The 144,179-nt window shown below is 33.2% G+C and overlaps 5 protein-coding genes across 12 annotated transcripts in view; 2 read left to right on the plus strand and 3 right to left on the minus strand.

Annotated features, from left to right (window-relative positions):
* The first annotated feature begins 3,821 nt into the window (after nucleotides 1–3,821).
* Nucleotides 3,822–77,454, plus strand: LOC123704916 (epidermal growth factor receptor). 2 transcript variants are annotated; one of them, XM_045653407.1, is made up of 5 exons: nucleotides 3,822–4,013; nucleotides 71,237–72,637; nucleotides 72,929–73,061; nucleotides 73,260–75,087; nucleotides 75,236–77,454. In XM_045653407.1, the coding sequence occupies exons 1-5, from the start codon at nucleotides 3,947–3,949 to the stop codon at nucleotides 76,079–76,081; spliced, it is 4,275 nt and encodes a 1,424-aa protein (XP_045509363.1). In that variant the 5' UTR covers nucleotides 3,822–3,946; the 3' UTR covers nucleotides 76,082–77,454. The 2 variants fall into 2 exon arrangements, with proteins under 2 accessions (XP_045509363.1, XP_045509362.1); XM_045653406.1 differs by lacking the exon at nucleotides 3,822–4,013 and adding an exon at nucleotides 64,976–65,157.
* Nucleotides 58,273–59,610, minus strand: LOC123704917. Its single transcript, XM_045653408.1, has one exon. The coding sequence runs from the start codon at nucleotides 59,578–59,580 to the stop codon at nucleotides 58,345–58,347; it is 1,236 nt and encodes a 411-aa protein (XP_045509364.1). The 5' UTR covers nucleotides 59,581–59,610; the 3' UTR covers nucleotides 58,273–58,344.
* Nucleotides 77,455–78,207: 753 nt separating the features above from the next.
* LOC123705289 (dnaJ homolog subfamily C member 22) lies at nucleotides 78,208–85,066 on the minus strand. Its single transcript, XM_045654021.1, has 7 exons — nucleotides 84,957–85,066; nucleotides 84,543–84,858; nucleotides 82,983–83,130; nucleotides 82,586–82,790; nucleotides 82,135–82,278; nucleotides 81,757–81,880; nucleotides 78,208–80,201 (listed from the first exon to the last, which is right to left on the minus strand). Exons 2-7 carry the CDS (start codon nucleotides 84,804–84,806, stop codon nucleotides 79,965–79,967), a joined length of 1,122 nt encoding a protein of 373 aa, XP_045509977.1. The 5' UTR covers nucleotides 84,807–84,858; nucleotides 84,957–85,066; the 3' UTR covers nucleotides 78,208–79,964.
* A 2,261-nt stretch (nucleotides 85,067–87,327) lies between these two features.
* On the plus strand, nucleotides 87,328–114,169 carry LOC123705084 (JNK-interacting protein 3). Of its 6 annotated transcripts, none has more exons than XM_045653694.1 (26): nucleotides 87,328–87,933; nucleotides 89,210–89,365; nucleotides 89,746–89,893; nucleotides 90,333–90,449; nucleotides 91,585–91,655; nucleotides 92,949–93,099; nucleotides 93,763–93,798; nucleotides 94,335–94,352; nucleotides 94,927–94,984; nucleotides 95,581–95,740; nucleotides 96,468–96,593; nucleotides 97,489–97,613; nucleotides 100,435–100,594; nucleotides 102,658–102,800; nucleotides 103,123–103,238; nucleotides 103,722–103,876; nucleotides 104,212–104,364; nucleotides 104,848–104,889; nucleotides 105,657–105,785; nucleotides 106,179–106,335; nucleotides 106,687–106,873; nucleotides 107,239–107,399; nucleotides 107,741–107,904; nucleotides 108,303–108,523; nucleotides 108,869–109,086; nucleotides 111,607–114,169. In XM_045653694.1, exons 1-26 carry the CDS (start codon nucleotides 87,604–87,606, stop codon nucleotides 111,726–111,728), a joined length of 3,624 nt encoding a protein of 1,207 aa, XP_045509650.1. In that variant the 5' UTR covers nucleotides 87,328–87,603; the 3' UTR covers nucleotides 111,729–114,169. The 6 variants fall into 6 exon arrangements, with proteins under 6 accessions (XP_045509650.1, XP_045509652.1, XP_045509654.1 ...); XM_045653696.1 differs by having other exon boundaries at nucleotides 106,711–106,873; XM_045653698.1 differs by lacking the exon at nucleotides 111,607–114,169 and adding an exon at nucleotides 110,110–111,440.
* An 835-nt stretch (nucleotides 114,170–115,004) lies between these two features.
* LOC123705057 (transcriptional repressor scratch 2-like) overlaps nucleotides 115,005–144,179 on the minus strand; it is a 38,197-nt gene continuing 9,022 nt past the window's right edge. Inside the window, exons 2-3 of one of the 2 annotated variants that reach the window (XM_045653627.1) lie at nucleotides 129,039–129,221; nucleotides 115,005–123,204 (exon numbers count right to left, since the gene is read on the minus strand). In XM_045653627.1, coding sequence (XP_045509583.1) covers nucleotides 122,144–123,204; nucleotides 129,039–129,141 — 1,164 coding nt within the window. In that variant the 5' untranslated portion in view covers nucleotides 129,142–129,221 and the 3' untranslated portion in view covers nucleotides 115,005–122,143. The remainder of the gene's footprint in view (nucleotides 123,205–129,038; nucleotides 129,222–144,179) is intronic. The other variant, XM_045653626.1, reaches the window with a different exon arrangement.

Here is a 144,179-nt window from a genome sequence, read left to right on the forward strand (position 1 = left end):
AATTGAAGGGGTGAGATAGAGTGTGGAGATTAGAAAGGGCTGGCGCGAGATAATGTGAAGTGCAAGCAATTCCACGGCAAAATTCTAGTTATATTATCGTATGGTTATTTTTATGGTGCGATTCATATGAACTGCATTGCTTGCAGTTTCTTAGTATCGATTCGATTGTAAAATAAATCGCAACAAACTCATTCTATACATTCCGATACTAATTTCAATTTTCAAGGACTTAAATTATTTCGTCATTAATACGGTTTAATCAGACGAATTAACATTTCTTTTGTAGGCACTGTATCTATATTCACGTGTTTTTTATCCTGTAGGTATTCAATTATTTTTGACGTATAAATTAGATTTTTACCTTATTCCTTAAATCGTTAAATGTTTCATTCTTTTGAAAACTCTCTTTATACATTTTATTTTAAAAATAAAGTTTTATATAATTTTCTCTTAGTTTTTCTAATGGGAACTATATTTTCTATCACCAAAATTTATATTTGTCATCAAGTTGTATCACCTACTAAATAGATCTCTATCACCACGAAATATTTTCGTTTTCAGATAAACAATAATTGTTCCCAGGTATGAATTATCAAATTAATGTTAATATATGTGTAAAATAAGAGATCGATAACCAATAAAATTATATTACATTACATGAATATAAACTTCGTTCTTATAATAACAGTTTTGTTACTTAAATAATAGCTCTGTGCTCAGAATGGTAGATCTGTCACCAAATAAATCGATTATCGATCCCTGACTGCGATTCCTTTTTATTTGATATTTTGTCACCAATACCACAGTTGACAGATATATACTACGTACATACAGTTAGGAAACTAAGCCCCTGCGATGAAATTATGACGTATAGCTATAGGGCTGTTACTTTTTGGTATTTAACCGACTTCAAAAATAAAGGAGGAGGTTATCAATTCGGCCTGTATATTTCTGTTTGCTTTTTTTCACAGTTGATTTAGTGATAATTTTGAGATTAAAACCCGTTAAAATACAAAAATGGTGTAGCCTAAATATGAATTTACAAGAAGAAACAATCCGAATTTATACACCTTGTAAAAGTGAATACGTTTTTATCAGTGCTATATTTCGAAATCTTGCTTTGTTATGGACGCCGAAGGCTATTTAATGTACCTAAATTATTTATAATGCTTGATATTTGTATTATACATATATTCAATAATTATTTTATACCAGAATTTACAATACTTGTATGTATGTATACCTATTAAATTATTTTTAAAACGATAAATTAAATTAAATTAAAAAACACAAAATATGCAAAAATAAATTAAAATTATTATTATACGAGCATAGAACCTCCACCTTTTTGTTTTAGGATGAAAAAGAAAATAGCTTGACAGGCTTAGTGTTTGACAAAGTGGTAAAGTCACGTATCGATAAAAATACAATAATTATAATATCTATCTTTTTCTTCCCTAATATTTACGTAATTATGCACATAAATTTAAACAAGATTTTTTTAAGGTTTCCATTTTTTTAGATTTTCGTGCTCTTCTAGATTGCAATAGATGCGATCTTTAAACAGACTGGACTCCTAATAGGTACTATTTGTAGCTATCATTTTGATAGAAAATATTTCAACATACATAATTTAAAACTCATACTACCATATCTATAGAAATTAAAAAATAGTCTCTTTTTAACTTGTAGTCAGATACGGTATTTACAAATATATTTATTGAAAGGGCTACAAACTGAAACAATCGATATTTATTTAATGTGAATTGACATCACTTTAAACTTTTTTCCATACTATATTCAAAATCTGTGAATGTGTCACCCGCTACTATCGATCCCCCTCAATACCCTCGTAAACACGCTTTATGGGGGGGGGAGCCATTTCGAAAATTTTGTATGAAGTTTCCTTACTGTATGTATCTGTATATTGTGCCAATACAGTAGTAACATTTTATTTCGTTCAGATAATAAATTAATAGTATTCGTTATCAATTTAATATATCAATTTATAATTTTAATGAAAAAATGATCAAAGGAGCGGAGACAAATTGGCGCGCTTTAAAAATTGACATGTGCAAACATATTATCGAATTAGCCATACGCTTAAACTTTAAAGCTGGCCAACCCCCCACCAGAAGCAAAAAATGTACTTATCGGCCAGAAAAGAAAAAGGGGGCGCCCTTCGAAATCCAAACCAGCGCTGATTATTCAGTGATTATTGTTTTTTAACAATAAATATTGATTATTTTAACTTTAATTAAGTGTTTTATATACAATTATGCTAACCATTTGTCAGCTATTAAACCAGAGCTGATTATTCAGTGGTTATTATTTTTAAGAATAAATATTGATTATTTTAACTTTTAGTAACATAATATGATTTATTGGTGATCTCTTTAAAATATTTTGCTTAAATACTTATTAGGACCCACCTATTATAATACATACAAAAACATTTATATGGTACTAGACCTTATAAGTATCTCAGGATTTTAGGTGATTTATTGTGGAACTGATTTTGCATTGTTTGGTGACTACATTTTGGTGACAGATCTACTATTTTGAGGACAAACCCTATTATTTAAGAAACACAAAACTAATTAAATTGGTGATAGCTTAAATGATACCCTTTTCTAATTCGACATGCCTAGTTTAATCACATGAGCAATGAGGAAAAGTAGAAACTAGTAGGTACGAGTAGGTACATTATATTTGATTGGTAATGCCGGTATTTGGATCACAGTTAGCAAAAGAGAGATAATATCCTGTTTTCAAGCCATAAACTTTTAATAATTATGTAATTGTTTAAATATGTAGTTTCATAACTTCGGAAATAACATATTTATGTATAACATATATAAATATTTTTCATGTTAAAATGTATTATTTGAACTAATTTGTCTCTATAATAGAGGTAGATAATTTTATTCAAATAGAGCAATTTGTATGTAGAGCCTACATACAATGATACAAATTACTTCGTTGCTATATTGTAGAGTACATATAGATTGTAGAGTTATACATAAATCGCATATTTGATCAAAATTCTATAACAAGAAACACACCAAAACCACATTTGTATATAAAAATGAGTCTCACGAATGTGAGATTAAATATGGTACCACGTGTCTCAGGCATTTTGTCCTGGAGTCTTTTGTAATAGCGGGCCAGCATGGCGTGCGAATGAATGTCTCCTTTCATCCCGGCCGAGATGCAAGTGCAGCCCCTCCTCCCCCGCTCACCGCGCCGACCCATCGCCGCCGAAGGCTTACTTACCTGCGCGAACGCCGGCTACGATATAGCCTCAAGCTACTGTGCGGTCATAGATTATCTAATGCAGATGTGTTGTACTAATCATGTTTCACGTGTTTGTGATCCATGTCAAGTGTATAAAATTAAATGGTGTATAATGTATAAGTTATAAGAAAATTAATCTATGTACAATGTATGAATTGCTACAAAAAAAAAATGCTCTACTAATTTCTAGTAGAGCAGATTTTTTTGTGAAATCATAATTATGCTAATAAAATGTAAATCAAATTTTGTTTTGTGAGTAAGACAAATAAATTTTGAAGTTTAAGTGTTAATTTTAATTGAATACTTATTAGCTCTGACAATTTATTTTTAACTCTTGTTTGTAAACAAAACATTTTTTATTGATAAATAAAACTACAAATGTTTTTAATCAAATATTTGAAAGTGAACCAGATAATAAATCTGCGAAAAGTCAACACCAAATATGGGCATATCTGTAAATCATCATAATCTTTGAAAAAGCGACGCTGTGCGTACGCGCTGAGACTCCATAGAGTTTGAACGTCACACAAGTTGCGCTTGCGAACGAAACTGACGCGTGTTGCGGTGCCGAGTGATTTGGACTTATGTGGTGTTTGTAAAACTGTGCGCTGTGCTAGCATGTGCCCTTGCTAAGTGCGCCTCCGTGACAATGTACAGAGTGACCTTTCTGGTGCTGCTAGCGGCGCTCAGCTGCAAAGCCGAAATCCAGGAGAGAGGTGAGCTATGTTCAGGTGCCTTCGCGCCACGATTCAAAAGCCTCGCGATTCCTATTTTGTTTACATGCCGCTGTGGAGCCTTACTTTCTATCTCGTGAACAAAGCAAGCTGCTAAACTTACTAGCCTCTACAGCTAACGGATTTTGATATTTGAAGCTTTTTAGTCTGTAAGTGAAACATGTTTTTCTTTGAAAAAATATACTTCATCCGATGTTTTTCATTGTGTTAAGGTGAATTGATCATTTGGAATAAGTTACTAAGATTTTAAATGCACAAATGTAGAGCTCATGTAAAAATGAGGTTTTTTTAAGTATTACTTTTATCTAATTAATTATAAAAGCAAATTATAAAAGCATCTATCAGTATAGAAGCTAAATATGAAATGAGAATATTATACCAGCAAAGCTGAAAACTTTGTAAAACTTATTGTAATGTATACTCAAGGCAGTGGCAGTTGTAATTATGTTACCGAATGACACGTAATCCAGCCAATTATTTTATTGTTAATTAGTAAACTCATAACGCGGTGGAGCTCTAACGAATACAAGGCAACCATTGTTTTTTGTAACGTTATTCGAACGTGAAATATAGAAGTAAAATACTGTTTTAAACTCAGAATGTATAACGTCTAGTCTTTGGAAACAAACATTGTATTTATCATCATACTTTATTCTTATTTATTTCGTATGTTACATGATGATGAATAATCGCAATGTAACAATTCACCGAGATCAATCTTAGATTGTTATTAGACATTACAATACAACTCATTCACAAGGACAAACTCATTTAAATATATTATCATCCTGAAAATCAAAATTTGTACATTTACATTGAAACTAATCGGCCAGGGATAGATTATATTTGATTGGTAAATGGTAAAACTATGTTATGACTGTCAAGGGCTTCTAGAAGAAGTCTTATTAATTAAACATTCATAATCTTCAAATTCCACTTTTCTATTACATTAAGGATAGTTTAGATTGTTGTAGAGCCCGTATATAATAATTTGCCCAAAACTCATTATAGTACGTATAATTTTACACTATTGGCCAAAATATAGGTAAATGTAATTAAAACATATTCACAATCTTTAAATTCTACTTTTCTACTACATAAAGGATAGTTTAGATTGGTAGAGCCATGGTAGAGTCCATACTTAATAATGTGCCCAAAACTCTGAAATTTTTCATAAGTACCTACGTATAATTTCATACTATTGGCCAAAATAAATTTGTAATCAAATCATAAAACAATGTTAAAATTCCATTTTTTTATAATCTAAACTCTAAAGGATAGTTTAGATTGTTGTAGAGCCCATATTGAATAATATTATGTCCAAAACTTTTATTAGTTTTTCTTAAGAATTTACACCACTGGATAAAATATAAATGGAATCAAATCATAAACCCTCTAGGATTTATGATTTATAATCTAAAACTAACCAAGAATTCGTGAAGTGGCATTATAGATTTTTTGATGACGATGTTTCGAGATATATGATAAAAAATACGTGTGTCTAAGCATTTTAGTAATTACACGTAGGCTTACATATTCATTTAAATTCTATTGCAGAAAAAAACCCAAGCAATCCATTTTAAAAAAAAATGACTAATATTATTATAAAATGTATACCAGTCTAATATATAAAAATCAATGCCACTTTTCGTTGTAATTCCATAACTCGAGAACGGCTGAACCGATTTCGATAATTCTTTTTTTATTATATTCCTTGAAGTACGAGGATGGTTCTTATGTAGAGAAAACGTTAATATGTACCACGGGCGAAGCCGGGGCGGACCGCTAGTATTATTATAAAATGTATACCAGAACAAATAAGAATAAGCATAAAAATAAACATTTGATTAATCAAGCGAGTATAATTGATATAAACAATAATTATTTTTATTTAAAAACTGTTCTATAACTAAATATTAAAAAATACACGTTGGCAACCCAGATATAAGTAAGATAAAAAGGTAGACAAAATCTACTTTTTATTAAATTTTAAGCTAAGTATATATTTTTTATTGTTTTCACCTTTATACAATTTACTATCATTAAAAATGAAGGCATTATATTTTAAATACTATTTATAAATTCTATTGCATGTTGCGGTAAACCGCATCGACTAATAAATAAACATTGTTTTGTTTTCTTGTTACAAATAATAATAGCACAATTCGTCCTAAGTAGGTATCACAAACTTCAGAATTGTATTAAATCAAAGACTCTTTTGAGTGTATTATAGTTTTGGATTTACTAATTGAATGGCTAATTAATTTTATTAATAAAGTTTAAAAGCGTACAATTTTAAATAACATTAATGCTTTTGCAACACATTTTTGCAGTTAATTTCTCAAAATAGAAAACTTGCTATAACCATGGTGAGAATATAAGGCTATAAGCCACTTCCATGATGGGATATAAGATGCAGCCTCTGCGAGGCAGAGCGCTTAGGACCGCCTTAATTGCTCGTCGAACGGAAGAGAAATCGAGAAAAACCAGCACTTAAACAAGTCTAGCTTATATATCGTGTATTTGAAAGCACGTCATAAGATTTAAATCCCTCAAATTTAAGATCACGGGTAATATAGACATGAATTCATCAAATTGGAAACAAAATTAAACTAAACAAGTCAGATAGCGTCTAGACACAGAGCGTAATCTAATCTCTATGACTTCCCATTATAATATGCTTTCCACATGTCAAAAATTGTTTGGTACTTACCCTACTTCCGGCATTACAATAAAACGGAAGCTAACACGAGTACCTACAGGCTACATAAAAAAGATACCCTTAATGTACATCCCTCGTGTCCCGTTTATAAGTATTCGTAGTTTTTGTACGAAGTCGATTCCCAACCTAGCACGGATGCACCACCCGTTTGTACCACTTGCAGGATATATTCTTTTCAAGTATAACACATCCTGTTGTTATTTTGGAACAATTCTTTATTAAAAACATTCTCATTATTACTTGCAATTGTCACGCAGTCCTTATCGTTGATGCTAACAAAAATTTACACGAAAACTGCTGGACGCGCGTTGAATATCAAATAACTTTTTTAATGTAAAACTACTTCATAGTTCGTCTAGTTTGTCTCATTCCATGTATACAACCACAGTATACAACATACTTATATATGACTATCAAACGACAATAGCAAACGAATCCGCGCAAATTCCAATACATTTTCTTTGTTTTTACATCTTTCGGCGCAATTCTTTGCGATAAAAGAACATAGCTCTACGTATTGAAGATTGGTGTTTTTGCTGTTGGCACTTAACAATTCCATACAAAAAGTTTAATTTATAAACGTGATTTTATTGCAAATAGAATTCTTTTGTAAAGTCGTAAGGTTCATTCTTGCCTAACAAATATTGTAAGTTAAAGCTTTTCGTGTTCAATCCCTTCTTGATGATTTCACTAGTCAACAGTTATATGGTACCAGTAATACACGTCATATTTATTAAAGAACACTGAACAATTGTAAAATAATTACTTGACTGTACAAATTATACGTTGTTGCATTTCATGTAATTAGCACCTATCTAGGCTTCACATAAACACTTATTGAAATAGTTCAATTTGTTAATATTAAATAAAAGGATATTTAGATAATATGTTTTAAATCTACATATTATTATATTATAGTAAGGTAATAATATATAGCGCTGTATAAAAGTTTCCTTATAATAATTATTGACTACAACTATTTGGTCTGGTTTCTCTATATTTATTTTAAATTGTTTACTATATAATATATAAATAAAATATACAATTAGTTTCAATTCATAAATTATGTAGTTGCAAAAGATCGTTTTAAGCATAATAATTTTACCTGAATTATACTTTTTTTGCTGGTATATAAATATACTGTAGGTAATTGTCAAATGGACATTCAGTATTTTCTTACTTAACACGCTGGTTTATAATACAATTTCTCACATAAAAATAATTTATTCGATTTTGTCAAAAACATTAAATATTATGTAAAACATGACATAGTAGATACATGCAAAGCGAATTTTGTTGATGCGAATGTTTAATTTTGATTGTTTTCCTTTTTGTTCGTTCAAATTCAAATTCAAATTCAAATTAATTTATTTGCCAAATTTTAAATTTATTTTAAAAATTTTAAAAATTTATTTGTCGTTTCCCTTTATACGATACTTGGGTATTCTCTAAAATCTAAATAACTAAGTTACTTTCAACCTTAGGTCAAATAACTTGAAAGTGAAAGAGACGGGAAGGCAGTTATAAATCAATGTCAAAATTATGTAAATTACGAGTATATAAGTTGATCAACAAACCCACTTTCAAAGGTTGTTTGAATTCCGTCTTTTTTACTCTACGAATACCTCACTCTATGTAAGTTACAAAAAGATGATGTTTTTAACGTATAGCCTTATTAGCCTCTACAGTAACTATGCTCTAAGTAATGTCTGCTTTGTATAAAGATTTTAATCTGTTTCTGATGGCCTTGTGTTGCCCGTGAACAATTATATTCACAATTAATTAAAACCATTTGAATGTTGAGAAATATTAACGCTTCATATTATATACATAGTAACAAGGTAAGATTGAGTTAATCGTTCTTGAATAGTTGTGTGAAGGTTTATTTACATAGATTGTAAATTGTAAGACTTTCAAGACAATGTTAATCATACGTTTTGGATCATAGACAATTGTTTAGATTTGTCTGAAAAAAAAATTAAACAATGTAGAGACACTGATAATAATTTTATCTTTGATTTTACTATAGCTTTATGTTTATAGCCTTGGTAGGAGTACAACACGAGTAAAATATCGCAAACCCCTAATTTGTTTTTGGGAAAATTGATACAAATCATTAATTAACTTGCCTTCCAAAATAGTTCAAATTATTGTGAACTACATTATATTATTTTCTTATTCATCTATACTAATATTATAAAGAGGAAAGGTTCGTAATTATGTATGTATGTATGGTTTTCACGCAAAACTACTGGACCGATTTCAAAAATTCTTTCACCATTAGAAAGCTGCATCTTCACTGAGCAACATAGGTTAGGTTTTATCCCGGAAATCCCACGGGAACGGGAACTATGCGGGTTTTTCTTTGAAAACGCGGGTGAGGCCGCAGGCGGAGAGCTAGTACATTAAAGGCGCCACGTTCCTTATCACAATACGTAAATAAATCAAATTTATAACCATACATACTAATGAATCATTTAAAGGTAAACAAACCAAGTGTGTACAATGAATGTACTCCTTCATATCAGTGAATTATTCACTATGAACTGTGAAGTACTGGGAACTTTATATTTATGCTTATTATTATATTTATAGATACTTAAGGAAATATATAAATATGTTATTTTTGGCATGTATATTCTATATGACATATATTATCAAGCGTATTATGTTCCTCTCATGTTACTGTTTTTCGTATATTAAAGGTTTTGACTTACCTAGTTATCAAAGGGATACATTAAATTAAGTATATTATTAACTAAATATTAATTAATGTTACATATTATTAATATATGTACTAAAGATTTCTCGCATGTATGAATACAACAAAAATGATAAAATAAAAAGACGCTAGGCATGTACAATCATAACAAATACCGAGTCAATGATAACAGGATACGCACTTTAACCAAACCTTATTAAAGCGAATGTAACCAAATAAACATTAAGTCATAGCATCGTGTGTTATGTTATTGTTATTTTTTATCAAGCGAAACTATGAAATATTTTTTAATGTACGTATTTTAAAATGTAATCTCATATCTATTTACTTGAAAAAAAAAATTAAAAAAGAGCGTGTGTGCCGAAAACACGTGTCAATAGTGAAACTTGTGAGTGATTCAAAGATACCGAAATCGTCGCCTTACTCCATGCCGTGACGCGCCATTACGCGACCTTGAAATTTTACTATCAACGCGCCTAAAGAAGACGTTTCCCTCCAAAAAACATCGGACCCTTCTTCTGATTTTCGAATTAATGATTAGTATTTAGTTGCGATTCTATTCTGTATTTTACACTATTATAAAACATAAGTTAGATTGATCAATCGGTTAATAATTGCTCGTTTATAGCGAATACGATTTTGTACAAAACTCTACATTTTTATATTACCGGCCTACTCAGCGGAATATTAAAATGTAGTTTCAAAGCCATGAATTTTCATACTTACTTCCACACAATCAGTGCAGAATCTATCAAACTCAAACTCAAACTCAAACATTCATTTATTCAATTAGACTACTATTTAGTAGCACTTTCGAATCGTCATTACATAATTATTTTAACATTTACCACCGATTCGGAAAGCAGTGATCTATGGAGAAGAACCGGCAAGAAACTCCATAGCGTATAGCTATATATCGCGTATAGTCTCCCTAAATAAAGGAATACTACAGAGTAATTAGGAAAATTATTAAAGGAGTAGGTACTACATATAATATCTCGTCCAAGAAACATTCCATAGAGCTTACTCGCGCATCACTATGTATGCCGGCTGTGATCAATTAAACTAGGTATAGTTGTGGTCTTATCACACACACATATTACACACACATGACTATATCGGAATCATTTTATGATTTTTCACATAGTGCGATGTTTTTATAAACAACTAGCGGTCCGCCCCGGCTTCGCCCGTGGTACATATTTCGAAATAAAAAGTAGCCTATGTCCTTTCTCGGGTATCAAAATATCTCTATAACAAATTTCATGCAAATTGGTTCAGTAGTTTAGGCGTGATTGAGTAACAGACAGACTGACAGACTTACTTTCGCATTTATAATATAAGTAAAAAAAATATTATTAATTATTTAACAATTATTAATTACTAGACAAATGATATTTGTAACGCATGGAAACTGAATCATCTGTTTTTGTGATTTTCTTAATCTATTAATGCAATTTGTAACAAAAATGTATTTTCCTTATAAAGATATTGTAATAATTCTTAATAGATAACAAGTTAAATAACAGTATCAGTTTCAATGTTCCCAGCAGAAATAATTAAGGCTTCAGTTAAAAGTGCCCTTGCCAACTACACTTTAATTGAATCAATTGAATAATTAACGATAAAAAAGTATTTAAGGCCAGTAGAGCAGCTGAAGTAGAAGTTTAGTAGAGTCCCAAATTAGTCTACAAAAAGTGGTTTAAAAATATAAAATACAACACTATATTTTCTAACTTCTTCGTCGTTACAATACAATGCATACCTATTAATTATACTAATTGTATAAAAATTTGTAATAAAAAATAAAACAAAAATAAGAAATCGTCAGAAAACTCAGCTTTAAGTTATTATCTGTATTCAATTTGGTCTCCTTTTGCTTTCAAATAAATAAAAAAATGCATATGAAAAATGTTTACTTTGTGTTGTTGCTTTACAAATTACAATGTTCACAATTTTTATTTTTTAAAGTAATGGAACTACTTTTCACTTCATACATAAATACAATGGAGTTTGTGGCAAAATTATTTTATTATATTTTGTGAAAAGATTTTCTTGTTATGTAACCAATTTTCGTACTTTGCAAAGAAAGAGCGCGCAAAAATCTGCATGTCTTGCAAAAATGGTTTTTGAAACATCAAAAAGGTGTGTGTGGTTTGGCTTTACCATCTGCAATTCTGAAAAACGTTACACCACAAATTGATTTTATTTGTGGTCATAAAGAAACAATAAACACGCAAGATGTATTTCCAACAACCAAACATTTAAGAGCGATTGTATTATGTTATTTAGTTCTTAAGTGTTGGCTTGCAACCATATATGTACCATACTATTAGTGAATTAGTTGACTCATCGCACGCTCACCTAAAGAATTAGGAGATGTGTGACCGAAGGCACGCGAAGATCAACGAGGATTTCCGAAGGCGGGTTAAAAGGGAGCTCGTCAGCCCGTGACGCTTCAATGCAGCCGAGTGGAACGTCTCCTACCTTCAGCCCATGAGCCTCAATATTGCATGAATTGATAGTTCTTAACAAACCTATATCAATCATATTAAAAATACTTCCAATTATCCCTTCTAAAAAGCGTCGAGAGTAGCTAGCAACTATTTAGATCAAAATTGTACTTTTTAATTTTTTCGCAATAAATATAGATTTTGCAATATCTTGGTTGACATAATAAATTCAACACACGACTAAATACGGTTAAGCTTCTGTTACGGTAAAAAAATCGTATGTTATACACAGTCTAAAAAGCTAGAACAAGCTGCAATTGAAAATATTATAATTTTTTAGAGATATCTTGTTACAAATTTTAGTTTTTCCTATTTATCTGAAGAGTAAGTACCAAACGACAGAGGTTTTGCGTGTTGTCGCAATTGAAATGGGGTCAATAATTAACAGAATAAACATTAAGGTCGTCGCGTTTGCAATTTTATAATAAGTTTTAAACGCATACAGGAAAAGAAGATGAACACAATATTATTTCATATAAGTAATATTACCTAATTAGTAGATATTACAGTCTACAGACGTAACCGGCAAGGCAAAACAAGTCAAAGCTAGAGTTAAAATGAAAAAAATAAAAATTATTTGGAAAATCCAAAAGTGCACGACTCATAATGCTCATTGAATTATGAAATATAAAAAAAATATATATATAGATATACAGTCTTGTAGTTTTCGTTTTTTATTAATTGCAATTAAACGACACTGAATTAATTAATCATTCGCATTCAGTGACCTACAATCGTCGATTAGAATATTAAAAAAAAAAATTAACTCAAATGATGGATTTTTTCACAAGTTATAGTGTTTTCAGGTTTCACACATGACGGACAGGAAAATTTTTTGACCTATTTCGGTGTTTTTTTCCAATTCTATTGAAGTAAATCAATTTTTAAAAAGTATGGGATTAATCTCCATTAAATTATCTCGACAATAGTATGCAAAATATCTTGATTCCGTGAACTAACAAGGCTATAATAATAAGAATAGCTGCAAAAATGAGGCGAAAAAAATTTTTCGATCGTAAAGTACTCTCTGATGCTTCGCATCGTCGTGCAAAACGTATTAATTTGTTCCAATTCCCAATGTCAATGTGTGCAAACTAATGCAAACAAATGTAATAAACATGTGTAGTCATTATTATAATTACTATCCCCCAGAGCGTAAACATTCATAGCCCGCGTGTGATATTAATATTTATCCGTTAATACAGCTAGTTTTTACAAATACTGCAATAGCTAAAAGAACTACTTACAAAATCTTAATTAAACCATTAGTTTATTTTACATAATTATTAGTAGATGTTACTAGATTATTTCAGAGGAAGGTTGCAGATTTTAGGAATTCAACACCAACATAGCATCCATTGTAACCACGATACTACTTTACCAAAAAAAAAATAGTAAAAAAGTTAAAATCAATCCAATCAGCAAAGCTTAAAAATTAAGGTGCTTAGAGCTAGCGTGCAAGAACAACTTTTTGTCTCTCCCATCAAATCTATAGGAAGTTAATGGGAGAGACAAAAGTTGCGGAGACAAAAGTTGCTCTTGCGCGCTAGCTCTAAAACTGTAAATAGCTAAAATAACAGTAGTGGACTTTGCAAAATTTATTCAACACACTGTATAGGATCTCGGATTGTATGTCAAATGTCTTAGCAGCGGTCATAGTATCAATATCGTCTCGGTTTGACGAACATAGTGCATACGACATCAGATTTCATAGTATACATTTCATTGCTTTTATTAATGACCATTGATTTATTTATTTTTTGAAGAACATTGTTCTAAGAATAAAGAACGAGTATTTATTTGCAAGAGACGTTTTTTGATTGAATAAATGTACTATGTCGTTCATTTTATGTTTTAACATTAATAAGGATTTAGTATAGGTAATACTTAATTATAAAATTTACTGTTGGCATTTACATACTTTTAAAATTTGTGATTTTTGTATTTATAAACCTTAAACATTTTTCTAATTTTTTTGTATTTCAGATATGAATTATATGACAATGCTTATTTTAAGAATTTTAACTGTAATTTTACAAAGGAAGCTGTAGCCTGTATTACCGATGTCATGCAATATTTCATCATTAACATAGATTCTGCTTTTCAACGTATCGTACCTTTATGTAATCAGTCCAATGAAATGGACGCGTTCGATTTCAAATTGAGAGTCATTGTAGTATTTGCATAAATATTGTCATTTTCATTGACTCGAATGTACATGGCAATAATATTTTTACTTAGTTAAGTACTTTTACAAAAAAATATTTAAAAAAATAAATCTGGTAAGTAACTTCATTCACATTTTATAAATGAACATGAATTCGAGGCAGTTTACTTGTTATTATTTGAAACGAGATTTTTAGTACATAAAATTATGAACATAAATCATATTGACGTTCATCTTTATTATTATTTTCTCTTGCTCTAACACATTACACAATGCATACAATATGCAATGTCGAGCTCTTCAATGAGCGAGTAATTCTATTCATCTATCAATTATAATTTAATAATTTATCAATAAATCAATGCATACGACATTGATAGTGGTATGTCTGAAACTTATGAAACATAATCTCTACAAAGTTTTAAAGGCTATTTCAATATCAATATCGATATAATATAATAGCTATACATCACTTATCTACCTATCAAATAACACCACGATTAATAAAGAGTAAAGCGTTTATATCTAAAGAATAATTGCAGTCTCAAAAAGTCACACAATATTCACATGATACAGAGATTAGCATAATTTTTGTTGAGAGAACAACTATAGTTACCGTTTAGTCTAATTTGAAGTACACCGTCTGTCATTTGTTAATAGTTATTTTATTCAGAGCGGTATAATATATTGTATTGAATTAACACGAAGGTGCTCTATTAGAAGAGAATAATATGAAATAAATTTAAAAATAGTTAAGCCTGTGAGGCCATCTCACGGGAAGGCATGCGAGCGTGACATTACAATGGGGCCGCTAGCGATTCGCTGTCTATGAAACTGAGCACTCAAATACGTTAATACTTTTAACAGCGTTACTCGCTAGTAATATTATGTTGCGCAGTTACCTTTGTAAAACCAATTTGCGCATTAAAATTATGTTTATATTATTCAATACTCGAACATTTACTTGGTTACCTAGTTCTAATTCACAGTGACGTTTGGCCTCGATTGATATTGCTACTGTTGTAAAGAAAATTGGACGGTGTAGGGATAAGGAATAAATAAGCATATCCTTAGGTAATTGGAAGCTTTTTATTTGTACATTAAATGAAAATTTCACTCAATTTATAGGGATAGGATACGTTGTTTTTTGTTGATGGAAAACATCTGAATCAAATCAAAAGGTAAAGGTACTTTTGTGATTGTTATTTAAAAAATACGTTATAGGTAGGTATTGAACATTGGATTCAATGTATTTGAAAAACAAACAATTCAAATGATATATGATTTTAATCATTTATAATTGAGATAACGTAGGACAGTCATGGATGTACAGTGACTTCAATTGAACAGTTGATGATTCAAACATTGACACATACTTTATTGGTGTTTTATCCATTTATCAAATCTTGATTATATTAGTTATAACCAGTTAAGAACATATAAGAATTTACGTACCTACAGCGGCAGATCATCGGATGTGAAAGTACCTTTTCTCATTATTTATTATTTTGTGACATCTAATTTTATCATTAATCAGTCGGATATTTAATTCACAATTGCAGACTAATATTCCGGTTTCGAACAGGAAATTTTGTGTTATTTAGGTAGGTATATTCGTTTCAATGAGACCATTATCATTTTATTTGAATGAAAACTCGTTTTCACTATCAGTACTTTAAATTACATGAAAACGGTTACAATATATATTTAACATGGTTGATTCATTACAATGCATTGAACATTGAATAACATTTCAATGATGCCTTATCAGTGTGGCGCCAAAACAATTGAACACATAATTTTCAAACTTTACGAAAAGCTTGTGAGTTTTTTTTTACTTCCATTTAAGTAAAACTATTGAGTATCTATTATATAGATTATAGTTTATTAACAAATTTATCAACGATTACCTTCTGCTCTACATTGTTTTACGTCTAGATAGATTTATCCTGCTCAAATTATAAAATACTAGCTGTGCCGCGCGGTTTCACCCGCGTGGCTCCGCTCCTGTTAGTCTTAGCGTGATAATATAATATAGCCTATATTACTCGTGGATAGTGATAGGATAATGTAGCTTTCGAATGATGAAATGAAATTATTTCACTTCTATTTACTGGACCGATTTTAAAAATTTAAAATCGGTCCAGTAGTCTATGAGCCTATTATTCATTACAATCAAACAAACAAACAAAGTTTTCCTCTTTATAATATTAGTGTAGATATTCTAATGTAATAAAAACGCATTTTACAATTTTGCATATTGTTTTAGACTACTGAAAAAATAGAGAGATATCAGATAATAAGATGATATAATTTAACTAGGGATGTTATTTAAGTGATATTAATAATTTGACAATATTCACAACGACATACTTTTTTCATGAATTGATTTCATAATGAACGAATTAAAAAAAGAAGAGCTAAAACTCTATGAACAAGATAAATAATAAAATAAAAATCTTTATTTATCCATACCTTCAATTACACTGTGTATGCCACTCAATTTATATAAACACAATACTTAAAACTATGGACATTATCGTCTAAACTAGGCCGAGCCTGTATCTTAGACGATTATATCTTCCCACTATGTAATATAAACTAATTATTCACAATAATACAAGCGTGATACAAGCGTTAATAAAGTTACAAAAATTATCATAACAAAGACGGTAATTTGACATTTGCGTACTTAATAATTCTTAGAATAATGGACCTTACTAACCGATCGTTGATGACGAGTAAAACAACAACGAAAGTTATGGACTTAAGCTCAATTTTACAAAACATTTAATTTAAAAAAAAGAATGTGAATATTATATTTATTTTATTTGTAGTGATTGTGATTAGAATTTTTTTTATGTACCTATTGTTATTAAATTTTGTTTATAAAATTTATGTTAATACTGTTGATTATATATTTTATTTGTGTGAAGATAAGTAGATCGTTGTAATAATGTACCTACTTATTCCAAGGTTTTGAATAAATTTTTTAATTTGTGTAAGTATAATTTTGTGATTTTAACCAATTATGTATTTTATTTTTGCATTGAGTATATGTGGTACGATTAGGGTTGCCAGATGGCCGGGATTTCCGGGATTGTCCCGGATTTTTGCTTGCTGTCCCGTGTCCAGTAATTTTACTTCGCTGTCCCGGAATGAAAAAATACTAGCTTTTTACAATGTTACTACGGCTGTAAAAGTCAGCGAGCAGCTCGATTCGCTCGACGAGTCGCCATCCGCACTCTATTAGTTTTTTATATTAGATATGATGATCTACCAAAGTTTTAGTAGGTAATCGTTATAAAGTTCTCAATATTTGTTCTATATTTTATTTAAGTTACAAAATACCTGATTTTAATTTAAAAGTTTAATTGAAATGTTATAGTCAAAAACCGAAGCTCGGGCACTCGTAGGTTAGACTGGTTTAACGCCAAGTAACGGCAAGTAACGCCAGAACTATTTCTAAGAAGTATCAGGAACTGTAGAACTCAACTGCATGCGATAAGAACTCACATTTTTTTTTGATCTGCTACGGGAAGTCGGCAGATCATTTTTTCAAATGTCGTTTTTAAGGTAAAAACGCCAGAACTATTTCTAAAAATTATCAGGAACTGTAGAACTCGACTGCATGTGATAAGAACTCAATTTTTTTTGATCTGCTGGACATTGATCTGCTAGCTTATAGAATTGACCAAACTAAAACAGAACAATTTACGGTCGATATTTGCCTGAAAAGTTAGGAGCTCCTAGGTTTGTTTAAAAATACTTCAGACAAAGGGCGAAATTCAAATGTATTTCGAGGATTGCCCGATGGCTTTTGCCAAACATAAATAAGCCAGTCCTTTCGCGAAAAAATTATGTTTCGGGATTTGACTATAAGATAACTGAAAGAGTAAGTATCTCAGTTTCTATTTAAAGTTCATTTGTCATATTAAGGCCTTAAAAGTTACTTAGAAAAGTTGAATTACAATTTTTGTATTTGACAGTTATAGAAAGTAACTACTTAATTAAAAAATTTTTTTTTTATCAACCAATACCGTTTGGTAATTCTTACTTAATTTAGCCTTGGACCAAAGACCAAAACTCTGATTCCGTTCGGGGCCCCAGAAATGTCCCGGAAATGATCAGCCTGGATCTGGCAACCCTAGGTACGATAGATATCAATTTGCTTATTTATTTTATTATATAACATGGGTCCGAGAAAGCATTGGAATTTTCGAATAGAATATGACTTGAATTTAATCGTGGGACAAACATTACGTTGACGTCCTAAGGTTTTTTTATGATCAATTTTTGTATGTTGCTCCATGATACAGGCTTTGATGAATAGCTGTCTGATAGTCAATACGTCACAAACTCACAATCAGTATAGATGTCAGATGTAGGGTATAATATAGGTTTGAAACGCATCACTTTGAGCAGAGCTCGCTGTGCTCTTTCTAGACCTATTATGTGAGACTTTTTTGCACCGCCCCATGAAGTAATACAGTATGTCAAAATAGATTGCGCGAGAGCATAGTACACTTGTTTTAGGAGAGGGTAGTCTGCAACGTGTCTTAGCTTTTTAAAAATATATATCATCTTTCTCGTTCTTTGTGTAAGCTGGTTAATATGTGGTATCCATGTCATTTTATGGTCAATAATAACTCCTAGATATTTGATTTCTTGGGTTAATTCTATAGTGGGACAGTCACAAGAGTTGTCGCTGGTGGTTTTGCACGTGTGTAGTTTTATATCAAACGGTTCTTTTGGGAATGATCTTATATTGTTCGCAAAAAGCATAGCTTTCGTTTTAGTTACATTAAGAGTGAGTAAATTACGAAGCAGCCAGCGTGCAACTATTTTTAACTATCTTCGGCGTATAATTTTGCTTGTTTCCAATCCTTGCCATAGAAAATTAGTGCTGTATCGTCAGCAAATGCAAACAACTTACAATTTTTAAGTTTGATTTTACAGAGATTATTTAAATAGATTAGAAAGAGTGAAGGAGCCAAGACACTTCCTTGCGGGAGGCCATATTATGTAGTTGGGACTTCTCTACTATAGATGCCGCTGATTACGACGGTTTGTGATCTATCGGTTAAATAATCATGGAATAACTCCAAAGGTTCTCCTCTTATACCGATATCTGACATTGACTGCAGTAAAATAGGAACGGAGACTGTGTCAAACGCTTTGGCCAAGTCTAAGAAGACTCCAATACATTTATTTTTGCTATCAACCTGTTTCGCAACGAGATTTGTAAGGTCTAAAACAGCTTGAGATGTTGAAATCTTATAAATTATCATATAAAAATGTATATGATAACTTTGCAAATGAAATGTTTTCTTCATTCTTCTTTCTTCATTCACACATTACACACATACATTACACACATTTATTTATTTATTATTAACTAGAAATTATATAATAAAACCTTCCTTTTGAATCACTCTATCAATTAATAAAAAACCGCATCAAAATCCGTTGCGTAAGTTTAAGATTTAAGGGATACATACAAAGGGACAGAAAAAGCTATGTACTTTGTTTTATACTATGTAGTGATTACTTCAAAAACGTAATCAGCTTTTGCATACATTTGAATATTATATTAAAAACAGTATTAATTTTAGCATCCTTATCTAAGGACCATAATACGGAACCAGCGATTTACTTAAACTGATATAATGAGCAGGTGCTGCCAATTTATTCAAGTGCAAACGCGTAACAAGACATTTTATTTGCCAGCTTTATATCTATACAGTATACAGTATACAGTATACATATATGATGTAAGTAATTATAATTCGGCCGTATAATCTTTTTTTTCTCCAGTTGTTTGACAAGTATAAAATTGTTGCTTAATTATATTTCTTTGTTTTATATTCGACTAATGACGCTTATTTCGACGAAATGGATTTAAAGTACTGTACAATAAATTACCTATATTCACGAGGCCAGCATCTTGATGTTTACAAAAACTGAATTAAGCAGTTGCTCATATTTTTGAAACTGTTTTGTTCTCTTATTTATTTATTTTTAATGAAGAGGTCTTAAGACTAATATTTTTCCGTCGATACTGTTGATAACCACGTATGAAATATAATTTTTCCTTTTAAATTACAAGGGAAATTAATTTACTTGTAATAATATTATATAGGTATTTATATTATATATTAACGAAATAAAAATGTAATGGATCTTTAGGTAGTTATATATTATTGTATATTTAGAGCATAAATCATTTATTTTATGAGCGATCCAAATGTTTAATATCCGCTTATTAATTTTTGAATATTCCAAAAAAGCATATTTATATGAATGTTGAAAACGGTTCGTTCGGGCAGCAGCTGCATAGGGTCAATTGGTACTGACCCTAATATTGTAACCTGAATTATTTAAAAGACACCATCGTACGCGCGTACTTCGAATTGAAAGTGTATTTTCTAATTGGTTGCAGTAACACAGCTTCATCTTGAGTGCTCGCTGGAAGCATGCGAGATTGATAACACGACCATTTTTAAAAGATAGGAACTTGAAGTTTTTGCTACGTTTCATTCGGGTTATTTTCTTTCCCATCATTATAAAATAAGCGGCCCGCCCAGATTAACAGATGTTAGAGTGCGAGATCAAGCCTCAAAACATAGAACATATGCGGGTAACCACGTGTTTCTGACTTTTTGTCAAAATACGAGCTTATCCCGGTTCCTCCAAATCTCTTGAGAATAGATTGTTCACTAAACTAGATGAAACAAAGAAAGATAATGGCACTTGACATTTTTTGTAACAACATTTTAGCATAAAATTATTTACCAATGTAAAAAAAGATCTAACAACATTGTTGCAATAGTCATTACAGGCCTGTCTATGACAGCTACTAGAAAGCAGTAAGCAAATTAAAAGCACTTTAAATATGTTTTTGCTATGTTTCATTCACAGAAAGGTATAATCAAAAACAGGTTACAGAGTGATAACGGTATCTGTTCGATGCCCGAGCCGCGCCCAACACGTAGAGACGTGTATGTAGAGACATAACTGATGTAATGTCTAATATTTGAGTCTAAATACATACAAATTATACTCAATTTGTCACTGAATCATTTTGTGAGGAGGAAATTTTATGACATGATTTCCTTATAATAAATGTTATTTTTATTTGCATTGACAAGCATTAGCACATACTTTTGGACTTTTTACTTACGTAGCAGATGTATCGGTAATATTTATATTACATTTTACGGCTTTTAAAATAAATTGACACTAAATGACCCAGTATAAACATACAAGCATGTTAAATGTTTTGCTTTCTATTTTTCATTAAATGGAACAAACGATAATAATATACAACTAAACATTTAAAGTCAGATGTAGACAATGGAAATACACGAAATAAAACCACTCCATTGAATTTAATTTGCCGCTAATTGACTGTATGGATGATACATTAATTAAACTGCCGTATCGAATACTTCACAGCCCGCGTCGTAGCCGTATGGAATAATGTAACCGTAACCTAAATTGTAAGCAGTCGTTAGGAAAGATTGTTTGTTTTTATGGTTCATGTTTATTTGTGCTTCATATTTGATAGAGAAAAAACAAAGGCCATCACAAGTTTTCCCGCACATCGAAGGGACGGCACACATGTGCGCGCGACATGCGCTCGCATCCCATGCGCGTGGGAAACACGCCCGCCATGTTCAACCGACGACCATTTTCAGCGGAGCAATACGTTTTTGCTCAGTAAGAGTATATTAATATTGTCTGTAGACAATATATTTCTCCCTTTTTGTAATACGTTATTTAAGGAATGCAATGTTTAAGGGTACCACTACCCATTTATGCTCTCCCAATCGTGGTAAGTAGTTAACAATACGGTGGTCACGCACTGAATTTATAAGTCCATTGCATGCTTTAATTTATATTTATATAGATTTCTACTTACAAAGAACTTATAAATCATTGTTTTTTTAGGTTTTCTATTCAAAATTAATAGTGACTAGGTAGTAAGTATAGGGTTTGATAATGTTTTTTGTAAAATTTAATTTGATTCATTTATGGTGTCAACATATTATCAAAGATATTTTTATAATTACATATATCGTGACAAAATACACTTAGGTATATTTTTAAAATACATCCATGAAAGTTTACGGTGCATATCCCATACTCAGAATTATATCCTCAAATATGTCCGCATTTGCATAACCTTATCTTAGGAATGCCGAATTTTAACATGCTCTATGTATAAGAATTTGAATAGGAGGCAGGTGTATTCGTAGTAACAAATACATTATCTATGTTATTATTTATAGCGGCCAGCTGAACGGGAATTTATGTGAGAACCTGTTTATATGGGACATACAGAATACATAAGTTGTGCAAGTTTAGCTTACCATAATGTTTAAAACATTCTTCAATAAGTTATATACTCATCCGTGGTTATTAAATGCTGCGGATGTGTTGTATTAAGAAATGACTTCCGATATTTGATCATACAAAAATTTAGTTAATATATTCAGCGCTAGAGTGCACTTTCATTCATATCCTGAGGAAGACAACTTGAATAGAAGGCAATGCACTGTAATCTTGTGAGACTGCGTGTACGCACGCAATTCATTTCGGTCTAAGTGTTTAAATAGGGGCGTTGTACGACGAAATAGTCCTTTTATACTCTAAGGAGCTTGAGATATTATGCATTTATTAATTTATTTAATAAATGGGTAAATTGGATAAGAAAAGTGATAAAAACTTCTTTCAGCCATTGCATTACTCATAAGTATTTTAATGAAGTTTACTTTGGTTTAAAATATACATGATTAAATTGAATCTTTCTTAATTTATGAGTACCTAAAATGTATAATCTTAACAAATAAAAATTAATAAGTACTTACTTTTATGTGCACTTGCGTGTCATGTTTAATTTAGCACTGAGGAACAATGCGTTGCTGCAAGATTGTCTGTATAAAGCATCTGGTAAGGGAGGCCAACAGGCAACATATGACCATTTAATTTTACAAAATCGCATTTTATTCCTCGTATTAATTACATTTTGCCCGTATTTCGTACGACTAAGATTTGCGTGTTACCTGACGTTGCAATGTGTATTAAGAAGCGTTCACACTCCACATTAGACCACTTTCATAAACATCCGGGCCGGATGGCATAACTTGAAAAGTGCCTATTCGCTGTGACCGGACATCAACCGGATTAGTTAAAAGACTGTCTCTCAGCGTTAATTATTATTCAAATTAACACAACGGTATACAGTTTTCCCCATGCTTTAACTGTAAGATGTCGGTATGCATCTGTTTAAGAATATACGCTGTATATGTTGATTGCCAAATCAGAACATTATGGTTCTTAGTAATTTAAATTCCAATACACGTTATTAACTCGTTCGGCACAACGCCATTAAATCGGGACGTAAAAATTCTGATAGCTATTAAAATGCATGCGTGCACGTATTAAGTGATCGGTATTTCTGAAATGATTTGCTCGAATTTGATTTTTAATGTCGACATGAATATCGACATTAACCCTTCGCTTTATACAAACAGGATACTTTATATCGAAGTGATTCCTTTGCGTGATAAGCTAAAAACATTATGAATCATGTTTCTGGGTGCCGAATTATTCGCATTTTAGCCAGGGTATGTCTGACATCATCAATATTATTTAAGTATAAAATATAGGTACAAACAAGGTACAAACCTACAAAGACAAGTAAGATATCATGAAATTTGCATAGTTGTATGTGGATGTTGTTACGTATTGTTTCATAGTTTTATGCAAATTTTATACCAGACAATAAATGTGTGGCTATGTAAAAAGTATAAGAATTCGCATTCCCTGTTATCATCTTAATCTCCTGAATAATTCTAGTCCCATATAAAAGCCAGGTTACTTGAAGAATGTATCGATCAGTATGCAGAAAACGCATAGGAGCCCGGCTGTCTCAATAAGGCGCTACGTTAGATAGCATAGCATTCAAAACCAGTAAAACTTTATAAACAAGAATTCGCAGCAATCTTGTGGCTTCCAAGCTATTGGTTAACATATTATCTTGAGCCTTCACTCGTATAGGTTACATCTATAGAATAACCTATTGAATTAATTAAACGCCTCATGAATTGGAACTTTATGCCGCGGGCATAAGAATAATCTCGAACGCAAATGTAAATTTTGTGGTTAAATACGATCTTCTCTGAAACTGGTATGGAATTCCACACACGCGCGCAATCGCTTGTATCGCTCGCTTATAGAATTCAATATCGTAGGGTTAAAGTCCCTATATGGTGTGCATTTAGATTATTTTGCCTATTTTAAGATCGAACCTTATTTACCCACCTACATTTCAGGTGCATCATAATTTATAAAGTTTTTTTAGTTTATTTATTTATTTTAGTTGTTTGTTAGGTTTAATATATAAATAATTTTATAATATTTTGGATTTTTATAAGGGTATAATGTAAAAGAGCTTAAAGCTCTCAATTAATAGAAATTCATTTATACATTTTTTCATGGAACATTGGTTTAATATATCATTCTGTGATAGTGCTCTTCAGGATTATTGGCCAACAAATTTTATTGTTATTGCATATATAGGCACTCCCGGAAGCTTTTTAAAAGTAAATGTTATTTATATGAGTTTACACAAGTATGGATTTGTCCTGAGGATCTTTTTTTTCGTTTTGGTTTTGGTATTGTAGAATAATTAATGTACCTAAATTGAACAGGTTATAAATAAAATATCATGATAACTTAGTATGTTCAGATCTTAGGTTTATACATATAGCTAGATCTATAAATATAGATAATAGATATATAAACACGTTTATAAATTACATAATTTAATAAAGAACGCAATTACATAACATATACGTATACTGATAACATTTGCTATTCACAAGTCACAATTCTAGAGGAGTTACACTTGACAAGCCGTTATCGAGCGGATCGTCTTAGTTCCCATGCTCTCACTTTGTTTTTCATCGGTTTTCAATCCGATTGTGTGAAATAATTATATGCGAAGGTTCCGTTGCGACTCGTGATGAACATTCGAACGTGCCAAGGCTTTTTGTCCATAAAACTGTATCTATAAAATGCTATTGATTGAGGTGTTCTGACGATTAACATGTGTCGTGTAATCTGTAAGTTCTGTTACCGTCTTTGTCATCTTATTTGTCATGTTGTATTTTATTTATTTTTATTTCACAATGGTCTGATAGATATCCAAATATGAACATTGAGATAATCAGTGTTCAAGCCGATAGCCTTTTCTATTTCGGATTTTCGGATTATATCCCTTTAATATAATATAAAACCAATCTCTAGAAATTAAATCAGTCTTTAAACATCTGGAGGGAAAACTAATCCTTACCTGTGATCCTTACCTACAATGAGCAATAAAATTAACTGCGTTAAAAACAACCGACTTCAAAAACGGAAAAGTAAAAAATAAAAAAGATTTGATATTATAAATTACTACATATTATTTAGATGTGCTATTTATTAAATAGGTTTGATGTCGGTGCACGGGCTTAATACTAAGTGCTTAGTGTTTGGCACCGACTTCAAACCTATTTAATAAATAGCACATCTAAATAATATGTAGTAATTAATAATATCAAATCTTTTTTATTTTTTACTTTTCCGTTTTTGAAGTCGGTTGTTTTTAACGCAGTTAATTTTATTTAATACTTTTTAGTGTAATTTTCAACACGAATCAAACGAGCCCAAACTCGATAAAGTTGAGTCAATATATTACTGAGTTCCTATGGCCACCTTCCGATTCCATCATCAAATCAGCTCTATGTCATGATAATGTTTCATCGCTATCCAATTTACATACGTATACAAAATTTCAGCTCAATCGGTTACCGGGAAGTGAATCAAAGTTACTTGCTACATTCCAATTAAGTCATCGAGTACAGACAAAAATGCTCATAAAATAAAAACTACTGGGCCTAGCCGAATAAAATTTTTATGGGACCAATTCGACACCATCCCGCATCGAACAAAAAAAGAATCACGTAAATCGGTTCAGAAACCTCGGAGTAATCGGTGTACATACATAAAAAAAAAAAAAAAAAAAATACCGGCCGAATTGATAACCTCCTCCTTTTTTTTGAAGTCGGTTAAAAATGACATTATTTGATTCACTGATTAAATAAGAGAAGATAAGATACAGATTACTGCTATTAAGTACCATAACCATGAAAAATATGAAAAATCTTATACGCGCATTTTTAGCATCATTAACGCATTGACAGCGTAGGAATAAACTATTTTGCATGAATATCATCAATTATTGTTTCGGAAAAGTAAGACCCGTGAAGTGTTAATTTAACGGGTCGCAAGTCTCAAATTCGGTAACAAAGACGTGTCGAACTGTTACGCAAGGACCGGCTTGTGTCAGTGAAAGTATACCTATTTCTTGTTTACTTCGACCTCTGACGAAGCATAGCCAAATTATATAAAACTAGCTGTGCCCTGCTGTTTTACCCGCAATGCTCCACTCTTGTTGGTCTTAACGTGATGATATATTGCCTATAGCCTTCCTCGATAAATTGGCTATCTAACACCGAAATAATTTTTCAAATCGGACCAGTAAGTTGTTCCTGAGATTAGCGCGTTCAAACAAACAATCTCATCAGCTTTATAATATTAGTATAGATATCACTAACAATTCGTTTTATTATTGTATCGAAAGCAACGCGGTTCATGGAAGTCACATGTTTCTGAAAACATCACAATATGGTATAAATCCTGTTTCACATAGCACGAATCAATGTTTCATTGAAATGTAGTAGAGTTCAATTAATATGTGAAAAAACACGATTAATAAATTATCTTTTTCAATCAGTTTGAATTATGGTTGGCTTTATTGTATACCTTTCCAAGAGATTTACTTGATTATTGATATTGAAAATGGTATCTGGTTAGTGGTTTGGCGTACTTACACACTTTTCATAGAAAAAACTTAAATCACTTCACAAATAAAAAGTGTAAAAGTTTTCTTTCTGTTAAAAGTTCTGCAATATTAGAGAAAATCTATGCACATAATGTACATATTTGAGACTACAACATAACACTATAGCATGTTCTAAACACAGATCAATGATCATTCACGTAAATAAATAAAACAAGATCACCTTTACAGTTGCAGCATAGCATTATTAATTTGTAACACACATTGAGGATTTTCTATGGAGCTATAAACGTCGAACAGCAGGCCATCCTTCACACATTTAACAAGACCTACATATAACAAATTCTTGTACTTGTTACTATCGTATTATCACTGGCCAACTAGTCACCCGGTTCGAGGAACGTAGTTTCAGCCAAGTACGGATCTGGTACCGTTCATGTTAACTTCAGTTTTTGTACAAACTAACGGGATGTAAGCCTCATATACCGTATGTAATTGCAATAAATTGAAGCGGCTAATACCGTGTTGTTATCAATAAAAAGCAGTTTATTTATATTAAATAACGTTTTCTCTATATAACAACGTTTCATCTAAATGGATGTAACCGTTTAGCTCAAATGGCCATAACCATTGAGAGAAGTGCATATTTGTTAACTTGTACAACTTTTATTTATATGCTGTGAACCTCTGTATCTGAAGAATCGAATGATAAACTGTGTGTTCATTCAGTTTATAAAAAGCTTACCTTCGTCAGCTTCTAAAATATTTCCTTGTTACACGCTTGGTGGATAGATTGTAAGAACTTCGTTAAGGAGCTTTGACTAAAAAGAAATTTAAAATACAATGTTTATATGGGAATTCTTATTCCCTACCTTTACTGACATTTGGAACATTACGCCTTTTACTTTACAAAAGTGTGGTAACCAACAGAATTGTGCCAAGCGTGGCTCCTTAATTCTTAAAACAATTGTCGTATATCGTAACACAATTTGCTCATAATTATACAAATAGGACACATGTAGCTGACGTAATGCAGTAAGATACCACACTATAATGCCATGTGGCACAGCCATCACAATTCTATGTACAGCCGGAGTATCTGTAGAATACCAAACGTGACTTATGATATTTATAACATTAGCTATGTTATTCTGCGCAAATATCACGCTTTGTTCTCACTTATCCTTCTATTTTGTAGTTGTTTTATACGTGTTTAGATGTGGAAGGTTCATTTATATCGATACATATGTCATATTCATATGATACTCATTTATAAGCGAACATCCTATGTTTAGGGGTATTGGAATATAAAATGAACAAGTGCAAATTTACCCTTTTATAGTAGGTAGTCGAGGTTCTCAAATGGAGGATTATTGCCAAATTATTGTACATATTTGTATTAGATACTAAGTACATATAATAATGGTAAAATTATGATTATTTAACAACTTTACATTTTGCATATTTTGATATGGTCCGGGAGCCAGAAGCATATTTTATGACCAAGTTCCTCTCAAGCGGTAATTAGTAAAATGCATCAAAGTATAGTATTATGAAGCCTCGTGAACGTCAGCTGGAGCTCGGTTGGGGGGGTGAGCGGTTGTAGCCTCCCACGCACATAAGAAAAAAAAGTATATTCATTCATTTCCTCTCAGCTAAAAATTTGTCAAATTGTAGCTAACTTTTTAATAATAAAATTAACTGTCCCCAATTACTAGCAAGATTCAACATTCGTGTACCGGCTAGATATCCCCGCTTTAAAATAACCCCATTAGCTCCTCCACTCCGCAAATCCGTTTCCGGGGCCAACTCCCCACTACCCAGACTATCAAAAATAATCAATAAATACAGTGATAAAATCGACATCTTCTTCCATACACCCAACAAGCTCCGTTCTATAGTGAAGGATATACAAAAATTGATACCTTAAATTGTTGTCATCATCATCTATCATCTATTAATTAAAAATTATTATTCTTTTAATAATAAAATAACTTTGTAAAAATCATTTTGTATTGTACTCTTAAGAAATAGCTCTGTATAATTGGCGCATGCTGTGTTGACCTCTAATTGTTTGTTACTTTATCGCAAGAACTATATGTTATGTAATAATAATTATACTAAAGAATCATTGTAAACAAATGTTGGTTAACCAAATAAATAAATAAAAAAATAAATAAACCCAATATCTCAACGAAAAATAATAATCAGCTGGTTACAGCATGGTGAATTATGCGTCAGCTGGTGTCTCGAATATAATGAGACATTAACAAAATCATCGAGATACGTGGAATTCCATCAACATAAGTCCCCGTAAAAGATAAGTAATAACTTTATTAATTACTAGCTGCTCCGCGCGGTTTCACTCCCGTGGCTCCACCCCTGTTGGTCGTAGCGTGATGATATATAGCCTATAACCTTCCTCGATAAATGGGCTATCTAACACCGAAAGAATTTTTCAAATCGGACCAGTAGTTCCCGAGATTAGCGCGTTCAAACAAACAAACAAATAAACAAACAAACAAACAAACTCTTCAGCTTTATAATATTAGTATAGATATATTATACTATTATTTTTTTAATAAATAAAGTTAACTAATGTTTTTAGTGGGTTATTTCATATTTGTTACACTTTTAGGTAATTATGTGAATTTGATGATATGATAGTTATTTTTAAATGCAGTTTATAATATTTGTAAAAACATGTTTACCGATGTGGCTGAATGTACGTAGTGTAATCGTGTGCACAACTAACCACCTCCAAATACCTTATTACTGTCTATATTATGCTAGAGTGTGTTGCTTGAATTTTTAAAAATAACGATAATAATTAAAGATACGTCATTTCATCTCAGATGAAAATTTGTGAGCTGATTGTTAATATACTGATGCGATAAATAAAAAAAAATCAGCTAGCAATAATTCGAGGAAAACCTAGTCAGTTGATGCATATAAATTGGCAATAGACTATGACGTACTTTTGAGTGTGCTGCGTTCTATCAACATATCTGCGTCGGTGTTAGAGTGGTTTCGTAGCTTTTTGCATGGTCGCCGGCAGAGGATAAAGCTAGACGAGTCCATCTCATCCTGGAGTTATCTGACTGCAGGTGTACCACAAGGTGGTGTCCTCTCTCCTCTTCTTTTCTCACTTTTCATAAACTCCATTACGAGCAACATTTCATCCCGGTACCACATGTATGCTGATGATCTTCAGACTTATATACATTCTTCTTTGTCGGATTTGCCTGCAGCCATTCACTCAACTAATACTGATCTCGATTTTATCGTTAGGTGGAGCAAGCTGTATGGCCTTAAAATTAATCCCCACAAAACGCAGACTATTATTATTGGAAGTCCGCAGTTTAAGTCAAAAATTGTATGGGATAATTTACCATCCGTTTACGTTGACGACACTAAAATCCCTTTCAGTCAGTCTGTTAAAAACCTAGGTGTCCATATAGACTCTACACTTTCCTGGCATGAGCACATGAAACATGTTAGTAAAAAGTTATTTGCGGCATACCACTCCCTTAAGCGATTACGAAACTTTCTTCCGATTCCGACCAAAATTTTGTTAGCGCAATCACTCCTTCTTCCCATCCTCGACTACGCTGATGTCAGTTTCTGTGACCTAGCTGGAATCCAGCTTGATAAGCTTGAGCGATTTCAGAACTTATGCATCCGTTTTATCTTCGGGTTGCGTAAGTATGACCATGTCTCTGCTTATCGTCGCAGGTTGAAATGGCTACCTATCAGATATCGCCGGGATGCTCATGTGCTGCATCTGTTGTACGGAATATTATTCGATCCCAGAACCCCACCCTACTTAAAAAACAACTTTGAGTACGCAAGTAATCACGGATTAAATCTGAGATCCAGTGATACTTATCTCCTTAATGTACCCACACATAAAACTAAATTTTTCAACTCCTCATTTACAGTGAAGGCTATTAGACTATGGAATGACTTACCAATAGCTATACGCAAAGCGAGATCCATCGATGCTTTCAAAAACTTGCTTTTTAATTACTACATCTCTTTAATTAAGTGATGACCTTATATATTTATGTACTTTCCCCTATCTGTATTTATTTGTTATAATTATTATTATGTATATATTTATATTGTATACATTTATTAATGTCGCAAAATGTATAGTTACTATATTTTATTTATTTTTATGTATTTATTGCTTCAGTGCTTCAGTATACACCACCTACCTGTATTCGTTGTTTTTGTCATTTCTTTCCTTGGTTGGGTTACCTGGAAGAGATGGCTCTGTAGCCATAAGGTCGCCCATTGTGCAATTTATGTGTATTCTTTTTTATGTAATGTCTGTAATTTGGTGTGTACAATAAAGTTCTCATTCATTCATTCATTCATTCATTCATTCATTCATTCTCATTCATTCATTCATAGATGCTTCTGTCTAACTCCTATGTAATAACTTTCAAAGTATCAGCTGACGGTTTTTCCACCCAGATACAGCCAGCTGACCTATATATATATCCACAGTTACATATAAGCTATCATCAGGTAAATTTTAGTTTGAAAGGAAATCACGGAAAATAATTTTATTTTTTTCATGTTCGAGACACCAGCTGACGTATAATACACCATGTTGTAACCAGCTGATTATTTTTTTTCGTTGAGATATTGGGTTAGCTACAATTTGACAAATTTTTAGCTGAGAGGAAATGAATGAATGTATTTTTTTTTCCTACGTGCGTGGGAGGCTACAACCGCTCACCCCCCCAACCGAGCGCCAGCTGACGTTCACGAGGCTTTATAATACTATACTCTGATGCGTCTGACGAATTATCTCTTGAGAGGAAATAATTAACCAAATTTGCACCTGGCTCCCTAACCAATATTTATCTTCGCAATATAAGTCAGAGGTACACTCTATAGTCTATACAAACCCAGCGACTTTATCTTGTAAAGCAACCTTTAGGCAAATATAAGCGAGAACAATAAACATACCAAAATTCTATGATCGTATCTGACCCATGCGATAAATTTAGAATTTAAATGACAGCAAAATATACTTACCTTGGTTTCGTTGGTGTCAGTATTCATATGCCGAACGCGTTTAGGTAATAGAGGCCAAGCGGCGTCGAATGCGAGACGATTTTCAAAACATACACTCATTGTTACAATCGACTTACACTGTACAAACGTATCAACATCCACTAAGTAGCTGAAGCGGTGTCATTTTATTGGAACACAAGTATTGTGAATGAACATGATCGTTTATTTGGACATTCCCGTTGAAAACATAGAGTCGTGGTTCTGTCGCAAGATTGCAAGACATTTTGAATGATTTGTTATTTACGTATTAGTAGTAACATTAAGATCAATGTAAATTTAAAGTATACAATACGAGTACCTATATTATTGTCCGTATATATTTGGCATTCATCTCAAAATAAAAGAAACGAATGGAATGTGCAGTGCAAATCTAAACGTTAATAAGATAATTGCCGCCGAATTCTCATGGAAAATCATCGTGTCAACCTTATTATAAATAACGAAACAAAATATCAATCTTCCATCTCAGTCCCTCTCATCTCCAACTGACATAAGCCTCATTCTCAACCGTTACAAATGAAAGAATGCATATAAAAAAGCAACGATCTCCGACTCCCTTTTTGTGGGACTTGGCCCGAGATGGTCATGATAGAATAAACGGGTAGGCACAGTAAAATACTTACAGCTTTAAAATATAGTGGACATGTATCTTAGAAAAATTAAGGCTCATAAACTGAAACAATATTGTTTAAATTAGAGCCGCTTATCATCTCACAGCAGAACAATGTTTGCGTTTCACATCACGTACAATATACAATATGATATATATTATTATATATAACATAATAGGGATCAGTTTCAGAACGGTTTTTAATTCCTATAACTGTCATGTGATACTGAAATATGGTTACATGGAACTACTGCATGAAAGTATGTTTATGCATTTAGCAAACTATACAAACGGTTAAGCAAATAATAATGTAGAGCTTTGGAAATAACGTGATACAAATACACATTTTAAAATAAATCGAACTTTAAGCTACTGTGAAAACATAATATTATAAATCATAATATTATATTCTTATGTGAGTTACTAATGTGACGTGTACATTTTTAAATCATATTTTAATTCAAGATGTTAATCCTTTAAAAAACCTAATTTAAATACCATTAAAAACCTAAGTATATATAAGTTTTTATAATTATTCTTCTCCGCTCTTCAATCGATGTTTTGTATTAAAAGGACTAGTTAAAGGTATGTGTCTTGTTTAGGAGCTGCAGGTGTTGCAAAACTTATTAAAAACAGGCGACTATCAATGTAAAAAAGAAGCATAATATATGTTTTAATAGCGGCAATTTGTTATTCTTAGAACCATATTTTATTTTTAAATCAGTCAGATGATAAACACATTAAACACTTTGTACTTCTTATAATAAATAAATAAATATTCGTTTAGACTACAGGCCCGTGCTGAATGGGTCATTTGAACTATCCTATCTAGAACGATATAAGATCATAAAATAATAAGATTCAGCACTATGTTGTCACTTGTAAGCTGTCCACCTGAGTGCAGATGAGAATTCGAAAGTACAGGTAGAGATTTTTCCCCTTGTCTCCATGATTTTTGTACGGCGTTGCGGAATAATGGATTAAATGCAGTATTGAAATAGTAAGTATGCCGTACAAAAATAGTGGTCCACAAAGTCGGAATTTATTTTTATTTTCCGTCTAAGTTTTCCGTCAATTGCCGGGGTAAAATTGGTTATTTGATTGATAGTCTAGTATTCATTATAACAAAAAACAATTATTCATGTCAAAATAATTTGAACAATAAAAACGTCAAATGCGAGAGGAGAGGGTATACGATTATTTATGTATACTTTTTCGAACAAGATGAATATAGTCACATTATTAACTTGCTTCCAACAGTTTACAACAGTACATGGAAACAAACAATAATGTCTTACTAAATGCACAAAACGTGAATTATTAATATTGTATAAATGTATAAATTATTAAAATATGTATAATAATTGTTCGTCAAAATTGACAATGGGTGCGTTTTTTTTTTCGAATAAGTCCTCTTAACTCATTTGAATGATTCGCTATTTAACGCCGGACAGACAATATAATTATAGTAATAAGTAAATAGAGTATTCCATCTGGTCAAACAATTGCCTATAGTTAGGTTGGTAACATACGTTAGGATACAATTACGCAATTCGAATAGAAGACAATAAATAATGCATTTCTATCACAGTTCATTGCCTACTATTGTTATATTTATCATACAGTAACCTACTGTCTCTTTTTCATCCGCGATATGCAGATAGTAGTAATAAGTTAATGACATACCTAAATAAATATGAATAAATGATAAATGCATCATTATTCATTAATATGAGAATAATTAATAGATTAGACTTAAGATACACGAATACTATTTAATTATAAACCCGCTTATGTATATTAGGTAACAGGCACTACTTGATGTTACACAAACAATGAAATGGAATTGGAAAGCTCAACGATTCCGATTAATTGATGATTTACGTTTTTTTCGCTTATAGGTTATTTTAACATGATACAGAGAATAAGGTATAAAGTTCAAGGCCGTGGAAAAGTGAAAACATAATATTTGACCCGCAATCATGGTAAGGTGGTCTAACCCACGCCACCTACGCGTCTCAACTCGTAACATCGTAGTAATACGTAAGGTGTATCACTTAGTGTATCACCGTATTTGGAATATGACACGATTTGCATACCTCTGAATTACGTGGTCGATGACCATTAGGGCAATAAATGCTCTAGTTTAATAGTCTTTGATCATGCCAGTTTTGGTTTTATCACACAGTGTGCTATTGTCAGATTCGTTGTTTATAACTAGTATATTTTTAAAGTTTTATTGGAAACTCGCTGACCCTTTGTATCGCATAACAGTCGATGTTTTTTTTCCTTCATAAAAATCATCATCGTAGGTACTTCAAAGTTTATTATAAAGATCGGTTCAGCCGTTCTCGAGTTTTGCGCCTAGCAACAAATTTTGCGTTTCATTTTTATATTATAGATTGTTAAATGTTTGAGAAGATATTTAGATAACATTGAGTCCCGAAAAACGAAGCATGCCTGGATAAATATCATCATCAGCTATTTTTGTATAAAGTAAAAGCTCTCTTTATACTATTTTAAAAGCTTTGCTTATCTTAGCAATGAGGACCTAATATAACATGTCACCATAACCAACAACACTGATAATTATAAGAATTAGAATAAGAATGTAGGTATATATGGAACTAGCTGCTCCGCGCGGTTTCACCCCCGTGGCTCCACTCCTATATATTCCTATAACCTTCCTCGATACATGGGCTATCCAACGCCGAAATAATTTTTCAAATCGGACCAGTTCTCGAGATTAGCGCGTTCAAACAAACAAACTCTTCAGATTTATAATATTAGTATAGATTATATTTATATAGTTTAGTATAGATTATAACTTTCTGTTGTACACTTAATTGTTATGATTTACTTAATCACTAATAATATGTTTTTCTTTCATTTCAGGTAAGCTATGCATCGATATATGCATCGATCGATTTCAGCTGACTATAATGAATATGACTCGATAAGTATATCCGATACGGTATGTAAGTAATTCTTAGAAGTTATAATATATCTTTGAGCTAGAAAGGAAATGCGCTCGTTAAATTATTTATTATTAAAGTATATACTTCTTATCTCATGCTAACGACTTTTTATATGAAAAATAAATGCTTACTATGAGTAAAATGAGATCGTAAAAAGGACACTATAACCTTCACGAGTTAGAATGTATTTTAAAGCTACTATGGATAAAATCAGTTTTACTTAATACTTAAGAGATTCTAAGTGCAACCATCGCACGAAGCTACCTAAGAAGATTAAGCGATGTGGAATCTGTTATCTGAGTTCACTTTACACCGATGCCAGATGCTGCGCTCATCGGGATGAAATTAAAAATCGAAAAAAATCCGCCTAACACATGTTACAAAGCTTTCTGAGAGGATATCCGAACTTTTTCCAACACCAGTTTTTATGCAAAGCCAACTTGTACTGCCGTATAAGTTTTGCTGTTAAAATTTTCTATAAACCAAGTACCTAAAATGTAATTGAACATCGACCTTGATACTACGATCTATTCCACCTTTCTTATTGTAATATTTTAGGTACTACGAACGAGGTAAAACCGTAACCTTACGGTTTTACGTAGGTATTCATTTTCTTGTCCTATACCGAGTTTATCGGTAACACAATTTACATCTAGCAATCATAAGCTTATGTTCTTATATTTTTCCATCTCCGCGTAAACCGCATTTCGCACTCTTCAAACAGGTTTTAGCGCAAATAAAACAAGTGTAGGTTATGTTCTTTTCATATAGTCCTCGTGAGCAAGCGAAGCTTGTTCATTCATGTGCATATCGATATTAAACTTAAAACCTGTTTTTAGCTTAACAACTACAAAGTCACGCAACATACGGACACCACAGATAATATATAATTTTATTACCAAAACTGTCACTCTTTGCTGCTATTTACAATTTTATATATGACATAATTTTCGCACGTATGTGAACTCTAGGTACCTATATCTTAATACTTATTCTAAATAATGTACTTATCATATATTTATTAAAAAATAAATGTTCGCTCACTTCTTAAACTATTGAAAATAATTCTTATAAGAAGGTTCATTTGTTACTAAGATTACATAAGTAGCTATGATTACATAGGGATATTTACTGTGGTCTTATATCCTTTATTAATAGATTAACATTTAAACATGCAAATATGGTGCTAAAGAGCATCTGCAGCATTTCTAATTGTTCATTATGCCATGTTGCATAATTAAAACCATGTATCTTGCGTAGGTTTATCGTTCCGATATAAATATCGTGTGATATAGGTTATATAGATTTGCTCTTGTAACAGTTTTATTGTTTAATAAGTATTATTTCTTAATAGTATTTTTTGATCTTACAATTATAATTCATGATTCACATGTGCCATCAATTTAAAGATAATAATTTATATCTACAGATAGAGTTAATTTAGTACATTGGTACATGAATATAAAATTATACAGTTAGAAAATTTTTGATTTGAACATTGGAGAAATATTAATATTAATAATCCGAAAGTCTATCTATCCGTACGTTTTTTGCGTTTAAACCCTATTCATAGAGGAAACATTGGATACTAAAAGCTTTTGCGAAAATGACTTCACACCGCGCACTGGTTCAGTGAGGATGAAAATTTGGGAAACAGTCATCAATTTATAATATTAATTATTATTATCGGGAGAAAAAAAACAACAACAACTTGTAGGTCACAGAAAGCAGAACTAAGTTAACAATATAAGGGTGTTATGAAAGTATTTTCATTACTAAACTGCAAACATTTCTATTCTCGAAACGCCAATGCAACAAATATAGATTAAGCGTAAATACAAGATGCCAGCAATTGTTGAACGCCAGCACAAACCCCTCAACGACGCCCATCACGGAGAGGCCACAATAATTAAATGAAACACTCAAGATACGGGCATGAACGAACTGATTAACTGTTAAGTACCTACCACTCGAGTTACATAACCTAATGCAGCCGAATGTCTGGAGGTCAGTGGATATAAAATCGGTATGGACGACCACTAATAACGCATGTTTTAACTGAAAAGCTCAGAGATTTAACTTAACGAAATATGCGCTTTGAAAGCGTGCAAATTTGAACACGTTCCGTTTTCCTTTCCATAAAGACCTTACGGTATATTCATAATCTGCATTTTTAACTACATACTTACATAAGAATTATATTTACAGTAATAATAATTAATATAATCAACATTGTGGCATTTCCATTTCCCAAAAATATATTACAGAAGCTTATAAATAATTTATTTTCATGAATCCAAATATAGCCAAACACAAGAGTTAATTATAGATTTTTTCAACAAATGTTGGATATTTTTGAGTGGTTAGAAATATTAATTTGCACAAGCTTATAATATTTTTCAATTAAGTAAGTATATTTTTTTTATGTAGTTTCATACATTATATGTTTCAATGGAGCTTATTACATATATATATATATATATATGTCACACGATGACCGTAATATGCAAACCTGCTGTAGGTACAGTTCTTGTCAAGTTTATCATGTCATCGAAATTAATTACATACCAAACATGATGAAGCGAATTGTATGACGACTGGCCATTTATAAGAATATGATTTTTTTAGTTTAAATTACATTTCGTGTCAGCTTTGTTAAAGAAATTCCAATTAAATCGTAGATAGAAGTATCCCACGTCGCGGGGCAATGTCCGCGTGCGGCGTCGAAGCACAATTTCATGCCTCACTTGATAGATATTTGATTACTTACAGGCTACTCTTACACGGCCCTACCGCATCCAATCATTTCATACTATACAGTATACACGCACGAAATATAATATTCCTACAGGAGCCTGGAATTTCAAGTATAAGTAGCTATGTATAAAATAAAAAGAGGGTTTGAAAAATTTGGAAGCATGTTTATTTTTTACGCTTTAGCAATCTCTTATGTTTCTGCAAATTCTTAGGATTATCTTATTTATATTATGTTCTCCAATCTTTTTTGCACTAACTACCTACCTAAAACAGGAAATTAGCAAATTTAAATGGTTTTTGGTCACTTTTTAATAGGTACCCCTTTTAATAACGCTAAATTTACTTCTTTGCTTATATCCAACCTATACAAAATCTCTTATTTTTTATACATATTTATAATAATTCATATTATAAAATAACAAGGTTGCTCTATCAGTCGGTTGACTATGACGCCGTTACGCCGCGCCGTTAGTACACCGAGTACCGACGCATTCGCGAGCGGCAGCGAAACAACGAAAAATCTCAAATCTGTCAGTAGTATGGCAGGATTTCGCATATGGTATGTCTCACTCTAGCACATAGATAGATGAAATAGTTGCGTCCTTGTCGGTATTGTTTCGCAAGGAACTGCGAAATGGCCATTACAGACGCATTGCGAAAAAGTTGCGAAAACATTGCTGTTTACTAACGTTCCGCAGATATTTCGCTACGCAGCTCGCAGTAGTTTCGCAGAGATTCGCTGCCGCACGCGAATGCGTCGGTGTACTAACGGCGTTAATATTAATTACTCGCGGTCCGCCCCGGCTTCGCCCGTGGTCGCAATAAAAGGTAGCCTGTCCTTTCTCGGGTATCAAAATATCTCCATACCAAATTTCATGAAAATTGGTTCAGTAGTTTAGGCGTGATTGAGTAACAGACAGACAGACAAAGTTACTTTCGCATTTATAATATTAGTAGACCGTACCATAGGGATTCTGGGGATTCTGTGGCTACAAGCACAGACTAATAATAATATACAGGTATTACAAGTATTTCATCTGTGTATTTCATAAAGACGCCATCTTTTGAGCAGTGGAACTTACTACTCATATTTTTTGTAGTTCTTATGAACACTACCAGATGGCGCTTTAATTTATATTCTATACTTAATGAACGCCATCTCTTGAAATCACAAGCAAAATATCGTGTACTGTAGGTCCTACAATTATATATGTATATACGTGACGCGTTGGTGTTTGAAAATAACGCCATCTATGTCAGTAGTCAAGAACTACTGAAATCTTTGGTGCTTGTATAGTTAAAGTAGTATCATAGTTTTTTGAAAGGTGGCGTTAATGTTGTATTGTAAGGTAAATAATATTGTTCAATAGTAGTTGGTCGCTACTCGCTATTGTGTTTAAATGAACATAAATGATCGTTGTTGTATTCAAAAACATAATAAATTTGAATTCAAATAAATAAAAAATGATTAAGTTGCAGTTTTATTCAAGTACTTAGTAAATGAACTTCTTTGACCATCCTATTCTTGACCAGCTGAATTGCAATAACAATAACACTTAACATACTCTTCAAAAACACCAGTATTAAAATGTATTTTCCTATTTTAAAAATTATTTAGAATTGATGCTTAAAAAATATGATAAATTAATAAAATTACCTGCAATCGATTTGTAAGTTTATTAATATTAGGGACAGATGGCGTTGCGCTGTAAGAAATGTTGATTTACTTAAAGTGAACTTAATAATTATTGTGTATCGAAAATTCTAAGATTATCGAAAATTTATATACAATGGAGGAATGAAGTATGTTCCGCCAAAATAAAAATAAAAATATAATCACAAACTTGAGGAATATTTTTCTAGTAGATTTATAAAGTACCTACCTAGATAATAGAATAGGTATTTATAAAGTACCTGTTTAACTTTTATCTATATTGGATCTAAAATACTTTAATAATTAATATCTTATCTAAAAAGATCTTAGGTATTTTATTAACAGCCAATTTGTAAAATAATGCTGCGTTTTGTGCGCTGATAATTATTAATTACACTGGTGGGTACATTCGGTCACAGCTTCTCTGTCTAAGAAAATGTAACCATGTTTCACAGCGTTCAAAATACAGTAAAATAAGCATATAGGTAAAATGTTTCTTTATTATTAACAATACAGGATTTAACAGAAGTTCTCCAACAATGCCAAATAAGGATTATGCTGTCTCATCTAGTAGGTAGGCACCATACGAAAGGAGCTAAGTAATCACGTCATCGAGCGCTCACTGTCCTCTTATGGTGCGATGTGATCTGCCTGCTTGTGTTTTTCACACAACAACGTGATCGATACAAAATCTGCCCAAAATACTTACATAATTTATCCATACAACTTTTGAATTGGAAATTACTTTTCGGGCATTTAAAGTTTAAACAAAACAACAGACTCTACCACCGCTCTACCATGCGTTGACTTCTCATAAAACCCTTATCTTAACTCTTAAGATTATGAATAAGGGATTTTCCTATTTTATCTTATTGTTGAAGAAAACTTAAAACTAAAACACGTATGAGGAATAACGATTAAAGTTTTAGAGAAGAAACAACGCTAATGACCTATAAAATTCTACGCCGCATTCCGTTTGGCAGTTATCATTCGAACGTCTTCAATTAATTTTCTAATCCCAAAGAGGGCGTTCACACGTTGTAAGAAACATATCGAGAAAAATAAGGAAGGCAAAGCCGCATGTAACCTACGTTGTTACGTATAGTCCAATGCGCAGCCTCCGGAGTAGAGGTGGCAACATTGGAATGCCATAACTCAGACGTACCACTTTAACGGTACGTGTGAGTGAGACGGTACTATGTAAGTGAAAGAGAGATTAGAACGACATGGTTGAACGACCGATCAAATAAGTTTTGTACGGGGCTATCGTATACCACGTAGGTTTTATTTCTTCTAAACGTGTCGAGGGCGCCTGCGCTGCGCTATAACCCGATTGCCAAGATGGCGGATGTAGTTTTCCTGGCAGTTGGCGCGAAATTTCCAGGCGGTTATTTTAAAATGCAACCGCTTCATTATAATTAATGAACACTTTATAATATAATCGGTACAATATGTAGGTGGCTATAATAAAACATTCTAAATATGGGTACATGCAATAATACTACAATAATTTATTTTATTTTACGAACATGTTTATACCCATAGTTAAGTAATATCCTCCTATAATTTTTGATGTGATTCGTGATTCATTTATTCAAAGTTTCAATTGTATCAATATTTAAATATCACAGTTTTTAAGGCTCCTTTGCTCCTATAACAACAGTTAATTCAAAAAGGGCACAGACATTTTTAAAATACGATATAATAATTTTTAAAATACACGAGCCATGATCCCATGTATATAAATTTTAGCTGTACTGTAGCTTAAACGACATAGTAATAACGAATATTTTATGTGATATAGAAACTACCACTTATTATCTTGTTATTGTTAATAGCCACTAAAAGTAAAAGATTGGCTACTTCCCATTTGGTAAACTTCCCATTTCGTAAACCTCAAACTGTACCTACTAAAAAGTTGCGTTTGGTAAACATTTCGTTACTTCATACATTTAATCCCATTTGGTAAACTTTGTTAGTATTGTTATTTTTGTACGGTACAGTCAGTGTCAAATTAGTATTAAATTAGAGATGTATATATTTTTAAATGAGATCTTGAGATAGTATCTCGACCATCAAAAAGAATGGCTGATCAAGAAGAAGTAAAAAAAAAACGTATTAAAGTCTGTAAAAATACCACGATGCTACTAAAAATACCACGTGCTTTTTCCGCAAAAGAAGCACCGAGCGGGTTCTCAGGTAGGGATTTATTGTCCTTACCATCGTTTTAAACAAAAGGTGTGAATGAGATAGACATAAGTAAGTATACGTAAATTATATCTATTACCGGGATTAACTTATCAGTTCACTCGTTTTATGCATAGTGCAAGGTCGTTGCAATGTCGGGTGAGGGATCTTCTAGTGGTGCAGTGAATTTAAAAATTATTAATAGTACACGAGGCGGTGAAATTTTATTACGCGCTGGGCATCAATATTATAAACAGAAAAATAATAAGGACTCAAGTTGGTGGCGCTGTGTTAATAGAAAAGATGGATGTTCAGCAAGTGTAACTTTGAATTCAAATCGAAGCCATGTATTAAGAGAAAATGCTCACTGCAGTTCTTGTATTCCGAATTTTGAAAAAAATGAAGTGAAAGTAGCCATCGAAAAATGTAAACAAACTACATATATGTGAAGATTTATTAGTAGTTGATTTCGTATGTATTTTTTTATGTTAATGTACATTAACATAAAAAGATAGTACCAAATCTGTGATTATTGTTTTTTTATATAAGTTGATTTCGCATCTAGATTGACTATTGTTATTAAAAAAATAAAACTTGTCATCGAAATAGTCAAATCGAACTGTGATTTTTCTTAAATTTTTTGAAAGTTATTTGTACACCCCACTTTTTATTTCTGTTTTTAAATATCAATATGTGTAAATGGCATACGTACACATAATCCGACTATTGTACCTGTGATTAAAAATATTTAACAAAATAAATGACAATGTTATCATTAGTTTCGTTTTTCTTTTTTTACTTGACTGTACCCATTTCATCTGAAAGTTTACCAAATGGGATATAACACAAAAAAATATTGAAATGTTTTCGAAATGGGACTAAATGTATGAAATGTATAATGTTTACCAAACGCAACTTTTTAGTAGGTACAGTTTGAGGTTTACGAAATGGGAAGTTTACCAAATGGGAAGTAGCCAAAAGATTAATGGCATACTTCTTGTTAATTACTACTGATAGAATATTTGGGTATTTTTTTGCAACCGATGTTGAAAAAATGGCTCTCCTGTTATAACTTCTCATGTAGAGCTTAAGTAGTGACATGTTTTTCATTTATTATTATTAATTATTATGTTTAGGATGGCAGTGTGGAAAGGGATTTGTAACGTGCCTGATTCTCGATCATCGAATGACCTTCGTCGGGCTGAGGCCGGCATAAAATGAGCTATATATTAAAAGGAAAAAAAAAAAGAATCGTGCGTGAGTTCGACCCGTGTTTGGCCCTTACCAATTTGTAGCTGCGCGGTGGCCATAAAAATAAAAAGCGTTCGACACACATTATTGTTTAATAGCTTTTGATTGTGGCTTTGCGCAGTAAAAACGTGTCAGTACTTCTATTTTCCTTTTTGTTCTATGACTTGCGGCTAAGTGCTGCCTGCAACAGAGAAAAAGCAAAGCGATGATCTACATGGAGGTTCTTGGCCATAAAGTATCTTTTACTTTTATTTTTTAATCGTCATCTATAGTATGGACGTACCTACACAGCTACGCTATCACAATAACAACCCCCTTCAATAATGTAACAAGTCTTTAGATAAATAATTTAAGTTGTTTTTGTTTAATAAATTTGATTAAAATTTAAAATGACTATGTTTCCAGCAATCTGATGCAGTAAATTTTATTGCTGTTATTAACCGACTTCAAAAAAAAGGAGGAGGTTATCAATTCGGCCGGTATATATTTTTTTTTTTTTTTTTTTTTTATGTATGTACACCGATTACTCCGAGGTTTCTGAACCGATTTACGTGATTCTTTTTTTGTTCGATGCGGGATGGTGTCGAATTGGTCCCATAAAAATTTTATTCGGCTAGGCCTAGTAGTTTTTATTTTATGAGCATTTTTGTCTGTACTCGATGACTTAATTTCAATGTAGCAAGTAACTTTGATTCACTTCCCGGTAACCGATTGAGCTGAAATTTTGTATACGAATGTAAATTGGATAGCGATGAAACATAATCATGACATGGAGCTGATCTGATGATGGAATCGGAAGGTGGCCATAGGAACTCAGTAATATATTGACTCAACTTTATCGAGTTTGGGCTCGTTTGATTCGTGTTGAAAAATACACTAAAAAGTATTAAATAAAAATAACTGCGTTAAAAACAACCGACTTCAAAAACGGAAAAGTAAGAAATAAAAAAGATTTGATATTATTAATTACTACATATTATTTTTATGTGCTATTTATTAAATAGGTTTGAAGTCGGTGCCAAACACTAAGCACTTAGTATTAAGCCCATGCACCGACATCAAACCTTTTTAGTAAATAGCACATAAAAATAATATGTAGTAATTAATAATATCAAATCTTTTTTATTTCTTACTTTTCCGTTTTTGAAGTCGGTTGTTTTTAACGCAGTTATTTTTATAAAAAGTCGTGCTTCGCGTTACTGCATTCTACTGTATTTAAATTAATTCATGTTTCTATGAGATTTAATTCTGCCTAATAGAATATCCTTTATACGATAAATTAAATATTATTCTATTACCTACATACTCTTATAGTTTATACTATAAACTATAAAGTTATTTAAAGAGAACTGAGACTGAGAAAGAACTGGCTATATCACCTGAGGTATGCGCCTAGCTAACCAAGTGTTGGGTTACCATGTTATTTCTGACCCGCGTTGTTTATCATCTCGGCGTAGAAGCAACCCGTTGGATGCTCGACGCTCGTGCCTCGGCTAACTAAGCCGGCACGCTCGCGTCAAATAACTATGGAATTTCACTGGTACACGAGAAGTATAGTTACGCCCGTGTATTTAGTACAAGATGCCTAATTGAAGGTGCATAATGAGCCACCTTCACACTCTACACCACCTTTAAACAATGGTCGTGGAGAGAACGTACAATTTATCATATGATTCTATTACGAACAATACTTTTTTAATACACATACACGTGTTAAACATATAAATGCTTGGTAGTTTTATATTTTTATTTACAAAGGATTTCCATTGATTTGTTGTTCATTCTGCCGCCTTGATGCGGCGATATCAAAACGACATTGATTATGAACTATAAAATAATTGTTATAGAATTGATACCATACTGTAACAATGTTATATTTATAATGGCGGGATGCTGTTTCGCCAGAGCGGCGTGAGGTCCAAAAACAGGCATGCTTTGAGAGCAACAAGATGATGTGATAGGGCGGGCACGACGGCCACGAGCGTACTATCTGCTATCTTACGTCGGAACGCAAGCTCGTTTCAATGCTTCTATTTTTAACCGACTTCAAAAAAAAGGAGGAGGTTATCAATTCGGCCAGTATATATATATTTTTTTTTTTTTTTTTTTTATGTATGTACACCGATTACTCCGAGGTTTCTGAACCGATTTACGTGATTCTTTTTTTGTTCGATGCGGGATGGTGTCGAATTGGTCCCATAAAAATTTTATTCGGATAGGCCCAGTAGTTTTTATTTTATAAGCATTTTTGTCTGTAGGTATTTGTAAATTTTGCAAGTGCAAGTTTGAAGTCGGTTGTTTTTAACGCAGTTATCACTTGTGAATTATTTTGTTATGTAGCGCCAGAGCTCATGCCGATGGTACTTGTAAATATCGCAGAGCTTTCAGATTGATACAATACAATATTTTATATCGTTATTGTTGCTAGATTACAATTTTTTTTATATACAAGTAATAATATAGGACTAGGTATTTTAAATGCGAATGTTCAATATATTATTGTACGAAGTACTTAGATACTTTATAATAATTAGCATTCTAATGAGAATTGATGTTCGAGAGAAGATGACAATTTAACCATCATAAGTATGGTGTTTAATGATAATACCTCATGATGGAATGTTGATTAAACTTTACGTTACTACTTAATAATATTTTACAACAGTATCTTGATTGTCTATAAATATAACAATTGGTATAGAAATTCGCAACAAAGGTTGTATAAGGGTACCTATACGTACATACTATATTTCCCACCTATCCTAAGGTTGTATTGGCTCACTGGACGGCCGTGAACTTCCTGTGTTTTATTATACATGGCCGACCGCGACGTGCCTAGTACCTACTTATTATAAAAGGCACGAGGCGTACTACTTCTATTTTTGATTGAAATTATTCAACTATAGACGTTTTTATCCCTTACAAGAAATAAAACAATAAACACGATCAGTTATACCGATGATATTGGCGTTGCCATGGTCACTAATAAAAGTTCGATACGACTTAAATTATTACAACATTAGAACAGGATAGTCCACTGTGCAAATTGTTTTTCCAATACATCAATAATTTCAATTCCGAGTAGATTTTATGTAAATCAAGTGTTCATGAAATCGTGTCTTCCGCGTATTGAATATTTTTATCTGAACACAAATATTCAGGTATCACTTAGCCTATGCAAATATGCACGGCTCGAATACATCAGCCTTGTAACGCACTGATAGCATTAATTTCTCAATAATATATAATTCTCAGCAGCGATAAGTCGATAGTATTGAGTTAGTATATTCGCCCATTATTTGTATTTTATTGTTTTTCAACAATTTAAAAACATTTTCACTTCTAAGTACGATTTCATGACATAGCGGCGACTGAGAGAGAATCAATGCATTACAGCCATTAGCTGAGAAGACCAATTAGCGCCGCACAGGTTATATACAAAAAACACTCTACATTTTTAGTATAGTAGATAATACAGTGTTCTGCAGTATAAATAATATTATGTAATGATAGTATAATTCAAATTGAGTAAAAGTCATAATCTCGATAAGATTTTTATGCAATATTTTAATATCTCTTTCGTTTCAGTGGAACGCTTTCCCGCGAACGTAAACGTGATAATCAAACGGTTAAAATGTATTTATATATCAGGCTATTTCTTGTGTATTCTCAGATAAAACTTGTGGTTATCCTGGTATCGATCGATATTAAATTTAAACACGTACGTAGGTATGCATCTATTTGATATCATTAAATAAATATTGCTCCCGTCTTCAAAATAATATGACGACATGAATATTACGCAGAAAATAATTAAACAACGGTAAAAAACGTTTTGTTGTAATTTTAAAATTTGTATAAACAGGTAAAACTTTTTCAACAAACGCAATAATATATTAACTTAATATAAATAATATATTGCATTATAGTCAAGAAATATTACAATACCTTCATAACAAATAAGGGATAAAGTTCGGGTCAAAAGCCTTTCCTTACGTAATTTCAAACTGGTTGTACGTTGTTACATTGCCTTGTTCTAAGAAAACTCTCCACATGAAATTACTATGAATTAAAAAACATTATTTCTATTAACTGAGACCCGTTCAACTATAATAGTAACGCACTCGCACAGGCTTTGTTCATGGAATAGAAAATGACTTTTATGAAAAACATGAATGCTTTTATCCCTACGCTATGTATTGTATATCTATCTTGTTATCTTGTTAAAGCATTAGCGTGCATATTTCAAATATATCGAAACGTAACTTAAAATAGTTTTCGATCCATTAATCTTAAAACATACAAACAAAAATTCGTAACATAAAATTAAATTAGCCTTTACACAGTCCTGAAGCATTATAGGCTTAATAAATGGCCTTCAATAGGGCTTAGGTACAGCGGACACTATTAGGCACTAAATCTCAAGTAAATGTGTCTAGTACATGACAGAATCAGTAGGTAATAATTACGTAAGGCATTCCTAGGTACGATACGCACGAAGTCTATTACACATAAAATGGCACAGATTAGTGAGACTGGTTCTACTCTTGAGCAAGTCATGACCACAAAGACCGAATTTTAAACGATGCCTCGTTTCTTTTGTTTTTTATTGACATTAATTATTATTAATATATGTCACACACGACTCATTTCGAAGTTAGTTCGTTACAAATTGTTTTTTTTATTATTACGATACCTAGGGTTTATAAGCTATCTGAAATAACAATTTTTGGAGAGAACCATAAATGGTGGGACCATTCAGAAATATTACGTTTCTATGGCTGTTTCCACGGAAAAATGAGGAAGAATTTAAAATTTGAACTTTTATTACACCTTGTTTTACTGTTTATAGGACCAGTGTACATATCCGTTTGTTATATGGGTACATCTACGTAAAATGTTTTATAAATTTTCCGCTTATGTTGTGCCATGCATCGACAATATGACAATTTCTAGAAGGATCCACATGACTTGCAGTATATTTAATTCCTGGGTCAAGGCAAAACGGTTCAGACCGAAGTCGCTAAATATAACCACTACCTACGCAGGTGAAACTCGAAAACGTTGTCTGTTTCGCCTGAAGGTGCAAGGTTTACTTTTACGAATTTCGGATGAATCTGCTGAAACAAAAATAACCAATTGGATGAATATGAAGTAAAGTTGATGTTATGATTCGTAATCTTGAACGAAAGCAATTTCTGTATGTATTTTTAATTATGTGGTCATATTATCTGTTTACAAACCTTGTTATCAGTGTCAACGACTTTGTGTAATCTTCATTTATCGTGGAGCTAACTAGAAGTGCTTGGATAGTACTATTTTATTTTAGGTCAAATAGCCACACATATTGTGCATTAAAAAAAATTCAATTGATGTTAATTTCAGAATATACATACTATGATTTTATTTGTGTGTGTAACTAGGTACCTATTTATTTTATTGTCTTTTATATAAATCTTTATCTAACACTAGCTGTGCTCCGCAGTTTTACCCGCATGTCTTACCGAGATGATATCTTAAAGGTATATAATAGCATATAGCCTTCCTCGATAAATGGGCTGTCTAACACCGAAGTAATTTTTCAAATCAGACCAGTATAGTTCCCGAGATTCACACGTTCGCACGTTCAAACAAACAAACTCTTCAGCTTTATAATATTAAGTATAGATAAGGAGAATTGATATAGCCTATAAATTTTCTTCGTAATTTCCACACATTCATAATGCTACAAAAGGTTATTTACTATCGTCTATCTGAGAGACCAGAATTCTAAGAAAACAGCTCCAGCTAGGAGGCTGCGCTTATGAGAGACAGAGAAGGAAGTATAAAATACTCTAACAGCGAGCAGGACAAAATATAAAGTGGATTACCTTCACGAACCTAGTCTTGTTATTTAAACATGTGCACGTATTTTTAATACATTATTGGCACATATAAAACAAATTTATTCTGATTTATTTTACTGATAGATATGATTTTAAACATTATAATATAATAAAACTATTTATAGCTCATCTTATACAAAAATTTTCTTACTCATAATTAAAAATTCAGAACATATAAAATAGAAATATATGTATTAAATATTACAACAATGGCATCTCTATCCGTTTTTGAGTTGTATGTAACGTATAAGTACCTAATAACATATTAGGTATGTTATTGAATTTATTAACCTGAAACGCATCGCCTCAAAACAGTGTATTATAAGGAGAAAAATAAATCGGTGTTCTAATTATGTCATGCTATGCTGTATCCTTTTAATCTACGTATAAGCTACGTTGATGGGAGATTTTTTGTAACAACACTTCTTAATTTCGACGGTGACGTCAGCTTTCTTCCCACTCTGCATACGACCGCACACTTGCATACATTGACAGTGGACTAAATATAAAGTTAATAGCGCACGTTTCAATAGAAAATAAACCTATTTTGTAATATAATTAAGTTTAAAATTCAACCACGGGCCCAAGCAGGCTCTTCCAATTTCCAACACCAAGCCGAGGCACGCGCCGATTGCGACATAGCATTACTGACGTCGTAGGCAAGTCGTAGGTCCATTTTCGAAACGGTACATTAAGTTGTGTTATGGAAAAGTAGCTTTAAACCCATCGACATAACGTTCAAAAGTAATAGCTTGGAATCTTAAAACTAGAAATGAGGATCCCCGGTGTCTACAGATACCAACCTACATGCTATTAAGCAATTGCTCATTAATACGTCTAAGTTTAAAAGTCGATAATCTTAGAGCAACTATAAAGATGTAGAGGTGTTTGTGATTTTTCCCTACTATACACACTATGACATTGCAAATAAGGATGTAGGTGTATTTATTCATTACATAAAGGCTTTTGACAGAAGCGGGGGCGAAATAGAAACAACTAATGGAGTATTAAGAATTACCTACACGAGTGTATTTGATAGTACATCCAACTTTTTGTAAGGTAGTTTAATACAATATAACCCTAAAATGTCTCTTTTAATCTTAATATTTTAACTATTTTTATTCAATGTAGGTACATATATTAAAACTTGCCTAAATTTTAAGATTAGAAACTAATATATTACGACACATGCCACGCGCCAACCCACACGGTACTTCTCAATAGAAGTGGAAGAAATTAAAAAATCTGTTTACCTTTAACTACGAATCGATGTATAAAGCTGATGTTATTTATCAATAAAGCTATATTCGACGGTATCCAGTAGTTACTTAATACTTTGAATACGATTTAAATGCGTTGATCGAATAAAGCTTTTCGTTGTCAACGATTTACAAAGTGCATCATGTGGTCACCATAAAAGCGCCTACACGCTGTTTAATAGCCCGCGACATTTAAAAGATAATATATTTTGTGGTTTTGGTCATTCTTTCCTCGTATTTGTATACCTCCCGAAACGTGTGCTGAGACGTGTTGACAGTTGACACGGGGATTTTGCTGTATTATTAGAAAATTAGATATACCGTGATAACTTCTAATAGGTATAGAGCGTCAAGCGTGTTTGGTCAAATTGCGTGTTTTGATCATATTCTACGCTTATCTCTAGCAGTGTATTTAAATGTTTTGATGCGCAATATTTTTATTGAATTTTAATAGAGCAAAAAATCATACAGCAACATAAAATCTAATCGAAAGCAAATAATTCTTGTCCCACGTTATTCTACTTTGCGTACCGACTACCTAAACATTTTCGGTGGTCACAAAGAAATCCTTGTTCGCCAGTATCCTTGAGAATATTTATCACAATCAACCTTGTAATACTGCAAACAAACTCCATAAACCAAAATGGGACACGGGAAACATTAAGGTCATATGGCACAGTTATGTTGCTATGGATCTTGTGGAACTTTGAGCCAATACGTTTGTCTTGGACAAATACTCCAATTAAATTTTTAAATCTACAGGGCGACTTATCTAAAATGCCTATAGTTTCTCATGTAAATCGCTCTTATAGCATTTTTTTCTATCTGGTTATCCTTATTAGTCTAGTATTTTAGAACCCAGGCTCTAGGTTTAACCATGTATAATTTTATATGTTGTTAATATACCTATGTACTGAAATATCAGCGTGTTATAACTTATAGCGTACTAAATCATTATAAGCTAGAAATCTTGATGCACATGATGCACGTCAGTTCAACTCTAGAGATTCAATAGAGAAACTTAAAAGAGATTAATTTAGTCAATTGTTACGTCAGGGTCGAATTGGCACTTTGACTGGGTCGGCATAATTTTTTAAAAGCTCACGTAGGTTCCACCTACACTTGACGTTGTAAAAAAAATACGTGGGCTAAATTGTAAATATCGCTGCACAACTTTAGATTTGACATTGCCGTGACTAGCAAACGTACGGCCGCCATTCGATGTGCATGTAACATGTTTGTAAGCTTTTTTCATTAAGCCCACGCAACCCTTTCAGAGATTTTTAATTTTTATTTCGTAATTAGTACCAAGGAGACTTGCTTTCCTTTTTCATTATTATAAAATGGTTAAGTAGAATTATGTTTATTAAATAAAGAGTAAGTATACCAATTTGATAAATTATACAATAGCAATATTATGACAAATTTCCCGTTACCGACTAATGTAGGTATGTATGTTGCTATAATAAACTACAAAAACATTGAGATAAAGCGATAAAGTTAATTCATAAAGCAATTTAATAGCCAATAGTGTCTCAATACAATTTCACTTTGTAAGGCTGAATATGTAACATTAATACATTTTGCATATTGCGAATGCAGTTTGAAATCGTTTACGAAAGATGTGGTGGTGCACACAAGAGCCGAAAGTGTAAAACATGGTGTAAGGCCCGCCTCTCCGCGACGAATTACGGGGAATTTTAACGACCCGTCAGACAAGTTTTGTAACTTAAATGCGTGTGCCCAAAGGCCTAAATGATCTCTCCACTTCGTCTCAGATATGAGAATCGATTGTTAATTGCCAGATTTCTACGGCGTATTACAACGTTGAAACGCTTTGAAAATGTAACAGTATTTCATGAAGGGTGCATTTTAAACTTGGATAGTATTGACGTTATTACTTATTCAGCTCTAGATAGAGATTCGTTGTTTGTTGCTGTAAGGTGATGAGCCTACACATTCATAAAAAAATAATTGGAAAATCTTTCCTATAAAATATACAAACTAAATAGGATTGAACATTATTTACTTTATTTACGACTAGCTTCCGCCCGCGACTCCGTCCGCGCGGATGTCGGTCTTCGCGTGGATGGTTATTTCTCCATTTTGAGTACCTCTGTCAATAACATCTTATAAATATCTATTGGACCCAATTCCCAAATACGGCTAGGCCTATAATAATACGCAACGTGTGTTCGCGGTTCTACGGAACAAAGTCTATGGATAAAACTGAAAAATTAAGATTAATTTTTTTCTACGTATTTTTCCAGGATAAAAAGTATCCTATTTTACGCCCAGGATAATAAGGTATAATTATACCAAGTTTCATCGAAATCGAACCGCTAGTTTTCACGTGATGCCTTCACATACAGACAGACAGACAGACAGACAGACAGACAAAAATTTTTTTAATCACATATTTGGGTTTGGTATCGATCCAGTAACACCCCCTGCTATTTATTTTTTCAATATTTTCAATGTACAGAATTGACCCTTCTACAGATTTATTATAATATGTAATAATAGATATACTAATAAATCTTAATTACTAAAAGATGTCATCACGTGCGACGCTCTATGTATTATATTCTATAGTAGTTAAAATATGCATACTTTTGGTGTTTCAGTTATAAAATATTTTCAAATAAAATCTAGTATCTGGACATGGAACTTATAAATACATTTTATGGAACGTGCCACATAATATATTACTTAGTTGTTATTATGATGATTCGTTTAGCAATATTTTAAACGTGGGTTATATTTGAATAATCTTACTCAATACAATATCTAATACCCAGTTAATATACACCCACTGATTGCCAAATCTCAGAATATACAGAATTATAAGTTATATGAATAAATCTGGACTCAGAATGGCTATTGTAATAAGAGAATAAAAACAATTTATTCCAAAATCAATGCATGTGCATATAATAGTTGTTGTAATGTTAGTAAATAATATAACAATAATATATTTTATTTTCTAGTTTTTTATTTATACAGGATGTCCCACTGTTGATTTAAGCTCAAAGGAGGTTATAGTTTTGCATACGCTGAGTACGTAAAAAATACTTATAAAATTCCAGACACAGTTTTTTTCAAATAGATGAATTTTTAAAACTCTATGTGTACAGTGTGCACCCATAAGGAGCAACCAGGCCAGTTTCTCTAGCAGCACTTGACCTATCGTTTAAGATTATGTTTTTAAAGACAAAATGCTCACACTAGCGAAACGGTATGTGCCGGCTGCGCGAAGCTAGAGAAAAGAACATGGATTTTCAGGAAAAATTTAGCAAACATTTTTTGATGTAATTTTGTTGTTTAAGTATTATTTTCGTGATCAGTGTACGCAAAACTATAAGCCCCTTCGCGCTTAGTATACCAATAGTGGGACACCCTGTATAGTGGCTTAGTTTGGAAAATCTAGATGTTTTGATATATTATGTTGAATATAATATAAAGCCGTTAATATTTGGAGCTTGATGGAAATTGAAGTTTATAGTCGTTCCTGTTCATTTTTCATTTATTTGCGACAGTAAACAATACATTTTTAATGCTAGTTAATGAAATTCTGTTATTTTTATGGATCTGCCACAAACTTTATCTCTCCATCTACTTATACTCCTTACATGTCATCGTGTATAATGTTCCGAGTTTTTGATTACTATCATACACATGACATTTGTAATTTAAATTTAACAAAATTAATTTATGCGAATTCACGATATAAATTAAATTGAGTGACGCGCTTTTTCTGTTGGCCGAATTAAAACACTCAATTCGCCAACGTTCTCGTCAATATATTGCTTTCATTTAATTAGACTGAATAACCACCTATTTGAAATACTACTAATACTGGCGTGGTTATAAAATAAAATATAGATAACCACTTAAATTTTAATACCTTAGTAAATATAAAATTTTAGCGTTCCGAAAAACCCACTATTTTTTTTTTAATTCAATGTCACAGTTAATTTCATTATTAAAGAGTACATAACGTGTTTCATTATAATACAACAGCTGAAGTAAATATATTATGTACACATAAGTGTACACAGCATTCAGTAAGGCAAGGAACTTACTAGTACCTACTTATTAAGTACGAATATTATTATCTTATAAATATGCTAACAGTAACACAAGAACGTGGAAATTCCTTCATTCCATTCTTTTTTTACATTTTTTTACAACTTGTTATTTATATGAATGAATGAGTGTTAGTATTAGTAATGACGCTGATAATAAAAATCTTGGTGTTATTGTGTGCCTGTTTACGATACTTTATAATAGATATGAGTTCACGCTAACGGAAATCCTCTGTCCTCTATATTTATTTCGTAAAAAATAAATCTTCTAGTAATTCGCAAACAAAAAAAACATAGAACATAATATTTATTGAGAACCATAACCAACTAATGCAACAAAAAACACATTACTATAACTTTTTTATTATGTACATAGTTATAATAAATTTATCTTATAAGGAAACTTTTACTTTTTAGTCTTGTGAAACTTCTCTAAGTTTCACAAGATGTTCACAAGGGTGTTCAGATGAATTTAAATCGCGTTACAATATTATAAATTCTATACAGCATCTTGATTCTAGAATAACATTCGAATCATGAAAAAGACGATGTAAATTTAAAAATACCCTTTCATGTAACTATTAAATATCATGTTAAGATGGACGCGGAGGACAAAATACATGTGTAGTAAGTAATAAAACGAATAAAAGGAACGGCATGTGTAAGTGTTTTAGGTACACTAATAGCCTCTAATGTCCCAATCCCGACTTTTAGAGCGGTTTGATTACAGGCTCGAATCGTGTTCGTGTCCAAGCTCTTAGAAGAGGCTTTCAAAAAGGTTGATAAAGTAAGCACGTGTGTTGAGCGTTCATATTTTAACTGATAATCCTACAAAGGAGGTTGTTTATATAATGTAGGTATCTAAGCTCTTTTTGTTTTTTTAAGCACCTATGTTCTGGCTGCTTAGAAAATTTAGAAAACTAGGCGAATTATTTTAACGACTTATGATCTTATATTATAGTCTATAATATAAAAATGAATCGCAAAATTTGTTGGTAAGCGCATAACTCGAGAACGGCTGAACCGATGTCGTTAATTCTTTTTTTATAGTATTCCTTGAAGTACGAGGATGGTTCTTATGGAGAGAAAACGTAAACATGTACCACGGGCGAAGCCGGGGCGGACCGCTAGTGATTATTGGGAAACGTTTAGAACCTTGATATTACTGTTTATTCCAACAACAATCACAGAACCTGTTCAACGTCATTATGTGTTGATTTAATGATGTCATTTAGTTGCAAAATAAATGTATCGCATTTTTCATTGTAGTCCATCATTCGATTGTCTAGTGATCTATCTTAAAAGCGTTGCTATTTTAAAAATATATTTTTGAATAAATTAAACTGTATAGTGCTGGTCCTGTAAGATATAAAAATAAACATAGTTTACACAACAACATGGGTTTCGGATATTATCTTGACAACAACATAATTTCTAATCAATTTATGTAATACCTAGGTATATGAAATAAAGGTAATATTAGGTCAAAATAAATAATCTGCTCTCTTTCGTTTATAAAAATTAAATAATGACAGAAACATAATTTACAAATGGGCATTATTTTATAAATCAAATTTAAATATCACTATCATGAGTAAATATTCACTTGTACTAGTTTTAGTTCGTAATTACACATGGTCCTATAAGTTTTTTCCTCACTATATGAATCAGCTTAGGGTCGACGTGTAGGCGAGTCGTTACCGGAGGTAAATCAGTATTATAAATCGCTTTGTTGTAACATTTTAATGAACAAATGATGTAATGGTATTATTTATAAATTTAATACAAAATAATGCTATATATTCTTATTAATCTTTGTCCCGAAGAACATAAAGTTACCATAGGTACCTTATTTTTAATCGTCACATATGAAAATAAATTTCATCAACATAAAATCCTTTGAAAGAATATTAATTACTTATTTGTTGCATCATTTTGCGTTTGAACATCGCTTACAAGATCGTTTACAACCTGTTCACAAAATGGGTCCGACTTTTTTTAAATCTTGAGACGTTATCTGCTTTTTGGAGGTAGCCTCTTACGATATTCAAAGTGCCGTCGAATGAAAGATGTTGATTCTTTTTATTCGGTGTTAGTGTCACCGTGCGACGGTTCGTCTTAATGGAGCATGCTAAGTATCAATAATTATCCGTGCATTTAAAACCTCAGAATAATTTTAAAACAAGGCTGTTAAAATAAACAAGATAAATTATTTTGAAACGGTGCCGCACTCATCGTTTTGAGGCGAACATTAAGAGCTCGTTTCACAAAAAAAAGGGTTTATAAAGAAATATGTTAAATGATAAATTAGCACGCGGCGCCAGGCAAACAAAATTTTGCCGAAATGCATGAATCGTCTAATTAAGTATTTAGACACTGAGTTTCGGTGTTTGAAAAATTTAAGAATTTTCTTTGAATCAGGTAGGTAGGCATTCATTATAAGCATAAATACAATGTAAAGAATGTTAACTTTTAACGTATTTAAGTGAATGTAAAATCTTTAAAAAGGCTGTAAAGACATAATTTATCGAGCAAGCCGTTTTTACCGCTATTATACAGTAATAGATTTAAAAGGTTTCATGAGTAAAAAAGTTTTTTTTAAATTAAATCGATATTTTAAATTCATCATGACACGATTTTTCATAAATTGTACAAATTATAGTGAATTACAGTACATATTATTCTAATCAACGGTCGCGGGCCTCAACGAACTCTGTTCTTTGAGTACATACATAATTAATGTAAACATTAACAGGTAGGTACTGACCCAAAAAGTCATTGTACAAAGAAACACAGGTCTCCTTTAGTTCGGGTTGCCCTCTACCTCTTGCCCTCTATTGTTTATTATTATTTACATGCGTCAATGTTTTCGAAACAGCCAAACTTGATACTTGCCTTTTGAACAAACACGCATTTTTATTACAACATGAAAACGCCACAAATCATTGATTATAAAAGTTATTTTACCTAATCAATAAGATCTAAGATAGGAATTCTTACTTTATTTTTACTTAACAAATACATTTGTTATTAATATGTAAAGGCAACGTTCAATAAAAAAACTAACGGTCAGCCAATTTCTTATATTGTTTGAAAAATGACTTCGTAAAAGTAGCGCTGCTTATTTATATTCAATGTCACCTTTGTCCATTTAAAGAATTTCGCCTAGAGACACGCAACTTGATTAAATATGTATAAATACAAAGAAATCATCGCATTTAAATTCTGTGTCGAGACATATTTGCTACCAATTTTTGCGTACGGTTACACGTCTTAGAATAATATTACCTTTAATTCGTTGTTTTTAAGAAAACGATGTGACCTGCATCAATAATTAGGTGATATCTTATTTATTCACCTAAGTGGCATATAGAGTAGTCACTATGTATTCAACATTTGAAACCCTCGTTTACAAGATTTTAATACTTTAAAAACCTTAGCAACTTAATTTTAACTTTTAATAAAACTTTAGGTACCTACTTTTAACGCAAAAAAGTTTGATAATGAAAATATGCTTTATAAAAGTCCCAAATCAACAGCTACGTGTAATGCATTCACTAAGCGCAGTTTGTGTTCACGAGTTTTCATTGGTGTTAACTTCCACAGATCCTCCAGGGGAATAACATCTTTGCCGCGGTATATTTCTTCGAATGTATTCATGACGTCACACTTTTCACTTGCAATCAATGGAATTGATGTCAAATTTGTATAAAATCCATATTTCCCATACTTTCTCAATTCTTCGTCGAGAACATGTCTGGGGAATATTTTATTCACATCTAAATTCATATCATGCAAAAAATAACCCAAGTAATTATGATACAAGTCCACTGATTTTACAAAGTCATCTTTTCGACGATTACCAGTTAGGTTACATAGCAAAAATGAAGAAAGATCAGTAGCTGGTGAACAAAACCTTATTAACTGAAAGTCAAAGACAACGACTTGATCTTTGGATTTCATAAAATTTGGGGACCAACAATCTCCATGATTAAGTACAGGATGTTCACTCAAAGTTGAGGTAATTTCCATCAATTGTTTATAAACGTCACTGTTAAAAACACTCATAAATTTCTTGTAATAAATACTATCGATATTTTCATACTCTGCTATAACCAGTTTATCGACATCAAGAGCAGATTTAAGATACTTGCAGTACCATACTCTTCTATCTTCAGTATAATAAGATTCTGGGCATTGCTTCACTAATTGATAGAACACTTCTGGATTCCTTAATCTCATAGCTATCGAAGTAGCGTGGAAATGTGCTATGGCTCTCAATATGCCAGCTTTTTCTACATCTGTGTGATTGTGTGATATCGAAGAAAACCCTCTTTCTGCTAAGTCTTCGAGCACGAAATAATCATTTTTACCGTCGCAATAATTATAGAAACAAATTGGTAAATAATTTTGTATTCTTTCCTTGGCTCCTAACGACGTTTGTATTTCCACTAGTTTTGGTAATACTTTCGAGTAAAACAATATTTCTCGAGCAAAAAATTTTGCGCATTGTAAAGTTTTTCTCAATAATAAATCTCGCACTAGTCCTTTCGCGATTAACGTGGTGCTGTGTTGATAACCTGAAGCATAAATTCGATAAACGGCACCAAGTAATCCTTCTCCTGCAGGCCCAGCTCGCAATATTTCAATTTTAACCGCGTCGTCTTGGCTATGAGTCTTTAGTTTAAATATTTTATCAATCAATTCCACTGACAACACCTCAGATATATCACAAAGGTTCAGTTTCTCCATTTTGCAGGTTTGTAATGAAAAGCTTCAAATCGCGTCTGTATATTTATGTTAACCTTTCATTATTTAACTGCCACGATAAGATACCTATCTTGATGAATACAATCCTACGTTACTATTAATTTATGTTTACTTTATATTGACATAGTCTTAAAATAATTAATGTAAATTAACTTGCCATCATTAAATATCAATATCAATAATGCCAATGTCATTATGCCCTAGTAACAGCAAAGTGGCGGTTTACAAAATAACTGAGCATTCTGTAACTGATGCATATATGTATATGTATCACTATATGTAATACTACCATATAATAACATTATCCTTTGATGTACAATTAATATTGATTTAATACCTATTAAAAGAGAAATTAGGAAAGTAGCGCTAGCGCTCTACATTACTTCCAAGACTAGACAAAATGGTATCTTAAAGTGTGATGAAGATTTAACATTTTTTTAAAGTAAGTGTCTTATTATGCATTATAATTAATGAAGAAAAAGTCAGACAAACATTGCATCATCAGCAATCATCTCAGGTGACTCTCTTATCGTACAAACAACTTGGTTAGTTCCAAGCAAATAACATTTCTTAATACCACTCTGTGTACCGTAGATAGATTTATTTACACAACAGTTAAATATTTACAATAAATATGCACATTATGTACTCACATTATATCATTAAAATTCTATAACGATTATTATTTATATAAATTTGAGCAAATACATGACGTTTTGTTTCAGAATTAACAATAGATCGATATTAAAATTATTATGTATTTTCCTATATACAATATATGAAATGGAGAATCAGTGTACATAGTTGTTTAGGGAAAGCAGTTAATATTCTCGCGATAACCCTAGGCACAACCTTCGCTGTATGTAACGTTCCTATCTCGCGTACACAGATTTAATGTTACTAACGAATATTTGCTGTTTAATGATTTTATATTTATTTAAAGATATTGATTAGATATCTCATTCTGTAGTGAAGCAAAGTTACATGTATTATATTACTGTATACAAACGGTAAGTCTATTTAATAATATTTTTTTTTAAATAAAAACCACTTTAAAAAAACACACCCACAGACCAACTTTCAAAAAAAGTAATAAAGTAACAAGCACAAAAAAATACAGTCCAATTGATAACATCCTACTTTATTCGATGTCGGTTAAAAACATATGGGTATGTGCTAACAATAAATTCAAATAGTGTTTAATTATTTAGATATTTCAATAAAACATTTTCCTCGCATAACAATTTCACGAAGATTTGGAGGCTTTATAGACTGAATTATTCTCTTTGTTTATAATTATACAGGGTTACTTGTAAAACACCAGCAACCTCGCAGGACAAGATAGCTAACATCATACGTAACAACATTTGTTCTACGACTTTTGGCATAACGCAATAAATTATTTTTAAATGATTTTTTAAACTTTTATTGTACTCTCCTAACATTTGTAAGTCTATGTTCTATTCATTATAGGATGGACGACGCGACGCCCCCTTCCCCATCTCGTTCGCTTCTTATTTACAGAATTTTTGGGAGGCGTAGAGTTTATATAATATTCAAACGGAAAATTAAATGAATATTTATTTTTGTATGAAAATAAAATCTAACAAATTATCAAAAGTCGTAGAACAAATGTTGTTGCTTATAATGTTAGCTATCTTGTCCTGCGAGGTTGCCGGTGTTTTACAAGTAACCCTGTATAAATCACAAGATGCTAATAAGTACTAATAACATTATTAATTTGATTTAATACGTATTCAATTCCACATCCCTCTAATTAGTGCAGTTATATCTGAACACGAAATCGAACAAGCAATAAAACATACTGACAACTATGAAAGAGTAACAATAAAAAAGATATAACAAAATGGCGCGTATTACCTGCGCGCCACTTTACCTTCGGGATTTTTTTCGTGGCTTGGTGTCCAGGAGATAAAAGCCTGTTGTAGACACGAGTAAGACAAAAGCGAGCTCAGTTGTAGTTTGTTTTTGATTTTAATCGTCCATTTTAGTCGTCGAGTGGTGTAGCGGAATGCAGTTTTTGTTTAGGCAGATTTATTACTATCTGTAGAGGCCACTAGAGATTATTGTTAATACTAGTTAATACTTTTATATCCTTAATCCTTCTATAGACTTAAATGGAACAACCCTATTTTAATATTACTTTTTCATGTTAGAAAGGATGAAAATTTTATTGAACTACTATTATAAATACTTTCTAAACAACCGAAACACGAATAAGTATAATTATTTTCCACCAAAAAATGTCCATTTCAAAATAAGGCTCGCTCCCACAGTGTGATTCGCGTTTAGATTTCGTTCGGAATCTTCCAACGCAAAAAATATCTTTTGTTATGAGCGTGTGAATACAAGCCAGCCCTTTGTTCGATGAGTATGTCAAAAGTGCATCTGTTGAGATCATTTTAGTTTCAGAACTGAATATACCCTTATAGACGCCATAATATATTTCTTATTTCTATATCTGAAATTGGACCGATTAAAACTCGATGTGAACCACTGTGAACATTAAACCTATATTGGAAGTTTACTCAAATGTCGATGAAAATAATTTATAAATAAGATTTTTAAAATCATGTTTAAATATGCAAGATTATATTATACATAACAATCAGACGAGGCACTTTCTATTCACCGGAGTCGCCGTCTGCGTCGCTTCAGGGTTTAAAGCTAAAAGCGATCATTCCACGAATATTTGGCATTACCATGTGAATTGCTCGTCAAGATCTCATGCAACTGGATGCATATCTTGAGGCAGTATTCATTATCTACAGAACATTGTACTATTCTTTGTTCATTTTTAAGATCAGAGGCCAAACGTGCATTTTGAATGATTATGATAATATTTAAGTGCGTTTAAACAATATTTTGATGCTCAGAATTACAATAAACATCAACATTTTTAACATCTAGTAACTATTTATTATACAAACTAGGTGTAGGTTTTATAAGCACTAAGGCTATAACATCGTTTTTGTATACCAACATAAGAGGTACTAATGATTCGATTGCCGGTATGCCTGTTCGTTATGATCGATTGAATGTGATAAATTATATAACCCGTATCTAACTTATTGATATGAAGCGTTGAGCAGTTGGGGGTAGCAGATGCGGACATATTTGATATCCTGACGTAAGGTTTTGAGGCTAAAACAACACCGCAGACAGCACAAATTTATTTATTCAAAATTGAATCTTAAAAATGCAACAAGAAAACTTAATATACCATTTATAATCAGAACGAGGCTCTACATCATAAAGATGAACCGCACCGTCTACCCCGTCACAGTGGGGTATATTTTCGGGTTCAGGAATCCGCTTACATACCAATACAACTATTAAAATTGTATGTTTTATATTAATGACCCAGCGTTAGAGATGATATTTTTAATAACTCTCAACTTTATTGTTTTGTTTATAATCGTTGTTTGTTATAACAAAAAGGCAATATTATGTTTTGATAAATGTATATCTAAAGGTATACCATTAAATCCTACACAAATATGATTTACAAATAAACTAAACTGGTTCAAGTTAAGTAATGTGTTATTCTTCCATCTTAGGAATCAACTTTATTTAATCCCGACACCAAATTCGTTATACATTTACTACAAAGATAGCTAAATATCAACGTTGTACAAAATAAAGTTTAAGTTAGTTTTAGCACGCTCTCAAATAAAAGAATTAGACAAAGCTTGGGATTGTTACTAGCGAGGCAGGTAAGCAACACTAGAGCATACAGTGGCCAGTACCTGCTTCACAATAGAAGAAATCAAACGTCATTGTGCGAACACAATGCAGTCAAGTGGTCCCTTTGTTGACTGGAGACTTGAAAAACCACGATGCGTCCCTACAACTAATGAACTTTATTTGAATCGTGAAGAATTTTCAGTTGTAGCGTTTGGAGGTGTCATGATTGTTTTTTGTTGCATATACATATGATGTTAAAATTGTATGGAGATTTAATAGCTTATAAGAAACACATGCTTTAAGCTTAGCGTTGGTAAATTAATTAAATATATAATAATATAACATTAACTAATAACATTCTAAATAAAATTTAAATTGTCACGAAAGGTTACGCTATTATTGAAAAAATCCATCTAATATTTTTAAATTCTATTAATTCCGTACAGCACATTCAATCAATGGATTAAAATTAAATGTAACTTCTACTTTTTAATTATTAATCACTACATAGTATCAAACAAAGATGCTTTCTCTGTCCCTATGTCCCTTTGTATGCTTAAATCTTTAAAGCTACGCAACGGATTTTGATGCGGTGTTTTTTAATAGATAGAGTGATTCAAGAGGAAGGTTTTAGTATATAATTTATTAGGTTTTAGACAAAGCGGGCGAAGCTGCGGGCGGTAAGCTAGTTATGAATAATTCGTTCCAGTTTCATCAAATCGTTGTCAGTTTTACTTGCGGAAAGAGTTCAACGCGCGCTTCATCTCACTGGCCTAAGTTCATCAAGAGATAATAATTTCTGGGAATCCTAAACAAATACATTTCGAGGTTTTAATGTGTTACGTCCCGGCCTTAACAGCAAACTGCTGACTATGCGCCGTTCGTATGCCGTTGCAACAACCAAGAATTTAATAATTAGATTTTATGAAAATTAAATCTTGACATTATATTATTATTTGAAAATCTACATTTACTTATATACGTGTTTACCTTCTTTAGCGCATATGTATTCAATATATGGTTATAGAGCAACGAATAATTTCACCTTGATCACTGAAAGCATTACAAAAGCTCATAACGGCCTATTGCATGTTCGATTATTATTTTTATTTGTATCTGTGCAGGCACGGGCTTACAATACGAGCTTATTAAACTTTTGTTACGTGGCTTTTTCTGTGAGAGTAGCGACTCCAGCGCATACCTGCGTCCTTCTTCACGTTTATCTGCGCTTGTAAGAAGGCAGAACTATAATGTCTGTAGATATAATCCGAAATAGACATGCCCGTTTTAATTAAGTATAATCCATAATTTATATTTCAAATTTATATTTTATCTTATATTTCAATGTATATTTTATCTACCTATATGTCATATTAATTCTAGCAAAATCTATACATCTATCTCAATGGAAAATCCAGAATTCATAAATACAAATATTTAGAATTATTATTGGGTCACTAAAATGCAAAAATAAACATGCACGACACATATACTTAGAAAACATAAATATATCCAAGAATGTTGCATACATAGGAATAACAAAACACAAATGTTGGCGGTAAAAGGTTGTACGCGCGGAGTGGCGAGTGCTCTATAGTTTCGTACACCTTTACCTGCGTCCGCGCAGCGCGGACTTCGGAAACCGGGCGGGCCAGTACACGATGGAAGTTTGCCGCGGTCGGTTGTGTTCAGTGCAACGCGAGTGATGTCGCAGCATGATCGGTGCGCGTACCTTGTTGTGGTGTTTGTGCCTCGTCGCACTGGCTGCCAGCGCCGGCGCCGCCCGCGCTCACCGCCTCCACCATGTCGTACCAGCCCGACACAAACACTCGGAATTCGTTAAGGGCAAGAGTAAGTGCCGCCCACAGTGCCATACGCTTGACTTTCCCATTTAGTAACAACTTTTAGTGCTCAATAACAGTCGATTACCGTTCGGTGATTGCGACCGCTAATGGACTTTGGATATATACGAAAATTTGAATTTCCATTTGCATTGCCCAAACCGGTACGACGACTGTTGTTGTTTGTTGACACGTTAGTGTATAGGAATTTAGGTGGCTGCGGCTAAACGATACAGACCTAAAATGTATGATAACATAATGTCCAAGCACCGTAAAGCACCGCTATAAAACTATGTTAGATATCTTGGTATAATTTAAGGTTCCGAATAAAATAAACAAAGCTTATCATGGACTTACCAACATAACCATATATAGCTAGTAAGTTATATGGCAAGTCAATACGGGCGACCTGTAGGGCCTCGCGTAGGAACAATTCAATACAAAAGACTGTGATATTGTTTTCCGAAATGAAAAGAAACTTAAGATCCTTAACAATAGAATACTGTAAGGATTTCAAAGGAAGGTATTTAAACGCATCAAGCATGTCTTTTTGTTATAAAATTAAGCCAAAAAAGCTTTTTATGGAGATAAGCTTTCAAAGTGATCACATTTACAGATCGTCCAATTTTTAGATATACCTATTTTTTATTTTAAAATCGCCAATAAAACCAAAAAACTAGTAAAACGAGTTTACAAATAATTTAAAACAGTTGTAAAGTAAAATAAACCTACTTTACAATAAAGTTGACATAAGCTGTAGATAAATGTATCGACAGCTTACGTCAATCTCATACATTCATAATCTATTCTATCAAACGTTACGCTAATAGAAAGCCACTTGTCTAGGGGGGCAAGGAATGTCATTATTAAGCAGTTTACTTAATTTGCTAACCATTAAAAAATATTTACCTTAATTACACTTTTTAATACTAATTAACTATTGTTAGCCGCAATGTCACTTGCAACATTTTTGTCTTCATTTCTCTTCCTTTCATATCAAATCGTAAGTAGCTATTTTTCTATAAAGTTTAATCAATATAAGTGCTGCAGTTTTTGCCTCGTTGAGAAACAGTTACCGTCACATCCTCATGAGCTTTCACAAATCTCATATTATTGCGTTGGATAAATAGAGCTCTCGTGTAGCAGCTCACTATATAATATTATAAAACATAGTTATCTACCGCGTCTATCTTTCTGTCTGTACATGAATAACTCATAACCAACTGCACCAGTTTCCACACTGAATTGCGTGGATCTCGAAAATGGTATTAGGATATTATTTCTTAAAATTTAGATATCGCTGCAGGCGGAGCGACGGGCGGCAAGCTAGTGAAAAATAAAATAATTTAGGACTACTTATATCATAACGACCAATCTATGTTTATCTAATGGTATCAGACTTCAATAGTAAAAACAAAGCAATATTTCTTATACCTAGGTATGTGTTTTTGTATATTGTACAAAATATTTGCCACAGTTCCACTGCAAATGTGAAAGTTATTCACATCTATTTGTTTATGCGTTTATCACGCATCAAAGACTGGACAGATTTGTATGAAGTTTTGAATATGGGACACTACTTTGATTATAGCTGCATCGCTATGATCACCTGGCTGGCACAGTGGTTATAATAACTATTACGCTTGAAAACGGGTTCGATCCCACTCACTCACTGTGTGAAAATGCTATGGCCTTCGTGATCGTGTATGTCATTTTTGCATAATGCAATTTTAATTTTAATTTCAAAAAATTATGGGTCATTTGACCCACCAGGTGACCTATCTAGAACGATATAAGAGCATAAAATAATAAGATTCAGCATTATGACGTCACTTGTAAGCTGTCCACCTGAGTGCAGATGAGAATTCGAAAGTTCAGGTAGAGATTTTCTCCCCTTGTCTCCATGATTTTTGTACGACGTTGCGGAATAATGGATTAAAAGCAGTATAGAAATAGTATGACACAGATGCCGTACAAAAATGGTGGTCCACAAAGTCGGAATTTATTTTTATTTTTGAGTTGCCGGGGTAAATTTGGTCATTTGATTTTGTACGGCATCAGTGTCATACTATTTCTATACTGCTTTTAATCCATTATTCCGCAACGCCGTACAAAATTAATGGAGACAAGAGGAAAAATCTCTACCTACCTGAACTTTCGAATTCTCATCTGCACTCAGGTGGACAGCTTACAAGTGATGTCATAGTGCTGAATCTTATTATTTAATGCTCTTATATCGTTCTAGATAGGTCACCTGGTGGGTCAAATGACCCATAATTTTTTCAACACGGGCCTGTAGTCTATATGTTTATTAGTTCTTCTGTGCCTTTAGAATGTATTCCTGACCAAAGCTTTATTTTGGAAATAAGGGAGATTGAAATATACGGATTTATTTATACGTTTTAAAAATATATGCTTATATAAACCGTGATTAATTTTATATACCTAATCAATAATCATACATATTATTTCTAATGCAATCCTTTGGTTTTGGCCTTATAAAATGCCATTTATGACACTGCTATTTATAGATATAATTAACAAGCAAATTTGAAAAACAAGCAAAAAATTTAATTTAAAATATATTTATAAGAATTATAGAAACATAAGTATGTATAAATTTGAATTTTATCATTCTAATATGTTTCGCGATATAAAAGTATTTTTGTCACGCGTCACACATCTACACGAGTAAAGTAAAATACCAGATTCTTAGATGATGGTATATTAATTTATTAACATATCAATTAACATTTTCAATTTTATCGCTGTTTATTACGTTATTTATGGATTTTTACTATATGGATACGACAAAATATCTCTTGAAAGTATGAATTAACGGCCATATTAGCTCAATCAGGTTATAATGAGATGCTGAAGTTTCTTGACCCGGATGACTCTTCTAGATTTCGAAATAATTAAAAATTACGAACGAACGATGACGACTATCTTTAGATTCGATCAGTTTAATGTTTGCAAAAGTCATCGATTGAGATTTAAGATTTCGACAAAAACATTCAGCTAAAATATTAAATCCATTTTAGCAACGAAAATATAAATTTTTACACACTAATATATTGTGTTTAAATAAGCCTTTTTCCGGAATGATTATTTTAATTACGTAAACAAAAGTGCAAACACTCCAACATGCGCATTTTCACACTTTAGAATAGAAAAAATCAATCAAAAATACTTATCAATTAGAAATACATGCAACGATGTTTTTGCTAATAATCAATAATGATACAAAATACAAATAAATATGTAATATTCAGAATAAGGCTCGAAGAAGGCTCGTGTCGGGATGTGAACACGCGTCACAAACATATTGTCATAAGTCACAGTACGACATCCCGCCGTACCTACCTTCGTGTTAAGAAACATCCATACTAATATTATAAATGCGAAAGTAACTCTGTCTGTCTGTCTGTTACTTAATCACGCCTAAACTACTGAACCAATTTTCATGAAATTTGGTATGGAGATATTTTGATACCCGAGAAAGGACATAGGCTACCTTTTATTGCGAAATATGTACCACGGGCGAAGCCGGGGCGGACCACTTGTTATTATATAAATACAATCTAGAACATTTTGTAGAGGTTCACATTTACTGCAACATGCTTAATTCATTGGCATATATTATTCGTTCGAATATGTACATGTTTAACTCTAAAGTTCGTTAACGCTCATATAATACATATTTTAATGCGCAGTATGATGTTAAAATATTACTTTGTGCATCATTTTAAATCAAAAAGACGTTTGTCGAATGCATTTAAAAATCCATCAATGAAAATGGTACGAAGCAACCTATTTACATATCTGGTTTAACACGTATATTTCCACAAATAGTTTCTTCCATCAATTCGTAATAACATATTATATTCGAAACTTTGAAACATACTGATTCAAACCATTACGTGACTCTAAATGAGAATGTCGTTAATTCTTAATTTATACACTACCTATAGAAATGCAGTAATTTTTTTACAATACTGGTCTGAATTTAAAATAACAGCTTTCATTTACCAGCTGAACGCATTGATACCTATAAAACTTTTATAAGTTTTTATACGGTTCTTTGATCGCCGGAACAACTTTTACTGGAATATGTATGGAAGTTGTTTACCTGTAAGTATATTTAAATAGTTAAATAAATTTCTGTATCAAATCAGTTTCCACCGCTCATTATCTCTTTATAGAATCACTGCAATCATCTAAAATCAAATACATGTGAAATCTTTGTTGTTTTGTCTCATAAAAGCAATCCGTACGATTTATCGTACACAATGAGAGATTGTAGTGAAAGGTAGAGTTGCCCGAATGAAATGTTAGTGGATCAAAACTGGTTCCAGTGCTTCAGAATGCAAGTAACTGGATAAAAACATTCGCCTGAGACAAACCAGTCGCGGAGCTTTACATGCTAAGCTTTTATAGGCACTCGAGTTGAACGATTGGTTAAGAAAAGACAAGCGAAATAGCGACTGCGGACTGAGAAGAGGAAATTGCAGAGATACTTTCGGACATGAGACCTCGCTAATGACGGGAAATAGTTTTGATTGCGAATTATTTGAGCAAACTATTCGTTCGTCGATTAATTGCGATGTAATCGTGTCGGACAGAAAGGTGTCACACGGGGGCAGTCAGCGCGACGTGCAACGTCCACACGTCAATACTATCGCCCATGTCATCGGCATGGTGCCCGCATCTGGGTCGACCGGACACCGGATTTTTCTACCCACACGCCGATTCACCAAATCCAACGTTCATAAAACAAACGCGTTCGCTCTATCCAGCGACATTTGAAATCGGCTGTGGAGTGTGGACGTGGGAGGCACCTTGCCAACTTTATACATGTTTACAAACCATGTCGCTGTGATGAAACCTACAAATATTATACGATGCTTGATCATTCTTTGTGCTTTTTTACACTTTAACTGTTGTTTGGTTTATTGATAGAGAAAATTTTATCAAAACCATCTTATATGACCCCTGATTTAAAACCATGCTTTAAAATGATGTACAGCTATAATTATAGTAATAATATGTTAATATTAGTACATAAAGAATATATCGAAATCATATTGATTAATCAGTTGTGAATACATCGTATCCATTCGCGAAGTTTCGATACACAATTGGTCATTACTTTAAGCAGATATGGCAAGAGCCTTGAGAAAGTAGGTAATATAAGTTAGCACATGTAAAACGTCGTGGTCGGGTGCAATATATTTTTAAAACAATTTCACATCTCGAACAACGTGTCTCGGTAGATTCTAGCGATCGTTTATATTTACCTGCTTTCAAAAATGTAAGCGTATCGAATGACGCCTGGCCCACCTCTAGTGGTCCTTAAAATACTATTATCTGTAAAGCAGGTAAAATTTACCCCGTGGCTAGTACTGTACCTATCTCCTTTGTATACACATTTCGTTGTAAAGGTGAACCGTCAAAATGGACATCAATCAATACACAGAATCAATAGAACTCATAAAACATTTTAAGTGTTTGATTTTTAAATGTAGGAAGCTTTAAAGGCTTTCAGCTTTTGAATGTACGATTACTATTTTTAACATACCATCCGGATGATAAAGATATATTTTAAATAATTTATGCTGTATGCGCGTGTAAATGTAGCAATATATAAATTGCGTGTAACATGTCATGCAACATTAGAAACGATCATATTGCGACGCGGTTCTAAGCAGCATTGTAACTATAGTAATATTTAGTCTCATATTATATAGCGGTCTAAAGTGTAGCGTAGTAGAAGAAACTGGTTTCGGAGCCCGCCCACTCGTAACCGCCTCTTCGTTATACGTGTGCTATTTCCTAACTCTCTGACTAGTTCAATGTAAGTTTATTAAAGAAAAAAAAATAAAAAAAAAGAATCAAACGAGCGCATTTTTAAGTAGGATAAAACACCATGTAACAATTTGTTTTATCCTACTTAATGGATGTGAATTTCACTTAACACGATCTTTATTTGATTTTAAATTTTAAAGAAACTGTTACATGTTTAGTTCTACCAAAAAAGTGGTATTGCGTTTGAAATTTATTAACATTGAATTTTTCTTTCTTTCCAGTATGCATCGGGACAAACGGCCGGATGTCAGTGCCCTCAAACCGCGACACCCACTACAGAAATCTGCGCGACAGATTCACTAATTGTACATACGTCGATGGCAATCTGGAACTTACATGGCTTGAAAATGAAACCATGGACTTGTCTTTCCTGCAACATATTAGGGAAGTCACCGGATATGTTCTCATTTCGTATGTAAAAGTTGCACACATAGTTTTGCCACAGTTACAAATTATACGCGGCAGAACACTTTTTAAATTAAATGTGAGAGAAGAGGAATTCGCACTTTTGGTTACGATGTCTTCAGCTTTCACTTTAGAGCTGCCTGCATTACGAGACGTTCTTCGAGGTAGTGTTGGAATTTATAATAATTTCAACTTGTGCCACGTCAAGACAATTAACTGGGATGAAATTATAACGGGCGTCAATGCGACGTATGTTTTCGTTTATACATTTAAGGTAAACGAAAGAGAATGTCCGCCATGCCATCCGAGTTGTGAGGCTGGCTGTTGGGGCGATGGACCGCATAACTGCCAGAAGTTTTCTAAAACAAACTGTAGTCCACAATGCGCCCAAGGACGATGTTTTGGACCTAACCCGCGTGATTGTTGCAATACTTTTTGCGCCGGGGGTTGTACAGGACCGTTGCCAAGCCAGTGTCTCGCCTGTCGAAATTTCTACGATGAAGGAACATGTTCTCAAGAATGCCCACAAATGCAGAAGTATAATCCAACGACTTATTCCTGGGAACCCAATCCTAACGGAAAGTACGCCTATGGAGCGACATGTGTTCGAAACTGTCCAGAACATCTATTGAAAGATAATGGAGCATGCGTGCGCAGTTGTCCACCAAACAAAACTGCGGTTAATGGCGAATGTATACCTTGCAATGTTACTTGTCCAAAAACATGTCGTGCAGAAAGGCCCATTCATTCGGGGAATATCGACAGTTTTAAAGACTGCACGATTATCGACGGATCAATAGAAATTCTGGAAATGACATTTACAGGCTTTCAGCAAATAAATCCTGATTACTCGTTTGGAGATCGCTACTTGAAAATGGAGCCAGATGCTCTTGAAATATTTAGTACAGTGCGAGAAGTAACTGGCTATTTGAATGTTCAAGCCCACCATCCAAATTTTACAAGCCTATCATACTTTCGAAATTTAGAAGTTATAGGAGGGCGTCAAGTTGTCGAGAATCTTTTTGCTTCATTATACATCGTCAAGACTTCATTGAAATCGTTAGGTTTAAAGTCTTTGAAACGAGTAAACTCAGGTGCGATTGCTATAATGGAAAATAGACACCTATGTTTCGCTGATAAAATAGCCTGGAATAAACTTGTAAAATCGAAAGATCATAAACAAATTATACAGAAGAATGGAGACCTGAGAACTTGTGGTGAGTATTACTGCCTGGCGTGATTTTTTTTTTCGTTGAGGATCCTCAAATAGTTTAAATTCATAATATTTATATAAATTATAAATTTATGTCTTAGTTTAAATGCATAGCGATTTTTTTGTTCTTTTTTATAGCAAGCGACAGTTTTCTTTGTTTAATTACATACTGACACCTCCCAACTAACCATTACTAATAATGAACACATCACACCATTTGCGAAAGTTGACCAGAAAAGGCTCACTTTTTTCTATTGTCTGCATGTATTTGTGCTATAACTAGATTGTTTTTCAGAAAAAGCAAATATGGTTTGTGATGACCAATGTTCATCCGACGGCTGTTGGGGCCCAGGCCCTGACCAGTGTCTCTCGTGTGAAAACTACAAGTTCGGCGATATATGCATCCAAAACTGCAGCGTACACCCTGGGTTAGTATATCATATTGTGCAAGTCTGTCACTATCACTTTCTTAACCTAAGAATCTATGTAAAAGATTTAAAACCATGCATTGCGAATTCTCCATAAACATCTTATTATTTTTATGATTTCATGATTTTGATTTTGGTGTGAACCATCAATTTTTCGTTAAAAGTATGTATCTAATAATTTTTATTATCTTATTTCAGGCTTTATAAAGCAGGAGCAAAAACGTGCAAACAATGTCATTCGGAATGCCTTGACGGATGCAGTGGGCCAAGTCGTGCAAATTGTACAAGATGCAGACACGTGCGCGATGGACCTTACTGCGTGGCGGAGTGTCCAGATTCAAGATATCCTTCTGAAAATGGCACTTGCCAACCTTGTCATACAAACTGTTTTAATGGATGCACAGGGCCAGCAAACACAGTTGGTGAAGGTGGATGCAACTCTTGCAAAAAGGCTATTATCAGTGTGGAAGCCACCGTTGAAAGTTGCCTTAAAGAGAATGAACCGTGTCCTGATGGCTATTACAATGAATGGGTTGGAAACGTGAAACCTTTAGAAGGAAAAGTAAAAGTAGTATGTCGAAAATGCCATCCTTTATGTAGAAAATGTACTGGATTCGGTATACATGAACAAGTATGTCAAGTGTGCAATGGATTTAAGCGCGGAGATCAGTGTGAAGATGAGTGCCCAACAGATCATTTCACGGATGAAACGAGTAGAATATGCACACCGTGTCATCATGAATGCCGTGGATGTACGGGCCCTTTGTCCACTGATTGCATAAAGTGTCAAAATCTGAAAATATTTTTGAGTGACACAAATGCAAGACCGTTTAATTGTACTGATTCTTGCCCAGAAGATATACCACACAAAATTTATTTTGACGAACAATTGCAAAATCCCATTGATGAACCATATTGTTCAGCTCTAGCAAATGGTCCACCTGCAATGGCAACTGCAAAAATACCAACAGTTCTAGTAATTATTTTAGTTTTGGCATTTATCCTACTAGTCATTCTTGCAATTGTCGGATATACCTGTCGACAAAAAGCAAAAGCCAAGAAAGAAGCAGTTAAAATGACAATGGTTTTAACTGGTTGTGAAGACAATGAACCCCTTCGTCCAACAAATGTAAAACCAAACTTAGCTAAACTTCGAATTGTAAAGGAAGCTGAATTAAGAAGAGGTGGAATGCTTGGGTTCGGTGCATTTGGAAAAGTATATAAAGGTGTTTGGGTTCCAGAAGGTGCAAATGTAAAGATCCCTGTTGCGATAAAGGTCTTAAAAGAAGGAACAGGTGCAAACACCAGCAAGGAGTTTTTGGAAGAAGCATATATTATGGCCAGTGTTGAACATCCGAACTTGTTGCAATTGCTTGCCGTTTGTATGACTAATCAAATGATGTTGATTACTCAGTTAATGCCATTAGGATGCTTACTAGACTATGTAAGAACTCACAAAGAAAAAATAGGATCAAAAGCATTCCTCAATTGGTGCACCCAGATTGCTCGTGGAATGGCCTATTTAGAAGAGAAACGTTTAGTACACAGGGACTTAGCAGCACGAAACGTTTTAGTACAAACACCAAACTGTGTAAAAATAACAGATTTTGGTTTAGCTAAGTTATTAGATATAAATGAAGATGAGTACAAAGCAGCGGGTGGGAAAATGCCAATTAAATGGTTAGCTCTAGAATGTGTTCAACACAGGATATTTACACACAAAAGTGATGTATGGGCTTTCGGTGTGACCATATGGGAAATATTGAGCTACGGTGCGAGACCTTATGCAAATATTTCTGCTAGAAACGTACCTGAACTTATTGAAAATGGTCTTAAACTGCCACAGCCTGCCATTTGCACATTGGATATCTACTGTGTAATGGTATCCTGCTGGATGTTGGATGCTGATAGTCGACCGACATTTAAACAATTGGCAGACACGTTCGCAGAAATGGCCAGAGACCCGGGACGATATCTTGTTATTCCTGGTGATAAATTTATGCGTCTCCCCTCCTATTCTACGCAGGTGCGTTTATATTGCTTATTTTGATTTCTTTTTATTTAATTAAATAACGTTCTGTATAAATAACGTTCATGAAAATGTGAATCAACGTAATCAAAACACACATTTTTTTAATGTTTGAACTATATAGTGAAATCTTTGTTTTTTTCAGGATGAAAAGGAATTGATAAGAAATCTTTCATCAGCAATGGATGGCCCCGAACCATTAGTGGAAGCAGATGAATACCTACAACCCAAATTTAAGAATTTACCTGACACTGCAACAACAAACTCCGTAGTCACCACAGGTGTAGAAACACATACGGGGTCGTTGAAACCTGGTGCGTCTTCCTCTTGGACGAATAACGTTATAAGTCCAGAAGGCGCGACGAGTGACGCTGGAAATAAACCCGAAACGTGGGATCAAGATCTTCTACGCTATAACAACACAAACAATTCAGACGGAACAGAAGTGCGACATTACTACAACAATGGCGTTTGCGCTTCGGATAGTTCGAGCTCGAGATATTGCAGTGACCCTATGAAATCGAGACCAGATGATGAAAGCAAATTCGATAGTATGTCTAAAACAAAAGACGCACAAGTAGGTAACTTGAAACTCAATTTGCCGTTGGATGAAGACGATTATTTGATGCCATCACCACAACACACACAAAATGCCTCAGCCTATATGGACTTAATAGGTGAAGGAGGCGAAGGGCAGGATGTGAAAGATATGTGTTACAGTGGCTTCGCGGCATCAAAAAGATGCATAGATAATCCTGAGTACTTGATGTCAGATCAAAGTATACCGGCGCAGACTATTGGGATTCCCACGGAACCCTTGCCGTTGGAGTGTCCCAGCGAAGGAAGCGGCAGCGAATCCACCCCACGACCTACGACGAGTAAATATTTACCTCAGAGATCTGTGGAAGAGGAATCGATGTCTGATCACGAATACTATAACGATTTGCAGCGGGAACTGCAACCCTTGCGCCGAAATGAGACGACTGTATAAAAACTAAGTGTTAAGTTATGTTTTATGTGTTTTATAGACTGATCTCTCAAAATACAACATTTCTACTTAATGCGCACGCGCGCTCTTTGTGCCATTTGTTGATGGCTAGTGTTAGTTGTTGAATATCATCAAACTAAGAATTTTATTGTAGTTATAATCCAGTTTGTTATGTCCCCTACTTAATTTTGTAAAAACTGTTATGAACTATAATGTGTATAAAATTTTATATCGTATTAAGTGCTAATAGGAAACAAAACACAAATATAAGTTATTTATTATAATGTATAGGTTAAGGAAGGCTATGTTTATGTTTCTGTTATAAGCAAAAATTATTTTAATTTAAACTGTGATAATTAGATTAATTTTTTACGTTTCAATAATGAAATAACATATGAAGTCGATGAATTTTTTGATACTATATTGCCATTAAATATTATGAAAGACAAAATTTTTATTCCATAATTTACATATTTTATACAAAGCTTATGTATATTTTTTTTATTCTACTAAGTACTGATTGAACGACTTAACTTGGAATATAAAATACACTGGGTATTTGCACAGTACATTTGAAATCGTACGAATTTTAATGTACAACTTTTATTTTTTTCACTATGATGATCCTTGCCAGACTCACATCATCTCTTTGTATGGTTCATCTGTACATAGGCATTTGTACTTGCCTCTCGACATAGGACTAGTATTCACTAGCGACGTCTAAGTTATTGTAAATATGTGTATACAAAGGTACGACTATAATAAATAATATCTATTTATGGCAGATTATAAAAGACACTAATTATAAGCATTTACGAGCGATGTCTTAAGCACAAAACGAGCTCAAACGATTTCCAACTATACTTACTGCTTAACATAGTTTATTAGTTTTATAAGGTTTTATTAAACCAAACCTCGTTTGCCATGTAACTTGTAAATATAAAAGATATTGTAAAAAATATATATGAAGAAGATATAAACGAAATAATGTATGTGACAGTAGTAACTACTTAAAATTAATAGTCACGATAAAATGTATGGTGTATCAGTTTTATATAAGCCTGTAAATTAATTCCGTGCCATTGTTTTGTCTAAAGTTAATTAAATTGAAGTTTGTGGTTCCATTACCGGTTGTAACATTTCTTGCCCACTTTATAGTTTACAACATTTTATTATTTTAAAATATCCCCACAAAACAAATAGTTTGATATAAAATAGTAGACACCTTATTTTATTTTGTAGTATTTCCATACAAATACCTTACAAATCTTACAATGTTAGCAATATTTTGAACGGCTATATTATTGTGACTGTGTATAGGTTCGAATGAAATGTGGGTACTTATATACCTTAATAAAATAAATAAATAAATTAAATTGTCTTTTATTAATTCTCCCCATCACTTCTCATAATATCATATATCCACTATATTATAGTGGAAACTGTTTGTAACTACAACATGATTAAGAAAAATAAGAATTAATTTAATAAATACATTAAGAAAAGAGAGTATCTGTGGACATTTAGGGTTCCGTACCGAAACGGTAAAACGGGACCCTATCTATTACTGAGACTTGTAGGAGCTAGCTGTATGTCTCCAGGCTGTATCTCTTAAGCAAGAAAGCTGAAATTTTCACAAATGATGTATTCCCGCCGATATAACAACAAATAATAAAAATTAAAAAATATTAATATTAAGGGAGGTCCGTAGTACCCTTCTTGTGCGAGTCCGACTCGCACTTGGCCGGTTTTTTTCTCTTTTCACACCTTTTATTATTAAAATGCGATAGAGTAATTAGAGTAAATGTTTGTGGGTGGGAAAAAAATATTTTCATCATTATTTAGCATCAAAACTGACGAATGCTGCTAAATATTTCTCATATCTTTGGATTATGAATTATAATAGAATACTGGAACTATCGATGAACCTAATAACTAATTAAATGCACATACGACTTAAAAATCAGCCACTCGCTCGATTCAAACGTTATATTATCACCTTAGCATTTTTGAGAGAATTCATAAAATACATAAAAATAATCCTTCTATGGATTACATTTCTATTGATTATGTGGACATAATGCAACCCACATAGCATTTTAATGGCTTGAAAAAAAAAACACACAGAATTGCTTATAAGCAGTTATAATAATTTAAAATACCTCTAATACATTTAATATTTTTAGAATATGAATGCTCGATTTGATTCCTTAAATACTATTAAGACTAATAAATATAAATATTAAAAAATCAAAAATTAACATACAATAATAATAAAGGTAAAACTTACATTTAACAGACTAATAAATATTAATACATTAATATTAACTTAATTCAGTCATAACGTAATTATAAAATAAATGTTTTATTGAGATTACTACTACCTATTACAATCAAATCTAATAAATAAAAATATCATTTAGTTTCTCTAAAATACTAAAGACCAGTTTCACAATTATCTGATAGTCACTGATAACTCATTTTGCCGTATAATTTCAAACATTGTCATTTAAACTCACAGATAAGCTAACCAGAACTTATCTAGAAGTTGTGAAACCGGTAAGATTACTTAAAAATAAAAAAAAGATCTAAAAATGTGCGATACGTAATTAAATAACGTGTAGACTACAATTCAAATGGGCCAGGCATTAATTACCGCCAGATAATAAGCCCCTTTCTTACAAAAATATATAATTTAACAACGATCAATGTATTTTCATACACACGAAAAATTATTAGGAAAAATACAGCTTTGATACAATTAAAATAGTCGTGATTGGTGAGCCAATAAGAGCTAGCGCGCAAGAGCAACTTTTGTCTCCGCAACAATTTTGTCTCTCCCATCAACTCTATGGGCTAGCGCGCACGTAGCGACGCAATTTCCTATAGACTTAAGAGTCGATGATTAGGATAAATCAAATTGTCGTCAAATCATAGTCCTGTCGCCACATTCGCCTTCTTTGCGATAATAATAATTATTTTATACGAGGGTAAAAGTTGTTAAAATGCCTTCCAGGTTTGTGAAAAGTGGTGAAGAAAATAGCTTTGTCGTCGTTACTCTGTATCAGAATATAAACATATCATAGTTCTGCATTATCTTAAATAATCATTTGACTTTTTAAGTTGCTTCCACAACTTTAATTGTATCAAAGGAAACTCTTCCCATTTTAAGTTATTAACATTGATAAAAATATGTTACGTTACAAGTATTATATTCAACTAGTGCCTCAATTGACCATAATTATATTTTAAAAACATTTAAATAAATCTTCTAAAACTATGATATATTCCGTTAAATTGCTTTTTGTAGCTTTGGATAAATCAAAGTTAATTAATTTAAAGAATAGCAACTGTAGATCTACTATATGTTCTAACCCTATTAAAGACAATTAACACGTATAAAAATAAACGCGATTTCATTAATTACAACACTACAAGAAAATCCTTATAAAAAATATTAAAAAATAGAGTAAATACTGAATTAACTCTATTAAATGCTCTGCATATATTTGGTACATTAAATGCTCGACACCATTCTATAATAATTATAACAATAACACCTCCACAATATATTAGAATTTAAAATTTGAGCAAACTGTTGATGTACTACGCACTAATAGTTAAATTGTTCGTCTAGAAACAATCACTAGATATAAGTAAGTACTTAACGCCTTTAAGCGGCGAGTCAAAGAGATTACAATAGATTTCTACTAATAAAGTTTCCACTTTGTTACAATAACTTTTTTTTTTTGTATTTTTATAAATTTTTCGTTTCTAAATAGATAAAATCTCAAAGTCTAAAAGCCACGGCGAATTACGTTAAATAGACAAAGAGTTCAAATATAGCACGATTAGAAGTTATCGGAGTCAGTTCGTATAGCGTTCGTCACATTTCACTACGCCCACTAGACTTTGGTTCTGAATTGTCTTTTTTATTGCGTCTATTCCTTCGATGTTTGCTGTTAGACAGTATTTCGTAAGCTTGCTGTATTTCCATGAATTTCTCTTGGGCCGCCCGTCTATGAAGCTCATCTTTCACTTTGTCTGGATGATTCTCACGAGACAATTTTCTCCATGTGGATGTTATTTCCTGCTGGGTTGCATCTGGACCTAAACCGAGGACCTGTAAACAATTCATGAAATTTCTTTAGGATTTAACCTATTTATCATGTTTAAGAGAAATACGAGGGCAATGCAATGTAACCTATTTGTCATGATATAGAGAAACACATTGAAAATGCATTGGTAAATTTGCAAACGTCTATTTTTAAAACAATATTTCTATTTCTAAATGTCGCTATAGCCAATAAATGAAATTAGCGCTGCTCTGTGCATGTGTTCTTACGTCTAATTCTTCCTTATATCTCTTTACAATGTTTAGTTTTTGTTATTTTATACAGATGTAATTTATAAAATACAATTTTTAACCGACTTCAAAAAAAAGGAGGAAGTTATCAATTCGGGCGGTATATTTTTTTTTTTTATGTATGTACACCGATTACTCCGAGGTTTCTGAACCGATTTACGTGATTCTTTTTTTGTTCGATGCGGGATGGTGTCGAATTGGTCCCATAAAAATTTTATTCGGATAGGCCCAGTAGTTTTTATTTTATGAGTATTTTTGTCTGTAGGTATTTGTAAATTTTGCAAGTGCAAGTTTGAAGTCGGTTGTTTTTAACGCAGTTATCACTTGTGATAAAAGCAAATCAACATTTTCTTTAAATAAAAAGCAATAAAGCCAGTTTATATGGTAACCATTAATGATGATCACAATTTATAATAAGATAGCTATATGTAGTTATATGCACTTAGATTTATACATATATTGCAAACAGCAGTTTCAAACCTTCGCAAAGCAGTATAGATACAAAATAATAAAAATTGCTGTTTGTTATGCAAAATGTAAGGAATTTTTTATGAAACATTCATATGAGCATATCTTCAATAAGACAAATTAATAACAATCACAAAAATCCTTGTGATTTTGAAATGTGGCCTGAAAACTTGTTTTTTATAGCATGGTATTTATAGTTTACTAGCTGCTGGCTCCAGCTTTGCAAGAATTTACTTGAAATAAAAAATTTTAGTAGTGAAAGATTTTTGACATTGGTTCAGTATATTTTTTATGGTCAATAGAGAAGCAATCAACTACTATCTCGCCTGCTAGAAACTGAAAATGGGGTATAAGATTGAAAGCGCTTCCCGAGAAATCATTACATATACTTTAACACACATTTTCCCCTTTGTAATATTAGTTTAGATAATGACTAGTTTTCCGACCGCGGCTTCGCCCGCGCAGTCAAAGAAAAACCCGCATAGTTCCCGTTCCCGTGCGATTTCCGGGATTGCATCATTTTTCTGGGATAAAAAGTAGCCTATGTCCTTTCTCGGGTATGCAAATATCTCCATACCTAATTTCATGAAAATTGGTTCAATAGTTTAGGCGTGATTGAGTAACAGACAAACAGACAGAGTTACTTTCGCATTTATAATATTATTATGGATAGGTAAGTCGCAAATGCAGTTTCTAATCACATCAAATCAAATTAATCTTTATTTATGAATTCATACAGAACTTTTATAACAATGGATTGAGGTTCAGGTACCCTTGCTAGGTAATACATGTAATAAGAGGGCTTGAGTGAAAAAAAAAATCTATAAAAATACTTTAGACGTACCTTATAGGCATTCTGTTCACCGTGGGGATCAGACAGATCTATGATTTGTTTCCACACCTCATACAAGCCGTGATGCTGCGCGTATTGATATGTATCCAAAAGGCATTGTTTTACATCCAACCACCTACAAATAGATTTGTTTTCAAGAAACAAACAAAAATCTAGCTATAATTCGAGATTAAAAATAAGCTGCTGGTTTGTATGTGTCTAATAAAATACAAACCAATAGTTTATTTTTACATTTACATAACATAAACATTATTCGATCCAAAAGCCTTTAATTTTTAATAAACAAAAAACAATATTGCTGAAGTCTTTAGTCTTTTAAAGTAACCCACTAAAATCACATAAACTATAGACATTTGAGTATGAACTTACCACGGACTTGTGAAGAAATGATGCAGTGCCTCATAAATGGGTACTTCGTCACCCTCACTGTCCGTTATGGTGCCATGGAAGTACAAGTAGCCGCACCACAGAGATAGGTACAAACACGCGCAAGCACCCAACACAATAGCCCTTCTGCAAATATTATGTAACCCATTATGAGAATGTAGCATAAGATAGAATCGAATTTTAAGCACATTATAAGTTTGCTCTTATACATTTGTAAGGTACTCTAATATTTTTATGTATCAATCAATAATTCAAGTTTTTCTTTTCTGTATTGATAATAAAATGTATTAAAATTAAACTGCAAAGCAGGTTTTAATCTTCTATTCTCTATCAGATAGAGCTCTTTTATAGTAGTGCACTCCAGAGTGATAAACCACTCCCCTCAATATAGATGATAAAAAAACTATAAATAAAGCCAGAGTATAAACATTACCTTGCAATATTATGCCGTTTGCGTGGAGTCCTTCTCCATTCCTTGGAAAACGTGTCAAAGGCGAGCGCTGAAGTGACAACCATTGCGGTGAACCAGACCATTTCATCATAGATATAATATCTTACGGGATATGCTGCAAACGCGGCTAACAGTGGCCACTTCAGACCGCCTTGTTCACGACCAATATTACCCACTGTCCATACACCTAGAAAGGCAAAACATATTCCATACAATATAACTAAACACTGATAAACATAAGTTATGGTATTTTTAGGAAAAATTTTAAGAATAATAATAAACTGATTATGTCACAAAATAGTCAAGTTTGTCTATTCTTTAAAAGTTTACATATAATTCCCTAAAATAGATTAACTATAATTATATTATACGAACTTACCAAGAGCAACAACAACAGGGACAAGCAAATTGAGATATCGGAGATTCAACCCCCAAAATTCATCAGGTGGTACAGCTAACATCATCATCTGGCCCCAAGAGTATCCAACCATCAACATTGTAGTGAAACGATTCATTGAAAATGGAGGCTGTGTGACAGAATTCAACTATTACTCTCAATGCAATTGTTTATATAAAGCATGCATATGCAAACATTGGTAGATACAATGCATAATAACTATACAATTCCTGAAATATTGAATTTGTAAATAATTATTTTTAAATATTAGTTTTGTGCAATAAGTTGTGAATGTGCTAAAAGTGTTATTTATTGCAATCATAGACTTAAATGTATAAATAAGAGTGAGTAACAAAAATTGTATTGCATCTTGAGGAATAATTGTATGTAAAACACATTATATTTTGAAATCCATTATACATGCATTAACAAATGAGTGCATAAATGTTAATGAGTTGTAGTGAAAAGATATAAAAAGCAAATGTTATATGACATGAAGATTTTCCTTTGAAAATTAATGATATATATTATGTATTTCTATCTAAAATACCCAACAATAAACACTAATAAATATATGTCAGAATGATGTTCACAATATATGATAATTATTAAAAATGAAGATCTTCATCAACATTTTCAAAAACTTTAAAAAATTTAATAATGTAAGAGATGTATTTAGTTTCCACACAAATTATAGTATACAATAATGTAATATGTGAGTTAGTCAATGAATGATATGCCAAATGTTAGTATAAAATCATTATTAACAATACCTTAACCAAAAGCTCCCCATCTCCACAATGTCTGTTGTAAAGATAAAAAATAAATTAAAGATTCCATTGTGCAAAGAAACTGTTAATTGGAACGATAAAAGTATGCCTAAAGAAATACATAAATAAAATAGCATTTAGAAGGAGATTTAATTTATTATACAACAAATAGCACAAGAACTTGAGATGTATTATAAAATAGCAATGTCTCTATGTAACTACATTTCCTATTGAAATGTAGTTCCTTTATTGTTAAAGTTGACCTTTGATTTGTATTCGCATTGCTTGCAACGATAAAGGCATAAAAATAGTCTTTCAAAGAGACTACCTTGATCTTCCCATTCTTAGACCTGAACTTATATTTACAAAGCATCATATATGCATTTGCCATGCCATAGTTAAGATTCAATCTAGAAAAGTATAACATTTCTTTGGAGCAGTATGAATTTTAATAATAAGTACCTAGAATTGTTACACAATGAACCACATTTTATAAAAGCATAGAAATAATACTTGTTAGATAAACAAAAATAGGACAAATAGAAGTGCTGATCTTTAAGAAATACGCAGTCAATAGAGAACACAATTTTGTCTAACTATTTTCCCACATAATCAAATATTTATTTAATTGAACATATTACTACATATAAAAAATACAAAGCATTTCATTTGCCCCTCTATTCGAAGAATAATATAAGTTTCAAAAATAGAATCCAATAGAACCATAGTTACAGTGTTAAGTAGGTCTAAAATAATGATCTATTAAACTTACCTTTTTGTTCCGTTGCATTCTGTTGATTAGTTCTTGGATGTACAGGGGATCTTCATTGGCATCTCTCACATAACGCGGTATACGAAATACTTCCCCTAGCCATCCAATACCAAACCCACCTAGGGTTGACCACCATACAAAAGCATGTCTATCGCGACGGAGATAGAAATGATGCAGGCCAAGTATACCCCCAAATAACCAGAACACGTAAGCCCAAACCATCGACTTACGACCAGAAGCTGGATAAACTACTTTAGCAGTCATCGTAGTTATTTTCAGAAGACAAATTTAAATGACGCCCATATACCGCAACAAACTGTAATTGTAAATAAAACAAAATCTTAATAGTTCTTTATGAAATAAATATTTTATAATTTTCCAAATTATCAATATTCTTGTAATAAAATAACTTACGTGCGTTTTCCCAATCGACACAAAATTTAAAAAGCAGAAGATGCACATAAAACACACACGTCATATATGTCAAAACTTATATGTCAATAATATGATCATCGATCCTAGACGAATGCAAACCTGCGCAACAAGTGCGCAAGTGGTGCGCAACTATTCGGCAAAGTGCAAATCGTGCCATGAATAACTGGGTTTCCTATGTTAAGAAAATTTTAAATAATATGATCATTAACTTATAAAATTTATGCTATTAAGGCATTGAGATAATATTACTACGTATGGAGGAGACACCACGAAAAAAATCTGTCGAAATCTGTAGAATCGAACTGGGGCGGGGCGCATTTTTTTGCTCTAACCAAATTTTTAAAAATTATTATCTAGTTAGGTACTTACCGATGAAAAGTTATTCCTTTGCACTTTTCCGTATTATTTGTGCAATATCGTAACACACACGAAGGCATATTTGATGCGTTTAACTTTAAAAAAAATAAACAATGAGCGTGCAGTTAAGCCATTATGGCTTTTTTTTTGTTAACGGGGAGGAAATCTTCAAAAGATACTCTCTTTTGGGGGAAAAAGAGAGCATGTGGGATTCTTACCCACTAAAACCTCCTCGACGGCCAAACCCAAAGCATGGTAGCGGGGACTCCGGGATCTCTCGTAGAACGCACCAGAAGCCATTATGGCTTATGGTGAGCGGAACATAAGTGATGTAGGCGGTGTCGTCTCCATATGTATATCTCAATGTATTAAGGGTATAATAATTAAACAAAACGACAAACAATATTTAAATCGAAATTAATTTTTACTCACTTTACAAGAGAAAAATTCAAACGAGGCCAATTTAATACATATTTTAATTAAAATCTTTAAATGCTCTAGATTATCTTTAGTTTTTGTTTTCTATATTTTATTCCTGGTTGCAACAAATTAAATATTAAAAATATAATTTTTCCGCAGGATTTTCCCTAACTAAACACAACAAGCTGGCATAGGTGTAATAATATATTATACATTGATTATACATATAATATATTATATTTAATGTCCTGGTTCTTGTTATTTAACCATGAAACCCTAAAAAATGCAAACAATGTAAGATAAACAGTCATGACAACTGCGTAAATACTAAATATGCGCAAAACTGTTGGCGCAAACCAAAGTGTACAGTGTACACTACTCCTTTTTACAAAATCTCCTATTGTATTGAAACGATGGAATGCCTTGAATACCGAGCTTGAATATTTCGATCATTGTTAACAACTAAAAATTCTTAGATTTTCAGTTTCGTTTATAATAATACGGCCCTAAAGCGTGTCCCAGACAGACGCGGCCTGCGGTGGCGGTGGCGGTGGCGGTCAGTTGGATGACTTGAAAGTTCTAGGAACGACATAGACAGACGCGGCCTGGACGCGGTCACAGCGCGGCTTACCGCGGCCGCAAGCCCCGCCCTCTCCGCCACCGCTTCTGTGTGAATGAGCGCGCGATCAGTTGTAAATTTTTGCAACAGGCCGCGTGTACCGCGTGAAATTATGCCTATAAACACTGAGTTGTTTATTCAAACAGTGCAAAATTACCCAGTTTTGTATGATACATCACATAAAGACTTACTACTCTTACGTACTCTTAAGAAATAGCTCTGTATAATTGGCGCATGCTGTGTTAACCTCTAATTATTTGTTACTTTATCGCAAAAACTATATGTTAGTTATATAATAATTATATTAAAGAATCATTGTAAACAAATGTTGGTTGACCAAATAAATAAATAAATGAATACTAAAAAAACAACAGAATTAAAAACAAAATATGGGCAATAAAAGCAATAAAACTTCGTACGATTGGCCATTACTAACGTCCACTTGCAGGTGAGACTCGAGAGCTAATGTGCCGCTGTAGGTTAGAATGACCGCCACCGCGGCCGCGGCAGTATATTGTTATCACGGTCAAGCAAGAAGGCAACAGCAGATCGCCACCGCAGGCCGCGTCTGTCTGGGACAGGCTTAACCTAACACGCTCGTCGCTTCGCTCCTCGCTACCTATTTGAATATTTATGCCGGCCGCTGCCGCGACTCGCTCGCTTCGCTCGCTTGGCTCGTGCGGTAGGTAGTTCATAAAAGCCAGGCTAGTAATTTATAAAACCGACCAATTCATTTATATGGAATGAAATAAGTAATAATTTTATAATATTTATGTTTTATAATGAATTTATTACTGATTTTATGTCAATGTGAAAATTAAATGTATTTTTGTTTTAGATTTTTGTAGCATTTTTTGGATTAAACCACAGCATGATATGGTATCATCAAAACCCGGAAGTACACACATTAAGTGTCTATGATAAATCGGAAGCTCCTACAACGTCAATCGTTAATCGAAGTTTTTTTCGTGCAGTACAGTAAAAATACGTCAATCAATCAAATGGTTTAATATTTTTTTTTATTTTTCTACATTCTTCTTTATTATATTTACATACTTCCCTTTCCGAAAAATAATATGGCTGCATCGTTTTCTTATTTCTAAAATAAACTGACAATACAAGGACAGTGCGTTAGTGTATACAAAACTCATAATCATGTTGTCCCTTGAAATTTATTAATTGCTTTAGCAAGGCGATAATAATATATTAAAAATTGTTCAACTTGTAAACATGAATTTCGAAGACAGTTCGAGTAGTGGCTATGTCACGGCGGAAACCATATACGGCACCCATGAAGACTCACACGTAGTGATGTCGGAGAAGGTACAGACCCTGGCTGGAAGTATTTACCAAGAGTTTGAACGTATGATAGCGCGCTACGATGAAGATGTGGTGAAAACATTGATGCCGTTGCTGGTTAACGTTCTGGAGTGTTTAGATTCTGCCTACCAAACCAACCAGGAGCATGAAGTGGAACTGGAATTATTGCGGGAAGACAACGAACAACTGGTCACGCAATATGAACGCGAGAAGGCGGCGAGGAAGCATGCGGAACAGAAGGTGAGCAGTTAAAAATATTTTTGTAGTCTTAGACATTCACTTAGCTTCCTTTGTTGCATATAACAAGGTCATTATTTAATTTGAATTCTGTTTTCGTAACAGTTTACTATTTATTTAATTAAACTGTGTCTTTATTTTTACTATTATGATATCACCTCATGTATAAAATGTGTCTCCCATTCTGTTATCTTAATTTCAAGGTAAGGTAGTAAGACATTACATTAACATTCTTGCATAATTAGGTTGGCTTTTAACCTACCTTCTTGATGTCAAAAACAAATTTGTAAAATAATATGTGGGCCTGTATTAATGTATTAAAAATGGCTTAATTTCAAGGTTTATAACTCTTATAAAGTTGGTATTGTTTATTGATTTCATATAGCATAACAACATTTTTAACAATATTATTTCACCATATTTAAATTAAAACTATTTCTAACATTACAGATAGAATCATTTCATTAATGAAAAATAAAGTGAAACCACAAAACGGTAATTAAGTAGAAATATGGTTGGATTGGATTCCAAAAATGCATTATGACATCTTTATAAACTCACTACTGACCAAATGAATAAACAATGATCTCACCTTATGCAAAAGATAAACACATGAAATATAATTCACCTAAGTTTTATATTTAAAATATCACCTTTGTTGGATCTAATAAGAATATTTTTTGTTTCACATTTATATTTTATTTTAATTTTAAATTTACAATATATAAATAAAATATGTAAAAAACTTGGTATCTATTACATTTCTTTTATATCACAACATAAACATCAATATTTTAGCAGTTGTATGAAAATATATTATTTAAAGTGTATTCCTCCTACTCAAATTGTTACTACTTAACAATTTGAGTGGGCGGGATACTAAAGATGTTATATTAATGTATATTTTTATTGTGTGTATTTATTGTTCAACACATTCAACTAATTGAGTCTACAAATGTAATAACTCAGGCCCCGGAATCACAGACAATAGAAAATCTATTGTGTCGTGGACCAATCGGGCCGCTTGGGGCTCAATGGGTTAAGTATGTTAAAATATTAAAAATCAAAAGAGGTCTATTACAAATTAGTAATATCTCTCAAGATTATATATTGTTATCATTATTATTACCTAATATTACAAAATGCAATATTAGGTAATAATAATGATAACAAACTCCCTTCATTCAGAAATCTTCATCGTGAGTATATATTCTATATTCTATATGTATATTATATGCTTCATAGTTTAAATATTGATCTTTGGTTATATCATAAACAGTTACTTGAAGCTGAAGATCACTATGAAGGCGAGAGAAAAGATCTTACGGGCAGACTTGAGGCACTCGACAGTATTGTCCGGATGCTTGAGTTGAAGCATAAGAATTCTCTGGACCACGCCAGCAGGTTGGAAGAGCGGGAAAATGAATTGAAAAAGGTTTGTTAATAAATATAACCATATTAGCTTTAACCAACTAGGTTTTGAAGTATGAGATGCAATCAAATGATGCAGGAGTATGCAAAGAAGTATTGTTATCATTCACCTCTGAAGTATTTCTGGCTTGTAGCCAACAGAGCTCTATTATGTTTTAGTCTAGATTGATGTATTCAACATCTATAGCAGTGAATATTATATTGAAGATTCAAGTTTTTGTCATAGTTACCTGACAAAATTTAAATATACAACTTATGTTTCATACTTATGTATTATAATTCTATAGGAAGAAAAATCTACTGAAAGTCAATCATGATAAAAGATCACATAATTTAATACTTTTTAATAATGTATTAGATAATTTAATAAAATCCTTTATCTAGGAATATGCCAAACTGCATGAACGCTACACTGAGCTTTTCAAGACGCATATGGATTACATGGAGCGAACCAAACTCCTGTTAAGCACCGCAAGTGATCGCAGCGAAGTTCGTGGTAGGCTTGGCCTAAATCCTGTTGGGAGGTCTAGTGGTGAGCGATCATGCTACATGCTTTATGTTTTTCTCCTTCTACATAGTATCTATATGAAATCTTTGGCTCTTGAAGCACCCCATACATAATTATCACAATCTTTATACTTGATTCTTTTTGTCTGTTTACTTGTACAGTCAATTGTATTATTCTGTTTGTAGTTAAGTGTTTATTATTAAACATGTATTCGGTGTTGGTTTCAATTTGGATTTGAGAATACTTTATTATTTCCAAATCTGATGTCATAACTGCTTTAACATGATCTTAGCTTAAGCTTATTCTTAGAATGTTTGTAGAATTTGTCTGTTGGGGTTTAGGAATAGTTTTTTTTTTTTTTTTTTAATTTATATTTAGTTTCTTGTTTAAATTATTTGGTTCGACATACTTTTACGTGTTTTAGTCCTTCTTATTAGCTATTAAAGATATGATTTTTGTTCAGGTCCTATTTCGTTTGGGTTTGCTTCTCTCGATGGTTCTGTGAATGTTGTTGAGCAGACGGAGAGCATTCCTGGCAGTCCAGTGAGCCTCTCGTCGTCACCATCGTCACCACCTATTGGTATGGCATGATACTATCTTTTCTTTTATTTATTGTATATCTGTTATATATGTTTTATTTTATATAGTAGATGCGGTGTTGGCCTTTTCGTGTTTTTTCAGAAGCATCGAATCTATGCGAGTAGCCTTGGTAAACCTATTCTTATTAATTTTTGGTAATTGAGAAAAGACAATAAAATGTTTTGATTTACATAAAAATATGTACATAACTATACTTTTTAATATTTGAATAGTATGACTAATACTATAACTTGTTTGTATTTTAATAACATCGGTCTTATCTCATTGTCTTGTTTATAAACAATCGTAACAATATCAAGCATGATTCAAAATGATTGTCTCCTTATGGCATTCTATTTTTCATAATCTTTATAAAAAATTATGAACGGCGCTTCGTGAAAAGCGAAGATATGATGTGCCCATCAATGAAAACTTTTGAATATTTGATATACTTTTGGTCCTGGATTTTGTATTTTCTGTACTTACATTAAATTTTGTTATTAAATATACAACTGACACATTTTTTTACTTTGTTATCGAGATAATGGGACTTGTTTCTCGCTAAATAATTAACTATTATTGTGACTGTAATAGAAGTGAAAGGGTCGGCGTCAGTATAAAAGTGTAAATAATAAATATATGAAAAAATATGTCAAGTGTGTTGTCGATGGCCAGTGGCCACCGATGGCTGAGGTTGGTGGCCCATTTTGCGTCGACCCTAAAATTAAATCAATATTACATTGGATATAAAAATTAGTCTTGAATATAAACGAATCAGATGAGTAGAGTATTTTATGAACCTCTTTTTAATCAATAATTAGTAAGAAATTTCTGACAAATACATACATATATATATATATTTGTAACAGATTAATTAACTATGGATTTATATGAATTTACGCAAATATTGTGTAAAATATATTAAATTTAGGTTTAAGGGTGTTCTTCAACCAATAATGTGATGTAACTACACATCCTCCCACATTATTGCTGGAAAAACGCCCTAAGTCACGATTACGTGACTTCTAAGTTACAGTATACTAGTTATAGTAGTTAAATAGTTGTACCAAGAGTAGAAGTATATACAGAGGCTACTGAAAATAATAATATTTAATATATTTTTGGTTTGGTTATAGGCTCTGAATTAGCGGCAGTAACAACGGTTGAGCGGGCTCACCAAACTGACCCTATTACGCAGCAGAGTCAGGTGATATAACTTTAATAAAAAAACAATTATTTACAGCTTTCTTATATTTTTTTTATGTAGCAGTTATGTTGTGTGTCGTTGCTGAAGTCTGGGTCGGGCAGGTTTCTGATTAATTTACGTAAAATGTGTATAATAAGGCTATCAGGCACATTATTAGCAAGCGGTGAAACCGCACTCAAAATTAGAAACTAGATTTTTTGAAATATAGTGTTCGTACATTTGAAAGGGCAAAGTTTGCAAGGAAGTGATTTCTGTAACCACAAGGCCGGTTTGAAAATTCATTAGACAACTTGTAAACGAGTCAAAGTCTATTTTTTATTGGACAAAGCTGTCGACATTTCATTTTTAAAAATTAAAATTCTCGTTTTAATGTTCATGCTGTACCTATATGATAAAAAAAGGAATAAGTCATCTTTTTTATATCCAAAAATTGTACTTGATAAGAATTATTGTTTTCAAACTACTTCCTGCTAAAACTTAATAGGGCTTGTGGATTATTATTTAACTGATAATAATATGCAGATGTTACGTACTACTTTATTGATAAAATCCCTATTACGGTAAGAATATACAGAAATAACTTCTTGTGCTGTGTCCAAGCGCGATTGCAGCCGTCCTCTCTGCACTCACAGGACGAGGAATAGTGTACATTACTGAATTTAGATTGCGCACATTTTAGTGGTTCCGTGTATATGTACGCACATTCTCGTATCACAGTCATGTCTTGGTCTTCTGTGAAATATTGCACCTGTGACAGTAATCGACAAACCGGGGCCAAACCAACTCTGCTCGAATTACAATCCCTCAAGTATCTTCTATTTAAATTGTTCGAAAGGCACTCCAGGTTATACGTAGTCGAACACTGGTAACATTTCAGCGTTACAACTTGCTTGCACATCGCTAATAATAATATTATCAATGCAGATCCGAAACAGAACATCTCATTTTATTTACAAGTTGGCTATATGACGTGACGTTTGACAATTGACAGTTATGTTTTCTTAATTTGAATTGATCTAATTAGCGATGGAACGAAATAGGTTTTTATTTATCTCGAGATCTCCCTATTATGTATTTTTTTATGGACTGCTTCGTATTTATTTTTTGTTCATATTTTGCTGTGTTTAACTTCAATGTTTAAAATACATTAATCGAATGCCATTTTTGGTGTGCTTTATCGAAGTCAGTTATAATCTCTCATGCATTCCCTACACCTATCTAAGCTTTTCTTAGATTTTCTTTTTCATCTAACTTCCTAACCGTTATTCTTTCTAACATTTTTGATACTTTCAGGCCACATCTCCAGTGGCGCCGCCAAGTACCAACACGGGCAAGTCGCAGACCAAGAGCGAGAGACGATGCGGCAACACGCTGTACCAAGAGCTGGCGTTCCACGATACAGACGCTACTATGGTGGACGGTGATGATGGTGGTGATATAACTGGTAGGTGTTATCACCAGTTCTGGGGAATGATGAATTTTGTGGGCCCTCTTCACAATGGGCAGCGCTGGCCCAACAAATGTTCGTCGGTGTTTGCTGCGGCGATTATGAATAAAAAATCTCGGCCGATCATTTAGGCCCGCCACATTCGTGATTGCCTCTTATCGTCCAACGTCGTCTACTTTTTAAGAGGGCCCATTGTATGAATACATATAAAAGCTTCAAGTGATAAAAATAAATATATACTAGCAGTCCCCCCCGGTTTCGCTCGTGGTAAATAAATAGCCTGATAACTGTCAGGGATCAAAGATGAATTCTGTCTGCCCGCTAAAGTCTCATGAAAAGCGGTTATACAGACAAGACAATAAAACGAACACATCTTATATCTTCTAAAAAATAAATTGTTAAAAATAAATTGTTACAAGTTACAAATTATCAATACCATTAAATTTTTCTATTCATTCTACTCTTATTTATTTTTGGTATTAATGATAGTCAATTAATTCGCCTAAAAGGTTAAGTAATTATTATTTATATGTTACTTAGGAACTGAATATAAAAATAATACAAGATTGAATATATTTAGCTCATGCTTATAATTTAGAAAACGATTTACACATTCGAATGTATAATTATATTAATATAATTTAATTTTCCATACATTAGGCAGCTGGGTCCACCCGGGAGAATACGCGTCGTCAGGTAATGCATGCTTTTATAAACCGAATCTATTATTCATGAATCATTAAGCCAATTATCATATCATATGTTATTCGAGTATTTTTTTGCGTGATTGCTTATTTCATATGTTTTTTACACAAGCAATTGTTTGCGTGCTAATAATTTACATTTAATTGGCAATCCATCACAATACAATTTTGTAATTTCACCAAGACGTTAGTAATTGTGAATTTTTAAACAAATGTACCTATCAGCATGTTTTCTTCGCATACATTTTTTTGTATAAAAACAAAAAAGTTGGGACGTAAAGTTGTTGCTTAGCTTTTTATACTAACTTTTATGAATGCATTTTATTGGAATGATTTCTAAAGACGAGTTTCCGAGCTTTTAAAGTTCAATGAATAAAATATGAGACATAGATAAATTAATTAACATTTTCTTGTCCTTTTGTATTGAAAATCTTGATGTTTTGAATACGATGTGCCCGGCTATGTTATCTAATGCTGTTTGTTCTATTTACATGCGTTCTAACAATACGTTGCAACAACACATTGCAGTTAACGATAATTATTTCGGTGAGTAATATTGTTTATTTAATATTTGGGGATAAACTAACATACATAACAACTCTTATTATTATTTAATATGATTCGGTAATACGGTCGATTAATTATTTTTTATGATCATGATAGTAAATATTTTGCTATTCTGTAGAACAATAGCTTTACATACATTTTGTGTTCATTAAATTATACATGATTAGTTTTATTCATCGCTTGGCTATCGTTAATTGTGTAACGATGTCATTTATTACATAATTTTCCCATTATGTTCATGTAAAGCTAATATCTAGATAACATTAAACATCATTAATCATAATTTCCTTGACTAATTCAACTAAGTTTATTTGTAAAGTTATTTTTATTTCAATTTGATACAGCATATTAAAGCGTTTTAAATATTTCAAATGTTACATTTCTTTCTTTAAAATAATTTAATAACGAAATTGCTTTTTTACACATTAGTGGTCATAAACACCCATTTACTATGTTAATAAGTAATAGATAAAATAACAACTTTGACATTTGAATTAAAAAGTATAATATTTATGTACATATAAATGTATTTTAATTTAAATTTTATTAACAGGAATGGGCAAGGAAGTGGAAAATCTTATCCTGGAGAACAACGAACTTTTGGCCACCAAGTGAGTCATAATTTATGATATTATCATACGAAAAGTCGTTGTTTATTGAAGCTCATAAATTCGTATTTATAAATGCATAAGCATGCTTTAAAGATAACGTTATTAATTGCGAACGGACGTTGCCTTTAAATTAATTCATAAAATATGTACATTCATTAAATATTCACTATTAATAAGACCTTTAGAAAATGTTCGCTAGAAATACTATTGAAAGCATGTTTATAAATAGACCAGAATAAACGTAGACGTAGAATTAAGCTTAAATCAAACTTTTATTAATTCAATTACACTTATTTTAGAAGCGCTTTTGAATCGTTAAAATTTTCCCCTATTTTTTAAGAATAACCCGTTTATGTTAACTAAATGTACATAAAGTAATATTGAAATTACATTTTAATTTATAATCTAATTATAATGTATTTTTTTTTTGTTACATAATAAATGCATATCAAGTAACTTCATGGCTTAATGAGAAAAAAATGTCTTTAAACCTTATGCATATAAAAAAAACTTACTCATCTAGATTCTAGACTGATTCATCTATTCAACCCCATTCTTACTTTTTTTAAATAAAACTATTTTTTTCTTATTAATAGAAACGCGCTGAACGTGGTTAAAGACGATCTTATAGTAAAAGTGGACGAATTGACCGGCGAGCAAGAGATACTAAGAGAAGAAGTAGCGAACCTCAGCTCTGCTCGAGAGAAACTCAGGGAACGCGTCACGCAATTGGAAGAAGAGCTGAGACATTTGAAGGTACGAAAAATACAATTTATTTGTTTGATTTTTGATTGCATATTTAAAAAATAAAAGACTTAGCGGATATTAAACGCGATTTATTCATTATATTATTAGCATCCTGTGTCCTGCTAGACCGATACATTTTTAGGAGAATTATATAGGCTAGCTTTTCACCCGTGGCTTCGCCCTCATAGTCAAAGAAAAACATAGTTCCCGTTACCGTGGGATTTCCGGAATATAATCCCTATGTCTATTCTCGGGTCTCAAGCTATCTCTGTACCAAATGTCATCTATATCGATTCAGAGGTTGAGTCGTGAAGAAGAGATAAGAAAGACTGAGTTTCTTTTGAATTTATAATAATTTACTTAGGATCTATCTAGAACAGACCTCATTAGATCTATTAATTGAGACTAGTTTTTTTTAATTGTAAATAGGGAAGCGGTTGACCACAATCTGGCTTGGTGAGATGTGGTGTAGATCGCGCTTCCCTAAAAGGATTTTATTTTTAATTTTCCCTAGACAAGTTATTTATCTTAAATTAAATTAAATTTTCCCTTTGTATGCTTAAATCTTTAAAACTACGCAACGGATTTTGATGCGGTTTATTTAATAGATAGAGTAGAAAGTTTTAGTATATAATTTATTAGGTTTTAGACAAAGCGGGCGAAGCCGCGGGCGGTAAGCTAGTAGTAATGAAATGTTTGATCAAGATGATGTATAATACAATAATATACGTTACAGGAGACAATGAGCTCGAACGCCGGCGGTGGGGATAACGAAGATGAGGCCGATGTGCCGATGGCGCAGCGGAGGAAGTTCACGCGAGTCGAAATGGCCAGAGTGCTTATGGAACGGAATCAGTATAAGGTAAAGGATCGGAATCAGTATAGGGATAATAATTGTGACCTTTTTTAAGTGGGGAAGTCTAGCATGAATTTCCCCGGCCCGGGGAATGAGCTGGGGGTCGGATTCTTACCAAATAAAAAAACACTGTATTTCGTCGAGCCGCTTTAGAAAGAAAGAAAGAAAGAAAGAAAAACCATTTATTCCAACACACACAACACACATATAAAATAGCATTGTAAATTTTAAATAATGTGTAATAGAAAACATAAATATATGTGTGGTTGCATGCGCTAAAAAAGGAAGCCACTCAGGATACCTGAGGCATAATACCTCAGCACTGATTTTCAGTGACCCCTTACGACATCCAGATTGTCAGCTGCTTTACTGGATAATAATAATAAATAGGGACAAAGTGATAAATAAATGGCGGGGCCACGGATATTGTTTGGAATTATTCTTGTCAAAGTAGTAATATTTAGTTAAAGAGCATTTGAGCAATTAAATACAGTAAATTGACAACCATAGGCTTTTACAAACATTCTTATGAATCTCTTCTAAAAGAAGTATTCAGTTAAAATGCCAATAGATCAATGGGAGCAATAAAACAATCTGGATACATTATCCAATATCTTTCATGTGTAACGAACGTGTTTCAAATTTTATCATAGAGCTATCGAAATGATTCGATTGTCATGATTTTTTACTGTTATTCATTTAAAGAATATACATAAAAAAATACGTGTGGCACTCGGGGACTGCCGCGGTAAAGCTATTGCATGCTATGCCTTCAAGCCACACCTCCACGAGTGTGGAGCGTGAGGTTTTTTCGTTACGCAATTTCTGGGTTCGGTCCCCACGCTCAAGGCCCGCGATAGAAGCTATGCAATAGCTTAAAAAAGTCCTTGTTTAATTACAGGAACGTTTCATGGAGCTGCAAGACGCTGTCCGCTGGACGGAGATGGTGCGTGCGAGTCGCGTTGAGTCCACCATGGATAAGAAGAGCAAGCAGAGTATCTGGACTTTTTTCAGTAAACTCTTTAGGTAATTAAATTTATTAATAAATTATTAGTCTACACTAATATTATAAAGAGGAAAACTTTGTTTGTTTGTTTGATTGTAATGAATAGTCTCATAAACTATACTGGACCGATTTTAAAAATTCTTTCATCATTCGAAAGCTACATTATCCACGAGTAACATAGGCTACGTTTTATCCCGGAAATCCCACGGGAACGAGAACTATGCGGGTTTTTCTTTGAAAACGCGGGCGACGCCGCAGGCGGAAAGCTAGTATATAATATACTAGCTGCTCCACGCGGTTTCACCCCCGTGGCTCCACCCCTATTGGCCGTAGCGTGATGATATAAAGCCTATAACCTTCCTCAATAAATGGGCTATCTAACACCGAAATAATTTTTCAAATCTGACCAGTAGTTCCCGAGATTAGCGCATTCAAACAAACAAACAAACAAACTCTTCAGCTTTATAATATTAGTATAGATATATTATTTTATTTTTTAACTAGCTGTCCCAGCAAACGTTGTTCTACCTTACTCTTATCATTTAGGGGTATGAAAAATAGATGCTGTCTAACTACCAGAACTACCTGATATGCACACGAAATTTCATGAGAATCGGTCAAGCCGTTTCAGAAGGAGTTTAACAATAAAGTATTAACATTACGATACGAGAATTTTATATATATAAGATTATATTAAATTATTTGACTACATTCAATAGGTGATTCGAATTTGGGCATCATCAATCAATATGTATCATTGTGATTAAAATCTTTTAGAGATAAGTAATTATAATATGCGTACGGAATACGGATACGCGACTCACGGAACGTATATTCATAGCGCTGTTTATGGAATGTTCATCCTAAGGAATCTTCCAGAATGTTTTGTTCCGAATTTTAAAATTGTAGCAATGTGAATAGCTTCATATTGATTTGCTTTGCGAAATGTATATCATGTTAATTTTGAAAGACTGCTACAATATTTATTTATTATTTTTTAGTGTCAAAATATACTACTGACGGATTATTATCCCAATAATATAATAATTTATTAAAGAAATGTTAAATGAGTTAGAAAAACCATTGGATGGATGAAATCTAATGTTCATTTTAATCTAATATCTATTATAAAGGCGAAAGTTTGTAAGTATGGATGTATGGATGTATGGATGTATGGATGTGTGGATGTTTGTTACTCTTTCACGTAAAAACTACTGAACCGATTACAATGAAATTTAGCATATAGAGGGTAACTTGGATTAACACATACGATAGTTTTTATCCCGGAAATCCCACGGGAACGGGAACTATGCGGGTTTTCCTTTGCAAACGCGGGCGAAGCTGCGGGCGGAAATCTAGTATAATTTTAACATTTATTTTATTATTTTTATTTGTTATATAATATGCTATTGCTATTGAAGTTGCGATTGTTATAACATTTTTATTTTATTATTTTTATTGCGCGCTTGCCTAATTTACAATGTCATTTATAAAAAAAAATAGTATCCCATAATTTAATTTAACTGAATGAGACTGTCTCTGCAGTGGAAAAAAACATTATTATTTAATTTGATATGTAAATTAATTTACATTCTATGTGTATGATAATAATGAATCTGTCACATAATAATTATCATAAATTACAATTAAAGCAAACTAACGCAAATTTCTTCAAAAGTGGTTATCATTTGTACTTTTTTCTTATTATTATATTATAGTAATTTATACATTGGCGATATGTTATATGAAGCTTTTGCTAATAAAAATCTCTTATATTTGTGTAATGTTCAATTTTAGTTTTTTATTTCATAAAAATTTAAAAATGACACAATACTTTTGGTCTACAAATCCAAATTTATTTATTTGCTAAACATAGTTACATAGATGAAAGATACAAGATATATCTAACACATTACACGCTCGTAAGTTGAGCGTGCGAAAATGTGTACATTAGATTATATACATAATTACATATATTATACTCAACCGATTTTGCTGTGTTATTACTGACTCACTGTTAAATTACTTTGCATTGGACTCACAACAAAAAATACCAAATTTATTATTATAATATCTTCATAAATAGCTTTCAATTTTAATACCCTTGAATAGTTTCAAATTACCGCATCAAATAATTGCAAGTCAAAAGCAATTTTAATCTGCTCTGAAAATGTGTGTTAAGGTAGTCGTTTGGAAAATTTGTGTGACCTTGTGTACGTCCGTTTGAATTGAAATGCTAAGCTTACAACTTGCGATTTTATAGGCTAATAATATGAATTTGTATTATTGTTTAAGATAACATTTGCTTCGCGTTGTTTGTCATATGCTATACTTTTGATAGATTGTGATCGCCTAAAATCATCAGAAAACATTTGACTACGCTGGCGATGCTGCGGCTGGAAATCTACTTTTACTGATATTATAAATGCGAATGTGTGTTTGTTTGTCGCAACGGAGCGATTTTATATGTTTTTTGTGTCTATAGTTATGAGGTTTCTGCACTAGCATGTCATTTTCACGGGAATATGCTTTGACTAACTACTAGTGGATGCCAAATAGTGTCTCTCTCTTTAGCCTTTTTCCGTCCACTATTGGACATAAGCCTTTCCTAAGGCACGCCGTGGAGTTCCTCCCTCAGGCCATTATCCGTCACGTTGGCCAAGTGCGAGGTTCCTCCTTCAGGCCATTATCCGTCACGTTGGCCAAGTGCGAGATTCCTCCCTCAGGCCATTATCCGTCACGTTGGCCAAGTGCGAGGGCCTACGACCACTGAGCCACCACTGCAATTGTCGCATAGTGTAAATAGAGCACGTTTGTTAACAAGACCCTTAACGATTTCAGCACGGAACGCCCCCAGAGACCGCTATCGACGCCGCATCTCAAAGCGGTGGCTGCTCCATCACCGCCGCTGCGTCACTCGCGCACGCAAGCGGACTTTCTCGAGACACAGCTGTCGGACCACCACCATAGGCGGCAGGAGAGGAGCGAGCAGTTTCGCCAGGTAAAAGAGGAAAAAAAAAAATAGTGTGTACAAGATTTTTTTTTTGTTATTTTTTTTTTTTGTAGTGGTAGTTTATAGATTTTGTTACTTGCTAGTTAAAGATTATTGAAGATTAAACATTGTTGTAGTTACAATTCGATGTATGGAACACCATGTCTAAGAAATTGACCGCTAGCGTTTTGTTGCCTTTTTGAAGTTAGTATGTGTTGTTACTGTTATATTTTTTTTCCATTTTGTAGTTTGTAGTTAGTGTCATGTATTCGATTGTGCGGCAGTATTTTGAAGTCGTATACTGTAACGGCAATGGATAAAAAGTATAGTTTTAGGTATGCCTTATACATTAATGTTTCTATTTAGGTTTCATAATTCCGTAAAGAAATGCTATTGACTTTCAGTTTAACTTAATTTTCTTAGATATAAATTAAGATTACCTCATTACTTTTTTTGCTTTCTTCTATGTTATTTAATTGACTCTTTTTTATGGCTGCTTTTGCACATGTATTATCAGCAATCCGTTTTTCTTATGATTATTTTTTAAATTATGTTTGACTTTATAGATTCAGCGATTATGCCAAAAATAAATTGCGAGAAAAAGCGCAAGAAAAGCGAATTGTTTTATAGTCTAATAAGTATATCGTTGCACTTTTCACGCATTATCACCTTTACAATATAAAGCTTACATTGAATATTTAAGCTTTTGCTAACTAAATGCTTAATACATTGTCTAAAATATGGGATAATGCATTGGAAATGTGAAATATTCTTAAATTTGTCAGTTTTACATTCTCAGATAAATAAGAGCCTTTTCCAAGAATATTGATAATATTACTTACATCTAAAATTGTTGTTGTAATGTTGAAAAAGAATGTGACTGCATAGTCCTACAGCCACACAATGTCAACAATAAAGACTTATTTATTATTTATAATATTTTCCCACTGCATTATCCGCTTTTTGTTTTTAAGTAAAACCATGTTTGCTTGTTCCTTTCCTAAATGTTAGTTCCTTTTTTCAGTTGAAACAATGATGTGTTTGCGACGAATTCGAGATTCAGTAAATAGATAGTTTACTGAATGCTTGTAAATAGTTAATGTGTTTTTGTTATAGGAGTTTTCTATATTTTGTTGTACTTGATTATTTTGTAAGATTATGTTTAGTGGCAGGCACCCGTGGTCTATGTTGTGATATTATGCTGTAATTGGTTAAAATAAAATATTATTTTCTGTTAAATTGCTTTTAATTTGAACACTCATATTTTGCTAATTTATGTAGCTATTATGTATGTGTTTGTTGATGCTTGAGTGTAGTGTGCACTTCATTGTTGATATTTTGCACCAGCCAAGGTTGAAAGTGATAAAATAATATGTTTATGTTTATTAAAATCGGTGAAATGCTTATCGTTACACGTACAGACTGATGAAAGATGAGTCATCATATGAGTGTTCATAAGTTCATGGCCATACAATATACCTTGTATTATAAGTTAAATAAAACATCCGAAGATTACTGGTATGTATTTATTTTTTCATATTAGTTGTTTTCGTTTTGTATGAAATTATGGCGCTACTAATTTAAATATTTTGTTAGATACAGATCTAACGAAGTATTTTAATCACAATTATTTCAGTTTTTCAAATCTACTCAGTTCGTCTGCTTTACCATAAAAATATTACATATTTATTACAAGACGAGGACAATTTTTTTGTTAGTAGGTATGAATTATTTGTAATGTTGGTATTTCATAATTTATAATTTGGCAACTACTGATAAATATTTTTGAAGTCTATAAAACCAAGTAGAATAGTCGTAAAATGAGGTATTTTGTTGGTGTTGGTGTTTACAAAGTATTTCAATTTAACAAATATAATTTAATTAATGCTTATATATTTAACTTCAAATCGTATATGTAACCTCATATTTCCTATTCTTTGCCTTCTAATTTTCTAATACACGCAATTACTAATCACTATCAAAATAGCTTAATTGCACTATCATTTGAAGCACTTATTATTATTTAAGATAAACCTTAAATTCTCTTATAAAGATAATTTAATAATACCTAGGTTCGAGCGCACGTGCGTAAAGAAGATGGCCGCACGCAAGCCTACGGGTGGAGTTTGCCCGGGAAAAGCGGTCAAGGACAAAAAGGTCCAAATGTGTCACTATCATCCGGTGGTGTTCCAGTCCCAGTGCCGGTATTCTGCAGGTGAGATTTGCTTTTTTTTTCTAAATTAAATGAAATATATTTTTTTTTTCATGTATAAATAATGATTTTCATGTCATGAAGTAAGATGACAGTTCTTATTAGTTTTGTTTAACTTTTGAGTTTATTAAATTGTATTGCTTTCATGTTTATTAAAAGATGTAATAATATTATCTAATTTATAATATCTGAAGAACATCTTAGTTTTTATTCTAATCTAACCTTATACGCATTATATCGACATGTAGTCTAGTTTTAGGTATAACTTACTTCTGAATTTATTTATTATTATATTATACTAATACTTTATTATTTCCATTAACAGACCCATCGCAGAAGCAGAACCTCGTATGACTCTGCTCTGTGCCGCTGCAGTGAACTTGAACGGTGGCAAGTCGCCAGATGGCCGTAACATTGGCGATAGCGTTACTATGTGCCTAGGTAATATGTCTTATCATATTAAGTTAAGGCTTATTTACGCTACACCGTGTCGCAACAAAGCTATTCCGCGTCCGGGACTCGATCAAACATTATTGTATACTTTGTGTATGAAGTGATTCATTTCACGTTCAGGACGTGGCTCGGACGGAGCACGGCGTTGAAATTTGTATGTAGATTTTGTCGTTCTCCAGCGTCCGTCCCGGCAAGGTGTTGCCTCAATCATGCTTTATTTTATATTATATTATTGATTCAATAATTGTGAAATAATACTTTTTTTTTTAAATAAGACCTCTTTGTTACTTAACGCATATTTTAATTTGCATGAAAACAAATAAATGGGTTGTTAAGTTATAATTTCTACAATTTTTTAAACAGCTTCCTTCAATCGAATATGAAAAACTAACATGAGATATGAAACTTTCATTTTATTAAAATTGAACACTATAACTTCTTTACAATTAACACATAAATCTTACATTCTAGCATACGAAATGAGCAAGGCGCAGTCAGCCGGGTCTCCGGAAATAGAACAAATTGGTTCCGAACTACAATCCACCCATACCGTCGATAATATGGAGAGAAATATGTCATCGCTAGTCTGGATCTGTTCCAGCACACAGACCAAGGGCATTGTTATGGTGAGAATTTACACTTTTAGTATGTAGTATATGTATATTTTTAATTATTTCAGATGAGTTTTACTTTGAAGATCGTATGTTTTACCTTAAGAGTTATTATTATCAAATATTACGCATGAAAGTTGATTAATTTCAGTAAAGTCAAGTTTGCGCAAGTCAAATTACCCACCTATATTATTATATTATTTGAAATACACTTTAATTTGAAAAAATTTTTAACGATTAATAAAAATTCCACCACGAGGCCGAATCGATTTTTTTATTCCCCATTCAAAAGGCATTTGGACGCTATAAAACGAAATAGCATGTCCTATAACTCATTCATAATATCCCAGATAATCGACGCTAACAACCCAGCGGAGGTGATAGAATCGTTCACGGTGAGCGACAAGCACATACTGTGCGTCGCGTCCGTGCCCGGCGCGGTGGAGGACGACCACCACGAGTACGAGGAGCGCATGACTGAGAACGAGACTAAGAGACACTCTGTGAGTTTGTATTTTCTCTATTAACCGACTTCAAAAAGAGGAGGAGGTTCTCAATTCGACCGTATAAATTTTTATGTATCACGCTTTCCACGCCACTGCCGCTCAACGAGCAGCCATCAAAGGAATCCGCCATACTACTATTATTAATATTATAAATGCGAAAGTTTGTGAGGATGTGTATGTGTGTATTTGTTACTCTTTCACTCAAATACTATTGAACCGATTATAATTAAATTTAGCACACATAGGATAGGTTTTATCCCGGAAATCCCAAGGGAACGGGAACTATGCGGGTTTTCTTTGAAAACGCGAGCGAAGCCGCGAGCGGAAAGCTACTAGACAATATAGAAGACGCCGATACTGTTGTCGCTGAGAGCCCGCCGCTCAGCTCTACGCCTGTTAATAGTGAGTTTGAGATATATTTTGCTTAAAATAATATACCGACCTAATTGACTAATTGAGTACTTTCTTTTTTTCCTATAGTACGAGGAGCGCATGACGGAGAACGAGACTAAGAGACACTCTGTGAGTTTGTATTTTTTTTATTATGTATTTATTTATTAATTTAATATACCACACCAAGTAAAATATTTACAATTATACAAAACTGATTGATATGGTAGGTAAATAAGGCGGCCTTATCGCTTACTAGCGATCTCGTCCAGACTGCCCAAGGTAAGAGATAAAAAAGAAACGTAAATGTTACGCGGGTGGCTGATATAATATATAAAGTTATACAAGAAGTTATTTATTTCTAGCTTTCCGCCCGCGTTTTCAAAGATGAACCCGCATTGCCCCCCCTTTCTGTGGGATTTCCGGGATAAAACCTATCCTATGTGTTAATCCTAGTTTCTCTCTATGTGTGAGACAAATTTCATTGTAATTGGTTCAGTAGTCTTTGTGTGAAAGAGTAACATCCGTATCAAACACTTTTGCATTTATAATATTAGTATGATGATTTATATAATGACATGACTTACAGTCTACCTTAAATAAAGTTTAACTCAAAGCTTCGTCGGCTTCGTCGGCTTTGAATAAAACAAAATAAATTATGTATGGAAGGTTTTACCTTCCTCTTGAATTCTATCTATTAAATAAATCCCATCAAAATATTTGCGTAATTTTAAAATCCAAGCTACAAAACAACTACTGTTACCATAAGTCTGCTAATAAATAAATGCCTAAAATACCGATCCGATTTCGTTTTGAAATCATTTTTCACCTGTAGTAAGGCTTTGCTCCTACAAGCGTTACTTGATGTTTGAAATTAATAATTGTATTGTTTTGAACAGGGCTCGTTGTTCTGTGTCAGTAAGAGTGACTCGACGGAGAGTCAAAATAATGGTCTGCCATTAACAGCCACTAGTAGCAGTTCTGGTGAGAACGGTGCTAAAGAAGTCATCGTTGGTAGTACACGGATGGTATGTTATACTTTATAATTGTATTTCTTTATACTAAAACTGGCTGTTAATAATTTTATCAGTTATTATCCTAATCCTAGTGATGACAAATCCAGCGAAACAAAAATTATTGAAATCCGTTTTTGAATTTTGAATCAAATTGCTTCAGTTAGTTATGAGTGGTGTAAATAACACGTTTTTCGTTTACATATAAATAGATTGTAGTATAATATTAATGTAGTCTAATATTGTTGTGTCTAACGTTTCTTAATACATTTTAATTAAATTTTTTAAATATGTCATGACGATTCAAAAGTGTTTCTCGACGAAGTCTAATTGAATAAATAATTGTTTGATTTTGAGTTTTTCGTATGATAACATCAAAAAAATTAACAATGAAATCTGATACGCCAGGTGCAAGCAACAATTCTAACCCCGCCCAGCACACCAGCAAAAGAAACGCCGCCGCCGATCAACGAGCAACCGCCAAAGGAATCCGCCATAGACAATATAGAGGACGCCGAAACTATTGTCGCCGAGAGCCCGCCGCTCAGCTCTACGCCTGTTAATAGTGAGTTCCGAACGTTCTGGAATATTTTGCGAATAAATTATACGGAATTGAGAATCTTCTTCTTTGAAGTCGGTTAAAACTTAAAAATAGTTATTTTTTTGTAACATAATTATAATAGATCAATTTTTAAGTCGTTGTGTTCTAATTACACAACACATAAAAATCTAGATACGATGTATTATCATATCGCAATTTTTAGATACCTCTATAAACATTAGCAAGTACCATTTAATTTGCCTACTTCTACGTTGAAGACGTATCCCTCGCAACAATAAATTTTCGAACGAAGTCGCGGCTACAAGCTAGAGTTAAACAAAGATTTGCTTGAAGGCATTTTTATCAACTGCATAGATACAGAAAGACGCACTTCTCCAGAGCCGGGTGTCGACGCGTTTGCGCAAGAGCAGTCGAACGCTGAGAGTCGGGATGTGCCGCAAGAGCGCATCACTACGGCCACGCCCACTATGTGGCTCGGCACTAAGAGCGGCAATCTCTACGTGCACTCCGCTGTGACGGATTATAGCAAGTGTTTAGCCAGGTATGTATTATTTTAGAAAGAAGGAAAGAGAAAAAGAAAATACATTTATTTGTAATTGTGCATATTAATATAAAAAACAAAAAAAAAATAACTTCTAACTAATTACTCAGTATAAAATGGATAATATCCACTCAGTGATTTAACACCTACATGTCCCTAAAGGAAATCGATCATTGAAACAGATGTATGAATCATTATTCATTGATGCATACAGGGCAGATGCATTGCATCTGCCCTGTACCTTACTAAGGGACACAGGACTTCACTTATAGACTAACACATAGTACAAAAATGAACGGTATGATTATAATTAATGAAACATCTCTATGCGTGCGTGATTATTAAATTGATTTATTTATTTCTAGGGTGAAATTGAACGACGCGATTTTATCCATCGTGGCCTGTTGGTCGCGTTGTATAGTGGCGCTGGCTGATGGTACTGTGGCCATATTCTCGCGGCTCGCGGACGGACAGTGGGACTTCTCGCAATATCTCCTTATGGTGCTTGGCGACCCTAAGTGTTCAGGTAACTATGGCAACAGGTGTCTACGATCCGAGTATATTTATTAAAGAAATGAAACAGAAATTTTATTGGGAAAATTTTATTGTAACTTATATTTATAATGTCATATTGGTACCGTATGTAGACGAGCATGTAGAAAAAAATTATGAATATAAACTGACAGGTCTTCCATTACATAAATTTGAATGAAATTTCCGTGATATTCTGACAAATAGTTTTGCATACAATTCCGCCTGTGTTTAAACACGTATTTATGCCAAATCCATATAATTTTTAAGAGCGTGACGGAAATTGAATTTACTAATCAACAATGGATAAAACTAATAATTATTATACCCAAACAGTGCGGTGCCTCAGTGCTGTGGGCAGCGGTACAGTGTGGTGCGGCTACCGCAACAAGGTGCACGTGATCGAGCCGCGCGCGGGCGTGCTGCTGCACTCGCTGGAGGCGCACCCGCGGCAAGAGAGCCAAGTGCGCCAGATGGCGTGCGAGGGAGACGGCGTGTGGGTGCGTGTCAGATGTGAAACCTCTTCAACGTTCTAATATTTATCACCAATAAACTGGACGACAAAACAATATTGAAATTCTTAAGATATCGCTGAATATCCTAATAAAAATCTAAAAAAACATACAAATATACCAAATTTGATATATAAAATAATAAATAGTATTAGTAATAGTATTGCAATAACGCCGTGTAATTTTACTCTCATCAAGTTTCACTTCAAAAATGGACGGCTGTACCTCGTTTTTTTTTAAGTTTTGCGTAATGTTGCGTGGAACGTAGTTTTCTTATAGTATTAATTTATCAAGAGAAATATTGTAGAATTCGGTTGTTCAGTCATAATTAAAGTCATCTGTACTTTTTATTTTTGAAGATGTATAAATAATCATTTTTATGACAGGTGACAATCAAAATGGATTCAACGCTGCGTCTGTACCACGCGCATACGTACCAACATTTGAAGGACGTCGACATCGAGCCGTATGTTAGCAAGATGCTCGGCACCGGCAAGTTGGGATTCTCTCTCGTGAGGATCACGGCGTTGCTCATTAGTTCGGGGAGACTGTGGATCGGCACTAGCAATGGGGTTGTTATATCTGTGCCGCTATCTGAGAATCAAAGGTAATGTTGACAGAATTATGTTAGAAATTATTTCTTTGTATTTTAAGTTTTAATATTCATCATATTAACATTCAAATGCTCATAATCAGGTTATTGTTGCCTGTGAAATAAAGATCACGCGACCGAGGGCTAGTGTTATATTTTATAAAAAATAGCTACTAAACTGAAAATGAAAAATAACTTATTCCTTACAAACCTTTTTTAAAGACAAAAATTGATGGGATCTCCAAGTAAGTTTAGAAAAACCTGTGTCAGGAGGACCTGCTCTTCCTTAACTAAAGTTTATTACCATAACAAAAAAGTAATATAGTTCATAACTTCAATAAATTATTTATTCACGAACAGAGACGCAATCAGATCAACAAGTCCTGCTGGCGTGATCCCGCTATGTTCTATGGCCCACGCTCAGCTCAGCTTCCACGGGCACCGGGACGCGGTGACGTTCTTCGTCGCAGTCCCCGGGGCCGGGTCCCCGCGGACCCCGGACTCCCCGGACCAGGGTCCCACACCACCCCCCACTCTGGTCATATCCGGGGGCGAGGGGTACATCGACTTTAGAATAGGTGAGTAAGTACTCAAAAATGTGCGAATGCGTATAACCCGGGCTGATGATGATCGATTTAAAGTTGATTGTAACCCGTTTTGTTAAATGATTTACAAATGTTTACTGATTCGTTAGTGTTAAGTCTTCGGTTATAATTTGTGCCAATTATTATTAATAGATTTAAATTGGAATGTTTTTAAATCATCATTTTATAATGATTTCCATTTTAATTCACAAACATCTTAATACTTATATCTGTGGCAATCATTGTCCAGAATAATAGAAATCAGTAAAAAACAATGTTTGACCTTTCATTAAAGAAAATCATATACATAGATAACTTTCAATAAAGTTTCTCTTGAATTTGAATTGTTCTCAAATATTGTATGGAGTATGAAAATAAATTTGTTTTAAGTTTCTATAGTCTATATTAATTGGTGAATTTATTTTATATAGGTACACATTACCTCCAATGACCGATGTCAAAACGTTAAGTGATAGTAATTATGATGGAATACAGTTCAATTAAATTTATTAATCAAGCAACATTTTATTTTATATTTTGTTGCCTCATTGCAATATAATATGCCTAAAATATTAAATGCTTTCAAGCGTCCCTAGTAATTCAGAAAAAAAAAACAAATGCCAAATATAAGGCTTATATTTGATAGATCAATATTATCAAATATTTAGATTAAAATAAATATAAGGTCCCTGCAAAATAGGCGGCAAAAAGCATAGTTTGTGAAGTTTACAGATGAAAATTATGCTTAAAATAAATTTAAACTTTGCATTTATCTTTAGTCTTCCCTATACCAAAATATTGACATATTTTTGACGACCTATATTATAGGGACCTTGTACAGGCTACCATGCTTATTATTTAGAGACCAGTTTTTCTACTAAAATGGCGCTTATTTAACCATCGATTAATGCTTCAATTAATGCTTTTAAATTCATACAGTCATAATACATACATCTTAGTAGAAAGACCATTTTATATACACACAATATTTTATTCCTCCCTATTTTTTCTCATTAGAAGAGCATGCCGATGACGTTCGAGATACAGCCTCCCACCTCATTGTTTGGCAGATTATGAACGTACCTGATAACATATAAGCATAAAAATTGTTCTTAATATAAATCGGTACGTTTTTCAGAATCAAACACAAGGAGCATGGCGCTTGGGACATTGTGTAACATAATACATTAACGCTAACTAAATTATAACTGAATTTACTAAGGGCATATTGTAGTCTTAGTTTCACATTGGCAAATTAACATTAATTCACATACGTAACGCTGGGTGTAGACAGTGGAAGCGAACGAACGATATACCACGCTCGATGGTGGGTCAGTTTATATCGTCGGTCTCTTTCATTCACTTGCTTCCCAATACTGAACACGCGATTTTAGACCTTAATGTAACATCCTACTATACATTAACAGTTCGTGTCTTGAATGTCATCAGTGCATTGTAATTTGTGACCGTCCAATTTTCTCCCGAACCCTGCTTATGACGAACATTAATATGAAATTTAGTGTGATGCGCTGGTGAAATAACTAAATATATATCTAATGTGTATTTTTATTGTACAGTTAGTGTGTAAATAATAAGCAATTTTTGTCTCGTCATAACAATTTTAACACATATTTAGCTAAAGTGTACATTGCCTATTGTTTTTTTAGGAATGTAGAGGACTTTGAATGTTATAAAGCAGTTCTGAAGGAAGAAATCACATTTTTAAGTCTTGTTTTACAAAATTTTATATTTGTTTTAACTTTGTTATCCTGTACATTCCTTGGGTTAATTTAGTTATGTTAATATCTCTTTCGATAAGAATAATATTTAAAGAAAATACCCTTAAAATTATCACCAGCTTTGCTAGTAAGTTTATTTCTGAAAGTCAACCTTATACGATTATCAATTAAATGTAGTCCAAATTCTGATCTATATCAAAACGCGCCCCAATAACGTGTTCATGAGTGCTATGCTAATTAGTAATTGAACTAAACAAATTATCCATCCACTCATCGTTTGAAACATCCACATCACAGTAGATCGCTAAAACAGAGCAATTTCTGAAACAGCTTTGACAAATGTAATGAAAAATCAATAGGGGGCGCGTTTTGTATTTTCTACTGTGGAAATATTTAATGATAAACTCATGGTTGTCAGTATTTGATGTGAAACTTCTTTAGGCGCGATGAAATTAAACTTTTAAGGCCGCGACACGTCGTGATGAGGCGACGATTTTGGTATCTTTGTATCTTGTCAAAGAAGTTTCACTTCTGACACGTGTGCTCGACACGCCCTATTTTGTCAGATTTTTGTATAGCGGATATAGGCAGATCAATAAGGGGTGTGTTTGTTTTACTGGATACTTAGTGTCAAACTATACTGTTATATTTTTAAATTGTTTAGTTTCAAGAATTGTAATGGTTTCCTTAATAAATGATAAATAAATATAACGGTTAAGTTTGGGGGGTGAGTTTCAGTGTCTCGTGTAGTATAACGAAGCTTATCCCTGTGCAGCTGATTCGGAGATGGAGGACAGCGTGGTGGTGGCGGAGGACGGGTCGTCGAGCGGGCACAGCTCGCTGGTGGAGCGGGCCAGCAAGAGCCACCTGATCGTGTGGCAAGTGGCCACCGCCTAACGCTCGGCCGGCCGCGCACGCGTCGACTCCGAGTCGGACTACGTGTACGTGTGCGTGTCCGACAAGCCGGCGGTCACGTACAACGCGTAGGGCACTGCGATTGGTCGCTGACGGTTCTCACCCCTGATTGGACGGCTCGTCGTTGATACAGTAGTGTGTACAAAAATAAAATGTTGTGTGGTTTTATGAAACCACGGTAAAAGTGAAACTTTTTTTCACACTATAGACATTTAACTAAAAATTATCGTATTTGTACGATAATTATCGTGCGTATCGTGCGTCACGCGACATGCGCTACACAGACCAAAAAGTTTGAGACGATGTAATAAAAGTTTCACTTTAAAAATTGGACTTTGTAAGGAAACTTCGCCAATCAGCTGACCGATTTCCATACAAAGTCCAATTTTTTTTCTACGAATTCAGCAAAGTTGTAGAACAAAAGTTGTTCAGTTTCATGAGTAGAAGCTCCTGTCTACATTCGTCTAACGTCTTACCTTCAAGCGACAGCCCAAGTCGAGGTTCGTGATCCCCGTCGAATTGGGACGCCCTTGCGCATGTCGCTCCGTGAAACTTCTGTTCATTTACGCGTTTATATGTATCAGCCCTTTTGGAATGTAATAGAGGGTATTGTAGTTATAAATCGACGAAATACCAGTTGTGTTCCAATCGAACGTGTATCAACGATGAGCGTCGTGAATCACCCACTCCGCGTAATGTGTTTTCTCTCGTCACGTCATCGTTTTTGAACTCTTCGACGCATTAGTGCACGGCCCATGGACATTAAATATTTCTAACTGTTTTGCTAACGTTTGTGCTTTCATCGCGCCGAAACACTAATCGCGCTTTGTTTTTAGATTATTTTTATTTGTATTATAATATCGCTCACCTATTTAAACGCATTCGGTGTACAAAATGTTAAGAAAGATGTATTTGTTTATCATCTATTAATTATTATTAAATTTAATCTCATTTAGAAATAATGTACAAGATATAACCACCAAATAATTCATGTTAGTAGATCTAGATAGTAGATAGCTTAGTTCTATTAATGAATTTTTTTGTAATAATATTATGGTATTAGTATGAATTTCTCATCTATAAGGTAATCGAACGGGCTGTGGTTGTCATCTGCATCACAATTATTGTAATAGTTAGTAAGTTAAGGAATATAACGTGAATTATATGCGGCTTGTGATATTTATCGTCGATAGGAAGCCGAGGTTGTTTGTTTACAAATGTATTCATAATAATATGTCGACCAGCAAACCCGTTGATTCTTCTATATACTATCGAAATAGTAACCTATATTATATTATTTTCAGTCATATAACAGAAGCACAAAAGTTTACAGCTATAGATGATTCCGTCTTATGATAATGTATAAGTTACCTACAAGTTTGCTGGCCTCGTTCGTTTAGTTACTGTACTTGTCCAATGGTGCAAAAATTATTTTAAGTGTGTTAGTATTTAGCATAACTTTTGTGCTGTTCCCGCGTCGTAAGCGACACGTCGCTTTGGTAAATATATTATTTTAGGATAAATTTTATTTACATTTATTTATTTACTGTTTTGTTTAAAGGGTTCCGTTGTGTCGATTGAACGTATTGAAATAGGTATTACTATATAATGTGCTGGTTTAATGATACGACTCTTCAGCATATTCTGCTATCAAACCTAGTCAGATTTAAACGACTTAGGATAATTAGATAAGCTTATATTGTTTGCGGATTACAAGCTATAAAAATGCCAAGGTTTATTTTCAAGTATTGCCATCACACGGCGCAATTATGTAGTGGGCATTATTTAGTTTGATTATTATATATAGATTTATAGTGTTATGTAATTGATTAATATGTTCATGAAATAACATGTAATCACATTTCATTCAATTGGCTTCGCTCATCCGTGAGACTGCGCTATTTATAAAAATATTGTAAGCAATAATTTGTCTCAACGTTATTATAATAATGTTTTACGAGCCAGTATGCGCAGTAGCTTGGCTGTTAAAGAAATCTTAAAGCACCGTCTATCTTGTTTATTTACATTCTAATATATTCGACTGAAATTTAAATTAATGAAAAACTAATGGAACCGATTGGCTTGTAACAGATTAAAATATTTAAATTATGTTGACCTGATTTGTTCGATTGCGTTCTTTCATAATATATTTGTACTTACGTTTTGCGAAACTAATATTTTGTGTGCAATCGTATTAGAAAAATCGAGATTATTTTAGGTTTAAGTCTTTTTTTTATTGAGATCTATGTACAAAAGGTGAATCCAAGATTTTTATATTTATTTCCCTTAGTTAAATGAAAACATGTGTTTACTTTACATTAAATTGTGTTGAATATTAGATAATGTTAATGAAGTGGAAATCTAATTACCGTAAAAAGTTTACGTCGTTTGTAATACGCAATCCAATAAAATGCTGCTAATAATATTGCTTTTTATTTTAACCTCGGAAAATTTTACCGTATAATAATAAACCAAGCTTAAGAAAAAAATTCAAATACAGACCAAAACAATTACTAGACGTCAATACCTTTATTTTAAATCACATTTTAACTACTATATCACGTTGAATAATCTAAATTCAAGACCGATTTGTGTGAAAACTAGTTCACACAAATTTGCTCCAATACTTTGTTCTGTGAATAAATTTTTCGCAATTTGCTTGATTGCAATACTATCGATTTTTTGTACAGCGCAATATAAAATAATTATCATGTTCCCAATGTCAATGAAAGTAGGTATCTACTCATTATGTAACGTAATCGTCGATTTAGTATTTACTATTTAATTTGTTCCTTATTATGAATTAATATACACATGTTTTTGTACATGGCATATTTCACTATTTTAATAATTTGTTAGTATAATAGTCCTCTTGTCGTAAGTATTTTAGTATCCCCTTCATATATGGCGATGATACATATCTTCGAAGTTAGTATCTACTTATGTGTAGATTTATTGATGTAACACAGCTTTACCCCCGTGATTCGTGCAGGAACACGGGTGAGTGTGGTTAGAAAGAGGTCCAATTTCGAACATGTCGTGATCCTTGGTCATATAGGTATGGGTGAATAAATAGTTATTTATTTAAGAGCCAAATAGGTATTTACTAAATTTACAAGTAGGAATTATGAGAGAATTAAAAATTTTTCAATTATTATGTAGGTATATTATGTTGTAAAGGATTCTTGATTATTATTTAGGAACAAAAGGATATAAAAAGAGTAAAAACAAAAGGAAGAAGGTTGAAATAAAAGACTATTTACAGTACAATTTTAATTACAGAAGAATAAAACAATATAAATCGAATCAAACCCACCGTTACAGCAAATACAATATTTGATGCAACATAAAACAGAAACAATGCAGGTAAAGATAATAATAAATACACATTGCAACTTGCAAGCCCAGCACTTATGGTTTCTTGAAATAATATACTTCAATTTTTCACCGTATGCTGAATATTTCTATTACAAATCAATGAACTCATGTGATTAGTGTTAGTCCAGATCACGAAATTATTTTACATACGGATTCTTGTATATCTATTTGTGCAATTTTAAGTTTATTCGTTAAAGATCTGATTCTTCGATAATAGGAGGAGAGTTGCCAAAATAATTGCAAAATGAAAATAAATAAATCGATTACAACTATGGTATCTACGTTAGCTAACTAGAACGTAGTGGACCCTATGTATTTATATTATATTTTACGTGGAGTAAAATGCGTAAGATCTTTTTAACGAATAAGCTTTGAGAACTGATAATTACATAATAATTTAATGATCACTTAGAAATTATAACGAAATATTGAAGATACTACACGACTACTTTACAATTTCGAGAAAAACTCGGATTATTAACACTGTGACACAAATGTTTAATTGTTTGACTGATTAGATATCAAGAAACATTATATTGCACGCTCTGGATACTTGATAAGTAGGTATGATGATAAATTAAGTAAATCTCCGCGATGTGCCCAGTAGTCGGTAGTAGCCTGTAGGTTACATCTTCTTGAATTTGTTTAATTAACTAAAAATGTACTAAATTACCCTTAAATCATGTAACCGTTACAATGATTTTTATTCTCTAATAATATTTCACAATATATATTAAGCTATAATATTTTTAATGTAGATAAATACATGCAATGTTATTCACTAAATTTTAGGTACTGTTGGTAAGTAGTAATTGCTTAATAGGAAGGATTAATTGAATTTAAAAAATTGACGAGCTATGCCTAAAAGATTACAATTGATTTAATTTGGCTAATATCTAGGATACTTTTGTAGGAAAATAGGGTACAGATCAGTTGGAAGTTGAGTTATAGATAAGGTACAAGTATACTATATTAGGACTCGTGAGAAAGTTCATTAGTTAGTTCATTTCATATACACCTTTAACTACCAAAAACAGCGCCATTTCAATAAACATCAACGAAAACGATTGATGACTATGTTTTTGTTAGAACGATTTTAAATTAACAAGTAATGGAATGAACATTTCTGGGTCTATTCACCTTCTCACTTTTACTGTAGGTAATTGTCGGAAATTATTCGTTGAAAAAATATGATAGTGGTGATAAAGTGACACATCTCACAAGCCGAGATTACGTCCACACCATTACACTCACAATACACGAACGAGAGTCGTCTCGAAACGTAATCATTACATTTTGTTCACAGCGCCCGTTACGAAACGTGCTAAGGCAACTATCAAGTAATCTTCCCCGTTCTATCTGCGTTTCAACGTTTTTCATCTAAACCTCTACCACTTTCACGTATCTACTACTCGTTTCATCACTTTAATGACATCACATTCTACATCTAATGGTATAAATATTGTAAGTAATTAAAATATAGTTACTAAATACCTAATGTGCCTAAAGTCTATTGTGACTAGTATAGTATAATTTTACAGTAATATTAGTTTTAAAAGCACATGTTTCATAAAATAACACCTTGTATGAAACCTTACCTAAAATCTAAACAATAAAACTTAAAGTTATATTAGACCTTTTTATATTAAACCCAGTACTATATATACGCAATAAAACATCAAATAAATGTATAAAAATATTTATAATAATGAGATCTGAAACCTAAATAGTAAAAGAATTCGTTGTAAATTTTCGATTACGTCGCTGTCGTTGTCGCATTATTGCTTTCGAATGACCTTAAAACTAAGAATTATGTCATAATTCTCATAATAATTATCATTTATAATTTGTCTTAAACTTAGGCACACGTCTGTTTATAACGTGTTTCTCGAAAATATAAATAAATTTTTATGTAGAACATGCACAATACATTAAATACCTATCGCTACTTATCAATAATTACTGTACAAAATGGAATATTCCTTTACCGCACATACAGGGTAATTTGAAAAATTAAATTGTTCATGATTTACCTATCATTCACATCAGCTATTGAACGATGCAATTACAATCGACATACTATTCCAACGCTATAAAAACAAACGTTTGCAAAATTTGTTAGTTAGATAGCAAGAACATTTTATTCAGTTTCTTTTTTAAAGCCAGGCAGTTGTTCGAAAGCTTTTATCGTGCTGTATGTACCTATGTCATTGTTAATACTGCAGGTATGCATGTAGGGTACACTTTCGCTTTATTTGTGAAAACTTTTAGCTATTGTTGTTGTTCTAGTATTATGACGTCAACCCTTTTCAATCGGAGACAAAATACAAATTCTGAATAGGTATATAAGGTCTTGGTTATCGATCAATTAAATACAGCTATTAATTAATTCAAGAATGCAGTTTACTCGAATTATGCAAAAATACAATTACATTAAATGAAACGTGTCATAGAAGCGTTTATCTGAAGAAACTGTGAATATTATTTGTACAAATAATTTTAATAGATAATAATATGTAATTTAAAATTTCATTTTTTTTCTATTTTCAAAGTGTGCTTATTATTTGTTAGATTCATAATAATATATTTTTTACATATTCTGTTACTAATCACATATGAGTATTGAGTAGGTATACTCAGTGTATGCAATGTTTTATGTTATTAATTTACGAATAAACTTTGGCATCATGGCTCATAAAGTGAAATAGAATGATTATTAATTAATATGTATACCTACATAATTAGCTTCTTTTTTAACATAATATTAGTAACAGTTTTTTTTGAATTAGATAAAAATGTAAGTTCTCCAAAAACTCTATTCTTTTATTTCGATGTTAAATTATTAATCAATGGCACTTTTAATTAAAGCATCTAAATTCTTTTTCTGAATTAAAATGATGAAATATGGATTATCAGTAATTTCCTTGCTTAGATAAACTATATACTCAAATTTATGTAATATATATACTGTTTCCATAGGCACACTTTGAAAAAAAACATAGAATTGTATATAACTCTTAATTGGTTTATCCCTTTTTTTTGTGGAGCCAAGATAATTAATGGTATTAAAGACTGATTTTGTATTCGGTTCCTTCAAATAAACGCTGTGATACCTACGCTTAAAACATACACGAGGTTTTATTGTTTAGGAAATTAGCGTTCTAGAATTAAAATTTCTTACATCGAGCAATATATTCGATTTTAGGCCAGTTTTATTATCATTCTTATTTATAATACTTTAAAATTCAAAGAAGTAAGTCGTCAAAATTGTAAGTTCACTCGTAACATATTTTTGCATGAATTCACAGAGATGGCAATTGGCGATAAATCGTTAATGATCTTAAAAAAAGGAGCCGTATATTAGCAACACGTTGTATAAGTTACATAAATATATTTAAATCTATACTTATATTGATTGGTGTTCTCTTTCTCAACTACAAAGCTAGACTACGCATTAAGTAATATATTTGTATATAATTATTTAAATGCTACCCATTTTAAAGTGAAAAGTATTGCTCTGCGATTTACATACAAACATCTACGTGTATCACTTGGTTGCAGTCTAGTTATAGCAACAAGTTTACATGCACAAGTATTTGTGTTTGTATCACTTTTCCTAGTCTAAAATACCACTAGATAATATTGCTTTTCGTTTAGTTACATTATTGCTTAATGTTACATACCAATATTAATATACATTTTTTTTAACTCATAACTTTAGATCTTATTGCTTGCATATTGCTTTTTTGGACATAAGTAGTATCACTATTCATCTTATAAACGAGAACAATATCAGAACACTGTTTTTAACATTTATCACGGTTCACAGTTAATTTATATAGTTTTATTCGTTGCTTATGGTAGTCACTAATTTATTAAACTTAATGTTCAGTCGGCGCCAATTAACCAATATCAACCATCAAATATAAGTATACCAAAGAAATATTATTTTTGCTCTTGCATATATTCAGATTCTCGGTGTCGTAAGTCAGCTTTAGTTAAGGTACTTTGAACAATAGCGCAAATTATTGTTTAAAAGTAATAACAACAATCGCATAGTGGAATTAAGATTTCGTAAATATCAAATATTTTCACAATTATAGTCGGTTCCCGATTTTGATCTAAAAATATCTACTTAAAATTTTGTAAATAAAGCTTACGTAAAAACATTCAGTATAATACGTATTCAAAATATTCGTAATATATTGTACTGTGTTACAAACTAATTGATCATTCCAAATTACATACTTCGATGTTGTTTAAAAATTTATCAAAACTGTTAATTCTCCGACTCAACGTCTTGTCTATTCAAGTGATAGCTGGAAACCATTAAATGCATTTAAATAATATATTACTCCATTGTTGCCTTTTTTATAGAATAATGTTATTGTACGATGTTTTCTTCGAAATAAGCTTTTCCATTGCTACGTTAATTGAATGAGACTTTCCTCCCTTTCAACGTTTTATTGTTATCGCAATATTTAAAATGTAAAGTGCAAATCGTTTTAAGCAAAATGCTCAAAGTGGCTTAATTAATATAAACCTAAAATTTAATTGTTACATAAATATGTAACTTATGCTAAATATTTGACTCCTACAACTACAAAAATTGTAAAGAAGGTAATTTGGTACATATGAAAATATTTACATTTAAATATTGGTATATGTTTTTGTATATATTATATTACCTTCATAATGTAAGATTTTAAACCATTGCTTATTCGTAAAATAGCTACAACTACAATAACGTTAGTATAAATATTTGAACAAAATATTTTCTCGATTTTGTTTTTTCTTTTTTTTTTTTTTGAAAGCCATATGCTTGCTCTATTCTACAAAACGATATAATTACTATATCTATCATATTACGATATAAGGAAAATGCATAGGAGTACATAGTCTCTTCATAATAGGTAGCATTAGAGATTTAATAGGTATTAAAGAAAACTGATAATAAATTGAAACTTATGCACTACTTTAACACATTGTAATATTAATTTTGAAACAAAATATCACAATTGAATCATTTTTACGTTAAAATTCGATGTCAGATTCGTTCAATACTGTACTCCAAAGCACCAAAACCGACTAGAAAACTACTAAATATATTATTAAACAATATAATATATGACTACGTTAAATGCTACCCTAGTATTGCTTATCGATTTACATTATATTGCTTATTACGCGCAACCTTTGTTATTTTTTAGCCTAATAATCTAAGTTTGACTGAAAAGATGTAATCATGTTTTACAATAATTAAGAATTACCAAAAAAAAAATCCTTTATAAAGACACTACATCTACGTTAACTAAAACATAACACTAGCAGTGATGTAATGGAAATTAATAACCATAATAAATAAATCAACACTTTGTAATAATTTTGATTTTACAACAAGAGTAGGGAAAACCTGGTTATTTAATTTTTATTTATAAAATGACCACTTAAGTCTCATCAACATAGTAATTTTGTTCCAAATAAATTTCAACGAAACAAGGAATTGACTGATTTTGTTTCACAAGAAGGACACAAGTAGATTCTTTTACAGAGAAGATCTCTTAATTGACAGGGTTAAAGAAATTCATTAAGAACAAATTGACACGCGAGGCACTACCTATACACTATTATACGACAGGAAGTAAGTCGACGGCCCCATGGATAACCCTTATTACGACCTAACCTACTTCGATTTATCTATGTGCATACTACTAATAGTCTTTTTTTGCAAATTGGTCACTTGAAAACGCAGGAACGTACATAAGATATACCAAGAGGCCGGCGCTACACACCGTCTACGAGAGCTACGGATCGCTACGGGAATAGAATAGAATAGGAAAGTCTGCTGCGTCTACCGACTGCGGTGCGCGACTTATTTAGTGCCTACATTATTATTGCTTTTCGAATACCCATTTCTTACCGAGCACCTCGTGCTCGTCTCTTAAACCTACTTTAATGCTACCTTATTCTACATTATGTTATTGCCTGTTACACTTTACTTTTCCTAATAACACACTCTCAATCTGAAGGCATGCTCGCTGCGTAATGCGACGCTGCCCGTCCCCTATCGACGTCGCGTTATGCGCCCGCCACTCGTCCAAAATATAAATTCCCATCATTTCAAATCAAATAGCGCTCCCTTTTTATTTATTGTAAATAAGCCTTGAATTTGTACTCGAGATTATTTCATTCGCTTCGCATAGCATTTATTAAAGAAATATTTATATGTAACAATTATATCATAAAGACCAATAATTTAGGAATGCTAAATAACCTTTTCATAAATACATTTCAATACAATAAAAAATATTTAAAACTCGGATTTTGTCGCTAAGCACGTGAAAAATGAGGCGCGGTGGCGTTGCGGATGCTTAAAGGCCAAGACGGGGGAAAGGTTCGGAGACCGGAGTGGCAGGGAAAGGAGGGACGGGCGGGACGGGGCGGCACGTGGTCGCCGCTAAGGCACTGTGGCGGGCGGCCGACGCGGCGGGCGCGGCGACGTTGCAGAGCTTCGGACGGAAAGTTTCGGCAAGTTCCTCGCCGACGGACGACGCGGCGCGCCCGGGCGCTCCCACTCCGTCCACAGACGTACTTCGCGCTCAGCTCTCGCATCCCCATACTAAACTTACACCGTGATACTCTAACCTACGTTGCGGTTGTAAAAATCACCTACAAAAGATATTAATTTCATTCGTATTTCGTTACTTCTATGTATATAAGGGTATATTTATCGACGTTAATATGTACAATACACCGTTAATGTTAATCTTTAACAGGACGTCTGTCGCTACGGCCTATCGCCGCGTTTGCGGCACTACGGGGTCGTACGTGATTCGTTGTTTGCGAAACGTTGCTCGATTGCGGCACTGCGGACCAACAGACGCTTACGCGTCTAATCGGCCGCGAGGCCTCTTATATAATATAATAATAATTTTATAATTTTACTTTACTTTAATGAACTAAATTCATATTAATACTTTACGTTATCGAGTAAACCAAAATGGCGATTGTAACGGTCCCTATTCAGACGCAGAGGCGGAGGCATCAGGCGACGATGAATCATCCTCTCGAACACAAGCCGATTCTTGGTGTTTATTGAGGTAGCTTTTTAATGCAAAAGTTTTGTGACAGCGCGAACATTCGTAGTTTTTATCAGAAGAATGCGTTTGCATGTGAGCGCGTAAATTAGAGCGATCGGCGAATGCTTTCCCGCAGTGCGCACAACCATAAGGCTTCTCGCCGGTGTGAGAACGAAGGTGGCCTTGCAGTAACCACGGCCGGGAAAATAGCTTGCCGCAGACGCCGCAGACGTGCGACAGTTGATGAGTCAGCACGTGCATAGCTAAAGCAGGCATAGACACATATGCTTTACCACACTCTCCGCAGCGCTTCGCGGCGACTGAATCGAGGCTGCGATGAGTTTGTTTATGTCGTGACAAATTAGAAGATGTAGCGTAGCGCTTCCCACATTCGCTGCATGTATACTTTGACTTGGTTTCGGTCGGTTGTTGGGCACTTTCAACAGGTGCATTTGCATAATTGCGCCGTTTGGACCGACCGTCGCTGACAAAGAATGCGTCGTAGGTGTACGCGACCGTTTCCCTGGGGCGTTCGGTAGGTTGTTCTTGGGTAGGTTCGGGTTCAGGAGGCGGAGGCGGCGGTTCGGGGGGTGAGGGCTCCGCGCGAGGCGGCGTGGTCAGAAATACCGCGTGCTGGCTCAAGTCTAGGATCGCGTGGGCTGCATTGAGATCTTCCTCCGGGCGCTGTAGATATGCACGATCCCCTAAGCAATACGGACGATAAATGTCCTTCTTCTTAGGCGGTAGTGACAGTAGAGTGCCGTTGCTCGTGTAACACATCGAGGTGGATTTGCCGCTCGCCGGTGGCGGAGGAGGGGAGACAGGTGAAGATTGGAGATGCACTTGGAGGAAGGGCGTTTCTGATGAGTCAGAGGTTGAGAGATGTAGAAGAGCATAGGAGACAGGCTGAGGCGCCGGCTGAGATGGGCCGGGGGGAGCCGAGCTCACCTCGGTCGGAAGCTGTGCGGTGAACTGCGTGGAAGGCTGCTCCTCGGTGTAACCTGCGATACAAAAATCAATTAAACATCCAAATTGCATTAGACTACCTAAATTACTTATTAAAATTCGCAGTTTTATTAGCATCTTAATAATATAAGTGTCAGTTATTAATTTTGTAAAAAATTATCTCGATTGTATACCGTTGTTCATCGATCGTTCTTAAAAATATATTATGCAGACTTCAATCGAACCTTCAATAGGGCTCTTTTTAAATCCTTCACAAAGATGCATGCAAATCAGGTATTTAACGAAGGGGTGGAAAGGCGCTCAGTGCGAGAGTGTGAGGGTCCCCAGTTTACAAGAGTTATTCTGGGTCCGTTAATAATTTACGAAGGCAACCTGTAGCATGCAGTCTAGCGCCTATATCAACCAGTGGCTACGTTTTTGACGTGACTTCAAAACATTGACTAATATAGAATGGGGTATTTGATTAGCAAAGCAATGAAATAATTCTAAATATTGTCACCAAAGAAATACTTTTTACTACAATTTCTGTTTAGTTACTAGAAATCCCTTCGTAATGAACTGCGTAGCAAGGATCAATAATTGCAATTGCCATCTCCAATTAGAACTCGAATAGAATAGAACAAATATCCGTGTATAGAAATTTGAAACCGTGTGCCGTTCGTGCGCCTCATCTCTTTTTTCTGATCCTTTCAAATCCCTACGATGCTTACATGAAGGCCCCTCTTTTGGACCATTGCCTTTAATTAAACTACGCTGACGCGTTTCAAAAGGCAGACCTATTCATTCGAAACATTGGTGTTTGAAACTGAATATTAAGTTTTTTCATTCATGTTGAATTGCTTTTATCATAATAATTTTATTTACTTTCGCAGTGATTCATTAATAAGCCTTTGATAATTTAATGATATCGGTAAACTAAGTACCTAACTACCTAACAAGCTAACTAACATAAAACGACAATGTAAGATCAATAGTCAAAGAACTTTGTCTCTTGACTAGTAAAGTAAATGAAACTTGGTCACAAGTTGTGATTAGTTAGTGCGAGTATGAGTAAAGGGGGCTCGCGGGAGCTACACCCTCCTTTGTGTTAGTGAAGAATAAAGGACGCAATTTTGTGTTCAGCTTCAAGGACTCAATTTCGGGTTAAACATTTTCTCGGGTTGCACAATTCTTTATTTGTATAGATTTAACTTTTTGATACCTCTGTAATCTGTTATTTGACGGAAGTGAATAAAATCTTTCTGCTCAATGTTTTACGTTACATGCTTGATGCTATACTGTAGTACTAGTACTTGCAAGAAGTTTTTCGGACTACTAAAGCTAGCCTGAAAATTATTCACTTTTATTAAGTCTAATCTAGACTAAAAAAAAGTATTAAATCGTCGATTTTGCGTCATATTTGTAGATATTCGATAAATATTTATATGACCCGCATCAGCATAAAAACGACATTCACTTTATTTCTCTATTTTTTCATAAAAAATTAGGCAAATTTAACCCTTATCTTTAACAAGTATTCGCTCACTTTTAGCCAAGAGAACGTGTTGTCATTGCGGAATATATATCTCGACGGAACCAAGCAAGCATTAACTAGATATTATTATAAGCGATGTTCCTTATTGTATATATTCTAGATATTCGGCTAGGTCGACATTCGTGCTCACAGACTCTACCAACGGCTTAAGGTGCTTTATGCAAGTAGTTTTTGAATGAAGCGATCGTGCTTGGAGTAGACGTGCATGTTCTTGTATACAAGTAGATCACCGTAATATTTAATATGCTGGCTAGTTACATATCCTTTTGTGCATCTGATACTGACAATTTCTAAACAATTATTTTACTATTGCTTATGACGAGTTTGAAATGTGAAACACTGAATAATTAAGTTTATATTGACATTTAATTGAAACAAAACATTTTGTGTAAATATCCCTAAGTGAATAATAATAATGAAGAGTATAAATTTGATTGATTTCTAGATTTATTATTAATTAAATGTGATGTGTTTAAAAGTTACCATAGAGTAGGTAGGTATAACCTAACCCTACCTATTATAAGAATGAGAAAGGCAAAGCGCAATATGTTGTACAACATATTGCACTTCTTTGCCTTTCTCCCCGTGGTTGCCTGGCAGAGATCACTGCATAGTGATAAGGCCGCCCTTTGTGCTTTTGTAAACTTATTCTTGTAACCTTTATGTATATTTTGTTTCTTGCACAATAAAGTGTTAAATAAATAAATATACCTATAATAATAATACCTAGGACAAACAGGAGTTTACAGAAAATGAATAGAGTTGATTAATTTTCTGTAAACCCTTAGTTCCGTTCAAACACAACGTGTTTATAATTTCAATTTGGCACGCAATTACACAACTGCATAACAGTCTATTATCTCGCGAAATTGTAATTATTACGTGAATTAGGAAGTGCACGTGTGAAAATTACGTTCCATCAAATTTTCGAACCGCAGCCGATTTTAATTATTAGAACAATAGGATGTAATTTGGCGTTTACGAGTCGAATTGTGAGACCGCCCGCACCGGCTTCTAACAATTGATGTTAAATCGATTTCTGCAAACAATCGACAAACGTATCTCGTTTACAATAACCTATATGTATAAATGGGAAGAACTTTTGTGTCGGATGGCAACAATGCTTACATAGAACAATTGCTTCTGAAATCAACAGGTATGTTTCGTGTGTAGCATGTTTTGTTGGATAACAAATAATTTAATTCAGCTCGTTTGCACCTTTACTATTTAAATTTTAAATCGCCTTGTAGCTCGTTGTCTCGACAAATTCGCATGGAAATGTGAACGCAGTTGTGTTGCGTCAGTTTACGGTCAAATATACAACGCTCTTATCATACTATTTTGAAATAAAAAGTAATTAGTTTATACTTGACCATGCTCCAATTCAGACAACAATTGAATCAATATATAATATAGAAGAAAAACTTACGTAAACTGAATTATCGATTGAACTGATCATATAATCGAAATCCAATCTGCACCATATAAAATGAGATTTAGATCAACTAAACCGCTTACAAAAATTGTTATATGGTTATAATACCGCAGAAACGTAATAAGATTATAGCGAACAACCAAAAAAATATTTAATAGGATTTGCTAAGCACAGAAGCAAATTTTAGCATAAAATCATTTCTCTCAGCATATTTCATAAACAGAGCTGGTTCATTGTTAAAAAAATTAACACGTTGCGGCGTAGTTGTGTACTACGAGCGAACTTCGTTAACGTTGTTTACTTTAACAGTTACAAAGTTAAACCAACATTTGTATTTCAAAATACAAAAGCAAAGGTGAATAGCTTTTCTATTAAATCTTTCCTTTTTATAGCAGATTAGAAACTTGCGTTATATATTGTACGTTGTGAAAGCTCTTATTATGGCTATTTTACTTATAATATAGGTGATGTCAACTGAACGGCAGATTCTTATTGTAAAGAATACCAATATATTGAACCGATTATAATCCATAATCATTATTAAACTACAATAACAAAAACGTGTAAAATTATGTATCGATTTACAATTTATAAAACAATATAATTATTCAACAAAGGCAGGCATGTGAATTATGCCGCAGGAAAATTTTTCACACGTTTTCAATAAAGGAATATCACGATTAAATATTTCGTCCAATCATTTATGTTAACACGTTTATTGAATACCACCTGCAATTTACTTTTATATCGTGTAATAAAATACTGCACCGGATTAAATACTTTTGTTATTTCAGTTTGGTATTTTGTACACTAGATATTTGTGGTTTATTTATAGAATCTATTATTAGTATTTGTAAACTACGCAATCATAAACTTTCAATCGCTTTTAATAATTTTTATTAAAAAGTCACTTACAAACTTTATCATAGTTATAAATTGTATGGCAGATAAAGTTCAGACTACTAAGTAACTTCATCGAAAGGATTAACGCAATGTTGTTATTTTAATACAATATCTTATATCATAAGTTTAACCAAGTTCTGTAAAGCTTGAAGCTTGCTTTAGTTACGAATATAATTATATTTTGTTAGAAACTGTTTAATTTTTCACGTAATCAAGAAAGTTGAATACATAGTCTCCGTTAACATTTTCAGAGTATTACTATTTTACATTTAAGCAAACATCGATGTGTATATTTTTTTTTATTTGTTTAATTTAGCAATCAACAGCTTTAAACGTATGAATTTACCGTACAACCAATATTTATTTCAATCAATGTTTGAAATTAAAAGTAATACTGTAATGTTATTAAATTTCAAATTGACTTTGATCAAATATTTAATTAATAAATTATCAACAGCAACATCATAAATCTAAAAGTAGTCACGTAGTTAAATAAACCAGTCTGGCATTTTAACGCAATTATTTGTTTTAGAGTGAAACATTAATTGGACGCTAATTAATTATTTCAGTCGCTGTGGAAAAAGTGAAACTGTATTTGAATATCTCTTGTCACCTAACAATGTTGCACAAACATGACAACAGTTGACCTTGTTGTTTATCTAGTTCTAGTTTATAAACTTAACGAAATCTTTTCGATCCTGTGTATAGGAATATTTTACGCGAAAAATGTTCAGTTATATAAACTTACTGTGATTTACGATTATATATGATAAACTTTATACATCTATAAAAGTATTGAATAGGTGCCAAATTTCAAATACAGCCATGAATTGAATGAAAACATTACCGCATTAAGTCCGCAGTGCTTTGTGTAACCCATACTGAATCTACTAATATCTACTTGTATAGCGAAAATAAGTATTATTCTGTATTGATTGTTGAGCGTTAAAGAAGTTAATGAACAGACACAAGTTTTAATGAAATAATTCAATCTTTCAACTATTTACACACACAATAGGTGACCTTTTTGTAGATACAGGTTTCAGATCAACCGATCATTTTCCTCGATTTTCAAGTGAAAATTTCTCGAAAGGATAAAATTTTATTTAAACTCAATTTCTTACAACCTTTTATTAAAATACATTTCGGCTCTTCATAATACACGTCGACTGTGAAGAGGGATATTGAAAGTAACTCACGAGTGATCCAAGAATATTCTTCAGGTTGTTAACATTTTACAATCTTTTACTATTCGGACCATGAAATGTGAAAAATGATTCTATGTAGTAGATCTCATCATTAGGTACTTCAACTTACTTCTGAATAGACATTTACAAAATAAAAATTTAAAATTTAAATTATAATGCAATTGAATGTTATCGTTCACAATTTATTCAGTTTGTTTGAATCTCATTTAAGTTATTCTATGAACGTTTATCATTTATCTTAACTATGTTACTTATACATACCTATTACCTAGTGAAAGTAATAAATAGTAAGTGCTACACATGAAGCGACATTCTTAATGAAAATAGCAACCTACATTTAGAAAACAAGTGGTGTAGTGACTAGGCATAAAGTAAAATTGCATTATTATACTTAGAAGTGCAAAGTATAAATAGGTACCGACATGGTAATTGTTAAGAAAAGAAGGCAGATAGAAACATACAAGTATACAGGTTAGTGTATAGTAAAAAGTAAAGATAATAGGAAAAAGAAGAGATAGTGCGGTAATAGGGTAAATTAATTGTAACATAGTTGGAAGATATATTAGTTTTACAGAGGTTACGTATTAGATTTCAGGAGTCTCAACGTACAAGCAGCGACGTAATCAACTCGGTCAATCTCAATAAACGGTCGCTACTGGCAAATAGGGAATAAGCGGAATAATGACCAGCCAACCCTCATTTAAGGTACCTACTGGTACAAAAGAAACGTAACAAAATCAACGCTTAGCGTGCCAACTGTGCGCCGCAGATACAATAGCAAAAACAAACCGGGACAGTGGGATGAGCGAAGGGGTACGCCGCATTGCACCAGTTGAATCTCGACCCCTCGACACCCCACGTGCCCCTCCGTCCCTCCCACACTCCCCATCATCTCAACCGGAGGGCGAGGGAGCACAGAGTACTTGTTGACGCAGTTTCATATGCGATCGGGACGCTTACTCGATTGATTTCCTAGAAAATACACACACGACTAGTTTAAGCTCTTTCACTTGCAGAGTTTATTTGCACGTACCTTAAAAGTACCAAGAATTCTCTTTACATACTTGTACACATGAGTGCTCTCAATTCTACGTAATGTTAAGATACTTATAAAATCTTCATGTCAATTACCATAATTATGCCTTTTCTTTGATATTAGGTATTTCAGAAATTATTATCGTTAAAATAGCTTAGCGCAATGTGAAAATAAAAATTTACCCTTAAAGAAAACGTTCTCTGAGAAAATTATTTTTCAAAGAAATAATTTAACTAAAGTTTGAACAAAGGCAATCCATGATTCATAATGTAGGTATTTTAATAAAAAAATGTCTAAAAATATTTTTTAATTTATAATTTTTGTAAACTGTTATTAAAAATAAATTAAACTAAGAATATTAGAGAATTTTTAAGGTTCATTACTATACATTCTATGTATACAATATACATACCTATGTATTATTATGCATGTAACTTAATATCTCTTAGACTTACCTAAACCAATTCGTTTAAAAACATTCAAGTAAAGAATATTCATAAAAACACAATCCGTTAACGTGTTAGTTGGTCTGGAAATACATTTATGTATACTCAAAGTAACATGAATTCATGCAAATGAAAGCAAGGCTTTGAATTCTCATAGCTTTATGTTTCTAACTACCTACACAAACATCTTTGTTCCTCCTACATGCGAGACGGGACTTAAACATGATGTGTATTTGCTACACAGGAACTTGGAACTTATGATAAATTTAGTAATAATAGGGTAATATACTAATGTAGACGTCGCAAAAATTAAAGGCTGTTTGATTTCTATCATGCACACACATTTGATACCATTTTAACTGACTATCATTATTGAAACAAAAAAAAAATAAAAGAAAATCTAATAGCTATGAAATGTGTCATATTTTTTAAGAATGATGTTTCTATTCGTAAAACAATAACTTTGTCATGTGCAGAAAAGTTCACTGTGCTTCAGTTTTCTGGGTCAATGGGTGGGAGGAATAAATACAAAGCTATAAGTCACTAAGTCAGCAAGACGCCGTGCTCAAGGGTACGATGAAAGATTAAAACAGAAAATCCCAAAAATATTAATTATTAAGTATTTTTAAATGAATCCTAGTTGACTTAAAGCAGACTTTCTCCTAAAATATTAATCAATATTAATCTACTATAGTGCAGTAATTATGATATGACTAATTATGAAAGTGATAACTTTATGAGTGAAGCTACGGAAACGCCTTTTATTCCTTAAATCAAATACGTGTCAGAATATTGCATTGTATTTGAAATAATCGCGTAATATGAAACATATGGCATTTTTAAAGTTTGTTTTATGAAGCAATTTCTTTTCGAAGAATTCAAATCCAATACTTATAATAATTATACGTCTTATGAGGGAACTGTGTCATGTGCGCAACGTCTACAATCAATATCAAGGAATATTGAAAGATGCACAGCTGAGCCCACTTTACGTGAAAGGGATATAACATTTTGATACTCACTCACTATGACATCAATTCAATTTTAATAATACTACCACGCTATTAGGCAGGGTATCTTAAAATAGCAAATATTGTCAAGTAGATTTTTAACAAATTACCTGTTTCAACGATATTCCAATCACCGATTTCGTAAAAGTAGACTTCAATTTCATCTTAATCTCACATGTTACAAAGAATAAAAATTGAGGATAAATAATCTGAAACATTTGAACAGTTAAATGCATCATACATTTTAAATCATAATTATAAAATAAGTTTAAACGTAAATTAATCTCTATGTTGCTCGTATTTGAATACGCGAAGTAAAAATTAAAACGAATCTGCCGTCGTCCATTACGGGATTAAAATAAACAGGGTCAGTGACAGTACTTAATATATATTTATCTTCTTGAAATTAAAATATGAGTTTGATTTTTATTATAAACTAGCGGACCGCCCCGGCTTCGCCCGTGGATTCTCAAGGAATATTATAAAAAAAGAATTAACGAAATCGGTTAAGCCGTTCTCAAGTTATGCGTTTACCAACACATTTTGGGATTCATTTTTATATTATAAGATTACCATGGCAGTAGGTACTTTTGTACGTAAAAAGAGATTCCAAATAAACAATAATAGTTCAGGATACATCGCCCATTTTTGCAAGTGACTACTATCAAGCTCATGATGGGTTTTGGGCAGGAAAAAGCAAAGATTGTTAAATAAACTTAAGATTCTTTATTAGACGATGCGCGTAGTACGAAGGGTAAAGACGGAAGAGAGAAATTATAAGATGACACATAGGTATTTGACATACACATTTGTTTATACAAACTCTTTTCACCAACACTGGCCCTTAAACAAATGTGTAGGTACTTAATTATTGTACAACATTAAACAAGTTTAGTTTTTTACAATTTAAGAATTTAACAAATTTATTGTAAACCTAAACACGTTACAAACTTATAATGCTTTTCTTTAGTAAGTGGTTTTGTTAAAATATCGGCAGTCATTTCAGAAGTACACAAATAATTCAAATTAACAATATTATCTTTTACAACTTCTCTTATAAAATGATGCCGCACATCTATATGTTTCGTACGAGCATGATACATAGGATTCTTACACAATTTTTGTGCTGATTGGTTATCATTAAAAATCGTAACAGAACAATGCCTACCTAACAATTCATACAACAGAGTTCTTATGAATAACGCTTCTTTACAAGAATCTGATAGAGCCATATATTCTGCTTCTGTGCTAGAAAGAGCGACTGTTCGCTGTTTTCTACTTTCCCACGATACAGAACAGTTCCCAATTTGAAACACAAACCCAGTGTACGACCTACGATCGACCTCACACGAAGCCCAGTCAGCATCAATATACCCATTGATGTCTAGACCACTTCTACTAAAAACAAGTTTGTAGTTTACAGTACCCTTTAAATACCGTAGTACGCGTTTCGCGGCCTTCCAATGACGCTGATCATAACAATCATTATACTGGCTCAGCATGCTTACCGCGTGCGCGATGTCTGGCCTGGAGCTAACTGAAATATAATTTAAACAACCAATTAAATTTCTATATTCCAAATTCTCCTCCTTTTTATCAGCCTTTACAAGTTTCAATCCCGATTCCATTGGAGTTTGAGCTGGCTTACAGTCAGTCATATGAAAACGGTCTAAAACATTCTTTATGTAACTAGACTGATCAAGATAGATATTATCTTGGTTTCTTGTGATGCGCATACCAAGTATATGGCTGGCTGGCCCTAAATCCTTCATTTCGAATTCTTGCATGAGTTTCTTCTTTATTTCAACTTTCATTTGTGAATTTCTGGTTGAAAATAATAATATATCGTCCACATACAACCCAATGATGACTAATTCTTCACCATTTGATTTAAAATACACGCAGGGCTCTGAGGACAGTCTTCTGAAACAAAGTTTTGTAACCAACACATGGTTTATCTTTTCATACCAAGACTTCGAAGCTTGCTTTAGGCCATAAATTGCTTTATGCAATTTATATACTTTATGCTCACAGCCTTTTACTTTATACCAATCTGGCTTTATACTGCTTTAGATTTCCATCAAGATCTTTCTTTTTCTTAAAAACCCACTTGCACTTAATCGGTTTTTGATCTTTAGGTGGATCAGTTAATGTCCAACATTTATTTTTAATAAATGATTGATACTCATCAGCCATTGCTTTCTTCCAGTGAACAGCTTCAGCCCCTCCTAGAGCTTCTTGAACTGTCTCTGGTTCATCTCCAATGCAGGTCAGCATTGCAGTACACGCACTGTCATATTCCGATGTATCCATCGCATCTTCAAGTGTCGATTCACCTGGAATGTAAGTGACATCGGAAGGATCAACAGAACTACTGCTGTCAGAGTCATCTAACTCAAAAATACACTGTCTTCTGGGATTAGTTACAATCTCATTTTCTTCCCCTTTTTCTGGTGATAGTGAATTTTCAGACTGTGCCACTTCAACATGAGAATCATTTGAGTTTAAATTCTCAGTCTGTAAATTATTTATCATCATGAAAAAATCACCATTTTCACATTTTTCAGTGTTTTTTGTATAGAATTTGTTTTCAAAGAAAGCAACATCCCTTGATTTAATAATTTTGCTGAGATTCTCTGGATCAATCAATCTATAACCCTTACTATTTTCACAATATCCTACAAAAATGTAAGGTTTACATTTTGAATCTAATTTCTTACGATTCTGTGTCAAGGCATAAACCACACAACCAAATATACGTAAATGGCTAAGATTCACCTTCTCATTAGTCCATTTTTCCTCTGGCGTGCTACCGTAGACTGCTTTTGTAGGGGACCGGTTCTTCAAATAAACAGCGGTATTGACCGCTTCTGCCCAGAACTGCCCATCTAAGCCTGCGTCTCGTAACATGCTGCGAGCCTTCTCGACGATTGTCCTGTTGGCCCGCTCAGCAACACCGTTCTGCTGAGGCGAGTGCGGTATGGTAGTCTGGTGAATGATGCCGTTATCCTTCAAATATTCCTGGAATATAGAATTGACATATTCGCCTCCATTATCCGTCCTCAACAATTTTATTTTTCTATTGGTTTGGTTCTCCACCATTGCCTTGAAATGTTTGAAGTTATCGAAAACTTCACTCTTATTTTTCAGAAAATAAATCCATGTTTTCCTACTACAATGATCAATAAACGTGAGGAAGTAACTAGCACCACCGAAAGATTTCACTGGCATAGGCCCGCATAAATCACTGTGTACAACACCTAACAGTTCATTTGACCTACTTTGTGCCTTCTTAGGAAAAGGTAATTTGCTAAGCTTCCCCTTAACACAAGCTTCACATTGACTGAACTGTGATTTATCATAAGTAATACCACTAGCCATACCTTTCATTAACAAATGCATACTCCTCATATTGAGATGTCCTAGTCTCCTGTGCCATGTCTCCTGCGTAACAGAGTTAGCAGCCGCCTGGAAACTCAGCTCAGTTTCTTTCTTACAGCTCTCAGATGCTTTCTTCTGCACTAAATCTTGAGCTTCTGTATTTACCTTGGTAGTCGCAGATTCTACACTATTCCCTGAAAACATAGAACAGCCACCACATCCTACCACACACAGATCACGCTCTCTAACAGATTCTGCAGTTTCTAATTGATAAACACCATTTTTATGTACAGCTGTAGCTGCTAGCTTTTTACCATAGAATATATTACAACATTTTTCATTAAAAATAACTCTAAAACCCTTCCTAGTTAACGCACTGACTGACAACAAGTTTGTAGCTAAATTCGGTACATGATAAACTTCACTGATTGTTTTGATGCCTAATTTCAAATTTACTTTTACATCACCACGACCAGCAGTAAATAATTTTTCACCGTTAGCCACCTTGACTTCAGACACATGACCAGGAACAAAGTTATTTAGTATATTCTTGTCATGACACATATGACTACTCGCACCAGAGTCTATTAACCATATATCATTCTGCACACAAGCTGATAATGCTGTCAATAGTAACTGGTTTGTTGAGCTCTCCGCCTTAACTGGTTTCACAGATTTACAGTTCCTCGAGAAGTGACCAAGCTTCTTGCACTTAAAGCATTTGATTTTCTTACGTGCCGCCACCAAAGCTGTTGAACTCGTGTCACCTTTTTCATCACGTCGTTGCTTCTCCTGCATGAGTTTCGCTTTGACCACTTCACTCGACAACTTGATATTAGAATTTTCAAGTGCCATTATGAGTGGATCAAAGTCTTGAGACAAGCCACTCAGTAAGAGAACTGCAACGAAATCGTCTTCCAGAGGTGAACCAATATCGTTCAGCTGTTGACTTAGGTCGCTAATCTTCGCAACGTAAGCTTCCATGCTTTCACATTCGCATAATTTTGTTGCAAACAAAAGACGAAGCAAACTCAGTCTCCTTGACAACCCCTTGTCTTCGTACGCCTTTTGCAAATTAATCCATGCATCCCGCGCCGTCTCTGCGTTCCTTACATGCGTAAAAACCGAGGGCTTTACTGACAAACAGATCTTAGCAAGAGCTTTCTGAGATCTCTTCATATAAGCCGCATCTTTGACATCTTCAGTTTTATCTTCCGAAACGACGTCCCATAAGTCCTCGTGAATGAGTAGCATTTTCAGTTGGAACTTCCAATTACTGTAGTTTTCTATGCCGCTCAACTTCTCCACAGGAGCTAAAGTCGAAACCGATGTCGATGTCGCCATTTTTACATGTATGGACGGGCGTTTTAGTTTATTTATAAAATTACTTTTATTCTGCCAAAACTCAAAAATAATTATATACAGAGCAAAGATAACGTCCTGGGCCCATAACCTGATGGGTTTTGGGCAGGAAAAAGCAAAGATTGTTAAATAAACTTAAGATTCTTTATTAGACGATGCGCGTAGTACGAAGGGTAAAGACGGAAGAGAGAAATTATAAGATGACACATAGGTATTTGACATACACATTTGTTTATACAAACTCTTTTCACCAACAGCTCATTTTCCGTTTGTAGCTTTATTTTGATGAGACACCGAATAATTTCGTGTACGAAACTCTCGATTGTGGTAGCTAACAGAAATAACAAGGATAAAATTTTTTGATTTGATGGTTCTCAAATATTTATTACGCAATTTGTAGGACAATATGTCTGTTGAATTATATAAACATTAACTAAGTGAAAACAAAAAAATCAGCTTGTTAGTAATCATTTATGATGACCTCGTTATCGATACACTTTGGAAAGGGGGACTCTTTGAACAAACCATAGAATTTGTAGGACAAATATTTTTTCGAATAATTTAGGTAATTATCTTGAGATTGAACAAAAAAAAATTCAGTTAGTAATAAATATTTGAGAACCATCAAATCAAAAATTTTTATCCTTGTTATCTCTGTTAGCTACCACAATCGAGACTTTCGTACACGAAATTATTGGGCGTCTCATCAAAATAAAGCTACAAACGGAAAATTAGCTTGATAGTAGTCACTTGCAAAAATGGGCGATGTATCCTGAACTATAAGATATAATTAAACTGAGATCTTCCAGTTTGAGTTTCAGTAAGCCAATCAAAATCAAATCATCAGTTAAGGGAAATGTGAAATTAACTATTAGATTTAAAAGTATTAAGGTTTTATTTTTTGTTTGAAGTTTTTAAAGAGATGTACTTAAGTGATTTGTCGTTACGTATATTTTACATTTCCACTGGCGTACGGTTAAATTTAATTAAGAGAGAACTTAATTAAGAGAAATAAAAAAGATAATGACTGCGTCGGCAGACCAGAACTTCAGCGAACACCACTATTTTTTATTTTCGTTTAACTCTCCCAATTATTTCGGAAAATATATGGGAACACATCTTTTAAAAGTAATTTAAAAGTTTATTAATTTTTACACGTAGGAGCTATCTATGCGTAGTACGTACATCGAAAAAGTTCGTTAATTGATACACGATGCGCTGAAAATAAAGCAAATATTCTAGCTATTCCCTTTCTACACACATGGCTCGATATTGAATATCAGAGCAATACATTTGACATTTTTTTATTTGGCTGTCTATTAAACTCACCGACGTTCAAATTTCCGGATTTTATTTTTCACAAAATGTTCCGTAGAGGATGTGATTGATCAATGTTTTTTATTGAAAACAATTTGCCTTTTTACGAAGTTTTGTAATTTCCGTTCAAATTTTATTACTATATCCAAGTAAATATTTAGGTATGATTTGTCAGCAGGAAATTAAAAAGAGGGAAATATCAAATGACGATTTATTTCTGAGGAGTGCAAATCAATCAATCATTTTTGTCAATGCTTTTACATGTTTAAAATAGTGACATGAGTAATTTGCGTTCTTCCTTCATCTCATAGCTTATTTAACATGAGATATAGATACGTAGCACAATTCATTATAAGTTGAACGTTGATGCATCGTACCTAATACATTAGCTTCCAGTATGGCCTGACGTACCAATTTATAATAATTATTAAGAAGATTACACAGTACACACACTGAACTTCGTATTTTATTATACCTACATCACATTAAAACATTAACAACAAAAAGTTCTCCAAACAACGCTTACGGATACATTCCCAATATAACGAAATTGGAGTATCCGTACCGAAGCCGTACTTCATAGGAGCTTATATTAAAAAGGCTGAGGAATTTGGAACGAGGTACGTAGACCTCACCTAACTCGGCATGCCGGTGGGGCGAGCCTGTATATTAATCGTAATAACTGTTTTGTACATATTTCCATTATTCTTCTTGTTACATACTCAAACAGCATATGTATCTTTTGCATTTGATGAATGTGAAATAAATCACTTTATATTACAAAAAGAAAAGATGTTTTGTTTGTAGAAAGCTCAATTATTTTATTTCGTTTATATCCCGGGTCTGCCCGGGTGGAACTTGCAAGAGCTATTATTATCACTACATAGTATAAAACAAAGTAGCTTTCTCTGTCCCTATGTCCCTTTGTATGTTTAAATCTTTAAAACTACGCAACGGATTTGGATGCGGTTTTTATAATAGATAGAGTGATTCAAGAGGAAGGTTTTAGTATATAATTTATTGGGTTTAAGACAAAGCGGACGAAAGCGCGGACGGTTAGCTAGTACTATATAAAACGATTATGTTCATATGTCATTAATTATGTAAATTATAATTCAAGGCAAAATCAAGCTCTTCCCGAACTTTTATGCCTGTTACATATAAATGGTAAGGATGGAAAACTTATTTACTGTCTTTTTATTTCTCAAATAAAGACGTCTTAACAACGAATTATACTCAAACATGACGATGCAGAAACCCAGACCTAATTTATAAATCACTCACATGAAAAACATGAAACGGGAACCTTATTTCATTAGTATGATAAATTAAAGTTAAGGCTTGTACACTGTAACCATAAAACGTTAAAATCTACCCACCACCACTAGTTATTATCGTATATAATTCAACATACTTACCCTAATATTTATATTCTAATTACAATAAATGTCCAATAATGTCCCAGTTTCAGTTTCCAAGAATGCAAAAAGCGTGTCCGTAACTACTATTTAAACTCGAAGTCGATTAAACTAATTGCATTGTCATTTACGGTATCGAAGGATCTAAAGAGAATTCCAAATCAAAGGAACAGTATCTGTTTCCGAGTTAATGCAATAATTTAATTAAAGTTGTCTTTCCGATCCATTCTTGAGTCTTCGCAAATAACGACAGCAGTTCAATTAGTACACAACAATGAGGAAATAGCGAATAAATAATCAATTTTTTACCTTCTCGATTTCGTGACTGTTTTAGATTTAGAAAATACTAAATATTTTCATTCACTTTTTAAAAATGTGATGCTATCTATTTCGTATTTCGTTTAAACGGGTAAAATTGTTTGTAATCCAATGATAAAAATAAAATGTATGCTAACATCTAAGTATGTAAGTACTATAATCTTACTTATTAAATATTAGGAAGAATATTGCTGTAATGTGGGTACACTTTTATTAATATATTTCAAAGAAGTAAAATGGAAAAAATGGTATAACGTTTGATTTTTTTGCTCTATCGTAATTACTTTTTTTAGTCTAAGTTACAATTATTCAATTTCATGATATTTTTAGATTTGTCAATACCTAGGTACCTTCTTACTTTATAATGATGATTAAATGCAGGTGCGCGCTATTATAAAAAATGAAGTAATAATTCTTTATAATTACAAATTCAGACCGGCTTTTATAAATACCTATAAAGTATAATTCATCGGCTAACATACAAAAAATTGTGAGGACATGTCCCACCTCTGCCCAAATAGTGCCACATCAACAAAAGCAACGTAAGTATATTTACGTAAGGCGCTCCTGAAAACAAAATGTGTAAGCGAGAGGGAGACAGCTTAGCAACATCTGCTCGTGGCAATAAATTTCAGGACATAAGGAAAATGGGTTTAGCACAAACAATTCTCACTAAAGTGCCGCCTTCGTTTACTTTTCAATATGTTCCCCATTTTATTATATGTCCTCATTTTCAGATATACGAATAAATGCTTCAGTTATTTATCAATATGCTCGATACATGTTTATGTACACTTATGCGTAGTGTTCATTTAATCTCCAACATCAAAACCTAAAGGGTTATAGCATTATTATAGACATATAGATGAAGGGGCCGAACACAGACAAAGCGGCGGAAGGGATCAAATACTAATGAGACAATATCAATTCGATGTACCTGTATAATGTATATGCAATACGTTTCGTCTGCATTCAATTGTGTCTATTTAACCTGACAGCTAAGAGACTATAATTGCCCAACACGTGCAATACGCCGTGACTACAAATTACAATATGCTTATAACGAAGGGAGGGCTGATAAAATTTCAACAGAAGCGGTAATTGGGACCGTGAGCTGGCGAGCACAACTCACGATCCCAATTACAACGGCTATCATATTATATTACATTTTCCAACAAATTGACCGCAGAACAGACTGATATGAACGCGCCTACCTAATATTAAACACGTTAATAATTTACGGGCACGGAAGCAAATTAGATCCCAATTTTGCAACGTGATTAAAATTTAGGTTACACATTTTTTAAATTTACATAAGTACTTTTATATAAGCGGTTTGAAATGGGATATTATTGGATTGTCGGAGGTCCGAAGAGAGGGAGAGGACACATTGATTCTTAAATCTGGAAACTTATTCTACCATCGTGAGGGTGACCAAAAGTCCCAAGGAGGGATTGGATTCCTTGTTAATAAGTCGCTTGCAAACAATATTTCTGAGATAGGAAGCGTGTCGGCTAGGGTAGCATATCTTACACTCAAAATGACCAAACGGTATTCCCTGAAAGTAATACAAGTATATGCACCGACGACAGCTTATCCAGATGAAGAAGTAGAATCCATGTATGAAGATATCGCTAAAGCCATTAAATTTGCTAAAACACATTATACTGTGATCATGGGCGATTTCAATGCGAAAGTGGGCACAAAGAATGCAGGCGAGACAAGGATTGGACTTTTTGGAACGGGAGTCAGGAACCCCAGAGGACAAATGCTTTTGGATTTTATGGAGAGAGAGGGCCTGTACCTGATGAACTCATTCTTTAAAAAACCGAAGCAACGAAAGTGGACCTGGATTAGTCCAGACGGATCTATTAAGAACGAAATTGATTTTATTCTTTACACCAAACGACATATATTTAACAACGTCTCAGTGATTAGTAGGCTTAAAACTGGTAGCGATCATCGTTTGGTTAGAGGAACGTTAAATATCAATGTTCGGATGGAAAGATCGCAACTAGTCAGACCCACTTTTCGTCGTTTAAATCCAAGTTTCCAAAAACAAGAAAGCTTTCAGCTCGAACTTCATAATAAATTCGAAGCGCTACAAGACCTTGATTCTGTCGACGACCTAAATGACTCCATAGTAAAAACTATATATTCAGCTGGTTTGACGCATTTCAAGGCGCCCCGCAAAACTAAAAACCAGAAGATCTCGGAAGCAACTCTAAAACTCATGGAAGAACGTCGCCAAATGAGGTTACAAACGTCGACGGACAAAGAACATTACTCACAACTTAACAAGCAGATCTCCAAGTCACTGAGATATGATATTAGGAAAGCTAACACGATCCACATACAAGATACAATTGAGCGAAATAAAGGCTCCAAAGTATTTGCAAGGGATCTCCGCATCGGACATAGCCAGATGACTCAGCTGAAGACCGAAAGCAATGTTCTTGTCTCGTCCAAGTCAGAGATGCTAGGAGTAATCGAAAGGTATTACAGCAATCTATATGCTTCACAGGTCCAGCCACCAACGAATGAAAAAGATAAAAGAGCCAAGCTTACTCGCCATCATACCGATGATATCCCAGATGTTAGCTTGTATGAAATTAGATCAGCTCTCAAACAAATGAAAAACAACAAAGCCCCAGGGGAAGACGGTATTACAACTGAACTACTTAAATCTGGTGGAAAACCAATACTACAAGTCCTACAAAGGTTATTTAATTCCGTTATCCTGAACGCTACCCCACCAGAGTCGTGGAGCAAAAGCGTAGTGGTTTTGTTTTTCAAGAAGGGTGATAAGACACTCCTAAAAAATTATAGACCTATCTCACTTTTGAGCCACATATACAAGCTTTTTTCCAGAATTTTGACAAACCGCATAACACGAAAATTGGATGACTCCCAGCCTCCCGAGCAAGCCGGTTTCCGCAAATCATTTAGTACCATGGATCATATCCACACGCTGCGGCAGATTATACAGAAGTACGAAGAGTATAATCTGCCGCTCTGTTTAGCATTCGTGGACTACGAGAAAGCGTTTGATTCGGTGGAAACCTGGGCTGTACTTCAGGCTCTTCAACGATGCAGAATAGATAGTAGGTATATCGAAGTACTGAGAGGATTATATAACAAGGCCAATATGACAGTCCGTCTCCAAGACCAGAACACAAAATCAATCCCTATACGAAAAGGCGTACGACAAGGAGACGTGATCTCACCCAAGCTCTTCACTGCCACCTTAGAAGACATCTTCAAGCTTCTGGATTGGAAAGAATCAGGGATAAACATCAATGGGCGATATCTCTCTCATCTTCGGTTTGCAGACGATATAGTTCTCATGGCGGAATCTCTTGATGACCTGAAGAAAATGCTAGAAGACCTCCATAAAGTATCTCAACAGGTAGGCCTAAAGATGAATATGGATAAAACAAAGATTATGTTCAATGCCCACATCGAAGCTAAACCTGTCTCTCTGGGATGCTGTGAACTCGAAATTGTCAAGGAATATATATACCTGGGACAAACGATCCAGCTAGGTAAATCCAATTTCGAGAAGGAGATAAACCGCCGAATCCAACTAGGATGGGCAGCTTACGGGAAGCTACGCACGATCTTCTCGTCAAACATACCGCAATGCCTAAAAACAAAAGTATACAACCAGTGTGTGTTGCCAGTTATAACATATGGCGCAGAGACATGGTCGTTTACAAAGGGCCTGATAAATAAATTAAGAGTGACCCAACGAGCTATGGAGAGAGCAATGCTCGGAATTTCGCTGCGCGACAAGATCCGCAATACGGAAATTCGCAGACGAACGAAGGTAACTGACATTGCTCTCAGAATCTCCAAACTAAAATGGCAGTGGGCAGGCCACATAGCCCGCAGGACCGATGCTCGTTGGGGAATACAGGTCTTTGAATGACGACCAAGAACCGGACGGCGCACTGTTGGACGCCCTCCCACTAGATGGACGGATGATATAGTTAAGACAGCTGGGCGCAGATGGTTAAGCAAAGCCAAAGATCGGCAACTGTGGCACAGTATGGGGTAGGCCTACGTCCAACAGTGGACTTATCCGGGCTGAATGGATGGATGGATGGATGACTTTTATATTTTAATTCATCCTATACCTTATTAAAAAACACACCTTGAAATCGAAATAGACAGATTTTTTTTTTTTTTTTTTTTTTTTTTTTTATGTTATGGGATAGCAAACGAGCAGACGCGTCGCCTGGTGTTAAGCGATACGCGCCGCCCATAAGCATCCACTCCACTGGGAAGTGGATGTGTTGCTGTCCTCAGGAAAGGGGAAGGATATAAAAGAGGGAAATTGTTAGGGATAACTTGGAGAATCCTTAGCTAGCAGCCGGTTTTTTAGGTATTTATAAGTGCTCTTTTTGAAGGTCTCCATGTTATAAGAATTGGGGAATACTGTAGGTGGTAGGTCGTTCCATAGTTTTACAGTTCGCGGGAGAAAATTTCGCGTAAAACGAACTGTGGAACTCCGCCAGCAGTCGAGGTGGTGAGGGTGGAACTTATTTTTCTGTCGGGAAGTGCGATAATGAAATTGGGCGGGTGGGATTAGACCAAAAAGTTCCTCAGAACACTCCCCGTAATAGATTCTGTAGAAAATACAGAGTGATGCGATATCTCTTCTAAGCGAGAGCGGATCGAGCTTATTGGAGATTTTTGGGTCGTCAATGATTCGAGTTGCCCGACGTTCAATTCGGTCCAAAGGAAGAAGTTGGTATTGAGGGGCGCCCGCAAACAGATGAGAGCAATATTCCAGGTGTGGACGAACCTGTGCCTTGTACAAAAGGAGTAGATGAGCTGATTTGAAATACTTCCTCGATCTGCTTAGTACACCCAACTTTTTTGAAGCTAGTTTAGCTTTATCTTCTAAATGAACTCGAAATTGAACGTCACTCGATATTTGGACGCCTAGGATTCCAATGCTCGGTGAGATATTAAGAGGAGTGTTCTGAAACCGAGGTGAAACTAGGAATGGGGACTTCTTAGTGGAAAACACGCAGACTTGCGTTTTTTTTGGATTGAATTCCACCAAATTGAGTCTACCCCATTCAGAAACTTGATCTAACGAAGTTTCTATAGTATCTACAAGCCCATTTCGACATTCCTCCACATATGCCCTAGAGACTTGTGAGTGGCCGGAGTAAAAGGCATCCCCCGTACTGTCATCCGCATAACAGTGTATATTACATATTTGTAACATGTCGTTAATGTGCAGGAGGAACAGAGTGGGGGATAGCACACAGCCTTGAGGGACACCAGCATTAAGGGGTAAAGAGGCAGAGCGGAAACCGTCGATAACGACTTGTATACTTCTGCCTGAAAGGAAGCTGGTAACCCAATCACAAAGTCCTGAAGGAAGTCCGTAGGATGGCAGTTTGGAAATGAGCGCCTTATGCCAAACCCGATCAAAAGCTTTGGCGATGTCTAAACTTACAGCCAACGCCTCCCCCTTACTCTCGACAGCTTCCGCCCATTTATGGGTTAGATAGATTAAGAGATCACTGGCTGAACGACCGTGGCGAAAACCATATTGACGATCACTCAATAGCTGGTTTTTCTCTAAATAACCCAAGAGCTGGCTGTTGATAATGCCTTCCATT

This window comes from Colias croceus, chromosome Z (genome assembly GCF_905220415.1).
Source record: "Colias croceus chromosome Z, ilColCroc2.1".
Taxonomy (NCBI): domain Eukaryota; kingdom Metazoa; phylum Arthropoda; class Insecta; order Lepidoptera; family Pieridae; genus Colias; species Colias croceus.

Bases quoted from the DNA above. Each gene is read 5' to 3' on its own strand.
- LOC123704917 (XM_045653408.1), bottom strand. From the start codon at position 59,580: ATGGAGAAACTGAACCTTTGTGATATATCTGAGGTGTTGTCAGTGGAA.
- LOC123704916 (XM_045653406.1), top strand. From the start codon at position 65,022: ATGATCGGTGCGCGTACCTTGTTGTGGTGTTTGTGCCTCGTCGCACTG. The intron at 72,638-72,928 runs GTGAGTATTACT...ATTGTTTTTCAG, and splicing joins TGGAGACCTGAGAACTTGTG to AAAAAGCAAATATGGTTTGT. The intron at 73,062-73,259 runs GTTAGTATATCA...ATCTTATTTCAG, and splicing joins AACTGCAGCGTACACCCTGG to GCTTTATAAAGCAGGAGCAA.
- LOC123705289 (XM_045654021.1), bottom strand. From the start codon at position 84,806: ATGACTGCTAAAGTAGTTTATCCAGCTTCTGGTCGTAAGTCGATGGTT. The intron at 82,279-82,585 runs GTAATGTTTATA...TAATATTTGCAG, and splicing joins AAACGGCATAATATTGCAAG to AAGGGCTATTGTGTTGGGTG. The intron at 81,881-82,134 runs GTAAGTTCATAC...ATCTATTTGTAG, and splicing joins CATTTCTTCACAAGTCCGTG to GTGGTTGGATGTAAAACAAT.
- LOC123705084 (XM_045653694.1), top strand. From the start codon at position 87,604: ATGAATTTCGAAGACAGTTCGAGTAGTGGCTATGTCACGGCGGAAACC. The intron at 95,741-96,467 runs GTACGAAAAATA...TATACGTTACAG, and splicing joins AAGAGCTGAGACATTTGAAG to GAGACAATGAGCTCGAACGC. The intron at 108,524-108,868 runs GTAATGTTGACA...ATTCACGAACAG, and splicing joins CCGCTATCTGAGAATCAAAG to AGACGCAATCAGATCAACAA.